This window comes from Phyllobates terribilis, unplaced genomic scaffold (genome assembly GCF_046119375.1).
Source record: "Phyllobates terribilis strain yellow unplaced genomic scaffold, ASM4611937v1 Scaffold_7__3_contigs__length_470593459, whole genome shotgun sequence".
NCBI classification, from domain to species: domain Eukaryota; kingdom Metazoa; phylum Chordata; class Amphibia; order Anura; family Dendrobatidae; genus Phyllobates; species Phyllobates terribilis.
The window spans coordinates 246,860,923-246,965,359 of record NW_027362767.1 but is presented as its reverse complement, the minus strand read 5'-3'; the positions used below and the strand labels follow the sequence as shown (position 1 = coordinate 246,965,359).

Below are 104,437 nucleotides of genomic sequence, written 5' to 3'. Positions count from 1 at the left end.
TGAGTGGAAGAGGGGGTGAGTTCTCCTTCAATGGAAGTCTTCAGAGGCTGGACAGACATCTGTGTGAGATGGTTTAGTGAATCCTGCATTGAGCAGGGGGTGGGACACGATGATCCCTTCCAACTCTAACATTCTATGATTCTATGAAAAATGTCATTTAAAATTTAGAGCTGAAATCTCCCAGCATTCCCTGCAGGTTCAATGATTGCAGAGTTTGTATGTAGGATATGAATTTTGGCAACTATCAGCATGGTTTTTGACTGTTTCCAATGACAACTATCAGGATTATGACTACTTCAATAATGTGAATGGAGCTCAGGTGCAGTGTCCTCAGAGCATTTTAAACATCTGTACAGACCTAGTACATCTCACAGCTGAAAGGTTGTTACAATTGTACCAAGCACTAAATAAGATGTACTTCACATTGGTTCCATATTCCCTGATACAGTATCTTGAAAAAGTATTCATACCCCGTTGCATTTAGCCCCAAAAGTTCTCCTTTGGTCTCTTCAGAGCAGAGCACCTTCTTCCGCGTGCTAGCTGAGTCCCCTACATGGCATTATGACGATCACTGCCCCGCTTGTCACACCAAACACAACTATTTCTCCAAAGTGTCCCAGGAGCCATTTTTCCACACAACAAAACCAGGCTGCATTTTGCTCGTGCAACTGTGAGCAGCCTGTTTGGCCTAAACGTGCCACCATGGCTGCAGCGTCTCCGGACTTGTCTCCCATGGAGCACATCTGGGACGTCATTGGTCAGCAATTCCAAAGAAAGATGCCAGCAGCGGATCTTGATGATTTGCCCGAGTGCATTCAGCGGCAGAACCTTCCTCAGACGACCATTAATAACCTCACTGATAGCAGCCAAGGCTGTAAGTGATGGGATTTCTGCACGTAGCTCATGCTCTATGCTGAAAAAATTGAGAAGATATGAAAATTTTGTTAGCATTTTTCCATCATTTGCAGATCAGTAACCTGTCTATCCATCCGGTGATTATTATTATTATTTATTATTATAGCGCCATTTATTCCATGGTGCTTTACAAGTGAAAAAGGGGGTATACATAGCAAAAACAATCACAAAAATCTTGAACATAAACGCAACGGCAACTGGTACAGGAGGAGCGAGGACCCTGCCCGCGAGGGCTCACAATTTACAAGGGATGGGTGAGGATACAGTAGGCGAGGGTAGAGCTGGTCGTGCAGCGGTATGGTGGAGCTATGGTTACTGCCGGTTGTAGGCTTGTCGGAAGAAGTGGGTCTTCAGGTTCCTTTTGAAGGTTTCCACAGTCGGCGAGAGTCTGATATGTTCCAGAGTAGGGGGTTGCATGGGAGAAATCTTGTATGCGATTGTGGGAAGAGGAGATAAGATGGGAGTAGAGAAGGAGATCTTGTGAGGATCAGAGGCTGCATGCAGGCAAGTACAGGGAGACTAGGTCACAGATGTATGGATGAGACAGGTTGTGGATGGCTTTGCATGCCAAGGTTAGGGTTTTGAACTGGAGTCTCTGGGTAATGGCGAGCCAGTGAAGTGATTGACAGAGAGGAGAGGCCGGAGAATAGCAGGGTGACAGGTGGATTAGTTGGGCATCAGAGTTTAGGATAGATTGGAGGGGTGCGAGAGTGGTAGAAGGGAGGCCACAGAGCAGGAGGTTGCAGTAGTCGAGACGGGAGATGATGAGGGCGTGCACTAGTGTTTTTGCAGAATTGTGGTTGAGGAATGTGCAGACCCGGGAGATATTTTTGAGTTGGAGTTGGCAGGAAGTGGAAAGGGCTTGGATATGAGGTTTGAAAGAGAGGTCAGAGTCCAGGGTTACACCGAGGCAGCGAGCTTGCGGGACTGGGGAGAGTGAACGGCCATTGACGTTGATAGATAGGTCAGATGGGCGGGGGGATGAATGGGAAGATGGAAAGATGATGAATTCTGTTTTATCCATGTTAAGTTTTAGACATCTAGCAGAGAAGAAGGATGAAATAGTTGACACACATTGTGGGATTCTGGTTAGTAAGGAGGAGATATCGGGTCCAGAGAGGTAGATCTGTGTGTCATCAGCATAGAGATGATACTGGAAGCCGTGAGACTCTATGAGCTGTCCCAGGTCTAAGGTGTAGATAGAGAAGAGCTGGGGTCCTAGGACTGAACCTTGGGGGACACCGACAGATAGGGAGCGAGATGAGTAGGTGGTGTGTGAGTGGGAGACACTGAATGTCCGGTTTGTTAGGTGTAGCATCGGCGTCTCTGCCCCCTGACAGGCAGAGACGCCGTCCCCCTTACCGCCACGCTCCTGGCCCGGCGTCTTCCGGACCTCCTGCTGCTGCTGCTGCCGGCACGCGCAGCTTCCCGAGCACTGTGCTTAGGGCGCGTGCGCTCCCTCCCTCTTAAAGGGGCCGCGCGCACCGTCCTAAGAAGTCCCTGGCCAATGGCCGGAGGACCTCTCATATAAAAAGCACCTCCTCCAAAATGGAGGTGCCAGTGCAAGGTTGTAGCTCTGTGTTCTAACTCTGCTTCAACCCTCAGGTCCCGCTGCTAGTCTGACTACCAGTCCAGTCCACCAGCCTGACTATCAGTCCAGTCCGCCAGCCTGACGTCCAGTCCGCCAGCCTGATGTCCAGTCCAGTCCGCCAGCCTGACTATCAGTCCAGTCTGCCAGCCTGACAACCAGTCCAGTCCGCCAGCCTGACTACCAGTCCAGTCCGCCAGCCTGACTACTAGTCCAGTCCGCCAGCCTGACTACCTGTCTCTGCCAGCCAAGTACACACTCCAGCCCAACGGTCTGCCTACGGTCTTATGTCGGGGTTTTCTGAACCAGTGCATGCTGCACTTTGAACTACTGGCACATCAGTTTCCCTCCGACCGGGCCAAGGTGGCGTTCATCATGTCTCACCTCACCGGGGAAGCATTGGCATGGCTAACCCCTCTATGGGAGAGAGGGGATTCCCTGGTGTCCGATCTTCCGGCTTTCCTCACTGCTTTCCGCAGGGTCTTCGATTAGCCCGGACGAAGGACTTCTACTGCGTCCTCATTGCTCCGTCTTCGCCAAGGGAGTCTCACCATGGGCCAGTATGCCATACAGTTCCGTACCCTCGCATCTGAGCTTGCCTGGAACAACGAGGCCCTGGTGTCCACCTTCTGAGAGGGTCTTTCCGGATGGATCAAGGACGAGCTAGCCGGCCGGGACATTCCTACTACCCTGGATGACCTGGTGTCACTAGCTACCCGGATTGACATCCGTTTCCTGGAATGAGCTAAAGAGACTACCCGGGAAAGAAGATTTCCCCGTCTTGCTGCTGTTTTCCAGAAACCTGCCTCCCAACCAGCAACTCCCCGGGCACGGTCGCCCGAACCCATGCAGATCGACCAGTAGTCAAGTCTCGCCAAGAAACACGCCGAGCCGAGGGGAGCTGTTTCTACTGTGGTAGTAAGGAGCATCTGATCCGTTCCTGTTCGGTGAAGCCGGGATACTCCAGTGTCTAGGACCACTCGGAGAGGTCGTCCTAGGCAAGAGTAAATCCTCTCCGTCCTTGACTCTATCCGTTTCTATTTCCTGTGGAGAGACCCGCTTCTTTGAAACCGCCCACCTGGATTCCAGAGCCGCTGGGAATTTCATTTCTCAGTCCCTTGTAGAGAAGTATCAGATTTCCACCAAACCTCTGGCTGAACCATTGGCGGTCACTTCCGTAGATGGAAGACTCCTTCCCGTGACCATTTTGCTCGTCACAGAGCCTGTAACCCTTCAGGTGTGAATGCAGCACTCGGAGAGGATCTCCTTCCATGTGCTATCCGGACTCTCTCACTCCCTTTTGCTAGGTCTACCCTGGCTACAGAGACATGAACCCGTTCTGAATTGGCGATCCGGTGAGGTGCTCCGTTGGGGGCAGGATTGCCATGAGACCTACCTGGTTCCGATTCGCCCGGCTAGACCTCCGTCTACTCCGGCTAATTTACCTGGTCTACCGGCACCTTACTGGTCCTATGCAGATGTCTTCGACAAGAAGGAAGCAGAGACACGGCCACCTCATAGGCCATATGATTGCCCTATCGACCTGGTACCCGGTGCCTCTCCACCCCGTGGGCGTATCTACCCCTTGTCGTTGGCCGAAACCCGGGCCATGTCGGAATATATTGAAGAAAATCTGGCTAGGGGATTCATCCAGAAATCTACCTCCCTGGCTGGATCAGGATTCTTCTTCGTAAAAAAGAAAGACGGTTCACTACGCCCCTGTATTGATTATAGGGGACTCAACCAGATTACTATCAAAAACAGAGCTGTTTGACCGCCTTAAAGGCGCGAAGATCTTCACCAAGCTCGATCTTAGTGGAGCGTATAACTTAGTCCGGATCCGCCAAGGAAAGGAGACGAGTGGAAGATGGCATTCAATACCCGGGACCGCCACTATGAATACCGTGTGATGCCCTTCGGCCTCTGTAATGCTCCAGTCGTCTTCCAAGAACTAGTTAACGACATCTTCCGTGACCTCTTATATTCATGCGTGGTGGTGTACCTGGACGACATCTTGGTCTTCTCTCCGGATCTACCCACACACCGGAGGGATGTTCGTCAGGTCCTGCTTAGGCTCAGGCAGAATCACCTCTACGCAAAATTTGAGAAATGCCTCTTCGAGCAGACCTCTCTTCTGTTCCTGGGCTATATTATCTCTAAGACTGGTCTACGGATGGACACCGAGAAGGTTTCTGCCGTCTTAAAGTGGCCCGACCGGAGGGGTTGAAGGTGATTCAGCGATTCCTGGGCTTCGCTAACTATTACCGCCTCTTCATCCCGCATTTCTCTTCCCGGACTGCACCCATCTCTGCGCTCACCCGCAAAGGGAGCTAATCCTAAGGAATGGACGTCCGAAGCGGAGGAGGCCTTCCTCTCCTCAAAACAAGCCTTCTGTTCTGCCCCGGTGCTGCACCGTCTGGATTGCAACAAACAGTTCTTTCTGGAGGTTGATGCTTCCTCTTCCGGAGCCGGAGCGGTGCTCACCCAGAAATCTCCGTCCGGGAGAATGGTAACCTGCGGCTTCTTCTCCAAGCTCTTCTCCTCGTCCGAGCGCAACTACTCCATAGGAGACCGAGAACTGCTAGCAATCAAATTGGCACTGGAGGAGTGGCGTTACCTGCTAGAGGGGGCTCTGCACCCGGTGGTCATCTACACTGACCACAAAAACCTGGCATATCTACAAAATGCCCAAAGACTCAATCCGCGTCAGGCCCGGTGGTCTTTGTTCTTCGCCCGTTTCAATTTTACCCTACATTACCGCCCTGCGGACAAGAACGTTAAAGCTGACGCTTTGTCCCGATCCTTCCTGCTTTCCGATCAAGAGGAGGAGCCTATGCATGTCATCGATCCCTCCAAAGTGATGAATGTGGCTCCCTTGGACCTGTCTCGTCTCCCACCCGGTAAGACGTTTGTAGCGGTTCCGGATCGTAAGAAGGTTCTTCACTGGGGTCATTCTTCTAAACTAGCCGGCCATGCTGGCCAGAGGAAGACCTTCCTGCTCATTACCCGGCATTACTGGTGGCCTTCCCTGCGCAAGGATGTTGTAGACTTCGTCAGGGCCTGTTCATCCTGTGCCCGCAACAAGGTTCGCAGACATCTTCCAGCCGGCCGTCTCCTGCCTCTTCCCGTAGCTGCTGCCCCGTGGCAACACATTGCTATGGACTTTATTACTGAACTCCCTGTTTCTGCCAGTTATACTGTCATTTGGGTGCTCGCTGACCGCTTTTCTAAAATGGCCCACTTTATCCCTCTGCCTGGTCTCCCTTCTGCATCTGTGCTGGCTAAGGACTTCCCCTCCACATTGTGTCTGATCGAGGGGTCCAGTTCACTTCGCGCTTCTGGAGAGCTACATGTAAGCTGTTGGATGTCACCCTGGATTTCTCCTCTGCTTATCATCCTCAGTCCAATGGCCAAGTGGAACGTATCAACCAGATCCTTACCAGGTTCCTCCGGCACTTCGTCAACGCTCACCATACCGATTGGGTAGAGGTCCTACCATGGGCCGAGTTCTCCTATAATAAACATGAGAGCGAATCTTCTTCCAAGTCCCCGTTCTTTGTGGTCTACGGTCAACACCCCCGTATTCCGTTTCCTGTCTCTGCTTCAGTGGACAATCCTGCCGCGGAGTCTCTGGTCAGCGAATTTTCCACCATTTGGGAGGAAACTAGATCCGCACTTCTTCAATCCTCCGAGCGGATGAAGAGACATGCTGATAAGAGACGTCTGGATCCGCCTCAATTCCGTCCGGGAGACAAGGTTTGGCTCTCCTCCAAACATGTTCGTCTCAAAATACCCTCCTATAAGTTGGGTCCACGGTTCATCGGTCCATTTGAAGTCCTCATGCGAATCAATCCAGTGGCCTACAAGTTAAAACTCCCGGCCTCAAACTCTCCTCAAACCGGTTGTTCTTAATTCTTTTTCCGACGATCCAGGTACCTCCCCAGCTCTGGTCTCCGCTGAGGACGTCTATGAGGTAGAGAACATTCTGGCCACGAAGAGGGTAAGAGGAAAAACCTTTTTTTCTGGTGGATTGGAAGGGGTTTGGCCCAGAGGAGAGAACTTGGGAACCCAGGGAGAACATCCACGCCCCGCTACTTCTTCAAAAAATTTTTTCAGGCCTAAAAAAGAGGGGGCGTAAAGGGGGGGACTGTAGTATCGGCGTCTCTGCCCCCTGACAGGCAGAGACGCCGTCCCCCTTACCGCCGCGCTCCTGACCCAGCGTCTTCAGGCCCTCCTGCTGCTGCTTCTGCCGGCGCGCACAGCTTCCCGAGCACTGTGCTTAGGGTGCGCGCGCGCTCCCTCCCTCTTAAAGGGGCCGCGTGCGCCGTCCTTATTCATACCAAGTTTAAGAGCGGTCTTCGCTCGAAACGCGTCTGGTAGCGCACCCCTCCTTGGTGCCCCTGTGTTTTCCCTTCTATTATTGTTGTTCCACCAGCTGGAGTTACATTATCGCTATCTGGATATTTTTAAAAAAATTCTAAATAAAAGACATTTGTTTTTATTATTGGAGTCTGTGGAGCTGGATCATCGTCTTTCCTATTACCTGTCTACTGAGCGCAAGCAGCAGCGCTGATCACGGATCCCGGAGACACCCAGCTGGTTCATGGAGGTGAGCTGTTTTTTTTTCTTTTCCCTTTCTGCTATCAAACATGCCTATCTTCCTGTAAAAATCTAGCCCGAATACTGGAGTTACCAAAGCCATTGACTACTTGCAAGAAGACCCATTAATGATAAATGTCCGGGTGCTCTGCGTTGTACTCTGCAGTGATGTTCTAAAATATCAATGCATAGTAGAGTAACTGCACGTGATTGGGCAGCTGCTCAGGGGGCTGGCTGTCAGACACAGCCGGACTCATAGAGAAGGCAGAGATGGCTTATTACCGTCTTTACCTTCCAGATTGCATAGCATATTTTTTTAATCAAGTAAATTTTTATTCATTTTATAACAGTTGCACGTATACAAATAACATTCTCAACCAATGTGTTTAACCCCCTTCCCCATACCCTGAAACCCCCCCCAACATATGTTCAGAATACCATATCGTAGGTATATGTCCACACAAAACAGAATAAATCAGGCCGATCAAGACCAGCCAAGTCGAAAGGCACAGAGCTGTTTGGCATTTGCTAACACAATGTGTAGTGATTCTATAACAACTGGTACACATCTAACAAGACCCTATCGAGGCTGATAACTGCTAGTCTCCAAGCCAGGGACCCCATAGTTTATCAAAATATTGACTTCTATCCTTTTTGAGGTATACCCCTTTTTCCAATGATATAAGGGACTTAACTTGTTTAATAAACTCTGCCTGTTGGGGGAGTTGCAGAAATCCAGTTTTTAGCAGCATAGCATATTTAGAAAGTTACATGTTTTAATGTAAGGCTTGGTGAGTAACATATATTCCCATGATTTGTGGGACTTCGAGCAGGTTGGGACACATGGCATACATACAAGGATTCTTCTAATTTTCAATGGAAAAATATACTATGTCGCATCACTTTGTCTTCTGGATTATCAGAATATTATGTGAATTTTCAAATTACTAATAAAAACAGCATAAAATCAGATAAAGCCTGTTACGCTCGTAGGTGGAGCACGTGGTTCATGGACCCAGTCTGCCACGGACCAGACTTACCCTGGAGGGGTATAACTAAGCAGCCATCTTGTTGTTCACTGGAGCCTCTAGTGATGAGGCAGGTGCCACTCCAGGGCGGCGTCCGGTAGTAGCAGCTGACCCCAAGTGACAACGGTGTTAATTCAGATTCCTAGACAGTGCAGGACGGCCAATTGGGACAGGTTCAGACTGTGCAGACAGGGTGGCCACAGGGACAGGTTCAGACTGTGCAGTCAGGGTGGCCACAGTGACAGGTTCAGACTGTGAAGTCAGGACGGCTACTTGGACAGGTTCAGACTGTGCAGACAGGACAGCCACTTGGACAGGTTCAGACTGCGCAGTCAGCCACTTGGACAGGTTCAGACTGTGTAGACAGGATGGCCACGGGGAAAGTTTCAGACTGTGCAGACAGGACTGCTGCGGGGAAAGTTTCAGACTGTGCAGACAGGACTGCTGCGGGGAAGGTTTCAGACTGTGCAGACAGGACTGCCGCGGGGAAGGTTTCAGACTGTGCAGACAAGACTGCCGCGGAGAAGGTTTCAGACTGTGCAGACAGGACTGCTGCGGGGAAAGTTTCAGACTGTGCAGACAGGACTGCCGCGGGGAAGGTTTCAGACTGTGCAGACAGGACTGCTGCGGGGAAGGTTTCAGACTGTGCAGACAGGACTGCCGCGGGGAAGGTTTCAGACTGTGCAGACAAGACTGCCGCGGGGAAGGTTTCAGACTGTGCAGACAGGACTGCTGCGGGGAAAGTTTCAGACTGTGCAGACAGGACTGCCGCGGGGAAGGTTTCAGACTGTGCAGACAGGACTGCCGTGGGGAAGGTTTCAGACTGTGCGGACAGGACTGCCGTGGGGAAGGTTTCAGATTGTGCTGGCAGGACTGTCGCGGGGACAGGTTTAGACTGTGCGGACAGGACGGCCACTGGGACAGGTTCAGCCAGTGCAGACAGGACAGCCATTGGGACAGGTTCAGCCAGTGCAGACAGGACGACCACTGGGACAGGTTCAGACTGTGCAGACAGGACGGCCACTGGGACAGGTTCAGACTGTGCAGACAGGATGGCCACGGGGAAAGTTTCAGACTGTGCAGACAGGACAGTGGCGGAGACAGGTTCAGACTGTGCAGACAGGACGGCCATGGGGATAGGTTCTGGACTAAAGGGACACAGGATGCGGGAATAACTTTAACAGACTAGGGGCGGGGAACCTGGCAACATACAGTTGCACATGCAAAACCACCTAACAATGACTACAGGGGTTGCTCAGGCATCTCTCTGTTAGGGAGGGTGCCTTGTATACAAGATTTCTCCCTGATATTGGCTGGGAGACACGTTGCAGGTGAACACATTACTAAATGCCACCCAGCTGTTAGCTGGGGGCATTTTCCATGTGCGTGTGCTGCCCCTTTAAGAACAGGGGAGCGTGTGCACAAGGTGTGACACCGAGACACAGTACGGTGTGCTCAGCAGTAGGAAGCAGGAGGCAGGAACATGCCGGGGACCGGGGCAGTGAGTAAGCAGGCGTTCCTGCCTGGAGGGAGAAGGGAACACCATGCAGGGACACTGGCAGTAGCGCTATAAAGCCATAATGATTATAATTTTAGTAAAACATGATCCTATTGTAGTGACACCCAAAGTCATGCAATAATTCAGTCCATATAAATCTTTTTATGACAGGCTTTGGTCAGGTGACTATTAGTGCAACTTAAAAGGACTGACTCCCTTTAAGCACTAGTAATACAACTTTCCATAGGCATAGTGAAGTACAAATAATTAGATCATCATAGATCATTCATGCATATAAAGAAATCTAGAACACTCCTAAATGAATACTTGAAAAGAGGAGGCGCAAAGGGAGTGTGTATAAAATATACATTTATATTAAATGCTAGTTAAAAAGATTAAATCTTACAAATAACCAGGACAGGCAAAATAGCAACAAGCAAAGACCCTGTGGCAGATGAAGCCTCCCCAGGGAATGCGCAAGCAGAAAGTGCAGAGACCCTTTAAGCACTGGTATGGCAGTCCTTGCATGACCTGCATGTAAGCTGGGCAAGGAGGCGAAAGTCAGACAACGATCACTTCTCTGCTCCATCAGCGCTGTAGCCAAGTGGCATTCACCAGGATACCAGAATCCTTCTTCTGCCAGTCCAAAAGGGCAATGGTGGAGCCTTCATTAACTTATTGATTGCTGATAAAAGACAAGTAAATGGCAACCAATGATACCCGCAACAAGTCTAGTGTTTACTGAGATCTGTAGGTACAAATGTCATTGAGTGTAAACAGAAACCTCCTCAATTCCTGCCATTCATAGATGGAACGGAGGGAGAAGAAGTTCTGGGAGGAGGTAAATGTCAACGCAGTTTGTGTCACCACAGGTGGCATCATGTCGGTGCAGCTACAGAAAAAGATCCAGCTTGGCCGGCACAGTTTTACAGCCTTTGTCCGAAAACAGTTCTGTGTCTTTCGGCACATACTTCATTTCATTAGCGACCTGAGATGCCAACAGTTTATCCTCGTGAAGGTCCCTCAGTCTGAGCTCTGCCAAGACACATTGCTTCACATGACGGAACTCCAGTGGAAGAAACGGGACAATATAATCTATCAAGTTCTTCTCAATGAGGCCACTATGCCATAAGCCACCTGGGCAAGAAAGAAGGAAAACACATAATTAGTCTCGTTGATACCCAGGTACAGTGGAAATATGTGCCCATGCATGATATGGGCATCACTGTGATTAAATAACACCTGCCCCCCATTATATCTGTTCTCTTGTACAGTATAACATGTAGGTGGTTGGTCAGATTTCATAATCAGAGTTTCTGTGGCTCTGCAGTACATAGTGTATATTAAGAGGTACTGTTTCTCCTTGTAGAGAGAGCCAAGTTTGTGTAAGGAGACTAATAGGCCATGCCTCTGGGAATTTAAATGTGCAATTAGTCTTTTTAAAGCGGTAAAGGGCAAACTCCAGAGCCACCTAATGCATATTGCAATCCTAAAGTCAATATCAACCCTTTCACAAGCCTTGCCACATGACTTTTGATCAAAAATAGTTCACTAAGTACCCTATATTTATTATGCAATTTTGCTTTACATTTATATATAATTATGGTAGGGTATGAGATATATTTTTGTCTTGCTTCTTTTTTGCTAGTGTGAACATGCCTCTGTTTCTTGTATGTCTGCCATCTTAGACCTCAGTTCACATTGTCTGGTTTTTTGACTTGTTTGCATTCTGTGCAATTTAAGGGTGTGGCATGCCCTTTGTTGAGCTGATTGGTATATATGTAGCTTACCACGGGCCTAGGTGGTCTGGAGTTGGGACCCGGTCCTATTTGTCTACCCTTTTATATGCATTACTTCAACTTTGATATACAGTAAGGTTTTTAATATAGGCAGTATAGGTACCGTCCCAATTTAGGGTCACCTTGCCGCTGGTGGGACGGCTTGTATACTTTTTTTGATCAAAAATAGTTCACTAAGTACCCTATATTTATTATGCAATTTTGCTTTACATTTATATATAATTATGGTAGGGTATGAGATATATTTTTGTCTTGCTTCTTTTTTGCTAGTGTGAACATGCCTCTGTTTCTTGTATGTCTGCCATCTTAGACCTCAGTTCACATTGTCTGGTTTTTTGACTTGTTTGCATTCTGTGCAATTTAAGGGTGTGGCATGCCCTTTGTTGAGCTGATTGGTATATATGTAGCTTACCACGGGCCTAGGTGGTCTGGAGTTGGGACCCGGTCCTATTTGTCTACCCTTTTATATGCATTACTTCAACTTTGATATACAGTAAGGTTTTTAATATAGGCAGTATAGGTACCGTCCCAATTTAGGGTCACCTTGCCGCTGGTGGGACGGCTTGTATACTTTTTTTGATCAAAAATAGTTCACTAAGTACCCTATATTTATTATGCAATTTTGCTTTACATTTATATATAATTATGGTAGGGTATGAGATATATTTTTGTCTTGCTTCTTTTTTGCTAGTGTGAACATGCCTCTGTTTCTTGTATGTCTGCCATCTTAGACCTCAGTTCACATTGTCTGGTTTTTTGACTTGTTTGCATTCTGTGCAATTTAAGGGTGTGGCATGCCCTTTGTTGAGCTGATTGGTATATATGTAGCTTACCACGGGCCTAGGTGGTCTGGAGTTGGGACCCGGTCCTATTTGTCTACCCTTTTATATGCATTACTTCAACTTTGATATACAGTAAGGTTTTTAATATAGGCAGTATAGGTACCGTCCCAATTTAGGGTCACCTTGCCGCTGGTGGGACGGCTTGTATACTTTTTTTGATCAAAAATAGTTCACTAAGTACCCTATATTTATTATGCAATTTTGCTTTACATTTATATATAATTATGGTAGGGTATGAGATATATTTTTGTCTTGCTTCTTTTTTGCTAGTGTGAACATGCCTCTGTTTCTTGTATGTCTGCCATCTTAGACCTCAGTTCACATTGTCTGGTTTTTTGACTTGTTTGCATTCTGTGCAATTTAAGGGTGTGGCATGCCCTTTGTTGAGCTGATTGGTATATATGTAGCTTACCACGGGCCTAGGTGGTCTGGAGTTGGGACCCGGTCCTATTTGTCTACCCTTTTATATGCATTACTTCAACTTTGATATACAGTAAGGTTTTTAATATAGGCAGTATAGGTACCGTCCCAATTTAGGGTCACCTTGCCGCTGGTGGGACGGCTTGTATACTTTTTTTGATCAAAAATAGTTCACTAAGTACCCTATATTTATTATGCAATTTTGCTTTACATTTATATATAATTATGGTAGGGTATGAGATATATTTTTGTCTTGCTTCTTTTTTGCTAGTGTGAACATGCCTCTGTTTCTTGTATGTCTGCCATCTTAGACCTCAGTTCACATTGTCTGGTTTTTTGACTTGTTTGCATTCTGTGCAATTTAAGGGTGTGGCATGCCCTTTGTTGAGCTGATTGGTATATATGTAGCTTACCACGGGCCTAGGTGGTCTGGAGTTGGGACCCGGTCCTATTTGTCTACCCTTTTATATGCATTACTTCAACTTTGATATACAGTAAGGTTTTTAATATAGGCAGTATAGGTACCGTCCCAATTTAGGGTCACCTTGCCGCTGGTGGGACGGCTTGTATACTTTTTTTGATCAAAAATAGTTCACTAAGTACCCTATATTTATTATGCAATTTTGCTTTACATTTATATATAATTATGGTAGGGTATGAGATATATTTTTGTCTTGCTTCTTTTTTGCTAGTGTGAACATGCCTCTGTTTCTTGTATGTCTGCCATCTTAGACCTCAGTTCACATTGTCTGGTTTTTTTATGACTTTGGATATGAAGCCAAACCAAACATTTTCAGACACATGTTTCGAGGTGTTTGACCTTCCTCAGTGCAAAGCAGGAGATAAGATTTGGCTGGGTGAGAGGCCTCTGACAGGTGGGTCTAAGGAGAAGGGTTCTCACTGTTTTTGTTATACAGGTCGTCATACAGCACATCCTCCACATCCTTCAGCTCCAGTTCTCTCCTTTTTCTCTTATTTATAATTAGCGGCATGAGTCTGTCGATCAGGTGAGCACCGGCATTGCTGAGGGAACACAACACAGATTGTACACAGGAAAATTGTCCTATAGGGGTTATATTCCAAGCTGAATTATACAGAAAACCCCTCATTATGGCGGCACTCTGTTCTAGAATAATACCAATCATCAGGGACACGATAAGACAAAGCAAGAGATGGCTATGGGTGTGACGCGCCCCCTGGGCCTGAGTTGTGCGTGCAGGGAATACCCGGAGCCGGATCGCTGGGGGTTGTAGTCTCCGTGGCAGTGACCCGGTCCGTGCCCAGGGTGGTCAAATCAGTGGCAGTCTTTTTAGTGTGATAAGGTCCGACTACGCCACCATTGGATTGCGGTCAATGGGGACCGCCGCTACAAGGCAGACCGCTGAGGCCGGTGTTATGTGTGCAGCTAAGTATGGGATGACTCCCCACGGGAGGAGTACAGCCTCAGGGCAGTTAGCGTGAATGATGGGAGTGATGGTGGAGATAGTCCCAATACCAATAGTGCCGGAGGAGCAAGAAGTCACAGACAACGTGTTGCAATCCAATGTCCTTTACTCACAGTTTGTATTCTCCAGGTCACTCTCGCGAAGCAGTGACCACCCAAGCCGTGCTGCGTCCACCAGGCAAGGGACTCGGTCAACTCCCAGGTCTTTCTGGAGTATGTCTCAAAGCTCCCTTCCGTCCTTTCTCTGGCTCGTGCCCCACCAGTGACCAAGCTTATGTCCAGCTCCCGCGGGCCTTCTCTTGGGAGGGCTACGTGCCCACGTCCCTGACCCTATATGGTATGCCTTCCTAGCAAGGTGTAGCGAGTGGTCGCACCAAGGGCTGGTCACGACCTCCGGTTCTTGGCTGAAGATGATTCACTTCCACCAATTTGGGATCCGGTACCCTGTTCTGCCAACCCGTCACCCGCAATCTCCTGGGTCCTTAGGGTTCTCTCTTCCTTCTCGTTCCTGAGCCTTTCTGTTTCACTTGTTACTTCTGTTCTGGTCTTGTTTCCTTTTCCTTTCCACTGTTCCTTCTCCTCTCTCTCTCTTTTTCTGGCCCCGGCCTCTGTGCTAGGCCTGCCCAGGGAGCAGAGCCCATGCAGCAGCCCTGCTCCCTGCCTTCTCCACTTCTCCTCACAGACTGAACTTCTTCTTCTTTCTCTTTCAGTGCTGGCTGGGCCTCACAGGCTAGGCCCGCCTCCGGAGCAGAGCTCCACAGAGGCCCTGCTCTGTCACTTCCTCTCTCAGACTGAACACTGTTCTAAGATGGTGCCCACCTTAAATACCTCCCTCTATGTGTGAGCCCAGGTGACTAGCAACCAATGGTCTCCTTCCTATGCTCAGGACCCAACCCCTATCTGCCCCTACAGCACTGGGTATTCCATCCCCTTCCCCACTCCAGCCAGGAACAGATGCTGTCGTGCCTGCACTTCTGTCTAGTGAGAGCACCGTTGAGCTGTCCCTCTGAAATGGGGTGTGTGTGGTGCATGCAGCCTACTGAGCCTTGATCCATACTCCATCCTTACCTGGGAGTGGGATATCACACCTCTGGATGAGGTGCAATACCTCTGTAGCGACCAAGTCCTCGGGGCGCTACAGGTGCATATTACAGAACAGAAAGAAGCATCAGGTCCGCATGTGGTACCATTTGTAGTAAAATAAAAAAAAGTGGATTTGCCATTGCAAACAATAGGAGAGTCTTTCCATGCAGAGTTTGGTGAAGAATACACACCAAAATGAATACGGGGAAGAAAAATAACTTTAATTATTTTTACCAAAATCACAAATTGCCCTTAACCATAAATCTTCATCTTAAATGGAGCGGAGGAGCGAGAAGAAAAAATGCTGCTCCTAGATAGCGGCCCATGAAGTGTCCATATCATGATACAGACTCCGTGCAAGGGCATTATTTATGAAAAAGTTGGACTAGGCCTCGTTTCCCATACCAACCAATCACAGCACAGCTTTCATTTTTTCAGAGCAGTTTAGTAAATGAAAGCTGCACTCTGATTGGTTGCTATGAGAAACAGAGCTATACAGTATAGATATTTTGTTTTTTAAAGAAATTGATGTGGGAAAAATAAAGCTGTTTCTATGGTAACTTGTGATACATGGAGGTGGGTACCTGATAAATATAAAGATGGCTTTGCGATAGGAGATGCCACCGATATGGTTATAGTAGTCCAGGAAAGGCTTGATGGAATCAATAAGACCAGGGTGGAGTTTTTCCATTTCATCAAATATAAATATGGAGCGAGCACATGCACTGGTGTTTCCTCGTATCCAAGACTGCAGCTGGTCCTGGGGGAGGAAGACATGTTCCAATGTATCAGACCCATATTGCAACCGTGAGGACAATTTCTCTAATATAAAGCAGTTACTTAAAATGATCCACACACCAGCAAAGGGGGAGATTTCTAACTCCCCTCTGTTCATCTTACAGACGCGACACACCATTGCTCAGAGTACAGGCTTCTGCACATGGCAACCTAGTTCCTGTTGACTGATCCATACATCGTCAACCCAATAAGACATTAATGGAGTGATGGTGGAGTATGTGCAGGCAGCGTCCTATTGGAGAACAATATGTTCTAGAGCAGGCGCACAGTCTTTTCTATCTGAGGGCCATATTGTCATATTGCATCACTTCCCAGGGCCACAAAAAGGAGTGCCCAAAAATGCCCATTTGTGAATGGAGGGTCGGTCTGCATACCTTGTACCGGGGGATCAGGCTGTCGTGTGGAAAGTGCAGGGTGGATACAAAGAGATGGACGAATTTGCTTTCCTCTCCTAAATCATAAATATTCTCTGTGATAATTTTGCTAACAAGGTTCTTGCCGGTTCCAGTACAGCCATACAGTAGTAATGCCAGGGGCTTCCTGGGGTTCTCATTGCTCATAAATCTGGTCACTGACTTGTAGATGATTCCATGTGCCAGGTGCTGTCCGAAAAGTTTCTCCGTCAAGTCATCCTCTAGGGCTGAAAGAGGAAAAAAAAATCCTAAATTTATCCTGTTTTGCAGCCTGTACTAAAGCAAGAGGCAAAACGCGCGTCGGAGTATGGGCGGGTGATCTCCTTCTTCTTCCACTATGGGTAAGTGATTTAGAATATTTAAGTGGTTTTCATTTATGCATTCCCACATTTCAATCTCCTACCTTCATAGGGGTCCTGTGAATCTGGCTCTACAGTGGGTACGGAAAGTATTCAGACCCCTTTAAATGTTTCCCTCTTTGTTTCATTGCTGCCATTTGGTAAATTCTAAAAAGTTCATTTTTCTTTCATTAATGTACACTCTGCACCCCATCTTGACTGCAAAAAAAACAGAAATGTAGAAATTTTTGCAAATTTATTAAAAAATAAAAGCTGAACTATCACATGGTCAAAAGTATTCAGACCCTTTGCTCAGACACTCATATTTAAGTCACATGCTGTCCATTTCATTGTGATCCTCCTTGAGATGGTTCTACTTCTTCATTGGAGCCCAGCTGTGTTTAATTAAACTGATAGGACTTGATTTGGAAACGCACACACCTGTCTATATAAGACCTCACAGCTCACAGTGCATGTCAGACCAAATGAGAATCATGAGCTCACAGGAACTGCCCAAGGAGCTCAGAGACAGAATTGTGGCAAGGCACAGATCTGGCCAAGGTTACAAAATAATTTCTGCAGTACTCAAGGTTCTTAATAGCACAGTGGCCTCCATAATCCTTAAATGGAAGACGTTTGGGACCACCAGAAGTCTTCCTAGACCTGGCCGTCCAGCCAAACTGAGCAATCGTGGGAGGAGAGCCTTGGTGAGAGAGGTAAAGTAGAACCCCAAGATCACTGTGGCTGAGCTCCAGAGATGCAGTAGGGAGATGGGAGAAAGTTCCAGAAAGTCAACTATCACTGCAGCCCTCCACCAGTCGAGCCTTTATGGCAGAGTGGCCCGACGGAAGCCTCTCCTCAGTGCAAGACATATGAAAGCCCGCATAGAGTTTGCTCAAAACACATGAAGGACTCCCAGATTATGAGAAATGAGATTCTCTGGTCTGATGAGACGAAGATAGAACTTTTTGGTGTTAATTCTAAGCGGTATGTGTGGAGAAAACCAGGCACTGCTCATCACCTTAAACATCAAATAATTGTATATATATATGTAAAAAATGGCTCTTCAAACAAATCCATAAATCACCACATCTACACTAGATTACAGTGCAGAAAAACAAAGAGATCCATTAATGTAATTAAAAATTCGTTTTATTTCATCAATAAGTTAAAATCATAACAACGAAAGTCATCCACATAACATAGAATTAAAAAAGCAGAGTGCCCAGTAAGGGGGACAAACTCCTGCACAACAATATAGTGTACAATAGGCTCAAAAAATGACTATTTTGGTATAATGTTACTGTAGTATATAAGACCTCCTTACAAAAAATCTCTATACACCATTTGTAATATGCTATATAACTATAGCTTGATATAGTAGATATGAATCAATGAGGGGAACAAAACCCTTTACTTAGACCACAATAATATGCAGAAGTCAAACAAAAGACAAAGATAATCATTCATATGAGATGAGCCAAATACCTGATCAGTGTGATGTCAGGAGATAAGCCATGGTACAACGTGAAGGTGGACAGCGTCCTGCTCTCACTTTAGGTACATTGTACCATGGCTTATCTCCTGACATCACACTGATCAGGTATTTGGCTCATCTCATATGAATGATTATCTTTGTCTTTTGTTTGACTTCTGCATATTATTGTGGTCTAAGTAAAGGGTTTTGTTCCCCTCATTGATTCATATCTACTATATCAAGCTATAGTTATATAGCATATTACAAATGGTGTATAGAGATTTTTTGTAAGGAGGTCTTATATACTACAGTAACATTATACCAAAATAGTCATTTTTTTAGCCTATTGTACACTATATTGTTGTGCAGGAGTTTGTCCCCCTTACTGGGCACTCTGCTTTTTTAATTCTATGTTATGTGGATGACTTTCGTTGTTATGATTTTAACTTATTGATGAAATAAAACAAATTTTTAATTACATTAATGGATCTCTTTGTTTTTCTGCACTGTAATCCAGTGTAGATGTGGTGATTTACTGCTCATCACCTGCCCAATACAATCCCAAAAGTGAAACATGGTGGTGGCAGCATCATGCTATGGGGGTGTGTAACGGGTCTGGGAGGCAGAACCTCTGAGCAACTATACAAGGGGGCGGTCCTTGTAAGGAAGCGGGTGGCTCCCGGGGAAGACGGGCAGGTAGTCACGGCAATTGACAGGGACAGTCTCTGGGTAGAAGGGCAGGTAGTCACGGCAAGTGACAGGGACAGTCTCTGGGTAGAAGGGCAGGTAGTCACGGCAAGTGACAGGGACAATCTCTGAGTAGAAGGACAGGTACTCACGGCAAGTGACAGGGACAGTCTCTGGGTAGAAGGACAGCAGGCAGGTGGCTGGTGAGCGCTCCCAGGTGAGCGGGCGAAAGTCTTTGGACAGGCAGGTGATCACGGCAAGTGACGGCAGAGCCTCCAGGTAGGCTAGCAGGCAGATAGCAGGTGAGCGCTCCCAGGTGAGCGGGCAAGAGTCTCTGGACGGGCAGGTGGTCACGGCAAGTGACAGCAGAGCCTCCAGGTAGGCTAGCAGACAGGTAGCAGGTGAGCGCTCCCAGGTGAGCAGGCAAGAGACTCTGGACAGGCAAGTGGTCACGGCAAGTGACGGCAGAGCCTCCAGGTAGGCTAGCAGGCAGGCAGCAGGTGAGCGCTCCCAGGTGAGCGGGCAAGAGTCTCTGGACGGGCAGGCGGCCACGGCAAGTGACAGCGGAGCCTCCAGGTAGGCTAGCAGGCAGGTAGCAGATGAGCGCTCCCAGGTGAGCGGGCAGGCTGGTCCATAGACAGACTGACAGGTGTCGGAAGGCAGACCGTCGGACCGCAGGCTTGCAAGCAGGTAAACGGATATCAGGCAGGTATCAAGCAGGAATCTGGCAGGTGACTGGCAGGTAACTGGTCGCGGGACCTGAGGGCTGAAGCAGAGTGAAGGCTTTGCAACAACATTGCTCGGGCACCTCCATTTTGGAGGAGGTGCCTTATATATGGTGAGGTCCTCCGGCCATTGGCCGGGGACTCCTTAGGACGGCGCGCGCGGCCCCTTTAATAGAGGAGGAGCGCGCGCGCCCTAAGCACAGTGGCCGGGAAGCAGCGCGCGCTGCCAGCAGAGCGGGAGGAGGACGCCGGGCACGGAGTGGAGAGGTGAGGGGAACAGCGTCCCTGCCTAGCAGGAGGCAGGGACGCCGACGCTACAGGGTGTTTTTCAGCTGCAGGGACAGGATGACTGGTTGCAATTGAAAGAAACATGAATGTGGCCAAGTACAGCGATATCCTGGATGAAAACCTCTTCCAGAGTGCTCTGGACCTCAGACTTGGCCGAAGGTTCACTTTCCAACAAGACAATGACCCTAAGCACACAGCTAAAATAACAAAGGAGTGGCTTCAGAACAACTCTGTGACCATTCTTGACTGGCCCAGCCAGAGCCCGGACTTAAATCCAATTGATCATCTCTGGAGAGACCTGAAAATGGCTGTCCACCAACATTCACCATCCAACCTGACGGAACTGGAGAGGATCTGCAAGGAAGAACGGCAGAGGATCCCCAAATCCAGGTGTGAAAAACTTGTGGCATCATTCCCAAGAAGACTCATGGCTGTACTAGCTCAAAAGGGGCTTCTACTCAATACTGAGCAAAGGGTCTGAATACTTATGACCATGTGATATTTCAGTTTTTATTTTTTAATAAATTTCCAAATATTTCTACATTTTTTTTTTCAGTCAAGATGGGGTGCAGAGTGTACTTTAATGAGAGAAAAATGAACTTTTTAGAATTTACCAAATGGCTGCAATGAAACAAAGAGTGAAATATTTAAGGGGGCTGAATACTTTCCGTACCCACTGTATATCCATTTTGTTGACACAAGCCCTGCATGACTTTATAGACATTGCATGACAGATCTATTCCACCTGCATTACTCAGACACGTTATATACATCTCTCATGCACTTGCCATTTTGACTATTTCCCTATGATGAATGATTTTGCCTAATTACTATATGCATGTCTTCTCAGTTGGTAGTAACAGGATGTATGTATTTCTTTCTATGGATTTTTTTATATACATTGTTGATTCATTTATACTATGTATACTATACATATATCCGATACAAATAATTATGTGCATATCGGTATTCTAATTGCAGTAATCACCACCTTCTCACACAACTTTTTGGAGATGATTCCCTTCCTGTTTATCACTTGTGTTATTGTTTATTATGACCTCCTTATAGATATATATTGTATTAATTATTTTTATACTTATCAATAACGTATTCCATTTGTATGTGTTTTCAGTTCTATTCTATTCCTTTGGGTGTTCTTAGTTTACTCCATTTCTTTTCCTGTTGTTTAATGATTACCGTACATAGGAGTACATCACCATGAACACTGTTATGATACATTGTGGGGTAATACCATACTGACGAGATATGTTCCCAGCCCAAAATAATACACTAGATGGTGGCCCGATTCTAATGCATCGGGTAATCTAGAATATGCATGCGGCTGACCGGGCGCCACTAAGCAGCGAAGCAGTGTTTAAATGGGTTGTGCACTACTTTTAATTAACTTCACAATGTATCCCCTCGGTGACCCTAATGAATTTTGTCATTACGTCATGTTGTCAATCCTGCTTGTGACAACATCGCTGACGACGCACAGCCAGCACCTAATTCTCCCGCCTGCAGCCGTATGTTGCTTCAGTTTACATCACAACTATTTGCGGCTGCAGCCAGGGGTCTGCTGTTCCGCGCACCACAGTGAATGATGGGCTGTGGCCGGGGTTATCCGTCATCGTGTCACATCCAGCATCCACAGCGCGGTCTGTCAATGTGGTTTGTATGGCTGCCTCATTCCTCTAATCGAAGTCCCTCGCACAGTGTGACTGAAGTCCCTCGCACAGTGTGACAGAAGTCCCTCGCACAGTGTGACAGAAGTCCCTCGCACAGTGTGACTGAAGTCCCTCGCACAGTGTGACAGAAGTCCCTCGCACAGTGTGACTGAAGTCCCTCGCACAGTGTGACAGAAGTCCCTCGCACAGTGTGACAGAAGTCCCTCGCACAGTCTGACTGAAGTCCCTCGCACAGTCTGACTGAAGTCCCTCGCACAGTGTGACAGAGAAAACCTGCTCAGTACGTTATGAGCAATTTTGTGAGTCACATGACCACATGGGCGGAGTTAGCCGTGCTATCTCCCGTACGTGGCGTAGATATTTGAAATGTTGCGGTAATTGGCCGGAGAGCGTGTTTAAATTTGGCGTGGAAATCTGTGATTGGTCGCGGGCGGCGTCCGCGACCAATCATAGAAGCAGGTTTTAAATGTCGCGCGCCGTGTTACTAAGCAGCGGACAGTGTGTTTGAATTCAGCGTTCAAATCTCTGATTGGTCGCGTCGGGAGGGCGCGACCAATCAGCGTATCGTATTGGTGAGGACCGGGGAGCGGCTGCTTGTGCGGCTACTTCCGCTCCGAGAAGCCGGGACATGAGCGGGCGCTTGCAGCAGAAGTATCCGGACCCGCAGCGCCACTCCCCGGTCCTCCCTACACACGCTAGCCGCATGGATGTCAGCGGCGCTGCCTGTGCGGATACTTCCGCTCCGAGAAGCCGGGACATGACCGGGCGCTCGCAGCAGAAGTATCCGGACCCGCAACGCCGCTCCCCGGTCCTCCCTTCACACCCTAGCCGCTGATGTCCCCACAGTATCAGCATGGTGTTACAAAGATCCGGACATTTGTGTTAAAAATCGCTAATTGGTCGCAGGCTCTGCCCGCGACCAATCACCGATTTGGGCGCCAAATTTAAATATCGGCGGCGACCAATCACGGATCTTGGCTCCACATTTAAAAACCGCTGTGCAGATTGGTCGCCGACGCTGGGCGCCACCAATCACCGATTTTGGCGCCACATTTAAATAGCGTCCGCGACCAATCAGTACAGCGGTGTTGAAATGTGGAGCCAAGATCGGTGATTGGTCGCGGCCGATATTTAAATTTGGCGACCAAATCGGTGATTTTTAACACAAATGTCCGGACCTTGTAACACCATGCGGATACTATGGGGACATCAGCGGCTAGGGTGTGAAGGGAGGACCGGGGAGCGGCGTTGCGTGTCGGGATACTTCTGCTGCGAGCGGCCGCTCATGTACCTGGTTCTCGCAGCAGAAGTATCCACACAGGCAGCGCCGCTCCCCGGTCCTCCCTTCACACCCTAGCCGCTGATGTCCCCACAGTATCCGCATGGTGCTACAAAGGTCCGGACATTGTGTTAAAAATAGCTGATTGGTCGCTGGCAGCGACCAATCACCGATTTGGGCGCCAAATTTAAATATCGGCCGCGACCAATCACCGATCTTGGCTCCAGATTTAAACACCGCTGTGCTGATTGGTCGCGGCCGATATTTAAATTTGGCGCCCAAATCGGTGATTGGTCGCGGGCAGCGCCAGCGACCAATCAGCGATTTTTAACACAAATGTCCGGATCTTTGTAACACCATGCGGCTTCTCTGAGTGGAAGTATCCGCACAGGCAGCGGTGTTCCCCGGTCCTCACTAATACGATTCTGCTCCCCGCTCCTCACCAATACGATTCGCTGATTGGTCGCGCTCTCCGCACGCGACCAATCAGTGATCTTGGCGCTAAAGTTAAACACCGCTGTGCTGATTGGTCGCCGACGCTGTGCGCGACCAATCACCGATTTGGGCGGCACATTTAAATAGCGTCCGCGACCAATCAGTACAGCGGTGTTTAAATGTGGAGCCAAGATCGGTGATTGGTCGCGGCCGATATTTAAATTTGGCGCCCAAATCGGTGATTGGTCGCGGGCAGCGCCCGCGACCAATCTGCGATTTTTAACACAAATGTCCGGACCTTTGTAACACCATGCAGATACTGTGGGGACATCAGCGGCTAGGGTGTGAAGGGAGGACCGGGGAGCGGCGCTGCGGGTCGGGATACTTCTGCGAGCGCCCGCTCATGTCCCGGGTTCTCGCAGCGGAAGTATCCGCACAGGCAGCGCCGCTGACATCCATGCGGCTAGGGCGTGAAGGGAGGACTGGAGAGCGGCGCTGCGGGTCCAATTGGTCGCGGCCGCTATTTAAATGTGCCGCACAAATCGTTGATTGGTCGCGGACTTGGCCCGCGACCAATCACTGGTCTTGCGGCCAAAGTTAAACACTACTTGGGCGCCAAATTTAAATATCGGCCGCGACCAATCACCGATCTTGGCTCCACATTTAAACACCGCTGTGCTGATTGTTCGCGGCCAATATTTAAATGTGGCGCCCAAATCCGTGATTGGTCGCGGGCAGCGTCGGCGACCAATCAGCACAGTGGTGTTTAAGTTTTGCGCTAAGATCAGTGATTGGTCGGGTCCGAAGACCGCGACCAATCATCGAATCGTCTTGGTGAGGACCGGGGAGCGGCGCTGCCTGTGCGGGTACTTACGCTGCGAGAACCCGTGACATAGCGGGCGCTCGCAGCAGAAGTATCCCAACCCGCAGCGCCGCTCCCCGGTCCTCCCTTCCGCATGGAGGTCAGCGGGCCGGCGGTCCTTCCGCTGATACCGGCCGGGAGATGAGCGCCTCGCGCCGCTCATCTCCCGGCTGCATCTCCGTCCCGCAGATGGGTCTGGCGGTCGGGTTCCTTCTGCTGTTGCCGGCCGGGAGATGAGCGAATCGCGGCGCTCATCTCCCGGCTGCATCGCCGCTCAGCTCCGTCCCGCAGATGAGCCGCTAACGGCCGCCATCTTTTTTCAGAAATCCCGCGGCGCTGATTGGCCGCTGCCGGACCAATGAGCGACGCGGGATTTCCTGGACAGACAGACAGACAGACAGACAGATAGACAGACAAACAGACGGGATAAGACGATTATATATATAGATATGTGTGCCCTGTCTTTTTCTTGTTAATTATACACTGCTCAAAAAAATAATGGGAACACCCAAATAACACATCCTAGATCTGAATGAGTGAAATATTCTCATTGAATACTTTGTTCTGTACAAAGTTGAATGTTCTGACAACAAAATCACACAAAAATCATCAATGGAAATCACATTTATTAACTAATGGAGGCCTGGATTTGGAGTCACCCCCAAAATTAAAGTGGAAAAACACACTACAGGTTGATCCAACTTTGCTGTAATGTCCTTAAAACAAGTCAAAATGAGTCTCAGTATTGTGTGTGGCCTCCACGTGCCTGTATGACCTCCCTACAACGCCTGGGCATGCTCCTGATGAGGTTTCGGATGGTCTCCTGTGGGATCTCCTCCTAGACCTGGAGTAAAGCATCCGCCAACTCCTGGACAGTCTGTGGTGCAACGTGACGTTGGTGGATGGAGCAAGACATGATGTCCCAGATGTGCTCAATCGGATTCAGGTCTGGGGAACGGGCAGGTCAGTCCATAGCTTCAATGCCTTCATCTTGCAGGAACTGCTGACACACTCCAGCCACATGAGGTCTGGCATTGTCCTGCATTAGGAGGAACCCAGGGCCAACCGCACAAGCATATGATCTCACAAGGGGTCTGAGGATCTCATCTCGGTATCTAATGGCAGTCAGGCTACCTCTGGCGAGCACATGGAGAGCTGTGTGGCCCTCCAAAGAAATGCCACCCCACACCATTACTGACCCACTGCCAAACCGGTCATGCTGAATGATGTTGTAGGCAGCAGATCGCTCTCCACGGCGTCTCCAGACTTTGTCATGTCTGTCACATGTGCTGCCTGTGCGGCTACTTCCGCTCCGAGAAGCCGGGACATGAGCGGGCGCTCGCAGCAGAAGTATCCGGACCCGCAGCGCCGCTCCCCGGTCCTCCCTACACACGCTAGCCGCATGGATGTCAGCGGCGCTGCCTGTGCGGATACTTCCGCTCCGAGAAGCCGGGACATGACCGGGCGCTCGCAGCAGAAGTATCCGGACCCGCAACGCCGCTCCCCGGTCCTCCCTTCACACCCTAGCCGCTGATGTCCCCACAGTATCAGCATGGTGTTACAAAGATCCGGACATTTGTGTTAAAAATCGCTAATTGGTCGCAGGCGCTGCCCGCGAGCAATCACCGATTTGGGCGCCAAATTTAAATATCGGCGGCGACCAATCACGGATCTTGGCTCCACATTTAAAAACCGCTGTGCAGATTGGTTGCTGACGCTGGGCGCCACCAATCACCGATTTTGGCGCCACATTTAAATAGCGTCCACGACCAATCAGTGCAGCGGTGTTGAAATGTGGAGCCAAGATCGGTGATTGGTCGCGGCCGATATTTAAATTTGGCGCCCAAATCGGTGATTTTTAACACAAATGTCCGGACCTTGTAACACCATGCGGATACTATGGGGACATCAGCGGCTAGGGTGTGGAGTGAGGACCGGGGAGCGGCACTGCGGGTCGGGATACTTCTGCTGCGAGCGCCCGCTCATGTCCCGGGTTCTCGCAGCGGAAGTATCCGCACAGGCAGCGCCGCTGACATCCATGCGGCTAGGGCGTGAAGGGAGGACCGGGGAGCGGCGCTGCGGGTCCAATTGGTCGCGGCCGCTATTTAAATGTGCCGCACAAATCGTTAATTGGTCGCGGACTTGGCCCGCGACCAATCACTGATCTTGCGGCCAAAGTTAAACACTACTGTGCTGATTGGTCGCGGACGCTGCCCGCGACCAATCACCGATTTGGGCGCCAAATTTAAATATCGGCCGCGACCAATCACCGATCTTGGCTCCACATTTAAACACCGCTGTGCTGATTGTTCGCGGCCGATATTTAAATGTGGCGCCCAAATCCGTGATTGGTCACGGGCAGCGTCGGCGACCAATCAGCACAGCGGTGTTTAAGTTTTGCGCTAAGATCAGTGATTGGTCGGGTCCGAAGACCGCGACCAATCATCGAATCGTCTTGGTGAGGACCGGGGAGCGGCGCTGCCTGTGCGGGAACTTACGCTGCGAGAACCCGGGACATAGCGGGTGCTCGCAGCAGAAGAATCCCGACCCGCAGCGCCGCTCCCCGGTCCTCCCTTCCGCATGGAGGTCAGCGGGCCGGCGGTCCTTCCGCTGATACCGGCCGGGAGATGAGCGCCTCGCGCCGCTCATCTCCCGGCTGCATCTCCGTCCCGCAGATGGGTCTGGCGGTCGGGTTCCTTCTGCTGTTGCCGGCCGGGAGATGAGCGAATCGCGGCGCTCATCTCCCGGCTGCATCGCCGCTCAGCTCCGTCCCGCAGATGAGCCGCTAACGGCCGCCATCTTTTTTCAGAAATCCCGCGGCGCTGATTGGCCGCTGCCGGACCAATGAGCGACGCGGGATTTCCTGGACAGACAGACAGACAGACAGACAGATAGACAGACAAACAGACGGGATAAGACGATTATATATATAGATATGTGTGCCCTGTCTTTTTCTTGTTAATTATACACTGCTCAAAAAAATAATGGGAACACCCAAATAACACATCCTAGATCTGAATGAGTGAAATATTCTCATTGAATACTTTGTTCTGTACAAAGTTGAATGTGCTGACAACAAAATCACACAAAAATCATCAATGGAAATCACATTTATTAACTAATGGAGGCCTGGATTTGGAGTCACCCCCAAAATTAAAGTGGAAAAACACACTACAGGTTGATCCAACTTTGCTGTAATGTCCTTAAAACAAGTCAAAATGAGTCTCAGTATTGTGTGTGGCCTCCACGTGCCTGTATGACCTCCCTACAACGCCTGGGCATGCTCCTGATGAGGTTTCGGATGGTCTCCTGTGGGATCTCCTCCTAGACCTGGAGTAAAGCATCCGCCAACTCCTGGACAGTCTGTGGTGCAACGTGACGTTGGTGGATGGAGCAAGACATGATGTCCCAGATGTGCTCAATCGGATTCAGGTCTGGGGAACGGGCAGGTCAGTCCATAGCTTCAATGCCTTCATCTTGCAGGAACTGCTGACACACTCCAGCCACATGAGGTCTGGCATTGTCCTGCATTAGGAGGAACCCAGGGCCAACCGCACAAGCATATGATCTCACAAGGGGTCTGAGGATCTCATCTCGGTATCTAATGGCAGTCAGGTTACCTCTGGCGAGCACATGGAGAGCTGTGTGGCCCTCCAAAGAAATGCCACCCCACACCATTACTGACCCACTGCCAAACCGGTCATGCTGAATGATGTTGTAGGCAGCAGATCGCTCTCCACGGCGTCTCCAGACTTTGTCATGTCTGTCACATGTGCTGCCTGTGCGGCTACTTCCGCTCCGAGAAGCCGGGACATGAGCGGGCGCTCGCAGCAGAAGTATCCGGACCCGCAGCGCCGCTCCCCGGTCCTCCCTACACACGCTAGCCGCATGGATGTCAGCGGCGCTGCCTGTGCGGATACTTCCGCTCCGAGAAGCCGGGACATGACCGGGCGCTCGCAGCAGAAGTATCCGGACCCGCAACGCCGCTCCCCGGTCCTCCCTTCACACCCTAGCCGCTGATGTCCCCACAGTATCAGCATGGTGTTACAAAGATCCGGACATTTGTGTTAAAAATCGCTAATTGGTCGCAGGCGCTGCCCGCGAGCAATCACCGATTTGGGCGCCAAATTTAAATATCGGCGGCGACCAATCACGGATCTTGGCTCCACATTTAAAAACCGCTGTGCAGATTGGTTGCTGACGCTGGGCGCCACCAATCACCGATTTTGGCGCCACATTTAAATAGCGTCCACGACCAATCAGTGCAGCGGTGTTGAAATGTGGAGCCAAGATCGGTGATTGGTCGCGGCCGATATTTAAATTTGGCGCCCAAATCGGTGATTTTTAACACAAATGTCCGGACCTTGTAACACCATGCGGATACTATGGGGACATCAGCGGCTAGGGTGTGGAGTGAGGACCGGGGAGCGGCACTGCGGGTCGGGATACTTCTGCTGCGAGCGCCCGCTCATGTCCCGGGTTCTCGCAGCGGAAGTATCCGCACAGGCAGCGCCGCTGACATCCATGCGGCTAGGGCGTGAAGGGAGGACCGGGGAGCGGCGCTGCGGGTCCAATTGGTCGCGGCCGCTATTTAAATGTGCCGCACAAATCGTTAATTGGTCGCGGACTTGGCCCGCGACCAATCACTGATCTTGCGGCCAAAGTTAAACACTACTGTGCTGATTGGTCGCGGACGCTGCCCGCGACCAATCACCGATTTGGGCGCCAAATTTAAATATCGGCCGCGACCAATCACCGATCTTGGCTCCACATTTAAACACCGCTGTGCTGATTGTTCGCGGCCGATATTTAAATGTGGCGCCCAAATCCGTGATTGGTCACGGGCAGCGTCGGCGACCAATCAGCACAGCGGTGTTTAAGTTTTGCGCTAAGATCAGTGATTGGTCGGGTCCGAAGACCGCGACCAATCATCGAATCGTCTTGGTGAGGACCGGGGAGCGGCGCTGCCTGTGCGGGAACTTACGCTGCGAGAACCCGGGACATAGCGGGTGCTCGCAGCAGAAGAATCCCGACCCGCAGCGCCACTCCCCGGTCCTCCCTTCCACATGGAGGTCAGCGGCGCCGGCGGTCCTTCCGCTGATACCGGCCGGGAGATGAGCGCCTCGCGCCGCTCATCTCCCGGCTGCATCTCCGTCCCGCAGATGGGTCCGGCGGTCGGGTTCCTTCTGCTGTTGCCGGCCGGGAGATGAGCGCCTCGCGGCGCTCATCTCCCAGCTGCATCGCCGCTCAGCTCCGTCCCGCAGATGAGCCGCTAACGGCCGCCATCTTTTTTCAGAAATCCCGCGGCGCTGATTGGCCGCTGCCGGACCAATGAGCGGCGCGGGATTTCCTGGACAGACAGACAGACAGACAGACAGACAGACAGACAGACAGACGGGATAAGACAATTATATATATAGATATGTGTGCCCTGTCTTTTTCTTGTTAATTATACACTGCTCAAAAAAATAATGGGAACACCCAAATAACACATCCTAGATCTGAATGAGTGAAATATTCTCATTGAATACTTTGTTCTGTACAAAGTTGAATGTGCTGACAACAAAATCACACAAAAATCATCAATGGAAATCACATTTATTAACTAATGGAGGCCTGGATTTGGAGTCACCCCCAAAATTAAAGTGGAAAAACACACTACAGGCTGATCCAACTTTGATGTAATGTCCTTAAAACAAGTCAAAATGAGGCTCAGTATTGTGTGTGGCCTCCACGTGCCTGTATGACCTCCCTACAACGCCTGGGCATGCTCCTGATGAGGTTTCGGATGGTCTCCTGTGGGATCTCCTCCTAGACCTGGAGTAAAGCATCCGCCAACTCCTGGAAAGTCTGTAGTGCAACGTGACGTTGGTGGATGGAGCGAGACATGATGTCCCAGATGTGCTCAATCGGATTCAGGTCTGGGGAACGGGCGGGCCAGTCCATAGCTTCAATGCCTTCATCTTGCAGGAACTGCTGACACTCTCCAGCCACATGAGGTCTGGCATTGTCCTGCATTAGGAGGAACCCAGGGCCAACTGCACAAGCATATGATCTCACAAGGGGTCTGAGGATCTCATCTCGGTATCTAATGGCAGTCAGGCTACCTCTGGCGAGCACATGGAGAGCTGTGTGGCCCTCCAAAGAAATGCCACCCCACACCATTACTGACCCACTGCCAAACCGGTCATGCTGAATGATGTTGTAGGAAGCAGATCGCTCTCCACGGCGTCTCCAGACTCTGTCACGTCTGTCACATGTGCTCAGTGTGAACCTGCTTTCATCTGTGAAGAGCACGGGGCGCCAGTGGCGACTTTGCCAATCCTGGTGTTCTGTGGCAAATGCCAAGCATCCTGCACGGTGTTGGGCTGTGAGCACAACCCCCATCTGTGGACGTCGGGCCCTCATACCACCCTCATGGAGTCGGTTTCTAACCGTTTGTGCAGACACATGCACATTTGTGGCCTGCTGGAGGTCATTTTGCAGGGCTCTGGCAGTGCTCCTCCTATACCTCCTTGCACAAAGGCGGAGGTAGCGGTCCTGCTGCTGGGTTGTTGCCCTCCTATGGCTCCCTCCACATCTCCTGGTATCTGCTCCATGCTCTGGACACTGTGCTGACAGCACAGCTACCCTTCTTGACTCAACTCGCACTGATGTGCCATCATGGATGAACTGCACTACCTGAGCTACTTCTGTGGGTTGTACTGTAGACACCGCCTCATGCTACTGTACCTCTAGGGGTGCGAGCAATGGCAAAATGAAAAAGTGACCAAAACAACAGCCAAAAAGGATGAGAGCAGAGAAATGGTCTGTGGTCACCACCTGCAGAACCACTCCTTTATAGGGGGTATCTTGCTAATTGCCGATCATTTCTACTAGTTGTCTGTTCCATTTGCACAACAGCAGGAGAAATTGATTCACAATCAGTGTTGCTTCATAACTGGACAGGTAGATTTCACAGAAGTGTTACTGACTTGGAGTTACATTGTGTTGTTTAAGTGTTCCCTTTATTTTTTTGAGCAGTGTATATTCTAGGACAGCACTTGCAATTTTGCAGGCTTCAGAGCTGAAATCTCCCAGCGCAGCTTGCCATTTTTCAGGTCAATTGTATTCTGGGAAATGTAGTCTTTGTACCAGACACTGCAGTATATTTGGAGAACATTTCCCAATATATTCCACCATATAAACATACATTGCTCATAGGGTCCACATCACTTTTGTATACAATACAATATATGGCCAAAAAAAATACGCACTCTTATAACCTTGGTCAAATCTATAGAACCCTATGGATATGATTTATGCTTATGCCGTACAGTAGTGTTCAAAATAATACCAGTCCACTATGACTAACCAGATTAATCATTGTTTTTGTTATGAATTACTGTATATCACCACATGTCAAACAATTTACCAGTTGGTGCAGTCGATTCTCAGAAAACCACCAGACTCAGCATTCATGATCTGCAGGTTCTTGAGTCTGTGTATTTGAATAATTAATTGAAAGGAGATGTGTTCAAAATAATAGCAGTGTGGAGTTCAATTAGTGAGGTCAATCATTCTGTGAGGAAACAGGTGTGAACCAGGTGGTCCTTATTTAAGGTTGAAGCCAGCACATGTTGTACATGCATTTCTCCTTGAAAGCCTAAGAAATATAGGTCTTTTGAGACATTGTTCAGAAGAACAGCGTACTTTGATTAAAAAGTTTATTGGAGAGGGTAAAACTTATAAAGAAGTGCAGACAATGATAGGCCGTTCAGCTAAAAGGTTCTCCAATGCTTTAAAATGGAAAGCAAAATCAGAGAGATGTGGAAGAAAATGGAAGACTACCATTCGAATGGATGGAAGAATAGCCAGAATGGCAAAGGCTCAGTCAATGATCAGCTCCAGGATGATCAAAGACAGTCTCAAGTTACCTGTGAGTACTGTGACAGTTAGAAGATGCCTGTGTGAAGCTAATCTCTTAGAAAGAAGTCCCCGCAAAGACCCACTGTCAAAAAAAGACATGTACTGAATTGGATACAATTTGCCAAAGAACACATCAACTGGCCTAAAGAGAAATGGAGAAACATTTTGTGGACTGATGAAAGTAAAATTGTTCTTTTTGGGTCCAAGGGCCACAGACAGTTCATCACACAACCCCAAAACTCTGCATCCAAGCCACAGTACACTCTGAAGACAGTGAAGCATGGTGGTGCAAGCATCATGATATGAGCATGTTTATCTTACTATGGTGCCGGACCTATTTACCATATACCAGGGATCATGGACCAGTTAGCATATATTAAAATACTGGACGAGGTCATGTTGCCTTACGCTGAAGAGGATATGCCCTTGAAATGGGTGTTTCAACAAGACAACGACCCTAAACACACCAATAAATGAGCAAAACCTTGGTTCCAGTCCAACAAAATTTAGGTTATGGAGTGGCCAGCCCAATCCCCGGCCTTTAATCTGATAGAACACTTGTGGGGTGACATAAAAAATGCAGTTTCTGAGGCAAAAACAAGAAATGCCAAAAAATTGTGGGATATAGTCAAAGAATCCTGGGCTGGAATAACAGTTGTTAGGTGCCAGAAGTTGGTTGACTCTATGCAACATAGATGTGAAGCAGTTCTAAAAAACTGTGGGTAACAACTAAATATTAGGTTAGGGATTCACAGGAATGCTAAGTTCTCAAAAAAAACAGACATATTGTGAGTTTGTAAAGAAAAATGCAGACACTGCTAGAAGTTGGTTGACTCTATGCATGGGAATAAAAACTAATATAAAGATTTTGTGCTTAACTCATGTTTTTGAACACACTGCTATTATTTTGAACACTACTGTACTTAGGGCTGGGGCGCAGTGTGCACAGGGTCTTATAGGCATGCAGGTGCCACCTTTGTTTTTCCAGCCAACTCTAATAATGAGGGGACTGCGACCTGTTTTAAGTTTCCCCTTCCATCTTTGACAGGCGGCCTAGTAGGCTCTGCCTTTAGCACTACTGAGCTTCCATGCATGGCAGGACAAAAGGCCATTTTTAGCCCTTCTTTTGCCATATCACCCCATTAGCATGGAGACATGAACGGTTCCTATTCACTGACAGCAAGCAGAGGTCTTGAAAATGTGAAGAGACGGACACAAAGTATATTAGACAGTTGCAAACGATTCAGATCCAGATATACAGCACTGACCAAACCAATAGGAAATATCCTACGGGTTTAGTTCAGTAGTTTTCGCCTCTCATTCTCTCTTAGTGTGGTAGGAGGCGCTGGTGATGTGGCATCATCTGGCAGCTGGCCAGATACTGTGCCCAAACAATATATTATGCACCAATCCAATTAATTAGGAAGTATGCACTACACCTGGCAGGCCGTCCCCGGACACTAAATCACCAGTGCCCCTTATATCTCAATGAGAGGCGCTGGATAACCCCCTTAACACCAGAGGTTCCTGTCTATTAGCCATAAGAGTCTCCATAAGAAAATGACCCAATGCGCCGATTTCAATCTTCTTAGTGGTACATGAGCAAGGACACCCCCATTTCCAAAACAAAGGGCCAGATGTAGTCTATAAGGCTTCATGATTACAAATGGTGCCAGGTTGGTGCCAATTGTTCCCCTGCGGTGGTCACCCCATTATTTTGCACATCAGACCTATGCCTCTTCCACTGCAGCATGCCATATGCTGAAGGACAATAACTACCAGCAGATCACCAGCAGTAGCCCATTTAACCCTTTATTACCCCATCTAACCTGTACTATTGAAGGGCTTGTCCACCTGGCAGCACTCCGACAGCAACCCGCAGTAGATCTCAGAGGACAGGTAGGCTGTAATGGCCGAGGCGGCTGCTATAGCGAGGCCTGTGGTGATAGGCTCCAGGGACACAACGACATGGAGGAGCGGAGGCGCCACCAGCAAGAAGAGGAGCCAAGTCGTGGGACGGGACCCCCTGACAGCAGCCATGAGAGCGGGAGCAGCGCAGGAGCAAGGGAGCTGAGGTTCACACTACATTGTTTGTTCAAACCTTCACCCACTATAGATCAGGTGCTTTTATCACATGCATATTTATGATCGTGACGTAAAAGAAGGGAAATTCAGACTATGCGGTTTCAGTTTTGATTCTAGATACTGTATATCATGGTGCGAGTCACGGCACTAATGTCACCAAGTTAACCATTACATTGCTCCAATAAAAGAAAAAAAATGTTCTTCTTCACATTATTTTTTTATTTGCGTTCACTCCTGCGTCCTCTATTGCAGATTCGACAAAATACCTACTCGGCCATGAAGTTCCCAGCGGGGGCGCTGTGTTTATGCTGATGTTATACTAGAGGAGGTCTGGACTCTGCAGTTATGGGGTCAGCAGAGCGGTGGTGACTTTTCTGCCCTCTGCTCCTCAGCACTCGGCCCCCCGCTCTGTAATGTTACGGGGTCTGCACTTCATGGCTGAGTTGCTGCGGTTCCTTCCACTTCTCAATAATATCACTCACAGGTGATGGGGGAAGATTTAGGAGGAAGAAATGTCATGGACGGACTTGTTACCCCGGAGGCTCCTATTACAGGACCGCGCTGGTATCAGGGAGCTCTGCACCACCGATATGTCACGTGTTAGTAAAGACAGGCGGCATGGCGGGGGGCCGAATGTTCTACACTGGGGGCGAAGGGCTGGATGTTACACACCAGGGGGATGAATGGGACTTATGGAAACCTTCAAGTTCCCTCAATTTTCCATAAAGCGGGGATCCACCAATGGATCTGCTACAAAGGACTGGCGGACTTAACGCGGCCAAGTGTCACATGATTGCTCCATAACTGGGCACCAATAAAATAAATAAATCTGTCTCATGGGCCCCATGTACCGTATACAACAACGGTCTCTTCTCATGGGGCAGATGGGCTAGACCCTATAGCTAAGCCCATGTATGAATGCTCTTATAGTCAGAGTATACATTAACCCAGAGCAATACTCTCTCCAGCTTGTGATCCTGCCGCCGGCAGCACGTGGTATCTCTGACTGTTACCTAATGGTCGAGTAACCGGAGATCGGCTGTCATAAGATTTCCAATTGACAAGAAATAATTTATTACACTGTTACATTCACAGCTTCCTTTTTTTTAATGTTTTTTTTATTTTATAAACATACAGAACAAAAATCTGGAAATGTCTAGTGGAATAATAAAAAAAATAAAATTAAAATAACACGAACGCCAGGAGGGAAGGACGTATGTAAGGCCAGAGAGTAACGGTGCCTAACCTTTAATAAACACCAGATACAAAGTGAATGTTAAAATATTAGCTTTTCTTTTACTCTTTGCGGTTTATAAAACCAGATATTTCTGCTTCCTGGAAACAATCAGCAAGCAGGCTAAAGGCCCCGTCACACTTAGCGACGCTGCAACGATCCCGACAACGATACGACCTGTCAGGGATCGTTGCTGCGTCGCTATGTGATCGCTGGTGAGCTGTCAAACAGGCAGGCTCACCAACGATCAGGGGAGCAGCGACATCGTGGAAAGAATCTTTCTACGATGTCCTGCTCCTGGTTACGAGCCTGCTGAAGCAGACGCAGGCTGGTAACCATGATAAACATCGGGTTACTAGGGGCACATGCGCACCTAGTAACCCGATGTTTATCATGGTCACCAGCCTGATCGCTGCTCCCGCTGGTCACACACAGCGATGTGTGCTGACCAGCGGGAGGGCAACGACCAAAAAATGGTCCAGGACACTTTGCAGCGATCAGCGACCTCACAGCAGGGGCCTGATCGTTGCAAATTGTCACACATAGCGACATCGCTGGTGAGGTCGCTGTTGCGTCACCAAAACCGTGACACAGCAGCGATCTCGCTAGCGATCTCGCTATGCGAGACGGGGGCTTAAAGGCTTTTGGCAATTCGTTTCCTGTGTCAGAGAATCATCAGAGCTGTGTGAGAAGGGGGCTGGCTGACAGCTCATTTTAATAACTAAACTAGCCACCTTCAAATCTCTGCATCAGCTTTAATAGAAGCCAGACTTACTTATTTAAAGGGAATCTGTCATCAGGTTTTTGTTATATAATCTAACAGCACAATGTAGGGGCAGAGACTCTGATTCCAGCTGTGTCCCTTAGGTTACTCGGTGAAGCAGTTGTGATAGAATCGCAGTCTTCTCAGATCTAGCAGAGCTCAGAATACTGAGCCGTGTATAACTAAGCCCACACCTCTGATTGGCTTCTTTCTGTGTACAATGTATATAGACAAACCATTGTGAATGGTGGATCTTCCGTTATCTACTATATACTGAGGGGGGGGGGGGGTGAGCTGTGTTATCACCTATTGTGAATGGTGGATCCTGTGTTATCTACTGTATATAGGAGGTGTTATCAGCCATTGTACAGGAGGAGGAGGAGGAGAGCTGTGACTGCCCATTGTGAATGGTGGTTCCTGTGCTACCACAGCTCACCTCCTCATCCTCCTGTACAATGATCTTTGCTCAGATTAGAGCACGCCTAGATAACTCCTCTATACAAACTAATAGGGTCCAAGTCTGTCTATTTTTGATATCGTCCATGTGAAGAACAGAAAGTAGGAGTCTAATTCTAGGCCTAGTGGCAATTTTTTTTTTTTAAACAGTATTTCATTTTCTGATGATACATTACCTTTAATTTGCTAAAACTGGACAAGCCCTTTAAGTTAACCGGCGCCATTAGGTTTGCTTTCAGATACCTATTTAAATAATACATCTGAGCTAGTGGGTGCAAGGGAAGTCACTAAACGGTCATGAAAACCCAATCAGGGGGCACAGAAAAAGTCTGCAAAATCACCAGGACTATATTTCGAAAGGCCCCGGTATGATGTCGGATGCTCTATTACTTGTTATGCACAGCGCTCTGCTGGCAGGTCCGTCATGTCACCGCTCACGAGCCGATTAACCTCTCCTCCTGCTTCTCTTGATGAGCGACATTGGGCACCTGCGACCACCAGCCTTGTAGACAGAGGGTCGCACATGCTCAGTACCTCTTCATTCACAAACTGGACTCTGCCGATCCTAACCCCAGCTGTGGCATGGCGCTATATAGCTGGGCTGGAGGCAGTCAGGTAATGTTGGGACTGGTAGTTTTGCAACAGCTGGAAAGCGATAGGTTGGCGACAGATGACTTAGACGTAGCAGACGTGGATAAAAACACTAATTCATGTAGATAATTATTAATTCTTCAAGTAGAAATCAGATCCATCATGACATAATATATACATAGTCTTCATCAAAGTGATCATCATTCCGTAAAAAGTGGCAGACCATTGCCTGGGGGTCTGCTCCCAAAATTTACGTCCAATCCAGGACGCCGAAGGCCACAGGAGTTCATTCGAAAAGCGGGAAAAACTGACCAACTCGTAGGGCAAGAAGTGGAGGCCGCCAGTCCGTGCAATGTATACGTCATAGGAAAAGATCCAGCTTTGTGGACACAGTTTTACAGCCCTTTACAGAGTAAACTTTTTCCCCAGAGGGGTAATAAGTCATGTCTTTGGCGATGGCGACCATGGTCTCTTCATCCGGCACAAAGCCGCGATGTTCCAGCTCCGCCTTCACACACATCTTCACGTGCTGGAACTCCATGGGGAAGAACGGCACAAAGATGTCAATCAGGTTTTTATCTATCAGGCTGCTGTGCCAGTAACCACCTAAAATGAGCAGAGACGGGTGGGAGAATTAGTAAAAAAATACAATTACAAAAAAATAAAGTTTTTTGGCAATCAGCTGAAAAGGACAGTCAGCTGCTCTCCTCCAATATTTCAGAAAACACTCCCCCTCTTCATGATTGGCTGAGATCAGGTAACTGACAGACAGCAGGTCACCAAACTCCTCCCACATATCCTTTCCAGCTGGATGCCAGATATGGAAGAATATCCACTTATCTCTCCTCCTGGAGCCATAGATTAAGGGGTGAAGTCCGTTTCTGGACCACACATCATACTCACTGTCTTTCTTGTTGAAGGCAGACAAATATACATCCCTTTCTACATCAGATAATTTGATTTCCTCTCTATTTCTTCCAGCTCTCCAGAACTTTAGAGATAATTCTGTGATCTTCTCTCCTCCAGCATTACTGGTATATAAAATATACAGGGGAAAAAATATATATATGTAACACCCATAAAAATCATAGGACTCTGTCAGCCCAAAATGACTGTTCAAATCAAGCACACGTACTTGGTGCAATTTTAGTGTGGTCGAAAAGTTCATTACACTTTCCCAACTACTTATTTTCCATCTACCTCCACCCCCTTCTTCCTTGATTGACAGCTGTGGCTTTACTTTAGCCAGGGAAGGGTGGAGGTAGATGGAAAACAAGTAAGCAAAAAGGAGCACTGATGCCGGTGCTTGGTTTGAACAGTCATTTTGTACTGACAGACTCCCTTTAAGTGCGATTTCAATGATTGCTGCCCTGGTTGATAAAGTATAGTCTCTCCTTAAAGGGATTCCTGGTGCTGATCACTTCCGCATCAGAGGCGAGCAGTGCCGATGACGTTATGGCCCCACACACCTGTCAGGGAGTGTGCAGAAGCGGCAGGTATGGTGCACGTGTCACATACTAATGAATAAGACCTGTGCAGAAATCGTGGGAGACGTGTGGGGTGGCCTCTCAGAGCCTCTGATGTGGACAGCGACAGATAACCCCTTTAAGAGTTAGGCCTGTTTGGGACTTAAAGGGGTTTTCCTTAGGAGCAATGGAGAGATATAGACGCTCACCTGAGGAAAATGAACATGGCCTTCCTGTACGATACTCCATCGACGTGCTCATAGTAATCCAGGAAAGGCTTGATGGCGTCGATGAGGCCGGGGTGCATTTTATCAATCTCATCGAATATGAAGATGGAGCGCTCGCAGCCCTTCACAGAGTCTTTCACCAAAGTCTGTAACTGGTCCTGTATGGGGGAAGAGATGAGACTATCAGCGCACGGGCTCCGGCAAAAGTAAATGAAAAACCTGCTTGTCTTTTGCATGATGAGCTGCAGTTTTCACTGATAACATTTTAGGGAACATTTTAATGCATTGCATTTTTTCGGGAAAGTGCAGGGACAATAGAATGGCGAGTGACATTTTGCTTCTTTCCCCTTTAGCAGTGTTTACCCTCTAGGGGTTAGTACTTTTTTTTTTTACTCACTTCTATAGCGCCATTAATTCCCCAGTGCTTTACAGACATTATCATCGTTGTCCTTATTAGGGAATCTAGATTGTGAGCCCCATCAGTATGTCTTTGGAGTGTGGGAGGAAACCCACGCAAACACTGGGAGAACATACAAACTCCTTGTTGTTGTTTTTGGTGGGATTTGAACCCAGGAGCCCAGTGCTGCAAGGCCGCAGTGCTAACCACTGAGCCACCATGCTGCTATATGTATAGATCATAATTTTATAGACACGGCGATAAAGAATATGCTTTTTTTTTTTTTTTAATTGTTGGATTGGGCAAAGGAGGTGACAAACATTTTTTTAACCTACTTTATACATATATTTTTAGTCCCCTTAGGGGACATAAACCGGTGATTGCTTGAATCCTAGAATGTTAGAGTTGGAGGGGACCTCCCGGGTCATCGTGTCCAACCCCTTGCTCAATACAGGAGTCACTAAACCATCTCAGACAGATGTCTGTCCAGCCTCTGAAGACTTCTATTGAAGGAGAACTCACCACCTCTCGTGGCCGCCTGTTCCACTCATTGATCACCCTCACTGTCAAAAAGTGTCTTCTAACATCTAATCTGTATCTTCTCCCAGTTTCATCCCATTGCTTCTCGTGTTTCCATGTGCAAATGAGAATAAGGATGATCCCTCTACACTGTGACAGCCCTTCAGATATTTGTAGACAGCTAAGCGAAAGAAATCCAGCATCAGCAGCAATGAAGGAAAGTATTAAAACATGACTTTTAATAGTGACAATTTGTAGACAGCTATTAAGTCGCCCCTCAGTCTTTTTTTTTTTTTTGCAAGCTAAACATTCCCAGATCCTTTAACCGTTCCTCGTAGGACATAGTTTGCTGTCCGCTCACTATGCTGGTAGCTCTTCTCTGAACTTGCTCCAGTTTCTTCATGTCTTTTTTAAGATGTGGCGCCCAGAACTGGACACATTATTCCAGATGAGGTCTGACCAAGGAGGAGTAGAGGGGGATAATTACTTCATGTGATCTAGACTCTATGCTTCTCCTAACACAAAATTCCCCCAAGATTCAAGAAAAAAAAAAAAAAACAGCAAAAAGGGCAGCAGTATTTACCTGCCCAGACCTCAGAACTAATGCACTAACAGGATGCAGCAAACCCATAAACCCATATAATAAAGATGGCGGCAACACAGGTGCAAAATACTGATGAGTCAACCACTCACAACCTACTAGTTCATGGAGGGGGTGATTGTTTAGTATTAAAATTGCACACAAAAAAAGGCTTGTATAGGGCGCTGGTCACACTTGGGTAGTGCACAGTATCCAGCTTACAGCCCATTAGTGATGCCCATACTATTAGACTAGGCGGGCTGCCCGGTACTATCTGAGTGCACCCCATGAGGACAAACACCCTAGTTTATAATACCAGCACTGATGGGCCTGGCTACACCCTGGAATTAAAAAAAGTGCAAAAAATACATACATATAATATATGAGGTATTGGTCTATATTTTGACCGCAATACACAATCTCGCAACCCACGTCAAGGGTCCTCATACTTACGAGTCCTAACACTAAACTAAAAGCAAAGCCACAATAAGAGGAATTAAAATTCCCCTAAGATTCAAGAAAAAAAAAACAGCTAAAAAGGGGATGATTTGCTTGCTACAAACCAATGCTGGTTCTGGTTAATTACTATATTCTTGTCCAAGTACTTACATACATGCTGTTTAATAATGTGTTCAAAGATCTTTCCTGGTATAGAAGTAAGGCTCACTGGCCTGTAATTTCCTGGCTCCAGCTTCTTTCATTTCTTTGAAGATAGAGACAACATTTGCCCTTCTCCAATCTTCTGGGACTTCTTTTGTTCTCCAGGAATTTTCAAAGATTCTGGCTAGTTTGTACTAATATAATGCTTTAGCTGGCAACATCATTTTAAACCATTTAAATTAGACTGTCTGAAAATGAAAGCGTCATCTAAAGGGTAAAATGGCAGTGACTAGAGTCAGGTGCAGCTGTATAGCACAGCTGGCGTCAGTCATGTATGGAGAGGGCTTAGCTCCTGAGCCTAGTACTTAAGGGGTTACAAATGAGAGAACTGCATAAATAGCAATCCCCTAATACAACCAGGCCACTGTGAAATGAGGTTCTTATAGGGCAAGTCCAATTTACAACCTCTTTGTGTTGTGCACCTAAAATATAAAAACAGGATTAGAAATCTCTTACCGTTTTGTTTCCCCAGCGTTACAAACAGATCCTGTGTAATCGCAGATGGGAGAGTGCATGCCAGCAGGATCAGACTACTAAAGGATTGTAGTCAAGGATACAAATAAGTCTGCATAGGAGCTGTATACACAGAACGGTAGATCTATGCTGCATGCCATGCAGCTCATTACCTTGTATGTCTGGATTTTATTGGCATGTGGAAAGTGAAACGTGGCCACAATCGTACGCACGCACTTCTTCCTCATGGGCTCCGAGTAGATGTGGTTGACCAGGATCTGGCTGACATAGTTCTTGCCCGTCCCGGTCCAGCCGTGTAAGGAGAGCGCCAGGGGTTTCTTAGGATTTTCATTGCTCAGGAACCGAGGAACAGCCTTTAGTATCACCTGCTTGGCCAGATGCTGTCCGAATATATGACTGTCAAAGTCCAACTGCAGAGCTGGAAGATCAGAATATTAAGTATGTTAAAGATTTTATTTAATTGGATTTTTTTTTTAACTAATTAAAATAAGAAATCTGACAATTTTTGGAAATCTTAAGATTGGAAAAATCTTTGGAATTAAAAGGTTGTAAAGTGTTTACAGTAGATGAGGAACACAGCTACATGTTTTGTTTTGTTTTTTTCAAATGGACAATCCCTTTAAGTAGCTTCATCTCCAGCTGATATTGCCAGGAGCTGGTATTGGTATCTGGACAATCCCCTGCAGGAGGACAGCCTGGAGGGCGACTCTGCCCGCTGCTTTTATCAGTCTTAGGTCTCATTCAGACATCAGTTGTGTTGGACCTTTTTTTCATGAGTGCATTTTATCCAAAATTTTCTCTTTTCTACCAACGGCAGCCATTCTTCTTGTATGCAAACAAGAAACTTATTCCGAGCTCCTCCTACTGGACACATCTGGCAACCGAGAGCTGTCTGTGGTTGTTTTCACAGATTATTCACTTGAATGGTTGATCCACAAATAAGACGCGTGTTCCGGTTGGGATAAGTTTGTGCTCCCAGACTCTTCTGTCTCTCTGGGATGTGACGTTACCTTTCAATACTGGCAGTTTCATGTCCATGATGCTGTGATCAGGGATACAAAAATGTTCCGCCACAGATATATCTTTTTTTTTCTATTGTGTGGCGATGAGAATTCATCCTTGTTCTAAGTTTTTGCCCTGTCTCCCCAACATACAGACCCCCAGCTGGACATTTGGTACATATAAATAAGATTTGATGGAGCTGAAAGAACCTGGGATCTTGTAGTCCTGATGTGAGTTGGGGATCTTGTCCGTGGCCATTATAAATGAACAGGTTTTCCATTTTTTCTGGTTGCAGGGGGAGGTTCCTGTTGGTGGAGGGACAGGGAGCTTCTGACAATGATGCTTCTTAGATTTGGGGGCTGCCTATAACACAGGGGGGGGGTCCAGAAATATAGACTTTAATAGGGCATCTTTTTGTAATAAAATGGTTGTAGTCTCCGTGCAGCTCCTCCAGGTTTGGATTGTAGGTGACTACTAAAGGGACCCGGTTGCTTTCTGCATTGGTTTTGTAATGTAGGAGATGATTCCTTGATATTCCGGTGGCTCTTGCAATCTGGTTTTCAATTGATCTTGGATTTTAGCCCTGATTCACAAAGGATTTTTCTGACGCCACTGAGAAGCCTCATTGTCCTCTCCAACAACAGGAATAATGACCGAGGAAGAAGATAAAGAGACTACAAGATCCCAAGTAGTTTTATAGCTGCACATCTGATGGGGTGTACTTAAATATATGTACCAAATGTTCAGCTGGGGGTCTGTATGTTACGGGAGACAGGACAAAAACTTTGAATGAGGATGAATTTTCATCACCACAATATAAAAGTTAAAAAATAATAGATCTACCTGTGGCCAAGTATTCGCTAGCCCTGATCACAGCATCATGGACTTGAAACTGCTGGTACTGAAAGGGAACGTCACATCCCAGAGAGACCGAAGAGTCTGGGAGAACAAACTAATGACAACGTGGAACACTCAGAGCAGGAATGAATGTGCCGCATGGATTTATATCTTGCTACATCAAATAAGGAATGTGCCTCTCAGACCTGTGGGGGTCATCACAACCCTGGACCAGACCTCAGTCACAAGACAATAAAACTTCCACACTCCTTATCTATGAACTGCTCCAATATTTACAGCCATAAGTGATTCTCCCTCTCCCATAGTGATAGTTCTGCTTTCCGTCACTTGTATTATTATTGCATTATTCCTGTGTCCCGTTGTGTAGAAATATGTGACTCTTCAGATTTGTGTTATTCTGAACCTGATGAAGAGACCTGAGGAGTCTTAAAACCTCAATTACCTGTTACTTTTTAATGGCTGACTGAAAAGATGGTATCAGCCACTGAGGACGCTCCATATATTTTTCTATTTACGGACTAACAGGGTACAATGAGACATTTTTTCCTGTATCAAAAACATATAAAGAACACGTCCGTGACACACAGATGTCTGGATGAGGCCTTATAGACTGGGGTAACAAGCAGGACACCCCTCTTCATACATGAGTTCACATACCCATTAGAAGCTATGGGGAAGCTAAAATAATTTTTTTGTGGTTTTTTTTGCAGTCTGATTGCTCCCTGCCACCCCCCAAAAAATCTCATCCAAGTGTAGTCTGTTTTTTTTTTTTTTTATTGTTTGATGAGGACGACAAACTTGGGAGACTTTTTTTTTCTGTATATAAGAGCAAACGTGGATTAAAAATTATCATTTTTTTCTGATATGCAAAAAAAAAAGACAAAAAAAGCACAAAAACTAAATAGTTTTAGCATTACAGCTTCCAGTATTGTCACTCACGAGGATCTGCCACCTGTGGGCATGCAGCTGCTGCAGGACTACAGCTCCCAGCACACCAATCACAAGGATCTGCCACCTGTGGGCATGCAGCTGCTGCAGGACTACAGCTCCCAGCACACCAATCACAAGGATCTGCCACCTGTGGGCATGCAGCTGCTGTAGGACTACAACTCCCAGCATAGCTTATAGGGCATGTTGTTGCCTTATTCTCCATTACCTGTGACATTGACAGTTCCCTCCATCCGGCTGCTGCCCCAGAGGTAGCTGTGTAGGCCATAGTAAGAGATGACCCCGGTGATCAATGACACAGTACCGACCGTGATGGAGATGGGCTCCCCCCGGGTGACCACCGGGAGTAAAAACCACAGCGCCGCTCTCAGCAACTTCATAGCCCGGATAAGGAAAAACCAGGCGGGCGGGCACTCTCAACTGACCAGACATGACGTCACTTCCTCCGCACCGCGGCGGCGGCCATTTCTAACAAGGGCAGAAAACTTGGATTGTATGTTTCACTATTTCTGTAGGTTTCGAGGTGGTCGGGCGGATTTAGGTAAATATAGTGCCAGTGATGTTCATGTTCTAGTAAGGAGGGCATCTGATATGTGACTACTTTCTCCAGAATGCAGCTTTTTATATTACCTTCAGCTTGCTAGGCTAAGCAAATGTGGAGCTGTTGCCCATAGCAACTAGTCAGATTGCTTCTTACATTTTCAGAGATTCTCAGAAAAAAATAGATCTAAAATTTGGTTGCTATGGGCAACAACATTGTTTTTATAAGAGGGGGCTGAAATTATTTAAAAAAAATAAAAATTGATACCCTCCCTGCAGCACCCTTAACACTCACAGGGTCAATGGCAGGGTCCCTGGTGGTCCCTACTTCCTGTTAACGTTTCGACCCACTGGAAATGGGAGAAAATACCCGATTAGCCAATCACTTGCCTCCAATTCAAGGTGGTTGAAAGCTAGAGTTGGTGCCAACCGACTGGCAGGACCGGGTCCATCGGCCACGTCTGTAATCTATGCCCGCTGGACGGGGGCCCTGAGCGCCGCCTCATACCTGACGGCCTTCAATTAAAAGGGTTAAACACGTTAAGAAAAAAAAGGTGCCCCCAAATGATAGAATGCATGGAAAATAACAAGATCAGATCACACACACCCTCCCCCGCACCAGCCTCTCTGTTTCTGTCTCAGTGTTTTGGCTGCAGCCAATCACCAAGCTCAGCAGTCTGTACCGTCTACAATGGTTGAGCTTTAATAAAGGCGGTTGTGGCCATAAAGTTTCTGCCATGACATTTCCTCTGGTCTTTTTTTCAGGAGTTGAAATAAAAGTTCGAGGAAACGTTCCTTTTTTGGGGAGTTTTTGGAGGTGTTTTCTTGAAGCATTTTTGGAAGAGATTTTTTTTTTTGCAACTTTGCCCAGTTTGGAGCGGATTCCATAATGTTATAGATTTGTTTTGTCATCAAGGGAAAGAAAAAAGTTTAAAAAGTGGATTTTCCATAGAAATGAATAGGAAGAGTTTTGCAAGCATTCTTGAGGAAGATTTTCTAGTGGATTGCTGCAATTAAGTCCTTTAAAAGAAAGTCTTGTGTGAACATAGCCTGAGTGTTTTGTGTACAATTATGTGATTCATAATCCCATGGGGGTTTGTCTGGTTTCTGTAAGGTGTTCGTCATTATTTCAGAAGAAATAGGACGTGCTCTGCTAGTATCTAGGTGAAAATGACAGAATCTGTGATGGAAGTTCCAATTGGTGACTCATGGACTATGACATTAGCTTAGCCCTTGACTAACAAGTTAGACCACGTTCAAATATTCTATATTTATCACCTTAAAAGGGTTGTCCAGGCTTGGGACTCAAGTCTGCAGTTACTCTATGTAACTACAGACTTGTGAATCCTCAGGATTCTCCGATGCCGGCACCACAAGTGGGCGATCATGGTATGTCTGCAAGTATGCGATTTGCATAATTCCGGCCACATTCCGACGAGACCTGTCCAGCCTTACTCAATTCACTTGTATTGAGTGAGGCAGCGGCGCACATCTAGTTGTCATGTGACCTCATGTATCCAAATCTGCGGGTGGGGCTGGAGCCGAAGCATTTGTTGCTGGTGTTCGCGATCCCGTTGACATTCTGCAGCTTCCTCTGTCTCGTGACGTTCTGCTGCTGCTATGAGGGTCTCGTAGACGACCTTGTCTCCTGCCTCGAGTCTGACCAGGGCAGCTTGCAGAAGTGTATTCAAGTCTGCCTGGCTGGGAGTATGGGCAGGTGGTGAGTGGCCCACTGCGGGACTGACCGCCCGCAACTGCTCCTTGGTGAGCCTAGGCTGGACTCCCCCTCTGTTTGAGCAACATTGTCTTCCACCTCCTGCCCACCGTCCGTAGCACTGGCCATCTCCCTGGCTCTGCCCCTGGTGTCACTGGCCGTCCTTGTACTCTTTGGTCATTGATGTGAAATTGCTGCAAGCAAAAAGAGCGCAAACTAGGGCTTTAACTGATAAAATCAATGTCAGTAAAAAAAGGTTTTATGCTCACCTTTACAGGTTGCCTCCTGTAACCTTATGTATGCTAATACCATCTGCTGCAGAACCATGGGTCAAAAGACCGAAGGAAGGAGTCAAGTAGAGTTCAAACATGTTTCTTGCGCTGCTGGTCTATCACGTGGAAAGGACATTTCAGGAATCCAGAGCTTCCATTAAATGATTTTATTTCTGTTTGTTACACTTTAAAATCAAGGTGCTTCAAAGTCTTTCCGACTTCTTCATCAGGACATAATATAACAAATCTCTTTTATATTATGTCCGGATGAAGAAGTCGGAAAGACTTTGAAACACGTTGATTTTAAAGTGTAAAAAACGGAAATAAAATCCTTTAATGGAAGCTCTGGATTCCTGAAATGTCCTTTCCATATGGTGGACCAGCAGCGCAAGAAAAAACGTTTGAACTCTACTTGACTCTTTGGTCACTGACACAGAGCTTCAACCTGATGCATCCACACACCTTACAGCATTTGCACTCGGACTGTCTAATGCTGACCTGATCTTAGGACCGCAGCAGCAAAAGCTACTGTGGGTAGTCTTTAGCATCTGGGAGTATGGGTCCCACACTATTATCTCAATCCTACTGCGCTGCCATCACATGTGAGGAATCCACATCTCGCCACCCCACCTAACGTCAATATTACGTCAGCGGGATCACATGGTAAAGTCTCCTCACTTGTACCAATACAATGTTCCGCTCCCCCTGGGGGCACGTAAGGTCAGCTTCGCACAACCTTACACAGACACCCCCTGTCCACATGGGCCCAGGGAGGCACGGGGAGTGAGAGGATGTGGCCCACATAGTCACTGACATGGCACCACACTCGCTCACACCCCTGGCAGGCTGAGAGGCCCCTTTCACTAGCACCAGTGAAACAGTACCTGGTCAGCCAGGTCGGACTGCCACCAGTTCCTTGTTCGATATACTTCTGGTCCATTAACAAGGTTATATCGGGCCAGAAACCAGCCCCAGTAGCATGGAAAATGAAACCAAGAAACGGATGTATGGATTTGTGGATCAAGGAATAAGAGCAGCCCAATGTTAAATTATATATTTAAGCGCCTTAAGGGCACACTAGACAATACACTATATACAAGAAGGTTATACATATACAATGGTCAGATATGCAAATACAGGGTATAGTACAAAAGATATAAGCAGATGGATCATGTCAATTACCGATGTCATGTCAGACCATGTGTGTGCTGGGCCTCAGGGGCATCGGCTTCCAGCTGGGTCCTTCACAGCACTTTACTCAACATGACGCCCCTCTGTTCGAAGTGGACCGCATGCATCAGAGAGAGAGAGACCACATGGCCTTACACTAGCTTTTATCCCCTTTTGGGTCACTCCCCTCTTGCCCTCTGGGTCGTACCTAAGTCCCCCTCAGATGGGTCATAACTCCTTAATGGACGGTCGTAGGGAGGCGGTTCTGATACCATCAGATCCAGCTGAGCCTCCGCTAGGCGTTAAGACCAAATACAGCTTTGCTATCAGTTTCCTACCAGCTATTCTATGTATCCCCCCACCCTGTGAGGCCAGAACGGATCGAGACCCTGGAAGGCGTCCGGTTCAGTCTGGGGATCTCAGAAATGTACACGATGTACGGATAGGAAGTATAGTATCTCCATTACTCCTTATGAAATCATAGACTTAAAGCAACTTAGACATCATGGTATCCACATGGCAAGCAAGCTTTTTGCTCTGAGCTGAGCAGCTCAGGGTGTGTGATCTGTCACTCACAGTCTTTGGACACTTGATGCCCCCTGCTGCTGCTGGATGTTCAGTTACAACTGCACACTGAATGATTTTTTATAATCCCATGCCAAATAGGATACAAATGATTGACATGGAATTATATCTCCAATATTCTTCACACCCCTTGAATAAGGACCGATAAACTCTACTGACCTGTCTGATTAAGTAAATACTTAACATAGTTTGTAAAGCCGAATAAAGACTTGCGTCCATCAAGTTCGACCTGTTAGTTCTGTAATTGCTAAAGTTGATCCAGAGGAGGGCAAAAACCCCAAATGATTTAGCCAATCTTCACCTGAGGAAAAATTCCCTCCCGACTCTGAAACCAGCAGTCAGAATAAATCCCTGTATCAACCTACTATTTTATTTTATTTTTAAGTATATGCTGAAATCTGCCTGGTATCTAGAAATGCATCCAGTCCCCGCTTGAACTGGTGTAGTGAATCTGACATTACCGTCTCCTCACTCAGTGAATTCCATGTTTTACCTATGAAATAAATCTACGTTTTGCAGGACAGTGCCTGGAAAGTGTCAGCAAATTAGGGACAAATGACAACTTTGAAAACTAACTTATGCAGGAGGGTTTGGTAAAAAGCACTGAAATACAGTTTCGCCTATACAAACTTCATCAGGGGGCCAGAGTATAGCTCCCCCAGATACTCTGGCCCCCTGATAAAGCCTGTATAGACGAAACCGGTCATGAGAGCTATATTTGAATGCTTTTTAGTTTCTGGAGTGTCACCTGTCAGGATGGAAATGAAATAGATACATCTATAAAAGGTTACTTAGATGCATGGACTGCAGCCATGATCTAGTCAGGGAAGTAACCCCAAATAACGAGATGTTGATTATCTGTAACTGATTATAGCGGTGTACTAATGTTAGGAAACCCTCCTACATAAGGATATAAGACAGGTCCACTTTAGTAGTTTTAAATATAGACCACTTTTAAATGAAATTATTAAAAGTTAGTTTTTAGTGCATCCCTTACATTGGGTCTATTTATCCACTGGGTAATATGTTGTGTAGAATTTTTCATACCTGAAGGATTGTTCACACTTTGGTTTATTAAATTACAACTTTTCACACTAAAATTTCTAGAGGAAAACTTGATCTATAAATCAGAATTTTACATAGAACTAATTGGCCACAATACAAGGTGTCTGTCACGGGTGTGTCAAGTGTAATAGACAGTCGCTCTGGATCTGGCTGTAGAAGGTCACTGCGCTTGGCATTGCAGACCCCTTCTTAATCCTTCTTCCTTTAAGACCCATCGATGACCTCCCTCCTGCTGCTGATTGACATAGCCTTCCATGGGAGTTAAAAACCCTCAGTTTGCTCCAGGCAATCGCAGGTGATACTTCTAGATACAGGCTTGGAGCACTAGCAGTCGGCTAGCGTCTTCTCTGGTGCCCTTGGAGGACAGTTGGCGTTACTCCTCTGGTGTCTGCTCAAGCTAAATTAATCCCCTTTGTTTGTCTTCCTTGTTGTCTTTAGTTTGTAGTGGGGCCTTACCAGTGCTCACCCCTCCCTATCTAGGGCCAAGCTTTAGGGCCATCCGTGGTTTAGGGTCCAGCTCGGCGATAGGTGAATTTGCTATTAATAATCATTGCCAAGAATCTACCGAGAGGTTACCGTTCTTTTGTGCATACAGTTTCCATCCACAGTTCGGTACTTTTAGTGGGGGAGGGGCTTCGGGAGTTCCTGAGGAGGAACGTTTTTCTTTGCCGCTCTCCTCGGTATGGCAGGGGATTCTGAGTAATTTGAAGATCCTGGGAGACAGGTACAAACATATGGCTGACAGGAAACGCTCACCAGGTCTGGAACTGAGTGTGAATGACTTTGTGTAGTTGTCTACCAGGAATATCAAGTTGAAGGTTCCTTCCTGGAAGCTGGGACCTAGATTTATTGGTCCCTATAAATTAACTGCTGTCATTGACCCAGCAGAGTTTCGTCTTGAGCTACCTCAGGCCCTTAAGATCCACAATGTCTTTCACATGTCTCTGCTCAAGAAATATGTAGAACCTCTTGAATCCTCTCCCCTACCGCCGCCCCCAATCATGGTTGATGATTTGGAGTTTCAGATTTTGAGGATTGTAGATTTTCGTCTCCAGTGTCGTTCCCTACAGTACTTGGTGCACGGGAAGGGTTATGGTCCAGAGGAGAGGATGTGGGTTTCAGCATCAGAGGTGAATGCCCCCAGGTTGGTTTGTGCATTCCACACCTCTTATCCTGAGAAATCTGGTCCTGAGTGTCCGGAGGTCACTCGTAGAAGAAGGGGCACTGTCACGGGTGTGTCAGGTGTAATAGACAGTCGCTCTGGATCTGGCTATAGAAGGTCACTGCACTTGGCATTGAAGACACTTTCTTAATCCTTCTTCCTTTAAGACCCATTGGCGACCTCCCTCCTGCTGCTGATTGACACACCCTTGCATGGAAGTTAAAAACTCTGAATTTGCTCCAGCTAATCGCCGGTGATACTTCTATGTACAGGCTAGGAGCACTAGCAGTCGGCTAGCGTCTTCTCTGGTGCCCTTGAAGGACAGTTGGCGTTACTCCTCTGTTGTCTGCTCAAGCTAAGTTAATCCCCTTTTTTTACCTTGTTGTCTTTAGTTTCTAGTGGGGCCTGACCAGTGCTCACCCCTCCCCCTCCCTAACTAGGGCCAAGCTTTAGGGTCATCCAGGGTTTAGGGTCCCGCTCGGCGATAGGTGTGGAACCTATATAGGGACTGTAGGGTAGGCAGGGTGATATTAGATCTGCCTAGGGGTCTCCACTCCTCCTTTCCCTAGTTTTTGGGCTTCCTCCCCCTTTTCCTTTCGTGTTGCACTTAGTCTTTCCCACACCTTGCTTGACAGTGTCAAGAACAAGTTGTTTTATACACTTTGTTAGTTCAAAACGCATTTTTACATTTTATTTTGAATTCTAGTAAGGGGTTCACAGATCTAATCCTGATTTTTTACTAATAATTTATATGGGTCCTTAAATGGGTTAACAGGGATAATTTCCTATTTCAAAAACATGTATCTGTGCAACCGTCAGCAAATGTGTAATTTACACCCCATTAAATTAGCTTACCCCTGACAAGATTAGGTGTCACGCTGATAACTTGCATGTTTTCTCAGCTCTGTCCTACTCACTACGCTCACCGCTCTACTCCTCCCAGTGTTAGGCCATCGCGCTGAACTGCCTCTTGTAGCACTTCCAGCACTGCTGGATTCCCCTGTTGCTGGAGAGTCTCCACCTGGCTATAGGGAGGCACGGCCAGATTCTGCAAGAATTTATCCCTCTGTGTCCTTCAGAGTTTTGCTTTCCTGACCAATCCCCTGCCAGCAGTGGATATATTAGGCAGCTCCTCCCTCCACAACTTACCTGAACTTAGGTTCGCAGTTCCAGTCCATCTCAAGTAATTAATCTGTCAATGTGCATGTTTGCTTTGACTCTCCTGTTAGCAAACCGGCTTGTTCACTTGTTTTGTCTGACCTCTCGACTCCTGACCCCGGCTTCATATTTTGATCTTGTGCTGCCCGCCCTGACCTTGGATCACCTTTGCCCCTGTGCCTCGCATTTATCCCTTGACCCGTGGGTCAGCTGCTACAGGTCCGGGGACTGCCCTGGAGTGGCAACTGGTGACTACCCTAATGGCCCAAGCCTATCCTCACTATCAGAGGCTCTAGTGAAGACCAGGTAGTTACCTAGTCATGCCCTTCCAGGGTAAGCCCGGCCAGTGGCGCAGTGTTTCCACACCCACCGCTGTCATATTAGGCCACGTGACTCCATCAGTTCTCTTTCTTGTGCTGTACGATTCACATGTGATACATGCCTGCTTAATTACTTATAGCCATGTTTCATAACAGCGCATGGGAAAACTAATGTCGCACATCACTTTTGTGAAACAGGGCTTGAGGCAGGCAATGCTCGTGACAGCAATAATGAAGACACACCAGTTTGGAAGGTATTTTTTATTTTCGATTTTATGTCTTCAATCTGCTGTATGGTAGAAATTTCTATAGCTTGTGGAATGATTGTGCACCCGTATGTGCACATTTTTGCAGCCATTTTTTAAAAAAATTGTTCCTCCTTGCGGTAATAATCCATGCCTTTCACACCCAAAGTGTTAGATCTTGGAAAACAAAAGTGTCAAAAATAATTACATGTAAATGCTCTGGTTCTCTGTATTTTAATGCAATACACCAGCAGTCAGATGGTATTCATTTATATTTGTATCCATATATGTAATTTGTAGTAAACGAATGATAATACCTACGATGACCATTAATAGGAACCGGTTTGTATTTGGTTGACTTATGTTTTTTTTATTTGTGTTTCCTTTCTTTTATTTAGTTTTGATTGTCTCTTCTAAAAACTAATTAAAATGTGAATGTATCTTAATATCTTTCACAATAAAAAATGATCTGATTGAAAAAAATAATCTACGCCTTTGGCAATCCTGCAGACAAACTTCTTATCTACTTTTCTTCCCGGCCGCTCAAGCTCTGCTCTAATGAACATCTTCACATACTCTGATTCCAAAGGCAGAAACGGTACAAAGACGTCAATAACGCTGTTCTTTATCAGGCCGCAGTTGTAAAATTCACCTACAGACAGAAACCACATACAAGAAAATTCCTTATGATCCCACTTCTACCATCACAAGCTCCATCAGAAGATCACCATACATCAAAACAATAACACCATTAATCAAAAGACCGTCACTTTCCTCACCAATCCACACCCAGTGACCGTGATGTTTTACTTTTTTTCAAAAATATATAAATCCCTATAGAATTCACAGGCATGCCCCATAGTCATCTCCACTGACTCTATTCTTTCATCATTATCCACCTATTTGAAGGAAATTGTTACTCCTTTGCTCAAGAAAGCGGCATCCTTCACACTAGATACAGGCCACTTTCTTTAGACCATTAGAAATTTATCAACGGTTGCCCCAGACAGCAAAATGGTCACTCTCAATGTTAACAGCTTATACACCTCTTTTAAACATGACAAGGGCTTACAGGCTGTAATGTAATTGATACGCTCAATAATTCTCACCTGTCCCATGATTCTATTCAACTATGTATTGATCTTCTCACTGTTGTCTTACATGAAACATTTTTTCTTTTTAGAGACAAATTCTATTTCCAAATTTGAGGCACAGCCATGGGGTCCAATGTGGTACCTGCCTATGCCAACTGCCATATTAGCATCTAGAAAACAAATACATCTATAGAAATGATTTATTTATGCAACATTCAATTTGCTGGCATAGATACATTGATGAAATCTTTTGAATCTGGAACAGTCCTCCAGATACACTTATTTTGTTTTGTTTTCAATGTTTTATTTATTAAAGAATTAGATATAACAGATAACATATTCAATTTTTCAAGCTGAATCAAATCATGTAGAAAAAAGGTACAGCAAATTTTTTAAAGACTTGAATTTGAGGTACAAGGTATTGTCATGTAGATTGCAGCAATACACAATAATAGAGATGACTCAGTTTGAACATATAGACAGTGTATAACATAAAAGAGAGACCGTTTTGTCTCCATATATAAGTAATGACAATGTAAGAAAACGAGAAACAAGAATGCATAAAAAAAATGAAAGGTTCAAATAATCAACTGGGGTATGAGGAAAAGGAAACTTGGATAAAAAGGGGAGGAAGAGAAGGGGATGGGAAAGTGAGCAGGGGGGGGGGGTGGTCCAATCACTGTATGAAGAGGTTAAAAGTAAAAATAGCGTACTTTAAAATGTTGAGACAGTTTATGTGATAGAGGATAGGAAGGAAGCTGAGTTTCTGAATTTCTGCCATGGAGTCCAAACCTGATAAAAGGAGGCGAGATTTTGCATTGACAAGTCTGCCAGTTGTTCAGTTTGGAATAATTAGTCAATTTTGAGAAGCAATTGCTTCTTGCTTGGTAAATCAGGTGTGCTCCAAAGTGGTGGTATGAGAAGCTTACCCGCCGATAGAACAAAATAAACTAATTAAGATAGGAATTTTTTGTCCGATTTAATGGGGAGGTTTAAGAATATGTGTTCTGGGGTTAAGGTCAAGTGTATATGTAGCAGTTCAAATAGGGTTTGGGATACCATTTTCCAGAATCTTTGAATAACTGGGCAATTCCACCATTTGTGTAATTAAGATCCTTTATCCCTTTCACACCTCCAACAAAGCTCTGGGGTAGTAGAAAATCATTTATGAGTCTGGATGGGTGTTGTGTACCATTGAGAGGTTATTTTATAGGAGTTCTCTTGAACCCTGACACATTGTGAAGGACCATGTGAGAAATTATATATTTGTTTGCTTTGGGATTCAGTAAAAGAGGTACCCAACTCTTTTTCCCATTTTAACAAGAATGCTCTCTTCTGAGATATATCCTTCAAGAGTAGGATGTTGTAGAGAGAAGAGAGGATTTTCTTTGGCGGACTTGTCTGTGCGCAAAGAGATTCATAAGCAGTGAGTGGTCTAGAGGGATCTCCCTTTATCAAGTCTTGATGTACTGCCTTTTTTAAAGATTCATAATGGAGAAAATTAAAGTTGGACATTGTAGGCAAGGCGTTCATTTCTTGGAAGGTGATGAAGGAGCCATCCTTCAGTAGTTGGTCTATTAAGGGGGAGGTTTCTACATGTCTTCCTGTATTATGTGATTTGGGTTATCCTAAGCTTGGGGTTAGTAAGTCCGATGCTCGAGATAATGGAGATAGGAGGGGAGCTAAAGAATCTGCGACTGTTAACCAACGTTTGACCGTTGTGCGTGTTAGTTGGTTGTGAAATGTAGTTTTATTTGTTAAAATGAGGTTAGATAGAATTATTGAGCGCAGTGGTATAGGTGACATATGTTCTTCTATGGAGAGCCATAGCTTCTCCCTCGTTTTTCTGATCCAATCAGTAGTTCTGGATAGTATGGCGGCTTGGTAGTATTTATGGATATTGGGTACTCCCATACTGCCCGATCTCTTAGGGAGCGATAAAGTTAGGGAGTTCAATCTTGGTAGGTGCTTGTTCCAAATGTAATTTAAAAAAGAGTGAGTTAATTTTGGATAAGTATGTTTTGGACAGAGAAATGGGAAGCATTTGAAATAGGTAAATGAATTTGGATAAAATAACGCTTTTAATTAGTTTTTTTCTGCCAAACTAAGAGAGATAGGGACCCCTCCATTGCTTGATGTGGTCTGTGACTGTAACAAGAAGAGGTTTATAGTTAAGTTTAAATAAGTCTTTATAGGATGTACTTATCTTGATGCCCAAATAAGTGATGTGACTTTCTGGCCATCTGAATGGGAATTCGGTTTTAAAGCAGTTTATGGTGTGTATTGGTATGTTTTTTTCCCAGTGCTTTACATTTGGAAAGATTTATTTTGAAGTTGGACAAGGAACCATATTTGTCTAAAATCTGCATAAGGGCCGGAATCCCTTTGTGAGGTTTGTGTCATTGAGATGAGAAGGTCATCAGCGAAGGCCATGGTTTTATGGTGGATACCATGGATATTGACCCCCACTATGTCCTCACATTGATTAATGGATTTAATCAAAGGTTCCATCACCATAATAAATAAAAGTGGTGAAAGGGGGCAGCCTTGCCTTGTTCCGTTATGAATAGTGAAAGGATTAGAGAGGGAATTGTTCATTTTAATTTTAGCTGAGGGATGAGAGTACATTTGGCGTATTGCCGATGTCACAACAGGGGGAAAATTAAAGCCATTAAGTATCTCTTGTAAGAAGGTCCAGTCTACCCTGTCAAAGGCTTTCTCCGTGTCGGTGCCTAAGAGCACCAATGGAAGCTTATGGTGGATAGAGTACTGTAGCAGGTGGAGAACTCGCCAGGCGTTGTCCTTACCCTCCCTTCCCTTAATGAAGCCAGTTTGACCTGGTGATATCAATTTTGGCAAAACATCTGCTATATGTTTTGCCAGCATGCTAGCATACGTTTTGAGATCCACGTTTAGTAAAGAAATCGGTCTGCAGTTACTGCAACATTCCGGATCTTTACCTTCTTTATGTATGAGAGAGATGTGGGCTTCAAGCGTTTGGGGAGGGAAGGATTCACCTTGGAGTACTCCATTGCACATATTGAGAAGGTGGGGTTCAAGAATCGAGGAGAAGGTCTTATAATATGTAATAGGGAGACCATCACGGCCCGGTGCCTTCCCTTTGGGGCTATTTGACAGGATAGACCTAACCTCCTTTATATCAAATGGCCTAGAAAATGCTACTTGTTGGTCCTTAGTAAATTGAGTTTTGTTAAGAATGATTGTATGTATGTACGTTTTCTAGTTTTTTCTTGAACAGATTAGTCAGGAAAAAGGTTATATAGATTTGAATAGTATTTTAAGAATTCTGATGTAATAATGTTGTGATCTGTTGTACGGTGGCCGCTGAAGGTTTTCAGGGTATGTATGCTGGTTCGGACTTGCCTTATTTTAATTTAGGACATCATCAATTTGGAAGCCTTATCACCATGCACAAACATGCGATTTTTCCAATTAAGGTATTGTTTAGCAGATTGCTTATTTAATAAGTCCTTTAGTTGTTGTCTGTGAGGGCTTCCAAAGTTTGATGTAGCAGAGTTCTTTTGTGTTGTGTTTCTAGATCTGCTATTTCCTTGTAAAGGGTTTGTGTATGTTTTTTGCGTTGTTTGTTTATGTAGGACGCCATGGAAATCAGTTCTCCTCTGATCACTGATTTATGAGCTTCCCATAGGGTTGAGAATTTGATTTCTGGTGTTGCATTGATTTCGAAGAAATTGGTTAGGGTGGTTTGGATGCGCTTTTTATTGATGTCAGACAGTAAAATTGATTCATTCAGTCTCAATGTGTGGTGGATAGAGTGGGATTTAGAGAGCGAGAAGCAAACTGAGACTACTGAATGGTCAGAATGAACCGAATGAAGTATTTCTGATTTAACAGTTGTCACGCACACGCCCGGACTGACTGGCGTGAGCGTGGTTAGTGATCCCACTGGACCATGAACCGAGGAGTGCCTGAAGGGGCGTGACTAAGTATCAACTCGGTCCGACGAAGGGTCGCACGGCGGCTCAGTCAACTCTGTGCACTAGGGAGGAACCGAGCAGAGGGACCAGGTGCTACTCCAGGTGAGACCCCGGTCACAGCTGTTGACCCACACCGGGGAATGCAGAAACAGGCAGGTTAGGCTGGCATACAGACAGGTGGGTACTGGCAGGCACGGCTGGTATGCAGACAGGTGGGTACTGGCAGGCACGGCTGGTGTGCAGACAGGTGGGTACTGGCAGGTAGGAACGCAGGCAGGATAGGGACCAGTACAGACTGGGATACAGGAACAGAGCCGCAGGTGCGGTAGACAAGCAGAGCAGAGCAAAACCCGCAGGTGCGGTAGACAAGCAGAGCAGAGTGTAGCATCGGCGTCTCTGCCCCCTGCCAGGCAGAGACGCCGTCCCTCTCACGCCGAGCCGAGGGGAGCTGTTTCTATTGTGGCAGTAAGGAGCACTCCATCCGTTCCTGCCCAGAGAAGCCGGGAAATGCCAGTGTCTAGGACCGCTCGGAGAGGTCGTCCTAGGCAAAAGTAAGCCCTCTCCATCCCTGACTTTGTCTGTCTCTATCTCCTGGGGAGAGAACCGTCATTTTGAAATCACTCATCTGGATTCTGGAGCTACTGGAAACCTCATTTCCCAGTCCTTGGTAGTAGAGAGATACCGAATTCCCACCAAACCTTTGGCTGAACCATTGTCAGTCGCCTCCGTGGATGGAAGACTCCTTCCGGTGACCATCCTGCTCGTCACTGAACCTATAACCCTGCAGGTGGGAATGCTGCACTCTGAGAAGATCTCCTTCCATGTGCTGTCCGGACTCTCTCACTCCCTATTGCTAGGTCTTCCCTGGCTCCAGATACATGAACCCGTGCTGAACTGGCAATCCGGTGAAGTACTCCGGTGGGGGCAGGACTGCCATAGGACCTGCCTGGTTCCGGTTCGCCCGGCTCGTCCACCACCTACCCCAGCTAATTTACCCGGTCTTCCGGCTCTTTACTGGTCCTATGCGGATGTCTTCGGTAAAAAGGAAGCAGAGACACTGCCACCCCATAGGCCATATGATTGCCCGATCGACCTGGTACCTGGCGCCACTCCACCCTGTGGGCGTATTTACCCGTTGTCGGCGGCCGAGACCCGGGCCATGTCTGAATACATTGAGGAGAATCTGGCTAGGGGATTCATCCGGAAGTCTACTTCCCCGGCTGGAGCCGGATTCTTCTTTGTCAAGAAGAAGGATGGCTCGCTACGCCCCTGTATTGATTATAGAGGACTCAATCAGATCACGGTAAAAAACAAATACCCCCTGCCGCTCATCTCCGAGTTGTTTGATCGCCTTAAGGGCGCCAGGATCTTTTCCAAGCTGGATCTACGTGAAGCGTATAACCTGGTCCGTATCCGTCAAGGAGACGAGTGGAAGACAGCATTCAATACCAGTGACGGTCACTATGAATACCATGTGATGCCCTTCGGTCTCTGCAATGCTCCCGCCGTCTTCCAAGAATTGGTCAATGACATCTTCCGTGATCTTCTCTACTCCTGCGTGGTGGTATACCTGGACGATATCTTGGTCTTCTCTCCGGATCTTCCCACACACCGGAGGGATGTTCGTCAGGTCCTGCTTAGGCTCAGGCAGAACCACCCCTATGCAAAATACGAGAAGTGCCTCTTCGAGCAGACCTCTCTTCCATTTCTGGGCTATGTCATCTCCCAGACAGGCTTACGAATGGATCCTGAGAAGCTCTCTGCTGTCCATAAGTGGCCCCGTCCGGAGGGGTTGAAGGCGATTCAGCGATTCCTGGGCTTCGCCAACTACTATCGTCTCTTCATCCCGCACTTCTCTTCCCGGACTGCTCCCATATCTGCTCTCACCCGTAAGGGAGCAGATCCCAAGGTATGGTCGCCCGAAGCTGAGGAGGCCTTCCTTTCCTTAAAGGAAGCCTTCTCCTCTGCCCCAGTACTGCACCGTCTGGACTGTAACAAACAGTTCTTCCTGGAGGTTGATGCTTCCTCCTCCAGAGCCGGAGCGGTGCTCACTCAAAAGTCTTCATCCGGGAGAATGGTCACCTGCGGCTTCTTCTCCAAGCTCTTCTCCTCGTCTGAGCGCAACTACTCCATCGGAGACCGAGAATTGTTAGCCGTTAAATTGGCGCTGGAGGAATGGCGCTACCTGCTGGAAGGGGTTCTATACCCGGTGATCATCTATACGAATCACAAAAATCTGGCATATCTCCAAAATGCCCAAAGACTCAATCCGCGTCAGGCCCGGTGGTCTTTGTTCTTCGCCCGCTTCGACTTCATCCTGCATTTCCGCCCGGCGGACAAGAATGTCAAAGCCGACGCCTTGTCCCGATCCTTCCTGTCCTTCGATCGGGAGGAGGAGCCTATGCACATTATTGACCCCTCTAAGGTGATGAAGGTGGCTCCCTTGGATCTAACTCGTCTTCCACCCGGTAAGACTTTTGTAGCAGTACCAGATCGTGAGAAGGTTCTTCGCTGGGGTCATTCATCTAAACTAGCCGGCCATGCTGGCCAAAAGAAGACCTTCCTGCTTATCACCTGGCATTACTGGTGGCCTACCCTGCGCAAGGATGTGATAGACTTCATCTCAGCCTGTTCGTCCTGTGGCCGCAACAAAGTTCCCAGACATCTACCTGCCGGTCATCTCTTGCCTCTTCCCGTACCTGATGCCCCATGGCAACATATTGCTATGGACTTTATTGCAGATCTCCCTGTCTCTGCCGGTTGTACAGTCATTTGGGTGGTCGCTAACTACTTTTCTAAAATGGCCCACTTCATTCCTCTGTCTGGTCTCCCATCTGCATCAGAGCTTGCGAAGGACTTTTTCCTCCATATCTTTCGTCTTCATGGCCTACCCCTCCACATCGTGTCGGATCGAGGGGTTCAGTTCACCTCACGCTTCTGGAGAGCTACCTGTAAGCTGCTGGACGTCACCCTGGATTTCTCCTCCGCTTACCATCCACAGTCCAATGGTCAAGTGGAGCGGATCAACCAGATACTTACTAGCTATCTCTGGCACTTTGTAAATGCCCACCATACTGATTGGGTGAACCTCCTACCCTGGGCCGAATTCTCTTATAACAACCATGAGAGCGAATCCACTTCCAAGTCGCCGTTTTTTATAGTCTTTGGCCAACATCCCCGGATTCCGTTTCCCGTCTCCGCTTCTGTGGACAACCCTGCCGCGGAGTCTCTGGTCAGTGAATTTTCTACCATTTGGGAGAGTACTAGGTCCACACTTCTTCAATCCTCCGAGCGGATGAAGAGATTTGCTGACAAGAGACGTCTGGATCTGCCTCAATTCCGTCCAGGAGACAAGGTTTGGCTCTCCTCCAAACATGTGCGGCTCAAAATACCCTCCTACAAGTTGAGTCCTCGGTTCATCGGTCCTTTTGAAGTCCTTAACCAGATAAATCCGGTGGCCTACAAGCTAAAACTCCCTGCCACCTTACGGATTCCCAACTCCTTCCACGTATCTCTCCTCAAACCCGTTGTCTTTAATTATTTTTCTAATAATCCAGGTTCCTCCCCTGCTCCGGTTTCCGCTGAGGACATTTTTGAGGTAGAGAATATTCTGGCCACCAAAAGGGTAAGGGGGAAAACCTTTTTTCTGGTGGATTGGAAGGGGTTTGGTCCAGAGGAGAGAACTTGGGAACCCAGGGAGAACATCCATGCCCCGCTTCTCCTAAAAATTTTTTTGCCTGGCCTAAAAAAGAGGGGGCGTAAATAGGGGGTACTGTAGCACCGGCGTCTCTGCCCCCTGCCAGGCAGAGACGCCGTCCCTCTCACCTCCCCGCTCCCCGAGCGGCGTCCTTCCGCGCTCCTCTTCCTGCTGCTGCCGGCGCGCGCAGCTTCCCGGGCACTGTGCTTAGGGCGCGCGCGCGCTCTCTTTCTCTTAAAGGGGCCGCTCGAGCCGTCCTAAGGAGTCTCCGGCCAATAGCCGGAGGACCTCCCATATATAAGGCACCTCCTCCAAAATGGAGGGGCCGGAGCAATAGTTGTTGCACATGTATACTTACCTCTGCTTCAGCCCTATGGTCCAGTTGCCAGCCTGACTACTGTTCCAGTCCGCCAGCCTGACTACTCTCCAGCCTGACAGTCTGCCTTCCGTTGTACCCGCCAGTCTGTCTATGGGCAAGCCCGCCTGCTTACCAGGAAGCACCTACCAGTTACCTGTCTGCTACCTGCCGTGCCTGCTAGTCCGCTCACCTGGAAGCACTCATCTGTTACCCGCCTGCTAGCCAAGGGACTTCTACCCGCTCTGCTGTCACTTGCCGTGACCACCTGCCTGCTAGCCAAGAGACTACTACCCGCTCTGCTGTCACTTGCCGTGACCACCTGCCTGCTAGCCAAGAGACTTCTACCTGCTCTGCTGTCACTTGCCGTGACCACCCATCAGCTACCCAAAGACTTCTGCCTGCTTGTTGTCCATCCGCTATACCGGTCAGTCCCAGCCATCTGGCCTGTGGGAGCCACCTGCTCTCTTACAAGGTCGTCCCCAGAGTAGCACCTGGTCCCTCAGCTCGGATCCTCCCTGGTCACAGAGTCGTTAGCCGCCGTCCGACCAGGGTCGGTTCGAGTTGATACTTAGTTACGCCCCTCTGGGTCCCTCCTTGCACCGCAGCACAGAGGTTCCACCACCCGGACCCTTTAACACAGAGCAAAACCCGCAGGTGCGGTAGACAAGCAGAGCAGAGCAAAACCCGCATGTGCGGTAGACAAGCAGAGTAGAGCAAAACCCGCAGGTGCGGTAGACAAGCAGAGCAGAGCGAAACCGCAGGTGCGGTAGACAAGCAGAGCAGAGCAAAACCCGCAGTTGCGGTAGAGAAGCAGAGCAGAGCAAAACTCGCAGGTGCGGTAGAGAAGCAGAGCAGAGCAAAACCCGCAGGTGCGGTAGACAAGCAGAGCAGAGCAAAACCCGCAGGTGCGGTAGACAAGCAGAGCAAGAACCGCAGGTGCGGTAGACAAGCAGAGCAAAACCCACAGGTGCGGTAGACAAGCAAAGCAGAGCAAAACCTGCAGGTGCGGTAGACAAGCAGAGCAGAGCAAAACCCGCAGGTGCGGTAGACAAGCAGAGCAGAGCAAAACCAGCAGGTACGGTAAACAAGTAGAGCAGAGCAAAACCCGCAAGTGCGGTAGACAAGCAGAGCAGAGAAAATACACACAAGGTACTTACAATGAAGTAGCGAGCGGACACTAAACTCACAAACAGTAGTACAGAGACAACCAGTTGGAGTTAGGTGCAGGTTCAGACACTGCAGGAAAAGGGAAGATACGGACATAGAGACAAACAAGTAATGGGCTAGGACACTGTTCAGACAGGAACTGAACCAGGAACAAGATACAGGAACGAGCCTGGGAACTCAGCCCCCAGGGTGGCGGAAACAGACTAGAAGTCACAGATACAGGTAACAGGCCTGGGTATACAGCCCCCAGGGTGGCGGAAACAGACAAGATACAGGACAGGACCTGGCAACTCAGTTGCACAGAACACACTGAAAGAAAGTGTTGCTCAGGCACCTCCTACTGGGTGGAGGGGGTTTAAGTATCCAGTGACTCACAGCAATAGGCTGGGGACGCATTAGGACTGTGCACACAGTAACTATAAGAAACAGGCAGTAACCGTGCAGCAGGTACTGGAGCAAAGTGTGCAGCCTGGACTGATAGGTAAGATGGCGGTCTTGCATGGTGGGAGGTGGTAAGCCATGCCAGCACGCCGCCAGGGATGTTACAACAGTTAGTGAAAGGAGAGACTTGGGTAGGAAAACATAGTCTATCCTATGATAGGAATTATGCGCGTGAGAGAAAAAAGTGTAGTCTAGCTCAGTGGGATGACAAAATCCCCATAAGTCGATGAGTGAGAGTGTATGTAGTGATTTTTTTTATCTTGGCTTGGTCTCTGAGGGAGATATGGCTTTTTTTTTAAGAGGAATTCAGAGACGGCTCCAGAGGAGTGTTGAGGTCCGCTCCAATAATTGGAGTGCCTTCATTGAAGGCCCGAAATTTGTTCAATTTGGATAATATCCATCTGATCTGCTTCTTGTTGGGGGCATATAGATTACCAATCGTGACCAAGGATCCTGCCAAGAGGCCCTTCACAAAAATAAAGCGTCCCTCAGGGTCAATTAAAGATTTGTTTAGTAGAAAAGGCGTATCTTTAGTGAAAGCTATCGATACTCCTCTAGAAACTTTCTGGGGTGAAGTAGCATGGTGCCATTAGTTGAAATTAGCTTTTTCAAAGGAGGGGAGTTTCCCTGTTTGGAAATGGGTTTCTTGTAGAAGAAGTATGTCAAAAGTTTTTTTTCTGAACCTAGCTAATGTTTGCGATCTTGGAATAGGTGAATTTAAACCATGTGTGTTGAAATTTGCTAGTTTGAATATTTCTTGTTTAGCTTCCATGGTTAAAGGGGGTTAAAGGGGTTGTGGTGGAAAACAATTATACTGATTGTCAGTTGAGGTGGACCAAGGAGTGGGTTGAGTCATTGGGGGAAAGAGGAGGGGAAAAAAGACAGTCATTAGATGAATGGGATTAGTAATAAAGCAAATACAGTTGTAGTTACGGGTAACAGTAGTGTTAACCAGTAAAGCTAGAGGGGGAAAAAGGAAGTTTTGAGCATAAAGGGGAACATGATGGTGCCACAGAGGAGTGTTCTGTAGATCTTATGGGACTAACCGCACCACATCTCTTCAACGTGAAGGTAACTATGGTGGTAACAAAAAGAGTCCCACAGGTGAGGAAGGTCTAATTAGTATGTTGAAATACAGAGTTTAGAAATTGAGCTAGGCAAATTACAAATAATTCAATACTTTTAATTCAATATTTATATCACAAGGGACAGTCTCAGAAACCCTTTCTGTTTGAATGGGTAAAAGAAATAGATCAATAAATCTTTAGGTTAATTCCAACAATTTTTCGAAAAGGTTGTAGTACTAAAGGTATTTTAAATGAGAGGTAAAGACCAGATCTTGAGATCCTCCTGATACACTTATTGCCTTTGTCTCCTTTCTTAATTCCGACAGAGCAGTACTCCAGCTTACACTTAACTATAACACCCCTAAAATATAATTGCTTGACACTTCAGTCATCAAGAGCAATGAGGTTCTCCTTACAGCCGATCTCTACTCCAAACCCACTGATTGTAACAGCTTACTCCATTACTCCAGCTGCCATCTTAAATCCACCAAAATTAGTCTCCCCAGTTCCCAAAGGACAACTAGAATAGTCACCAGTGATACACTCTTACCAACTAGACTAGATGAGATAGCTAAAAAAAATTCTTAGACATCAATTATCCACAACATCTCCTGCAATGTGAGAAACAGCCCAGGGGCGTAATGATTGAAGTCATAGAGGGTGCGACTTCAACCGGGCCTGTGCGGTAGGGGCCCGCCGACGCCAGTGCCTATTTCAGCTGGATGTGTGTCATAGAGACCAGTCGGCTTCCTGCACAACATTACACGCCGCCGCCATTAATATATCCACAAACATGAAAATCCTATCCCATAAAAGGATCTTACACACGTGAGACAACTTCGTGGCATATATCGTCCATGCTGCCTTTTCTATGTGGGTGAAAGTACCCAACACAAAGGAGACAGCATCCCAAGCCACAAATCGACCATCCAATGCGGCAAGACGCGGCTAGCACTAACTCACCATTTTTCTTATTCAAACTTTCGCTATCACAATTACATTTCCAGATAATTGAACAGGTTTCAAGATCGAGACGTGGAGGGAACCAAATACAGCTACTAGAATTAAGGGAATCCTATTGGATTCATACACTGCAAACACTTTCCCCTAAGGGAATTAATAGAGATAATAGAGAGCTGGATATTTTAGCATAATCTAACCAATAAAATAGTTTTTATTCCTACAGACCCATTGATCCGATTTTGCTATTAAGAGTAAGTGCATCAGCTACCCTGTGCCTCTTACTATGTCGTCCTCCTTCTTTTCTCCTGCTAGCCTTTATCTCTTTCCTTCCATCTCTTTAGTCAAAGCAAAATACCAGGAAGTATAAAAAACAGCTTTATTTTATTTAAATCATGACCAACCAAAAAGAGACAAAAAAACACAACGTAAAAAAAGCGATAAAAAGTCATGTAAAAAAAAATTCACTAAGCAAATCAATAAAAGAAAAACACAAGTAATCTAATCTACCTAATAGTTGCAGAGATGCTGCACTTACTAAATGTTCGTGGGAACATAGCCTAAGCTATAAAAGCCCCACATGGGAGCATCCCTTTAGGCGTCAGAAAAAAAAATTGGTGTTCTGGTTAGAGACCTATAGATAGACTTCAGTGATTAATTTCTCCCCAAAATTTTGCAGAGTCTCTCCAGTTGAGCTTGGGAGGGGTCCGAGTTCATAGACTTCCCATTTTTAAAATATTTTGTCCATGTTTCATACTCACTTTTTATCGATGTCAGCAAATAATTGGATAATTTGTTGTGCACGTTAAATAATCAGATCGTCTCCCTTTGCTTTCATTGCCTATGGAACATCAAAACAAAAATTAAAATAATATTTGATCCGGTATTACAAAGGAATAAAAAAAGACAAAACTATAGAATTATTCCGAATCTATAACATCTAGTAATTGTCACGACTCCACCGCTCAGTGAGTGACTGTTTCGCTGCCCTCTGGAATCTGGGTCATGCTGAGCCATCAGTGTTTTGATTGACAGCTCGGCCATTCAATCTTGTGATTGGCATGCTGAGCTGTCGGTATTTTGATTGATAACTCAGCTGCCCAATCTGTGACTGGGAGGTGCGGGGCTTCCTCCAGGTGTTCTCTGTTGTGGAGATTGCCCAGCTGAGCTGTCTGTCTCTGATCCCTGCCAGACCTAGTTTGTGCTTCCTGGTGTTTGCCTGATTCTGTTGTGCTGAGTTCTGATCTTCTGCTTCCTGACCCTTTGGACCATGTTCTGACAATCCCTTTGTCTTTCCCTTTTGCTTTGATCCCCAATCTCCTGGTATTTGATCCCAGACCGTGATCTGACTTACACCTTTGTCTTTCCCTTTGGTTTTCTACGTACACTCTTGGTACTGACCCCGAAAACGTCTGACTTCTCTGCCTCACTGTCTGTCCGTGAGTAGTGACTAGCGTCATAGTAATGACCTGAGGAGCACAGTCTACAACCAAGAACCTAATGTTCACACAATATCTAATGAGAACAGCGAGCCAAATGCCTTTATGTCTTATCCGATATCACCCAATACAGCATTTCTTTAAAAGCTTACCAGGTGAGGTGGATCCTCTAAGCCTCTATTTCCGGTGGGCACACAGACCACAGTCATTGGTGCATCTTCCAGAGGACACATGGATTTGTGAGGACTAGGACTAACTAGAAATTCAGGTGCAGTTGGACAGATGGAGTGGAACCCGGCATGGAAGGATGCGAGTTGAAACACAGTAGTACAGATAATGGAACCCACCAAACAAGGAACACTAGAGTCTCAGTCCCAAGATACAGGTGTGTTTGTGTCAATGGTCCTTAAATAGGTCTAGGGAGATGATGTCATTGATTCACACAGGACAACCTGCAAAATCCAACGTGAAGCACAATAGAGGGCAACGGGCACAGGAGAAGGGAGCGGAACCTAGGATACCCGGGACAGATGTGTAACAATTGCATCAAGTGGCATGGCTTGGGCTACGGGCCTATAGGTGACAGTGCTGCCTCTATTGCCACTGAGGACCACTGAACTCCAGTAGCCCACTAGCCTCCATGGATAACAAAGGTCTGGTGCTTTGCACAGTGACAGGACACCAAGTAAGAAAGTATTGAACTTTCATGATAGAAGACACCATGCTCTACAAAGAGGTCAAAAACCTCTTAGGCAAAATTTCCAGGCTGACGGTTATCTATCTAGGCCAGAAAAAATAATAAGTAGAATAATGTTGGCTCTTCTACACAAAACTGCTCCCGTACAAACATCACTGCCCTTCACATAGGATTCTGGGACAACCTATTTGATGTCGCCCTTACCACATAAAGATGAAAACTTTTTTTTATTTAAGACACGCCATCAATGTTATCATGATAATCAAAATACGGCTTTAGGGAATGCAAGAATCCTGGATGCATCTTGTCAATGTCATCAAATATGAAGAGCGCATAAAACGCGACACGTTCCCTCTGATCCATGCGTCCAGCTGGTCCTGTAGGTAAAGAAAAGAAGGCATCATAGTCTTTAGATATAAAAGATTAGTGCTTGCCTGCGACATGGAAGGGACTTTGCAATATGGCACTGTCAAAAGAGCAAAACGCTCGTTCCTTGGGTGAAATGATCGTCCATGATCTATAGTTCCACCTCAGATAACAAGTAAAAGGAGATCCATAGATTAGGGGAGTGGTGGGTTATCTAGGGAGGACTGATTATGTCACTACTCCTCTTAGGTTCAAAGTTCTGTAGAGTCGACTGCACACATGGCTTTATGAAGAAGACAGCTTGGCTGACTTCCAGACCTTCAAATAAAAATGTCACTTGCCTTGTGGGCAAATTAAATGGTTCCCCTAAAATAAAAAAAAAAAATAAAAAAACAATTGCTGACAGAACAAATTCATCAGTTGCTGACCACTAATACAGACATGGTGGCACACAGCGCGTTTGGGTTACAATCTCTTTGCCAGGCACAAAATGTATAATAGCTTTGAAGCTCAGTTTAAGGATTATTCGTGAACGTTGCAGAATAAGCAAAATAAACACAACAAAGTTTTTTAAAAATTCTCTTGCCCACTTTTTAGTTCCTGTTACATTGTCTACCTCTTCTTGCGGACTTTACTCTCCAGGTCTCTGCCTGTTTCCTCTGTAACCATCCCTTTATGTCAGTGGGTTAGTCATCAAGGGATTTGTCCTTGTTACGGTTCCTTGGAGAGTTTCACCTTTTTGTCACCATTCCCTGTCCCTGTGACAGTTCCCTGTGTCTCAAGGGTTAGGTCCACAAGGGCTTGACGTCTCACAGGTTATCTCCAAGTTCAGTCTAATAGGCAACCTTATCAGACAACGTCCAGACCACTACTCAGGTCCTCTCCGCACATAGACTGGCAGACAGCCTTCCAGTAAGACCTCATCTCTCTCCAGGGCTTGAGCTAGGCCTCATTTCTCATAGTCCAACACTGTATTTCCAGCCAATTCAATGACCATCTGGGCAACCAGACCCTACTGCAGTCTTTACAGGTCTTCATTAAAGCCTTCCTTGGGTATGACCTCTCCAATCTCACCCATCACTGGTTTCCAACTGAGCTTCCTACAGCCTCAGCAGATTCGAGTTAACTTGGGCTGACAAGGATCCTTGGCCATTACTGGTCAGGCTCCAGAGCACTCTCAGATCCACTCCTCACTGTCCACTCCTTGACTCACTCACTAGACCTCACATGGCCAAGCAGCCATGTTGCCTTCTACTGGGTGATCCATTCACGTACCAATAGATGACCCCTCTCCAGCGCTCCACACAGAGGTCTCTGGCACATCTCTTGACCACCAGTGCTGCCTCCTCTGCACCAGCAACCATCCAGACGTCCTCTGCTTCTCCATAGAGGGACAATTGTGCTCATCCAAGTGAGCAAGGTATCAGCTTATTGCTCCTCAGACCAAACACATAGCCTTCCAAACTGCTGTATCTAATCCACATGTGATACAAATGCAAAAAAATAGGAAATCCATATAAAGAAAACTGAACAAAGAGAGAAGACAACATCTGTATGAGACAGAATTTGGATAACGCAGTAGCTCCATGATATTGTATATTCTCCATTACCTTGTAGGATTCAACTTGACTTTCAAGTAGAAAACTAGGAGATGCCACAAATGTATGTAAAATTGAGTTTTGGTACCTCTTGGGTTAAAATGTTTGGATATGATATTACTGATATAAGTCTTACCACTGCCGGTCAGTCCACGAAAAGAGAAGACGAGCGGTTTGAGACATTTTTCTTTCTGCATTGTCCTCAAGATGACCTGCTTGGCTAGGTGTTGTCCGAATATGTTTTTGTCCAAGTCACACTACAGATCTGGAAGAAGTGACATATATAGAAAACAAGATGATGGTTCTGTTATTGAAAATAGTGCCATTAACGTGATCAATAGGATACCATTCCGTATGTCACATTAATGCTATTGACTGTCTGTACAGCTTGGTGCAGGAAGGGGTTAACAAGGTTGATTGGTTTAGGTATATCATAAAGATCCCGGCCGCCATGTAAAAAATGGAAACAAAGTTCTCAAAACATCTCAATTTAATCTTTGCACTTATCACTGAGGTTATTAATGGTCATCTGAGGAAGGTTCTGCCGCTGAATGCACTTAGACAAATCATCAAGATCCACTGGTGGCAGCTCCTGTGCAATTGCCGACCAATGACGTCCCAGATGTACCGGATGGGAGACAAGTCCGGAGAGCTGCAGCCATGGTGGCATGTTTAGGCCACGCAGGCTGCTCACAGTAACACAAGTAACATGTGGCCTGGTGTTGCCGTGTTGAAAAACGGCTCCTGGGACACTTTGGAGAAATGGCCGCACCCCTGGTTCCACAACCAAATTAATGTAATGCCGAGCTGTTGGTGCGCGTGGGATGAAGACTAGAGGGGTCCGGCCCCTGTATTTTGTACCACCCCACCTGTGTGATGTTCCCCTGTGAAGGACTCTTCATGACGTTATTCAGGTGGGCTCGTCGTCAGAAAGACCTTTTCATTATCCCTGTACTTTTCATATATTAAATCTAAAATGTAATATGTTTGTTCCTCGCTGCTCTAAACGTTCCCACAACCTTGAGGGAGGAAAGTATTTTTGAGGTGGGTGAAATGTAATTAACTGAATAGAACTTATTTTCTTAATGAAGAAGTGCCGTCCCATCACAGCAACTCTCTGGTCTGGAACATGTCACTGATGGACGGCCATTGGACTAGAATGGACCATCGGTGGCCTCTGTTGAACAGCATTGTCCCTGCGCTAATTTCCCTTGCTGTGCAGTTTTATTAGAGGCCGCTGCTGAACACGTCTGGTCAAATGTCCGTCTATCAGTGGCATGGTTCAGGATGATAAAAAATTAGTAAATGTCTTGTAGCTTCACAGCACTGTAATCTGTCAGATCCAAAGATATAGGAATCCCTGCCGGACGGTGGAGCAGGCATCCAGCTTTCCCATAGAAGACACAGGACAGCACGGCCGAGCTGAGTGATCCTGAGTATGGAGGATCAGGGGCAAACAGCTATGGCCGAATAATTGTTCAGCCCCACAGCTATCTAATCTTCATGGGGGACCCTAATATGTGTCATTGGTTAGCCTAGACATCATTAGCTGCCAGATCTGTATAAAACCCACAATGAATGATATTTAATGAACGGGAGGTCACTAGACCCCCCGGCATCCAAACAGCTGAGGGTCCCTTGAGGTTGAAGTTGCACCTTTTGGGCATTTATGCCACATCCTGCTGCTTTTCTATAAATGAGTAAGATGGGAACACACATTTAATAAATGGGCAACCGGATCAAGGCCAAATCGATCTTGTGTCATGCTGCTCAGTTTTTAGATTGAGCCAGACAATGTATTCTTAGTATTAACACACAGTGACAAAAATGTAGCACAAATGAAAATATGGTATTCATAAAAAACAAAAAAAATATTAAGACTGAACACAGGTTCCTGGGCGTCGTGGGGGACATTGGGGGTATGTGTCAAGTGCATCTTGCCATAGCTAAAATACTGTACCAGACGAGGAGAATTATAGCTAATCACTGGCTGACAACACACGTCAGCCGGAAGTGTGTCATGACATCCAGGGGTCTGCAGAAGACCCCCGTGCCGGTCATTGTGATCCCCTGTGAGCGCCGGCATTCATAGATTGTGATTTCTGCAGCTTTGTGTAGCACAGGGCATCGGACGATCGCAGCTTCAAGTCTCCTAAGGGGACTATTGAAGATTGTAAAAAGTAAAAAAAAAGACAAAAGTTCAAATCACCCCTCTTTTGACCCATTAAAAATAATACAATTAAAATACACATATTTGGTATCGCTGCGTTCAGAAATGCCCGATCTATCAAAATATAAAATAAATTAATCTGATCGGTAAATGACTTAACGAGAAAAAAAAAGATCAAAACACCTTAATTACAGTTTTTATTTTGTCGCCGCAACGTTGCAACAAAATGCAATAAGAGGCGATCAAAACATCGTATCTACCCCAAAATGCTATCAGTAAAAACATCAGTGCAAAAAAACAAGCCATCACCCGGCCCCAGATCCTGAAAAATGAATATGTTACAGGTCTTGGAAAATGGCGACAAAAACAAATTATTATTATTATTTTTTTTTTTTACAAATTTCCAACATTTTTTTCCACCACCTATATAATAATAATAATAATAATAAAAAACTATACCGGTTTGGTATCTGTGTACTCATACTGACCTGGAGAATCATATTGCCAGGTAAAGAACTAATGTGGATTTGCACTTTTTTTGTAATTTAAACACACTTGGAATTTTTTTTCCCCATTTTCCAGTAAACTATATGGTAAAATGAATGGTGTTGTTAAACTGTACAACCCATTTTGCAAAAAAAAGCCCTCACACGGCCATATTGACGGAAAAATAAAAAAGTTATGGCTCTTGGAAGAAAGGGAGGAAAAAAAATATATATCGCTTGGTCGTCGTGATGGGGTAGAAAGTGTGAAAACAACTTAACATCAATCTCCTTTGCTGAGATAGGAGTTTCTGAAGTTGAAGGCCTAAAGCCTGCGGCTGCACTACTGAGGGACGGTAACATGACTGCTCCTGATTTGTCAGGTAGAGCGGAGCCCGATCATGTAATAAATCTGCACTTACGACCCGCTTTGAATTTGGAGCTGGATAAAGTCTTCATGATAACACGGAGGTATGTGGTCATCTGAATATCTCAGTAGTGCAGCCTCAATAATGAGGCCTCTGACATAAAGACATCATATCTGCGCATAGAGATATGAAGAAGAAGAAGAAGAAGAAGAAGAAGCAGTTTTCACATTTTTTTTAAGTTACAGTAAAGCGAGTTCAATTCCTACATAAAATTGCTGCAAAAAAAAAACAACACGTCACAATGGTGAAGAGATTGTTTAATTGCCTCCCTTTGCTGGATACAATGTAGCTAACAGTTAATAAAAATAAAATACAGACATAAATCCACGAATAACACTGAAGTCTTTGTCCCTTAGACTCAAGTCATTGTCTTTAGTTTCCACGTGTCTTAGCTGGATGTGATGTGGCGGTAGAAGAAAAAGAAGGAAATAAAGAAAAGTACTCCCAGCTCCATCATCGCGCCTCATTACTGGGTGTTACAGGTCACTGGATTGCAGCATTAGTAACGTCGGTTCATTTTCTTAAATTTCTCATAATGATAGTCGTCCGTGGCCTTCTCGTTGGATGGACGCTTGCGGTTTGGAGGAGATTCTGAAGATGAAGGATGATACAATCAGGAAATATACATATAAAAATAATCATTCATGTTCATCTGCGATAAAACTAGGTATAAATGTCTGACAAAGCGTAGTTTTCCCTCCTTAGGGAATAGCTGGAGCCAACTACAGCCCCAGGTTTGTGTCTCCAGAGCCCCAGCTATATACTCACTCTCAGGCTCTGGCTTCTCTGTGTCGCCTACACGGAGGGGACGCGCTTTTGGCTCTTCCTTGTGACGTCTCAAAGGGGTGTTCAGGTCCTCCTGGTAGACTGAAAACCAACAGGGAAAAGGGTCGTTAAAGTGGTGATAAGAGATATGTATGTATGTATGTATGTATGTATGTATGTATGTATGTATATATATATATATATATAATATATATTATATATATATTATATATCACACCTATCTGCAGAATGCATGATTGCTGGGGGTCTGACCAGACATAATTGGGGTGTATGAATAGAAAGGTAGTGAGCATGTGCGACCATTGCTCCATTCACTGTCAATAGGAGTGGTGGTCGCACATGCTCACTACCGCTCCATATACACACAATATTTTATAATCGTTCTTGCAATCGGTGGTGGTCTCAGCAACCTAAGTCCCCCTGTATTGTACATTTATCATCTCTCCTATGAATAGGTGATAAATGTTGTCTATTGAAGCATTTATGACAACCCTTTTAAGCTGTACTCTAAAGGCCCCGTCACACTTAGCGACGCTACAGCGATCCCGACAACGATACGACCTGTCAGGGATCGTTGCTGCGTCGCTATGTGGTCGCTGGTGAGCTGTCAAACAGGCAGGTTCACCAACGATCAGGAGAGCAGCGATATCGTGGAAAGAATCTTTCCACGATGTCCTGCTCCTGGTTACCAGCCTGCTGAAGCAGACGCAGGCTGGTAACCATGATAAACATCGGGTTACTAGGGGCACATGCGCACTTAGTAACCCGCTGTTTATCATGGTTACCACTCCGCTACGGTGATGTGTGCTGACCAGCGGGAGGGCAACGACCAAAAAATGGTCCAGGACACTTTGCAGCGATCAGCGACCTCACAGCAGGGGCCTGATCGCTGCAAAGTGTCACACATAGCGACATCGCTGGTGAGGTCGCTGTTGCGCCACCAAAACCGTGACTCAGCAGCGATCTCGCTAGAGATCTCGCTATGTGAGACGGGGGCTTAAGAAACTGTTCTGTGCAGAAACGGCGCCCCTTTCCTCCATGGGCTGAGTCTGGTATCACAGCTTAACCTCATGCAAGCAAATCATATTAAATATGGCCTTCGGACAGGAAAGAGGTGGATCTGGGGAAGACAAAACCATTGTTTTCTCCAATATTAACCTCCTTAACAGAATTCCAAGTTTTATCACATAATTTGCAATATAGCGATCTTTGGATACTGTATTGTAATATGGGTATTTAGCAGGGAGCTCATTATTTTTTTGTAATTAATTCCGACAATCAATGATGAAGGAGCTGCCAATGTGCATCTGCCATTGTTAACACAAAAATGTCATCTCAGCCCCATTAACGGATCATTAAAAAGAAAAAAAAAAAAAACAAGTTATCCTCTAACCATGGGATATGGCATAATTTGCTAACTGTTGATTGCCCAACAGAAGGAGCCCCAGCAATTGCGAGATAGGAACTCAGAGAATGGTTCCGGCAGCCCCGTCCCCATTGGAGCGGAGGTGCACTTTCTCGGGTTCTGCTCGGTTTATGGTCTATGGGAATGACGCTCGGTTCACAACACTAAATATTGTTGGAGGGGCCTACGAGTTATTATACCATGACCATATACCATGATCTTACATCGATTGTGCTGTACGTAGTTGACAGCCATGTTAGTGGGCACGAAGGAAGTCTGCTTGTCCTTTTTCTTATTCTGCTGCTCGGCCAGTAAGCGGGCTTTGGCTTCCTCGGTGAAGATGATGTTTTTGATTTTTGCACTAAAAATAATAAAATATTTTATTTACATCTGTCACATTTGTTTTAACTGTCATTAATTCCCACGGCAGGTATATACACGAAGCTCACATACTCTATGCCCAGGTCCACCTCCGGGATGCCGCTCAGCATCTGATTGGACAACATCTCCTCGGTCTTCTTGGCGGAGGACACCTTGATGCTGTCCGGGAGCTCGTACAAGCAATCCTCCGCACTCTTCGGCTTCACCTTCTTCTCTTCGTTCTCAATTATTCCTTTTCTTTTCTTCAGCTCTGTCTCTATGTACTTCATCCTGAAATTGCAAATATAAGAGATATTGTTAGTATTAATAATGCATAGTACAATTGCCAAATTGTGGAGAACAACCCCCAACATCCCACAGCTTTTACTCTGATTACTAATACCGCCAATGAAGGGCGATATCAGACTGCCTTGGCACTATCCGTACACCTACATGTCGGCATCTTCATCCCTCCTGTTGGTTTCCGCGGAGAACGAGGTCCCCAGGTTCAGCTCTTCATCGTCTCCAATCTTACTGGAGGAAAAAGAATGAATTACGTCAGACGAGCTCCGACCTCCTCATCCGGCGTCACAGCATTACATAGAAAGTTACCTGTCCTTCCCGCGATCCTTCAGTTTTTTCATATCCACCATCCCTCCAGTTTTGACCTTGAAAGGATCATCCTATGAATAGACAAACAATCATAAAAAGAGGTTCTGAGCAGGTGCAGCATACTGGGAGTCCATGTGATTACCTTCATCAGGCTCCCAGTTACCACAAAACCAATTCAGAACCTTGCAACTGCGTCACTGAGGTGCTATTTGGGGGTCACAGAGGGACGCTCCTACAGACTACCCTCCTGCGATACCGGAGTCACTATTAGGCCACGACCCCACTATCAGTATTCGGTCAGTATTTTTTCTCAGGAGTGGGAGCCAAAACCAAGAGTGGGTGATAAATGCAGAATTGGTGACTTGTTTCTATTATACCTTTTCTCTGATTGTTCCTCACCTGGTTTTGGCTCCCACTCCTGAGAAAAAATACTGACCGAATACTGACCGTGGCCTTAACCACAGCGTCTGAGGGGGTTAAACAGACAGGACTGGAGTGATCTCTGATTCCAGACACATGCTGTGGTTAATTCGGGTACAGGTCCTTTCTTGGTGCAAACTAAATAATGCCAGCACCGAAAATGTATGGCTGGTAAGGTAGCGCTATAGTGTGAGGACTAACAAAACAGCAGCAGAGATCTCAGCTTCTTGGACCCCTGAGAGATATGAGAACCAGTTTATTGTGCTTCTCATAAGGCAGATCTCACACCTATGTGATATATGGACCAGTCCCACTATGGCATCTCCTGACCCAACAGTCTCATATATGCCTATGAGTCAGGTAGCACAGGTTAGGAGACCCTGCGGTTGAGCCCGGTAATCTCATCTGGCCTTAGTCACAACTTAAAGAAACCCTCTTGCAGAATTGAAACAATGAGTTATGTCTAGGAGGGGACCTGAAATAAGCGGAGCATTAGAGGGAATCTCTCGTTTGTTCTCCTGAATCATGTCACAACTCACCCCCTACACACAACATCTTTTCCCAGTTTTGCTTGGAGGGTTCCTTTCATATGACTGGATGCTGTACCATAACAAGAAATTAACATATTTGGAAAACCTACCTTAAAGCTGTTGTCTGGTCCAAAACTCCAAGTCTGCAGTCATTCTGTGTGAAAGAATTGTGAATCCTCACATCACGCACCGCGAGCTGTGAGGATCCTCAGCTTGCTGGACGCATGGACACAAGCATGCAACATATTCCCGGCCACATTCCGACTAGACATGCATGGCCTTGCTCAATGCAACTGTATTGAGCTAGCCTGGAAACAGTCTAGTTGGAATGTGGCTGGGAATATGCATATTGCATACTTGTGAACACGCGCCTGCTCCCAGCACCGGAGAATCCTCAAAGCTTGCAGTGCACATTATGTGGGGATTCACAAGTCTGCAGTCACACACAATGACTGCAGACTTTGAGTTTTAGACCAGACAACCCCTTTAAAAGGCTTTACATCAAGATATGAAGTTACCCCCTATCCGTGGGATAGGGGATTACTTCCTGATTGCTGGTGGTCCAATGGATGGGATCCCCAAAACGGTTACAAAGTCCTCTATGCGAAAAGAGCAGTAGTGAGCAGTTGTGACCACCAGCGGTAGGGGGCAGAGGTAGGACCCCCCCCCACCGCCAGCAATCAGGAACTTATCCCCTATCTAATGAATGGGGGATAACTTCATATTTTGGTACGACCCCTTTAATACCACATGGACTCACCGCCATTACTGATTCTTCTTGTAATTTTTCTCCCACCAACAGAGCTGCAGCACTGCAGAGAGAACACAGGGGTGAGGGGGGTCATTGTAGGTAAACATCCAGGCGGTGTAACACTCCGCTGACATCTTTTAGTTTGGTACAATGTATCGGTGCAGGCACAATGTATTATAAGTGCACAATCCAGGCAGTTTCTCTCACATGCGATTGGATACAATTGTAGCAAACCCTCAGCTGAATATGTTTCTTTCTCTCTCTTACCTTACACCATTTTGTCGCTTTCTTAGACTCTGCACCTCTTTAGCTTCTTCAAGTTTCCTTCTGCACAAACATAAAAAAAAAAGTATTAAGAATAGCAGCGACACAGACGTCACACGGAGGAGATTCTCCTGTGTTTCTACCACAATCTATCAATACTGCTGCAAAGATTAAAAAAAGAAGACAAAAACAGCCAATCAGATTGCTTCTATCACTCTTCAAAGGGGGTTTCTAAAAATGAAAGGTGGAATCTGATTGGTTGCTTGGACATCATGAACATCCCATGGTAATAATCCGTCACTGACCTAACCTCCTTGGTCACCCCTTGGTCTTCCTCCTCTTCCTCCGAGCTGGAGGCTTTGCGCCTGCGGAAGTTTTTACCGGCTGGCATCTTCGATTTACACACGAGTCTCGAGAACTGGATGTAAACAACAGTAAGACGACTTTACTTCCGGCGCGGAGTGATGACGTATAACGCCCTTCTGAGGCTTTTAGGCTCCACCCCATCACTGGCAGTGAGAGGAGGGGGTGGAGCTAAGGAATCATCCGTCAACAACTGCAGAAAGATGGGGCCCCGTGTGCAGGCGGCTGTGCCATAGCCCGGAGGGAGAGGAGGTGAGAGTCCTGCGGAGGCTGCACCCGGAGCAGACGGGTATACTGCGGGCAGGGGCAGATATACTGTGTGTATATATAGATATATATCTATATATATGTGGACGTTGTTACTGGAAAGATGCATTATCCTCCTGGCAAAGCTGGGTGACAACCAATATGGCTGCCCAGGTGTCTTCACCCAGCTTTCCCCGAGCCCTGAGTGACCGCTCTGTGTAATGATATATGCGCAATTCCTGTCTCCTAGGAAAATTTGCCTTTCTGGGCTTTGGGAAAGCTGGGTGACAACCAATATGGCATCATTAGAGCCCCCACAGGGGTTGTCACCTCTGATAATGTCTGGCAGATGGACCGCAGTGTAACTGGTCTCAGGGGGGCAATACACTCTGGTATATACGGATATATATGTGTATTTTGGAAGGAGCGTCCCCATGACAACTCTTCCCGTTCTTTGCCTAGTTGTCAGGACATTATCCTGTATTAATTAAGGTCACTGCATTTATTTATTTTCATAGCATACTTTGCTCCAACTGCAGGCACATAGTTGTTTTTTTTTCTTTTATCTATATACAGTATTTGGCACATGGACTCGGTGTACGTCGTCTGACTTTTGGAAAGTGGTAGTAAATGTCGACCATTGCGTGGATCCAAATCAGCATCTGACCTGTTCTGTGGGGCGGCACTAAGTGCAGATTTGGGTTCCCCTGACGATAGATGCGGGACCCCCCTTCCCTTCCTTTAGAACCCGCGCATATAAGACCTTTACGGTAAATCCTGTGGACACTTTCAGGCGTCACATGATCATGGATTTGATTCTAATTCTCAGGAGTAGTGAGGAGGCCGTCTGCGTACAGTGGGGCTGGTTATGATTAGAATATCAATAATCTCATCATGAGACGCGTCATCCTCTAGCCTGCTTGCTGACGGTTTCCAGTAGAACCAATCTGAAAGAATTCTATTATGGAAAATTCCATAAAAGTTAGGTTTTACATTTTCTGACTATATAATCCAGTGATCTACAGTCTGTGGCTCTCCAGCTAGTGCAGATCTACAGTTCCCAACATGCCCTGACAACCTGTGGCTCCCTGAGCTTGCTGGGAGTTGTGGTTATTCGGGGGCTAATATCTGAGCCTATTACTGTTATGCAACTCAACTTTACTGACAATTTCATGTCCAAGCTCTGTACAGAGTTAGCAGAGACTGGATTTCAGCAAGTGAGTTTCCAGTCACTGCCTGCAAACAGGGATCTTGACACTTACATAGGAGTTAAAATGCAGAGTAAGGCCACGGCCCCACTATCAGTATTTTTTTTCTCAGGAGTGGAAGCCAAAACCAGGAGTGGGTGATAAATGCAGAATTGGTGACTTGTTTCTATTATACCTTTTTCTGATTGTTCCTCACCTGGTTTTGGCTCCCACTCCTGAGAAAAAATACTGACCGAATACTGATAGTGGGGCCGTGGCCTATGAAAGTTGCAAAATTATTATTTTTTCTTTTATTATTCAGTGATTTACATAAAAACAGATCATGCAATCAAATAAATGTAGGTTCAGGTCCTATACAGGGGATAAAAATTCTAAAAAAAAAAAAATAACCCCAGAAACTTGAATCTCCCCCTATTCACCACTTAAAAATGTAATACAGAAATGTAACAATATAAAAAAAGAAACCATATTTGGTGTTCCGGCCTCTGTAAAAGTCTGAGCTACGAAAAAATAAAATTATTTAACTCCATAGTTAAAACTTTGTAAAGGAAAAAAGTATAAATTGCTTCTCTGCCCCCAGAAAACTGCAATAAAAATAAGTCCTCTGTACCCCAAAGTGGTGCCATTAAAATGTACAGCTCCACAAGCAAAATAAAAGACTTTTTTTTTTTATTTTTTTTTATTTTTTTTTACAATCTCCAGAATTTGTTCAATCCACATATATGGCACAAACAAATATCATGGCGGGATTGTTTTTTTCTTTTTTTTCTGCAACTTGTCCCCTTTTGGAATTTTTGGGGTGTTTTGTTTGTGACCTATTATGGTAAAATAAATGATGTTATTGAAAATGGCAACATAAAATAAAAATCCAGCTCTAATACGGCTATTTTGGAGGAAAATTTTGACTCTTGGAAGAAGGGGAGGAAAAAAGCAAAATGGCAAAAATGAAAAATGTCTGCACCATTAAGAGGTTGCAGCATCTTGGCCTCTATTTTTTCTGCCTCTGCCCTTTTTCCTGTCGGTCCGGAGGTGAAGCTGCAGACTATAACCTGTATTAATAGTGACCTTCTCAGTGATGTCGTCATTGATTGCAGCACCAGGGTCCTGGTTAAGAAATTGTCATTTAAGCAACCGCTTCCCCTGTAGCAGCTGATTTATTTCATCCCTTGTTCTTGCTGTTTTTTTTTCCAGGTTTTCTCTGATCATCAAGGTTCGGGGCGAGGACCTTTTCGCCGTCACTTGTGGACACTATGGGCGAGATGGACGAGTTCTGTCCTCATCTAGATTCCATTGGAGAAGTCACCAAGGAGGATCTGATCTTAAAATCCAAGGTGAGTTCCCTGTGGGCCCCTACAATGGCTTTCATGGTCAGATTGGGACTACCAGGGCTCAATAGTCACGTATGGACCATATGATAATGGCCATATAAAAGGCACAGTACCGCCTATGCATCTTATCCCTGCTGCACTAATGCTGGTGGCGCACAATCAGACTGCGTGCTCCCTATTTTAGCAATCACAAGGGGTCCCAGAAAACTTCAATGCAAAAGCCGTATATCAATTTTGCAATTGGGTTTAATTAAACAATTGGCTTTTACGGGCTCAGAGTAACAAATTCTGCCTTCATACAATGTGAATGAGCTCACTGACTGTTTCTCCGTAAACTCATTCTCCAACCAGTAATAGACAGGGCTACACAAAGGCTTTTGAAGGCGAATATTGTAAAAATTTTGATAAAATACGATTACAATTTTTTTTTTTTTTTTCTTTACGTAAAACACAGATTGTCCCCACAGCTGGATGACCCCTTTAAATTTGGCTGAATTCAGCAGTATCAGATGACTTTCTAATGTGTGTGAGGACCTCCTGACTCTACATCGGACATACTATTCCAAAGACCCCCATGCACATTAGATTAAGGTTCTCCGAACCCGCCAGTTTAGGCAGGACAAGCTGCCCATCTGATGTGTATGGGGGTCTCCCGGCTCTCCCCCAAACTGATGATGAAAGGAGAAGGATCTTGCATGTTACATTTTGAATTTTGTACTCGGGTGAGATAAGTCCCCTCTCCTTGTACATGGTGCACGCTCACCCAAACCGAGTGTGCATGTGTATGTCAGCTGCAGCAGACTGTTATCTAAGGTGAGGGGCACTTTTACCATTATCATCCGTCTTAAGGTAGGCAATTAATTTTAAGATCTGGAACACCCCTTTAACTTTCTCCAAGTTAAAGGGGTATTCCATTGAATTCGGTAATCACACAGGGCAATGTATAATGCAATGCTACGTGGAGATTGTGGCAACAACAGATGATTTTGGGGTGTAAAATGGGAACATGCCCCTTTTTAGATGCATTTCAGTCCCACTGGGCAGAAGGGCGACCTCCACTTATGCAAACATTTTGGTCATGAGAGGCCAATCTAGGTTCCTTGCAGTCTGTGATGTTGGAAGTAATATAGTGTTTTTTTTTTCTATAGGGAACCTGTGAGTCTTGTGGGGCCGGTGGACCCAACCTGTGGGCCTGTCTGCAGGTAAGTGGCTCCTGGCTGAGCGGCGCACATGGTACTGGAGAGGTCTGACCACTGCTTTCTGCTTCCAGGATGGGTGCCAGTACGTGGGATGTGGCGAGTCCTATGCTGATCACAGTACCCTACATGCCCAGGTGACCCAGTAACCCTCTGTCCTGTGTATGAACGCCTCTGTAGTGTTGGGACAAGTCGTGAATGAATTTGCCGCCTCTTGTGTTGGGGTCTTTTAGGCTAAGAAGCACAATCTAACGGTGAACCTGACCACCTTCCGTGTTTGGTGTTATGCCTGCGAGAAGGAAGTTTTCTTGGACTCGAGAGTTCCTTCTCCTACTCACTCCCAGTCAACCTCCCCCAAGCTGAGCCACCGGGTATGTTTCCTTAAAGGTGTTGTTCACTGAAAATCGTTGGGAGTCCGGACAATGGGATCTGCAAATCGGGGAATTAAGCGTCAGGTTGGATGTCCGAGCCCAGCTCCATTCACTCTCTAGGGGGCTGCCGGAAGTAGCCCCTTAGGGAATGAATGGAGTGGCGGGCGAGCATGTGCACTGCTGATCCTTTATAAAAGTGCAGATCGTTGCAGGTTCCCATAATTGTATGCGCACTGATCAACCCCTATTTTTACCAGACAACCCCTTTAAGTAAGGAATGTACAGACTACTTTGTGGACACTGATAACATTAGTTGACGCCTTCTCCTTCTCTGTAGGAAGCACCTGCTGCTGCCCATCCATTAAAGTCAGTCCCCATCGCAGTGGCTGATGATGGGGAGTCGGAGAGCGATGACGATGACCTGAAACCCCGGGGTGAGTTCACGTGGCCTCCTTTCTTCATGCACTACGTGTCCAACAACGAGCATTCACATGACACTTTTATATTACTGTTTTTTTGACCAGCAGAACAGTCATAGGGACCCAGATTTTCTTGAACGTGGTTAAATCAGACGATAATTTGCAACCGCTTCCACCACATCTGGTGGAGCCGTGAGCGGCTCATCTGCTTAACTATGCAAAAATACCTTATTGCTGCATACCTGGCGGATTTGCTAGTGTGGGGGGTCCAGGAAAGGTGGGCGGCAGCTGTAATGGGGGGGACATATCAAACGCATTGACTTCTAGTTTGCATCTCTTGTCTCCAGGTCTTACAGGGATGAAGAACATTGGGAACTCGTGTTACATGAATGCTGCCCTGCAAGCGCTTTCCAACTGGTAAGACTCCGGGGGTCTCGCATGCAGATAATGCCACTAGTTGGGTGGTCTGTGGGTGTCTGCAATCTCATATCGCACATTCACTCTCCAAATTCACTATCTGCTCACTAAGCATCGCTTTATACGACCTCGTGAACAATTTTCTCCTTGCAGCCCTCCGCTGACACAGTTCTTCTTGGAATGTGGTGGTCTGGTGCGGACGGATAAGAAGCCGGCGCTGTGCAAGAGCTATCAGAAGCTAGTGTCAGAATTGTGGCACAAGAAGCGGTAAGTGGGCATGACTGTCCATATTTATTGTGTGGTTCAATTCAGCCATTTTTCCAGGGGAAAAATGCTTCCCTTGTCATATGCTGAGTGCAGGGGGACATTGGCGTCTTGCTTCACCCCTTAGACTTCAGTAGTTATGTCTGGTGTATGTTCCGCTTGCACCAGTATAGCCTTGTTCCATGGATAGGTGATAACTATTAGATTGGTGCAGGTCTGATCACGGTTTTGGTTTTGTGGCTGTGGGGAACGTACTCTGACAATTTAGATCTAATAGTTATCACCTCTCCAGTGGATGGGTAATAACTTTTTTTGGAACCCGGGATACCCCTTTAATCTTCTCTCTACCATCTTTTTTTCCATTATTCAGGCCCAGTTACGTGGTGCCCTCCAGCCTGTCCCACGGAATTAAACTGGTTAACCCCTTATTTCGAGGCTACGCCCAACAGGTGAGTCGCACACTATCTGTTTCATCGCCATTCAGTTGCCATCCAACTCTAGGAAAGCTGAGTATTTATCAAAACATAAGGGGCTGGAATTGATCAAGGACTTTACGCCAGAAAATTGGGTTTAAGAAGTCGCAAAAATGTTTTGCTACTTTTTGGAGTTTTTTTTTTCCCTAACTTTTTGAAAAGTGGATGATTGACTAACAATTTTACCCCATGAAAGTGGTGTAAGTTCTAGCAGAAGTGGCGTGCAGTCCACGGAGCACAGCTGAGGAGTGCGCAGAATTCATCCAGATGCATACACCTGTATCAAGCCCATCGCATAAAATGGCCATCTTGATGAGTATATTTCTTCCACATGAACAGGACACCCAGGAATTCCTGCGCTGCCTCATGGACCAGCTGCACGAAGAACTCAAGGAACCGACTCCTTGTTGTAACCAAGAACGGGAAGAAGAGGAACAGGAAGAGCAGCGGGAGATGGAGCGCGGCACAACGGAGGACGACTTTCTGTCCTGCGATTCCGGCGGAGAGATGGGTGACGGGGAAGGAGGGGGAGGGGTGGGCTTGTTGGCGGAGATGGAGCTGTTGATCCGGGAGGAAGCTGGAAGGTCCATCTCCGAGAAGGAAAAACTGAAGGAGAGAAGACTATCGTATTGTCACCGCAGGACCAGCTCCGAGCAGGCGGATGAGGATGCAGACGTGGATACAGCAATGATACCGGGTAAAGCCAACAAACGTACGACCACAAAACTGTGATCCTCCCACATCTCTTGTATTATCCACTGAGTTTTTTTTTTTCTTTTATTCCTTTTCTGACCCCTTTTAGAACCTGACAACGAGGCGTACATGCACTGCTCATCCCGGCCCTGCAGCCCTCACCCTCCTGACGCGCACCCAAAACTCTCCAGCAGCCCTCCTCGCTCCAGTCCTTTGCGCACAGCACACTCCTACGTCTTAAAGAAAGGTAATGTGAGCGTTACAGAAAATGGGGGGGGCATTTCTGAATGGGTCAGCGTCAGGAGTAGCCACCGGTGGAGATCAGAGTTCACATGCCGACGTGGTCCATCAATATCCGATCAGTGGGGTCCGATTCACCCGACCAGCCTACTGATTGGGGAGGCCATGGTGCAGCGCCACTGGCATGACCCTGTGTGAGTGGCTCTGCTGCTCCCTTACATTCACTATGAACAGAGCTGGGCTGGTTTTCATGCACAGTGTCCTGTTCAATTAGTTGATCGGAGGGGTTGCCAAAAACTGATCCCCCCACCAATAATATATCCATGGCCTTTCCTAAGTTTATGCAAAAAAAACCTTTAACTCTTCTCACAGCACAAGTCATGAGTGGAGGGAAAAGGAGGTCGGAAATCAAATATCGCAGCGTCATTTCTGATATCTTCGATGGGTCCATTCTGAGCTTGGTCCAGTGTCTTACTTGTGACAGGGTATGTATTGGCTCCGGGGCGTTGTTTTATTCACCATGTAAAACACCTTTACTATTTGCTCATTGTTTAAACCCTTCCTAACATCTGGGGGAACATATATGTCAGACTTCGGATGCACGTGTATTGAAAGGGCTCAGGAGCTCTGGTTGCTGCTGTTGGAGGCAGACGCCGGCTGTATCATGCAGCCAGCACCCTCACAGGAGAAAAAACAAAAAAATCGGGGTTTAAGGAAAACTTCAATCAACAGTGGTATGCAGTGTTGTGTTTTTTCAAGGCCCGAGGGGGCAATGGCTATGGTGCCATGCTTTGTATCCTCAGACGATGGATCAGACATGACTCAATATAAGCGGAGTGTTCCTTTAACATGACTTTTCCTTTTTTGACTCAGGTGTCCACCACCATCGAGACTTTTCAGGACTTGTCGCTCCCTATCCCAGGAAAGGAAGATCTGGCAAAGCTACACTCGACCATCCATCAAAGTGCTGTGGTCAAAGCTGGTACCTGTGGAGACAACTACAGTAGCCAAGGCTGGCTGGCCTTCCTCATGGACTATATTCGCAGGTATATTCCTGGTTGCAGTTTTTATTTTTTTTAACAAACTAACTTTTCTTTATTCACCCTCCCCAGGTCCAACGCGGAGTTTCTGCTGCTGCTCATGGTGTCCGTTACATGGTGTCTGCAGCGCTGCAATCAGTGAGCTCAGCGGCTCTGAGCAACTTTTGCTGTCAACTTGGATGGAGCTCACTGATTTTCTGCAGCTCTGACGACGTGATATCAGTGCACCAGGGGCAGCAGTGGAGACCCAGCGCTGGACCTGGGGAGGGTAAGAAATGCGCAGTTTATTTTATAAAACGTATTGCAGTTAGGGAACAAGTTTTCTGAAACCATAAATCCCCTTTAAGAAGCCACATTACCACTCATGTGTTCTTCATCTATCTGTGGATATGTGTTTCCCCAGGTTTGTGGTCTCCTGCATCCCAAGCTGGTTCTGGGGTCCCGTCGTCACCCTGGAGGACTGTCTCGCTGCTTTCTTTGCTGCTGATGAACTGAAAGGTAAAGCAGTGCTGTAGGAGTCGTGCTGTGCTCAGGTCAGAGCGGAGAGCCAGCACAAGGAGCGTCTCTCGCTCCGGAGGACCCGTCCTGTCCTGCATCACACACACAAGGCAGTGATGGGAATAGGCAACGCTTTATTGCCCACCTGCCCCTGTGGTGGCGCTGCAGGGAAACTGGACACTTACTGCCAGGCTTCCCCACAGCTGATCGCTGGTGACCTCAACATGGAGGGCCCCGTGTGATCGGTGTCCAACAGGAAGATAGTGTTCACTTTGGAGAAAACCTTTTTAATCATTAGAGAGTGAGAAAAATGTACCCCCCCCCCCTCCTGTTGTGATAGTGATCATTTCTATCACCACTCCCCCAAGTAGAGCTGCAGTGTAAAGCATGGGTGATGGCATGTTTAAATTTAGTTTTACTATCTTATGAAGACCATATTTTAACTTCTCCCTTTTTTTCTTTTTTTGAAGGTGATAATATGTACAGCTGTGAACGCTGTAAAAAGTAAGATGTATAGATGTGTGCCGTGTCCATCTGGCCTCTATGTATTTCTGTTGCTCTCTGTTGCATTCTTACTGTCAGTCTGACCTCTATGTCTGTCTGCCGCTCGCCCTGTCTGCCGCTCGCCCTGTCTGCCGCTCGCCCTGTCTCCACATTACAATCTCCTTACGTCGTTTCAGGCTTAGAAACGGAGTGAAATACTGTAAGGTTTTGCGGCTGCCGGAGGTGAGTTCTCCTGCGTGGCTTTTCCTCGCCCCTCCTCTGGCATTTCCACACGCCGTAGTTTCATCCTTTCCTCCTCTCCGCAGATCCTCTGTATACATCTGAAGCGCTTCCGGCATGAGGTGATGTACTCGTTCAAGATCAGCAGCCATGTCTCTTTCCCTTTGGAGGGTCTGAACCTCCGACCCTTCCTGGCCAAGGAGTGCGTGTCCCACATCACCACGTATGACCTGCTGGCTGTCATCTGTCATCACGGCACCGCGGGGAGTGAGTATCCGCTCTGTATGATATAAAAAAAAAATTTCATGCCTGTAATTTTTTTTTTTATCTAGCTGAAAGAGATTAAAAAAATAAATTATTTATATATAATATATACATGCATGTGTGTGTGAGTTGTGAAACCAAATATACAAAAGTATTTAACCCCCCCATCCTTCCGAAAATACAAATAGCAAAATGTACAAAATTAAGAAAATTACATATTTGGTGCCGTCACCTGCTGAGTTTTCCAAACTTAAAATATTTAGCCCGTATGGCGAATGGCAAAGCAAGAAAAAAAAATGGAAACCACAGAATTGATTTTTTTTTTTTTGTTACTTCACCTCTTAAAAAATGGAATAAAAAGAGGCCAGAAAGTCAAGCAATTTTCCTGTTTTTCAGTACCTTATAGCCTTAAATTGAATACCTTCATTCAATACTGCTAAAAAAATAAAAGTTAAGCATTTTATGTAGATGGAAAAATTAAAACATTATGGATTTTAGACTGGAAGAAAAAAAAAATGTTTGTGTCCCCGGGAAGGGGGTTTCCAATCTTTGTGGGTGGGAGCTGGCGTTCATGTGTGGGGTTCGCATGACGAGCACCAGGAGCGGTTTTCACGCTGATGTCCCGTTCCAGGTGGTCACTACATATCCTACTGCCAGAACGTGATTAACGGGCAGTGGTACGAGTTTGATGACCAGTACGTCACAGAAGTGCATGAGACCGTGGTCCAGAATGCAGAGGCGTACGTCCTCTTCTACAGGTAAATGGACTTTTTTTTTAATGATTTATTGCTTGAATTTCATTTTGCTAAATCTTCCTTTCATTTCTCTAATAAAGTCTTTTTAAATGTGTTTGAAAATTGTGAAAAAAATAAATAAAAAATGTCCCTATGACAACACTTCCTGGCACTATAAGGATATGAAAGGGACCTTATGACAACCCTGGGTTGCAACATGTTTTTGCAACTGGATTTCTTGCACAGTTTTTTCTGTGGCCTTATACACTGCATTGCCTGTTGTTGGTTGCTGAACGAGTAAACTGAAAATCTGTCGAGGGGCTCGCCCTGACGAAAGAGTTTAGACCTCTTATCTATGTTAGAACTCATACCCATCTGCGTGGAAAAAAACCATTCCGATATCAGGACCGAAAAGTTGGACGAGTGTCATGCGATTTTCATGCGAGAACAATGCAATTTTTCTCACCTTCCATCCGATTTACATCCGATTGTCATGCGAATGCGACCCAAGTGCCATGCAATCTTAACATGGGCTTTTACATAGATGAATTCTGTCATTTTCATAGTTTTCCAAGAAAATATTCTTCAAAATATATATATATATATATATATATATATATATATATATATATATATATATATATATATATATATTACACATAAAGATGAATATAAATATGTGAGTGAGATATATAATCAGTGCTTTTTCGTGTGTAGCTTACTGTACATGTAATTTAGTAATAAATGTAATCAATTTATGAAAAAAATGGCGTGGGATCCCCCGTAATTTTAGTAACCAGCAGAGGAAAAGCAGACAGCTGGGGCTGATGTTTCTAGCCTGGGAAGGGGGTAATATCCATGGAGGTTCTTAGGCTATTAATATCAGCTTACAGCTGTATACTTGGCCTTTACTGGTTATTAAAATGGGGGACACTCAAAAAGACGTGGGGCCCCCTATAATTAATAACCAGCAAAGGCTAGGCAGACATCTGCGGGCTGATATTAATAGACTAGGAAGGGGCCATGGATATTGCCCCCCTCCCAGACTAAAAGCATCAGCTCTCAGCCGTCCCAGAAAAGGCGCATCTATACGATGCACTAGTTCTGGCTCTTAACCTAAGCTCTTTCCACTTGCCCTGGTGTGGTGGCAAGCGGGGTAATAGGGTTAGGGGGTTGATGTCAGCTTTGTATTGACAGCTGACATCAAGCCCAGGGTTTAGTAATGGAGGGCATCTATAAGATTGCCCCCATTACTAACCCCATAGTCAAATTGTTAAATAAAAAACAAACACCCAGAATAAAGTCCTTTTATTTGAAATAAAAACAGAATCCTTATTAAATCTACATTTACCAAAAAGCCTTCTACTTACCATAACGCCCAATCCATTGAAGCCCATGTCACCTGTATAAAAAAAAATCAAAAAAAGATCAACACAATATTCACCTGTCCGACGTGAAAAAAATAATCCATTTGTCCATAGACTCGTCTAGCTCTGCTACATGTAGATGGCAGGCTAAATTGTTGCATGATGCGACTATATAGCCTGCCATTCTGCAGAGACACTGGACTGCAGGTGCTTGCGCAGCTCAGTGACTTGTAGGGACGTGATAACTTTGAGCGGGGTTCTCACACTTGAGGTGTTGTCAGAAAGGTTAGCAGAGTGAACTCCTTTCACCTCAATGACGTCAGCAAGAGCGCGGTGAAAAATTTCGCACAGTGCTCGCGTCATTGAGATGAACGGAGTTCATTGGATCTGAACTCCACTCAACTTTATCACGTCACCATGAGTCACTGAGGTGCGCAGTCACATGCAGCTCAGTGTCTCTGCTGGATGGCAGGCTGTATAGTTGCATCATGCAACAATTCAGCCTGCCATCTAGATGTAGCAGAGCTAGACACGTCTATGGGTAAATGGATTATTTTCTTCACGTCGTGGACCGGTGAGTATTGTGTTGATTGATTTTTTTTTTTACAGGTAACATGGGCTTCAATGGATTGGGCGTTGTGGTAAGTATAAGGCTTTTTGGTAAATGTAGTTTTAATAAGGAGTCTGTTTTTATTTCAAATAAAGGACTTTATTCTGGGTGTTTGTTTTTTATTTAACAATTTGACTATGGGGTTAGTAATGGGGGCATCTTATAGACTCCTCTCCATTACTAACCCCTGGGCTTGATGTCAGCTGCCAATACAAAGCTGACATCAACCCCAACCCTATTACCCCACTTGCCAACACACCAGGGCAAGTGGGAAGAGCGGAGGCTAAGCGCCAGAATAGGAGCATCTTATGGATGCGCCTTTTCTGGGGCGGCTGAGAGCTGATCTTTTTTCAGTCTGGGAGGAGGCCAATATCCATGGCCCCTTCCTAGGTTATTATTTTCAGCCCGCAGCTGTCTGACTAGCCTTTGCTGGTTGTTAAAATAGGGGGAACTTCATGTGTTTTTTTTTTTTTGGGGGGGTGGGGGGGGTTCCCTATTTTAATAACCAGTAAAGGCTAAGTATACAGTTGAGAGCTGATATTAACAGCCTGGGAACCTCCATGGGTATTTCCCCCTTCCCAAGCTAGAAACATCAGCCCCAGCTGTCTGCTTTCCTCTGCTGGTTAATAAAATTTAGGGGGACCCCACGCCATTTTTTGTAGAAAATAATTTATTTCGTACTAAAATACATTTACAGTAACCTAAGCACTGATTATATATCCTACCTATCTATCTCTTGTAGACTGTGAGCCCTCGCGGGCAGGGTCCTCGCTCCTTCTGTACCAGTTTGCCTTTGCGTTTTTTTTTCAAGATTTCTGTAATTGTTTTTGCAGTGTATACCCCCTTTCACATGTATAGCGCCATGGAAGAAATGGCACTATAATAATAAAATATATATATAATGAAGAATATCTCCTTGGAAAACTGTGTAAATGACATAGGCTTTTAGAGGAATTCTCTATGTTAAAATCGGACAGCAGTCGCGTGGTCCTAGTGCCGTCCGATTGTTTGATCGCACCCATTGACTTGCATTGGCGAGTCTCGTCTGAGATACGAGGACAGTTGCAGCATGCTGTGGGTTTGTTTTTTTTTTTTCCTCCGTCTGACTTCAGCTGAGAAAAGATGGCTGATTTCTGACCATATGAAAGTTGAGCTGAACTTTGTGTTTGTAAATTGGGTGAGAGGAGCTCAGAAGGAGGAAGAGTGCGGCTATGGTCACATCACGTATTACCATACGTTCGGTGACTGTCAGGGCTGACTTCTGAAGCCCTGGAATCCAGGATATGGACCTATGCATGGACTGAAGTGATGCAGATGGAGTCACTGTGCGCGCTGTCGTGCATCATTTTCAGCCGTATATGCCTAGTTGAGTAGGTCCTCACAATAGACCTGTCAGAACAAACATCTGAATCCTGTTCTCCAGGGCTTCAGACGTACGCCCCAATGGAGCCACTGAATGTGAAGTAAAACGTGATGTAACTGTAGCCTTATACACTCTCCAGAAGCTCACTGACTGATTCTCAGTTAACTCATTCTGCGTCCATCTATGGACAATGCAATCTATTTTCTTTTTTTTTTTTGCACTTAATGTTTCCATGTGTCTTCTACACAGAAAGAGCAGCGAGGAGGCAGAGCGGGAACGGCAGAAGGTCGTGTCTTTGGCTGCCATGAAAGAATCTGGTCTTCTTCAGTTCTACATCTCTCGAGAATGGCTCAACAAGTTCAACACTTTTGCAGAACCGGGACCAATAACGAACCAAAGCTTCCTGTGCTGCCACGGAGGTCGGTCTGCCACAGTGGGGTCTCTTATTAGGGGGAAAGGACCTTGTCACCTGTCAATCTGCCATATTTAAAGGGATCAGCCAGGATTGGAAAAATATGGAGGCCCCCCCCCCTAAAAATAGCGCCACACTTGTCCAAAGATTGTGTGTGGTATTGCAGCATAGCCACGTCCACTGCAAAGGAGCTGAGCTGCAATACCACACACAGCCTCTAGGTGGCCGTGGCGCTGTTTGTGGGAGAGCAGCCATGGTTTTCTAACTCTTTACAGTCCTCACTGTGCACTCAATGGGGTTGTCCATCAAAAATAAGCCGATCACATGATGTCGAGAGCACAAGCTGCCATCTGCGGGGAACAACAAGACAACATCTGACTGTGCTGGTTTTCATCTCTCCGCAGGAATTCCTCCTAACAAGTATCATTATATAGACGACCTGGTGGTGATCCTGCCCCAAAACGTGTGGGAGTATTTGTACAACAGGTGAGATCTGTGGGCTTATTTACTACGTGATTGTGTGGCGGACCTCACCCTTATAGAGGTTGTATTAAGCTTAAAAGTTAATTTCTGGGGATCCAACCGCTGGGACCTCCACCGATACCAAGATCGGAAAGTTATCCCCTAAACTCCCATTACACAGACATTGAGTTAAAGGTTACGTACACCTTAATGCAGATGTTATTTTTTTCTATTATCCATTTTACTTCCTAAATGAAAAGTAAAACAAGTTTCTAAATGGTCTCTGTTAAGTTTTCTACCACTTTGCTGCTGCCGATTTCTGTAAGTCTTTATCTGGCTTAATGATCTGCAAATCTGTTACAAATCCATTACAGGGCTCCTGGTACTAATGGCTCGCTCTGCTCTTCATCCCTTCTAACAGTGTTAGAGATAGCAGCAGGAAGAAGGAAGGGGTCGTACATCAGTTTTCATATTGTGGAAAGGAGAAAAAGCATGTACAGTCTAAGGGAGGGCAGAGAAAACAGGTTATAGAAAAGGAGGAAAGAACATGAAAAGGAAAGTGCAGAACAGAAGCTGTGCTGATATATGAGCTAATGAAGTCAGCTGCACCTTAGATACACACAGAGCGGATATCCAGCCTATACTACCGGGAGAGAGACAGTCCTCACATTCAGCCTATATTATCGGGAGAGAGGCAGAGCTCACATCCAGCTTATATATTACTGGGAGACACAGAGCTCACATCCAGCCTATACTACTGGGAGACACACAGACCTCGCATCCAGCCTATATGACTTGGAGACACACAGACCTCGCATCCAGCCTATATGACTTGGAGACACACAGACCTCGCATCCAGCCTATATGACTGGGAGACACACAGAGCTCGCATCCAGCCTATATTACTGGGAGACACACAGAGCTCGCATCCAGCCTATATTACCGGGAGACACACAGATCTCACATCCAGCCTATATTACTGGGAGAGACGCAGACCTCACATCCAGCCTATATTACCGGGAGACACACACAGAGCTCACATCCAGCCTACAGGGTGGTCCAAAAGTAGGTGGCCAGAAAATAATAACATTTATTTTGATTTATATATAAAATTATATTTACTAACACAAGCATAACATTGACAATTAAATTTTATTCTGAACAATAATACAAAAGCCCTTAAATTTTATCAACGCAGGGGCTCAAACTGTTTTCCATTACAATTTGCACAGCTTTGAAGTCGCCTCTTACGCTTCGACAAACTTTTTTGCACAAGTCTCTTTGGGTATTAATTTCTTGAAATTATTATTATTATTATTTATTATTATAGCGCCATTTATTCCATGGCGCTTTACATGTGATAGGGATATATATAGCAAAAACATTTACATAATCTTAACAAAACGAGTCAGCGACTGGTACAGGAGGAGCGAGGACCCTGCCCGCGAGGGCTCAGTCTACAAGGGATGGGCGAGGATACAGTAGGTGAGGGCAGAGGAGGTCATGCTGTAATGTGGTGGAGCGGTGGTTACTGCAGGTTGTAGGCTTGTCGGAAGAGGTGGGTCTTCAGGTTACTTTTGAAGGTTTCCACGGTAGGCGAGAGTCTGATACGTTGGGGTACAGAGTTCCAGAGTAGGGGGGAAGCACGGGAGAAATCTTGTATGCGATTGTGGGAAGAGGAGATAAGAGGGGAGTAGAGCAGGAGATCTTGTGAGGATCGGAGGTTGCGTGCAGGTAAGTACCGGGAGACTAGGTCACAGATGTATGGAGGAGACAGGTTGTGGGTGACTTTGTATGTCATGGTTAGGGTTTTGAACTGTATTCTCTGGGCAATGGAGAGCCAGTGAAGGGATTGACAGAGAGGAGAGGCCGGGGAATAGCAGGGGGACAGGTGGATTAGTCGAGCAGCAGAGTTTAGGATAGATTGGAGGGGTGTGAGAGTGTTGGAAGGGAGGCCACAGAGCAGGAGGTTGCAGTAGTCGAGGCGGGAGATCATGAGGGCACGCACTAGTGTTTTTGCAGAGCCTTTGCTGAGGAATGCACGGATCCGGGAGATGTTTTTGAGTTGGAGTCGGCAGGAAGTGGAAAGGGCTTGGATATGTGGTTTGAAGGAGAGATCAGAGTCCAGGGTTACCCCAAGGCAGCGAGCTTGTGGGACTGGGGAGAGTGAACAGCCATTGACGTTGATGGATAGGTCAGATGGGGGATATGAATGAGAGGGTGGAAAGATGATGAATTCTGTTTTGTCCATGTTAAGTTTTAGAAATCTGGCAGAGAAGAAGGATGAAATAGCGGACAGACATTGTGGGATTCTGGTTAGTAAGGAGGTGATATCGGGTCCAGAGAGGTAGATCTGTGTGTCGTCAGCATAGAGGTGATACTGAAAGCCATGAGACTCTATGAGCTGTGCCAGGCCAAAGGTGTAGATGGAGAAGAGCAGTGGTCCTAGAACTGAACCTTGGGGGACACCGACAGATAGGGGGCGAGATGAGGAGGTGGTGTGTGAGTGGGAGACGCTGATTGTCCTGTCTGTTAAGTATGAGGAGATCCAAGATAGGGCCAAGTCTGTGATGCCAAGAGATGAGAGAATCTGTAGTAAGAGGGAATGGTCCACTGTGTCGAAGGCAGATGACAGGTCCAGAAGGAGGAGGATGGAGTAGTGTCGCTTGGATTTGGCGTTTAGTAGGTCGTTGGTGACTTTGGTCAGGGCAGTTTTGTTGAGTGATGCGGTCGAAGAGGGAACGGGAGGAGAGGTGGGAGGACAGTTAAAGGTGGACATGTTGTTCTAGTAGTTTTGAGGCAAAGGGGAGAAGTGATATGGGGCGGTAGCTAGTCAGAGAGGATGGGTCAAGGGAGGGCTTTTTGAGGATGGGTGTGATTGCGGCATGTTTAAAACATGAGGGGGAAGACACCGGTTGTTAGTGACAGGTTGAAGAGGTGGGTTAGGGTTGGGATGAAGACTGTGGTAAGGTTAGGTATGAGGTGGGATGGGATTGGGTCAAGTTCGCAGGTGGTGAGGTGTGATTTGGAGAGTAAAGAGGAGACTTGACCTTCTGTAATGGTGGAGAAGTGGGGTTAGGAGGAGGGTTGAGTAGATATGAGGAGGGGTTGTGTGGACTTTAGGCAAAAGCTTTGTCTGATGTTGTCGATCTTCTGCTTGAAGAATGAGGCTAAGTCTTCGGCTGAGATGAGAGAAGAGGGAGGAGGTGCTGGGGGACGAAGGAGAGAATTGAAAGTGTTAAATAGCTGTTTAGGGTTGTGAGACAGGGAGGATATGAGCGATGTGAAGTAGGTTTGTTTTGCTGTAGTGAGTGCGGACTTGAAAATAGTGAGGGATTGTCTGAATTCGATGAAGTGCTCGATGGAGTGAGACCTTTTCCATCTCCTCTCCGCAACCCTGGAGGCCCGTCGCAGTTTAGTAAGTTTGGTGTGCCAGGGTTGCCTGTTGATTGTGCGAGATTTGGTATGTGTGAGAGGGGCGATCGAGTCGAGAGCTGCAGCTATTGTGGTGTTATATGAAGCGGCAGCAACATCTGCATTGTGTAAGGAATTTGTCTGTAAGAGGAAGGAGGGATTCAGAGAGTGAGTGTAGGTCAAGGTGTCTGAGGTTTCTGCGAGCGTGTGTAAGTTTGTGGAGTGGGGATTGTGCACCTGGAGAGGAGAGGGTAGAGAATGTGAGGAGGTTATGGTCAGAGAGAGGGAGGGGTGAGTTAGAGAGGTTAGACAGGGAACAGAGGCGGGTGAAGATAAGGTCCAGTGTGTGGCCATCTTTATGATTAGCTGCCGAAGACCATTGAGCAAGGCCGAAGGAGGAAGTGAGGGATAGGAACTTAGAGACAGACGAGTGGGAAGTGTCAATGGGGATGTTGAAGTCACCCATGATGATAGTGGGGATGTCAGTGGAGAGGAAGTGAAGCAGCCAGGTGGTGAAGTGGTCTAAGAAAGTGGTGGCTAGCCCTGGGGGTCGGTAAATGACGGCGAGTTGGAGGTCAGAGGGGGAATAGATGCGCACACAGTGCACCTCAAAAGAGGGGAGTGTAACAGAGGGTGGCAGTGATATTTGGGTGAAAGCGCAGGTATCTGACAGGAGAAAACCTACGCCTCCACCATGTTTGCCATTGGGGCGGGGGGTGTGGGAAAGGTGGAATCCGCCATATGAAAGTGCAGCTGGGGAGGCTGTGTCAGAGGGGGTGAGCCAGGTTTCGGTGATGGCGAGGAAGGAAAGTTTGTTAGTAATGAAAAGGTCGTGGATGTAGGAAAGTTTGTTGCAGACGGAGTGAGCGTTCCATAGAGCTCCTGTTAGTGCAACTGAGGAAGTGGGGATTAGTTGGATGGGTATGAGGTTAGAAGGGTTGCGACATTTTGTGGAAAGTCGTGGATAGGAGGTAGAAGTAACTGTGGGGATATGGCGAGGAGGGCGAGGATTTGGAGAGATATCTCCAGCCGTGAGGAGGAGCAGAGAAAGTGTTAGCAGGTGGGAGCAAGAGAGAGCATGAGGTGGCTGTCTGTGTTTGGAGATCCAGGATTGAATGTTGAGGAATAATTCGGAGGAGGAGGTGAGATGAGTGGGGGGGATGGAGGGAGAGATGAAGAGTTTCTTACTAGGTGTAGGGATTTGAGGGGTTACTAGAAAGTGGAGGACTATAGAGGAAAAGTGAGAGCTAACAGAAACATAGTTAAAAGAGAGTAAGTGGTCAAAGTGTTGGTTACCTGACTGCTGCCCTGACTAACTGCCTCTGAAATAACTGCCACTTATCTCCGAAGCCACTTTGCACAAGAAGACGCCTGCACAACCCACATCTCTTATGTAATTTTTCAAATCCTTTTTCCACCTTTCATTTTCCAAAGAGTCTGTGAGGAATGAAAAGTGGAATCTGATTGGTTGCTAAGGGCAACTGAGCCAGTTTCACTTTACACCATAAATCTCCCCCTTCATAACCTTATTACACTTTCTGTCCACCTACTTTTGGACCGCCCTGTATATTACCGGGAGAGCAAGAACTCGCATCCAGCCTATATTACCGGGAGACACACACAGCTCACATCCAGCCTATATTACCGGCCGAGACACACAGAGCTCACATCCAGCCTATATTACCGGGAGAGACACAGAGCTCATAAACAGACTTTTTATTAAGGGTTGGCTGTTTTGTTAATTGTATGGTTTATGATGGCACTAGTAGGATTGGTTTTATGTAGTAATATACGTCCAATCTAAAGGAAGGTATTGATCCCGTCACCAGACAAGTCCTGAATGGCTTCCTCTAATCCAGTATGGCTGCTCCATATTCCGCTGTGGTGGCACTGTACAGCCCAGCGCATTGCTATATTATCCTTCCCCACCTATGTGACTTTCCCCTGATGAAAGCATCTCATATTCTTTCGGTCCAGGTTCGGCGGGGGCCCAGCTGTGAACCATCTGTATGTCTGCTCTATATGTCAAGTTGAGATTGAAGCTTTGGCAAAACGCAGGAAAACTGAGATCGACACTTTTATTAAGGTAAAAAAAAATGCCTGAGACCGTTATACAAGTCCTACCTATAAAATGTGCTATAACATAGGGTTAAATGATAACACTACCTGCCTCCACCACTAGAGGGAGCAAAATGGGCTCAGCTGAGCATACCCTGGCATCCATGTACGGCAGATGTATGGAGCGGGCACACAGCGCTGCACCTGCCCCTAACAACAATGATTGATGCGCCCATCACTGCTGGTTAACCGATTAAATGCTGCTGTCAATTGTCGACAGCATCATGTAAGCGGTTAGATCCGCATGGGGGTTTGTTTCTTTGCCTCTTGGGTGGTGCTGATGATGATGGTATGATCGTGGCAGCTATTGGAGGCCACCGTCACAGCCATATGGCTCAGCTTAATAAGAGATCCTGAAAGAAAGGTGGTCGGGGAGAAAACAGAGGGGGCGAAGGGGCTTATAAAAAATAAAAAGGTAACCCTAAGATTAAACCACCCCCCTTTTTATAAAATATATATATATATATAATTTAACCCATACAGGAAATAATAAAAAAAAAAAAAAAAAATGGAACAAAAAAGTTAAGAAAAGGTAAATGGTTGTCCAGGCTGACTTCTTCCAGAAACAGCGCCACACCGGCCCCTGGTTGCTTCTGGTATTGCAGCATAGCTCCATTGAAGTGGAAGGGACTGTAGCTGCAGTACAATACACGGCCTGTAATAGAGGGGGCGCTGTTTTTGGATGGGAATAGCCTTTTGTCAGGAGTCTATAAACACAGCGCAGTGTCAGGAATCTGACTGCCCTGCTATTGTGACTGATGGAGATTTCTTTTGTGTAGCTGAATAAAGCTTTCCAGGCGGAGGAGTCTCCGGGCGTCATATACTGTATCAGCATGCAGTGGTTTCGAGAGTGGGAAGCTTTTGTCAAAGGCAAAGACAATGGTAAGTGTTTGATCCCCTGCCCAGCGCGGGGCTGTGCTTGTAGCTTATTTTCTAGCCTAGTGTCCGGTTCGGTCCTCTCTTGCCCTGTTGCTTTGCTGATCTTGCAGTAATGTCAGCAGTATGCCCATTTTTTTTTCTGTTTTCTTTTTAGACCCACCAGGACCCATTGATAACAGTAAGGTGGCGCTGACCAAGAGCGGAGGACACGTGCAGCCCAAACAGGGTGAGCATGGCGAGAAATCCCAGAGAAGAGACCACAGGCTGGAGAGGACCCGGCCCCTTGTCTTTTGTAATGAGTGCACGCTCTGATCCTGATCTTTCTCCTGTACAGGCGCAGATTACGGGCAGATCTCTGAAGAGACCTGGAACTACCTCTTCAGCATCTATGGCGGCGGCCCGGAGATAGCCATCCGGCAAACCATAGCACAGCCTCAAGAGCCGGAGAGCCTGCACGGAGAGCAGAAGATAGAAGCCGAGACGCGAGCTGGCTAGCACTGACCAAGGGTAGCCACCATGACTTCTATTAAAGATTCAGCCTCATGTTAAGAATGAGATATATCAGGAAGACTTCTTAAAGGGGTTGTCTCTCTCTCATCAGATACAACTCATTTTATGATGTAGAACTGATCACCAGGGGGACTTCTGGCGGGGTGCAGCAACTTTATAACACAGGGGGACCGCAGGTCCGAGCGAGGAAGTAATCTGGTCTATCACATGATCACTTTAAAAGAGACCTGGGCAAAGTTCGGTCCTCTGGCTGTTCTAATCCGGCCTGTGGACCGAGACAGCCGCAAGGTCGAAACAGTAACCCATGAGCCGCACCCTGCCGTCCATCCGTCACCACTATCCTCATCATGCTGACAGCGTTGAAACATTGGTGAAGGATGGGGCCGCCAGCCCTCTCTTCCACCAGTCAGCGGCCGTGATGTCATTTCATCACGTCTGCTGTGTACTGCGGACAGTCAGTATACCAGAGAGAGCAGAGCGCCGGGGGAAAGGGAGCGAGGTGAGTATATGGGTGTTTTGTCCCATGTGTATGGGACTTTTGTATGTACATGCGAGGGTCTGTGGGACTTGCGCTGTATATAGGAGGCTATGTGGGGGGCTCACACTGTAGATGGGAGGCACACGCTGTATATAGGGAGGCTGTGTCGGGGCTCATACAGTTTAGAGGGGGGCTGTTTGCAGGCTCAGACGGCATATAGAGGATGTCAGCATACTTAATTCTGCTCAATATTAAGTGATACAATTTAATTTTTATATAAAATTAATTCTGCTCCATACTAATATATATTATTAATTTCAGTCTTCCACAATAGTCACTGTTTTACATGTGGCCACTTGGGAAAATTAATTGCCCACCCCTGCTTTAAAAGATCTTATGACACTTCATGACTTTTTTTTTTTTAAAAAGTGATGGAATCACGTGACCGACTGTCAAAGACTGATCATGAGGAAGCGCTTTCTTACCCACCGCTTTATTTGGTACTTTGGGGGCTCTTTTTAAATGGGTGTGATGGGTGCTTGAGCCGACGATGGAGCCCCCCCACAACCTGATTGATGGAAAAATGAAAAATTTTTAAATTATGGGGGCCTGGGAAATGGTGGCACAGATGATACTTATTTTTTTCATATTTTAAAAACAAATTTAAAAAATATATAAACTATAAATTACTGCCATTGTACTAAACTGCAGGATCCACTACCCTGGTCATTTTTATACAGCAAGCAACAGAATTTTTTTTTTTTTTTTTTTTTAGTACAGTAGTGTTCAAAATAATAGCAGTCCACTATGACTGACCAGATTAATCACTATTTTTGTTATAAATTCTATCACCACATGTCAAACAATTTACCAGTTGGTGCAGTAGATTCTAAGAAAACCACCAGACTCAGCATTCATGATCTGCAGGTTCTTGAGTTTGTGTATTTGATTAATTAATTGTACGGGGTGTGTTCAATATAATAGCAGTGTGGAGTTCAATTAGTGAGGTCAATCATTCTGTGAAGAAACAGGTGTGAATCAGGTGGCCCCTATTTAAGGGTGAAGCCAGCACATGTTGTACATGCATTTCTCCTTGAAAGCCTGAAAAATATGGGTTGTTCGAGACATTGTTCAGAAGAACAGCGTATTTTGATTAAAAAGTTGATTATAAGTTTTACCCTCTCCAAATAAGTGCAGACAATGGTCAGCTGTTCAGCTTTAAAATGATCTCCAATGCTTTAAAATGGAAAGCAAAATCAGAGAGGCATGAAAGAAAACGGAAGACTACCATTCGAATGGATGGAAGAATAACCAGAATGGCAAAGGCTCAGCCAATGATCAGCTCCAGGATGATCAAAGACAGTCTCAAGTTACCTGTGAGTACTGTGACAGTTAGAAGACGCCTGTGTGAAGCTAATCTGATAGCAAGAAGTCCTCGCAAAGTCCCACTGTGAATAAAAATACATGTACTGAAGCAGATACAATTTGCCAAAGAACATCAACTGGCCTAAAGAGAAACATTTTGTGGACTGATGAAAGTAATATTGTTCTTTTTGGGTCCAATGGCCGCAGACAGTTTGTCAGATGACCCCCAAACTCTGCCTTCAAGCCACAGTACACTCTGAAGACAGTGAGGCATGGTGGTGCAAGCATCATTATATGGGCATGTTTCTCTTACTATGGTGCCGGACCTATTTACCACATACCAGGGATCATGGACCAGTTTGCATATATTAAAATACTTGAAGAGGTCATGGTGCCTTATGCTGAAGAGGATATGCCCTTGAAATGGGTGTTTCAACAAGACAACGACCCTAAACACACCAGTAAATGAGCAAAATCTTGGTTCCAGTCCAACAAAATTGAGGTTATGGAGTGGCCAGCCCAATCCCCGGCCCTTAATCCGATAGAACACTTGTAGGGTGACATCAAAAATGCCTTTTCTGAGGCAAAAACAAGAAATGTCAAAAAATTGTGGTATGTAGTCAAAGCATCCTGGGCTGGAATAACAGTTGACAGGGGTCAGAAGTTGGTTGACTCTATGCAACATAGATGTGAAGCAGTTCTAAAAAACTGTGGGTAACAACTAAATATTAGGTTAGGGATTCACAGGAATGCTAAATCCTCAAAAAATGAAGAGACATATTGTGAGTTTGTAAAGACAAATGCAGACACTGCTATTTTTTAGAACAGAACAATGTTCATTTTTTTTGTTATTTTCTGTAAAGAAGTTAAAAATTATCTACATTTCTCTTCATGTTGTAAATTAGAAAACCGTGTGCAATGTTCCCAATGAATGGAAATAAAAACTAGGAGAAAAGCACAAAATCTAACTCGTGTTTTTTAACACATTATCATTATTTTGAACACTACTGTACATTATATGGTAAAGTGAATGGTATCATACGAAATTAAACCTTATGGCGGGAAAAAAATAGTTATGGCTCTTGGATGAAGGGGAGAGGGAAAAAAAAATAACGCAGCAGGAAGTGGTTAATAGGTGGCTATCATAGCATTGTTAATTTTTTTTTCTTTCTTTCCAGGTCCTTGTGGATGTCGACCCCCACCTCCTAGTGGTAGCGCTGAGTACTGCGCCAGGTTTCCGCACTTCTAGAAGCACTTTTTGGATGAGCTGCGCGCACAGACACTGTGTTTTAAACCTTAGCGTTTGGGATGTACGTTACAGATATTTAAAACTACTTTGAAAAAAAAACAAACTATTTAAAATGTTAACTTCCCAGGTCATTAGTTTACTTAACTGTGGGGCAACGTCCGCCGACACTCACCAATGTAATAAGTTATGTACGCAGATATAAAGGCGGTGGCCTAGAGACGGCAGAGGAGTAGCCTCGCCCTGCAGCCGGCTCGCCTTGTCGCCCATCGTGCACTCGCTCCGCAGACCTTGTGTTGCCGTATGCAGCCATATGCGCTGCCCGCAGTAGCGGGCACTGCCAGCCCAGATATCACCGATGACAGCTGAAGCACTGGAATGAGACGATGATGCACTTTGTAGCACGACGGTGATCTGTAACCTGCAAGCTTGCGGGTCGATGTGAAACTGTATGTCAAGGCATGCTGGGAGTTGTAGTGCTCCAGCACTGCGGTGCAGGCTCTGTACGTGGCTGGGTGCTGCTGGTGTAGAATAGGACACTTGTTTCTTCCCTGGATGACGTAGACGTGCGTAGCTTTACCAGATGTGCTGTGATCGGCCTCACTGTGATGTGCATGCTGCTGTGTCCTCGTCGCCCCCTTCTGTACAGATCCAGTATTACATGACTTAGGCTGGGGCGGGGGGGCAAATATAATAAAGAGAAATCTAACAAAACTTCATCGCTGCTTGGAAAATCCATTCTGGTTGATAAATGTGAGTATAAAAGGTACATTCAGCGAGCACCGGACAACACTGTGTCACAGCATCCGGATATCCATAGTCCAGAAAAGTGAGGAGGCATCGTGGCAAAACCAACTTATACCGCGCTACCAGGTCCTGCACTAGGCTCAACATGCTGTCTCCGTTTTACCCGGAGGGTTAGATAAACATGGCTGCCTCCTTCCAAAAAAAATAAGGCAGCAGGCTCGGATTGATATTGCAGCTTAGCTGCAATCAGGTGACTGGTGCAGACCTGCAATACCACACACCACCTTTAGACCGGTATGGTGCTGTGTTATTCTTTGGAAGTAGGCAGCCATGTTTATCTAAGCCTGGACTAAGGCTTTTCTGCATGCTGTCAGTATATTACGGTCTATTCTCATAGCAGATGGTCCGTCCCGATTGCGTCTTAGGAGATGTCATGCGGATCAGAAAACCTAAGCATGTCCATTACTGATATCGATTTCACCCTTTGCGATACATAGGGTTAAAGGTGAGGCTTAACCATAGCACTTTCACAAATGCCGATAATGCTCCGTGTCTCCGTACCCTAAGAGGTCTACAAATGGCATCTGGATACTAAGGGAATAATTTTATATCCGTGCAGCACCTCTCCCCTTAAATCCTGGGAGCAATTTAGAAAAAAAACAACTTGTTGAATTGATGATCAGTGGGCTCCATGTTATAGAAAAGAATGAGCTGAACCGATTGATATATAATTTTCTAAGAAAAGATTCAGTATAACTTCTAAATCACTGGTTTCTAGCAGTTTGGGCTTAGGAGTCCAGTGGGTGGTCCTACTGTGACTGACTCCACCCTCTGGACTCAAGACCAGACTGAGCAGAGACTTACATCAATAATAGACAGGTTATACCAGATCTTTTCCCACCACCCTCTGCCCCAGTCCGTCCGCTCAGCTCCTCCCGCTCTCTAACATGGATCAAATAACACAAAATATAAAAGTGAAAAAAAAGACACGTTTTTGATTTTCTTTAAATAAAAATGGTGAATAATTATTTATTATAAAAACAAAATGACATATTTGGTTCTTCTAAATTCTGCAGGGCAGAAGACCCATTGCGCGCCAACTGCAGTGATTGGACAGATTATGCTGAAACTTGTAGTCCCACTGCCGCTGGCAAGCTTCGGGTTGCTTATTCTTAGCCGACATCATCCAAACCCAATCTAGAAATAATAAATACCATCATCATCATCATCTCCATTACAATCTCAGTGGGGTGATCCTGATAGAGCAGAAAAAGCAAGACTGGCACAATTGTACATTTCATGTAAAATACTGTACAAAAAGTAAGTGCATAGA

At 46.3% G+C, this 104,437-nt stretch overlaps 4 protein-coding genes and 1 pseudogene across 4 annotated transcripts; 1 reads left to right on the top strand and 4 right to left on the bottom strand.

Moving 5' to 3' along the window:
- Positions 1 to 9,930: 9,930 nt before the first annotated feature.
- Positions 9,931 to 34,227, bottom strand: LOC141153110 (torsin-1B-like). Its single transcript, XM_073637793.1, has 5 exons — positions 33,944 to 34,227; positions 16,389 to 16,654; positions 15,801 to 15,976; positions 13,591 to 13,712; positions 9,931 to 10,765 (listed from the first exon to the last, which is right to left on the bottom strand). The coding sequence occupies exons 1-5, from the start codon at positions 34,152 to 34,154 to the stop codon at positions 10,521 to 10,523; spliced, it is 1,020 nt and encodes a 339-aa protein (XP_073493894.1). The 5' UTR covers positions 34,155 to 34,227; the 3' UTR covers positions 9,931 to 10,520.
- A 1,055-nt stretch (positions 34,228 to 35,282) lies between these two features.
- On the bottom strand, positions 35,283 to 44,807 carry LOC141154365 (torsin-1A-like). Its single transcript, XM_073640168.1, has 5 exons — positions 44,583 to 44,807; positions 41,719 to 41,984; positions 38,919 to 39,094; positions 38,147 to 38,274; positions 35,283 to 37,849 (listed from the first exon to the last, which is right to left on the bottom strand). The coding sequence occupies exons 1-5, from the start codon at positions 44,752 to 44,754 to the stop codon at positions 37,605 to 37,607; spliced, it is 987 nt and encodes a 328-aa protein (XP_073496269.1). The 5' UTR covers positions 44,755 to 44,807; the 3' UTR covers positions 35,283 to 37,604.
- A 7,834-nt stretch (positions 44,808 to 52,641) lies between these two features.
- LOC141155479 (torsin-1B-like) lies at positions 52,642 to 70,350 on the bottom strand (annotated as a pseudogene).
- A 1,450-nt stretch (positions 70,351 to 71,800) lies between these two features.
- CUNH9orf78 (chromosome unknown C9orf78 homolog) lies at positions 71,801 to 78,156 on the bottom strand. Its single transcript, XM_073640167.1, has 9 exons — positions 77,962 to 78,156; positions 77,660 to 77,719; positions 77,402 to 77,453; positions 75,692 to 75,762; positions 75,533 to 75,613; positions 75,173 to 75,370; positions 74,944 to 75,080; positions 73,297 to 73,395; positions 71,801 to 73,119 (listed from the first exon to the last, which is right to left on the bottom strand). Exons 1-9 carry the CDS (start codon positions 78,045 to 78,047, stop codon positions 73,028 to 73,030), a joined length of 876 nt encoding a protein of 291 aa, XP_073496268.1. The 5' UTR covers positions 78,048 to 78,156; the 3' UTR covers positions 71,801 to 73,027.
- On the top strand, positions 78,122 to 103,049 carry USP20 (ubiquitin specific peptidase 20). The gene is made up of 25 exons (XM_073640163.1): positions 78,122 to 78,271; positions 80,665 to 80,804; positions 81,950 to 82,003; positions 82,072 to 82,134; positions 82,231 to 82,368; positions 82,706 to 82,802; positions 83,135 to 83,204; positions 83,358 to 83,471; positions 83,839 to 83,917; positions 84,281 to 84,638; positions 84,744 to 84,881; positions 85,247 to 85,359; positions 85,748 to 85,920; positions 86,318 to 86,412; positions 86,883 to 86,916; positions 87,093 to 87,138; positions 87,222 to 87,402; positions 88,031 to 88,157; positions 91,723 to 91,892; positions 92,290 to 92,371; positions 97,739 to 97,847; positions 98,659 to 98,761; positions 98,913 to 98,984; positions 99,093 to 99,265; positions 102,290 to 103,049. The coding sequence occupies exons 2-24, from the start codon at positions 80,724 to 80,726 to the stop codon at positions 99,251 to 99,253; spliced, it is 2,658 nt and encodes an 885-aa protein (XP_073496264.1). The 5' UTR covers positions 78,122 to 78,271; positions 80,665 to 80,723; the 3' UTR covers positions 99,254 to 99,265; positions 102,290 to 103,049.
- The last annotated feature ends 1,388 nt before the right edge of the window (positions 103,050 to 104,437 follow it).

Bases quoted from the DNA above. Each gene is read 5' to 3' on its own strand.
- LOC141153110 (XM_073637793.1), bottom strand. From the start codon at position 34,154: ATGGCTGCTGTCAGGGGGTCCCGTCCCACGACTTGGCTCCTCTTCTTG. The intron at 16,655-33,943 runs GTTAGATGGGGT...TTCCTCTTTCAG, and splicing joins CAAGCCCTTCAATAGTACAG to CCCTAGAGGATGACTTGACG. The intron at 13,713-15,800 runs GTACCCACCTCC...GTGTTCCCTCAG, and splicing joins GCCATCTTTATATTTATCAG to CAATGCCGGTGCTCACCTGA.
- LOC141154365 (XM_073640168.1), bottom strand. From the start codon at position 44,754: ATGAAGTTGCTGAGAGCGGCGCTGTGGTTTTTACTCCCGGTGGTCACC. The intron at 39,095-41,718 runs GTAATGAGCTGC...TCCCCCATACAG, and splicing joins ATAAAATCCAGACATACAAG to GACCAGTTACAGACTTTGGT. The intron at 37,850-38,146 runs GTGAGTATGATG...TGCTCATTTTAG, and splicing joins TGCCTTCAACAAGAAAGACA to GTGGTTACTGGCACAGCAGC.
- CUNH9orf78 (XM_073640167.1), bottom strand. From the start codon at position 78,047: ATGCCAGCCGGTAAAAACTTCCGCAGGCGCAAAGCCTCCAGCTCGGAG. The intron at 75,614-75,691 runs GTAACTTTCTAT...TTTTTCCTCCAG, and splicing joins AAGGATCGCGGGAAGGACAG to TAAGATTGGAGACGATGAAG. The intron at 73,396-74,943 runs GTAAGATCATGG...GTTGGTTTTCAG, and splicing joins CTACGTACAGCACAATCGAT to TCTACCAGGAGGACCTGAAC.
- USP20 (XM_073640163.1), top strand. From the start codon at position 80,724: ATGGGCGAGATGGACGAGTTCTGTCCTCATCTAGATTCCATTGGAGAA. The intron at 84,639-84,743 runs GTAAAGCCAACA...GACCCCTTTTAG, and splicing joins GGATACAGCAATGATACCGG to AACCTGACAACGAGGCGTAC. The intron at 87,139-87,221 runs GTGAGTTCTCCT...TCCTCTCCGCAG, and splicing joins AGGTTTTGCGGCTGCCGGAG to ATCCTCTGTATACATCTGAA.